Source organism: Symphalangus syndactylus, chromosome 17, assembly GCF_028878055.3.
Source record: "Symphalangus syndactylus isolate Jambi chromosome 17, NHGRI_mSymSyn1-v2.1_pri, whole genome shotgun sequence".
NCBI classification, from domain to species: Eukaryota; Metazoa; Chordata; class Mammalia; order Primates; family Hylobatidae; genus Symphalangus; species Symphalangus syndactylus.
In genome coordinates, this window is record NC_072439.2 from 20,522,392 (window position 1) to 20,655,586 (window position 133,195).

Sequence of the window (133,195 nt, forward strand, 5' to 3'; positions counted from 1 at the left end):
AGGAAACCCACACATACTGTATTATTTTTCTGGTGCAGGGGAAGAGACGCTTCCATAGACAGGTGGGCAGACTGAGGCCCAGAGACAGGAGGGCCTTCCTTGAGGTCACACAGCAGGAACAGTGACCCACATTTCTGGCTGAATGTGCTAAGGTCTTCCTGCTTTCCCAGCACCACTTCCTTGGGGATCCCAGGAGGGAGGGAGGAGGCCTCAGGCTGGAGGGACCCATTTTTTTTTTTTTTTTTTTTAGATAGGGTCTCGTTCTGTCGCCCAGGCTGGAGTACAGTGGCACAATCTCAGCTCACTGCAACCTCTGCCTCCTGGGTTCAAGCGATTCTTTTGACTCAGCTTCCCGAGTAGCTGGGATTACAGACATGCACCATCGCGCCGAGCTAATATATATATATTTTTTTGTATGTTTAGTAAAGATGGGGTTTCACCATGTTGGCAGCCGGCTGGTCTCGAACTCCTGGCCTTAAGTGATCCGTCCACCTTGGCCTCCCAAAGTGCTGAGGTTACAGGCGTGAGCCACACTTGGCCTGGGACTCACAATCTTCTCAGATGCCCCTTCATCTCCCAGCACACCAACCCCCGACCCCCTAATTCAGGGCCTACCTGCCAAAGGCCCCTTCTCTCAGGGACCCCATTTCTCACCATCTCATGATGTCTCTGCCTCAGGCCCTCCTCTCCCACATTGCCCCTGTGTCCAGGCCCCATCTCCTGAAATTCCCTTATTCAAAGTGCGCCCCACCATCCCACTCCTAGGGCCCCTCCTGCAATGTCCTTGCCCCTCAGGCTCCACTGTCCCCCTCCCCGTCTCTCACCATGGCCCGCACTGTTCGACACCTCCAGGCCTCTGCCTCTATGTTCTCTGCTCAGAACAAAGATCGGTGGGTTTTAGAATGAAATTGCTTTCATTCAGTTCCTATAAGGAAACCCAACAGCTCTCATAACAAAAGTCCATCCTGGATCTCCCACAGCCGGCCATGGAAGAGGCAGCTGGAGCTCTGTCCCAATTCTATTCCCCGAGCTCTGTCTTTCCGTGGAGGTTCTTCCAAGGGTTACCTCTGCTGCTCTGGCCCTTTGAATTCAGATGCTGCTCCCCTATTCCTGCTCGGAGCTAATTGTGCAATTGCACTCCTCCTTTGGTGTTTTGTTTTGTTTTGTTTTGTTTCTGAGACAGGGTCTCGCTCTGTCGCCCAGGCTGGAGTGCAATGGCACGCTCTTGGCTCACTGCAACCTCCGCCTCTTGGGTTCAAGCAATTATTCTGCCTCAGTCTCCCGAGTAGCTGGGATTACAGGCATGTGTATTTTTTTTTAGTAGAGATGGGCTTTTGCCTTTGTTGGCCAGGCTGGTGTTGAACTCCTGACCTCAAGTGATCCACCCTCCTGGGCCTCCCCTAAGTGCTGGGATTACAAGCGTGAGCCACCACGCCCAGCCCCACAGTCCTTTCATTTTCAAGTTTGAATCCTAGTTAGAAAACCTGATTCCAGGCCAGGTGTGATGGGTCACGCCTGTAATCCCAGCACTTTGGGAGGCTGAGGTGGGCAGATCACAAGGTCAGAGTTTGAGACCAGCCTGACCAACATGGTGAAACCCCGTCTCTACTAAAAATACAAAAATTAGCCGGGCGTGGTGGTGCACACCTGTAATCCCAGCTACTCAGGAGGCTGAGGCCGGAGAATCGCTTGAACCCGGGAGGCGGAGGTTGCAGTGAGCAGACATTGTGCCACTGTACTCCAGCCTGAGCAACAGAGTGAAACTCCATCTCAAAAAAAAAAAAAAAAAAATGAAAAGAAAACCTGATTCCAGTAAAAGCCTGGGGGTGACAAAGAGGAAATAAACAGTAACTAGCCAATCTGATCTTCAAAGTGTAACTCTTCCATCTTCAGTGTGGAGCCCTTGCAAAGGGCTTCCCTGCCTATTGCGCCACCAGCCCCTTGGACAGGGCCATCTTCCTCCCACCTCCTGGGAACGCCTTCCAGCAGGCCTCAAAGCACAAACCCTAAAGTGCTGTAAATCTTGGAAGACAAGAGCTGGGCCTAAAAGAGTAACTTGGGGCCAGGCACGGTGGCTCACGCCTGTAATCCCAGCACTTTGGGAGGCCGAGGCGGGCGAATCACAAAGTCAGGAGTTCGAGACCAGCCTGGCCAACATGGTGAAACCCCATCTTTACTAAAAATACAAAAAATTAGCTGGGCATAGTGCCGGGCGCCTGTAATCCCAGCTACTCGGGAGGCTGAGGCAGGAGAATCGCTTGAATCCAGGAGGAGGCGGAGGTTGCATTGAGCCAAGATTGTGCCACTGCACTCCAGCCCTGGCGACAGAGTGAGACTCCGTCTCAAAAAAAAAAAAAGAGTCACTTGAACCTGGGCATGGTGGCTCACACCTGTAATCCCAACACTTGGGAAGGCCAAGGCAGAAGGATCGCTTGAGTCCACGAGTTTGAGACCTACTGGGCCAACACAGCAAAATCCCTTATCTACTTAAAAAAAAAATTCAAAAAAAAAAAGGTCACCTGGTTATCCCATATAGATATTCTCCTTCCAGCCCCACCCAGCTGCTTTGGAAAATTGGGATCTCAGTCTGCTTAAGGGAGCCCAGGCTTCCCTATACTTCCACACACATTTCTTGAGGCCGTGTTCTGGTTCACTCCATTAGAATTCAATTAGAATTCCAGCCCTGTGGGCCAGGCACAATGGCTCACGCCTGTAATCCCAGCACTTTGAGAGGCCGAGACAGGAAGATCACGAGGTCAGGAGTACGAGACCAGCCTGGCCAACATGGTGAAACCCCGTCTCTACTAAAAAAATGCAAAAATTAGCTGGGCGCGGCCGGGCGCGGTGGCTCACGCTTGTAATCCCAGCATTTTGGGAGGCCGAGGCGGGCGGATCACGAGGTCAGGAGATCGAGACCACGGTGAAACCCCGTCTCTACTAAAAAATACAAAAAATTAGCCGGGCGTGGTGGCGGGCGCCTGTAGTCCCTGCTACTCTGAGAGGCTGAGGCAGGAGAATGGCGTGAACCCGGGAGGCGGAGCTTGCAGTGAGCCGAGATTGCGCCACTGCACTCCAGCCTGGGTGACAGAGCGAGACTCCGTCTCAAAAAAAAAAAAAAAAAAAAAAAAATTAGCTGGGCGTGGTGGCGGGCGCATGTAATCCCAGCTACTCTGGAGGCTTAAGCAGGAAAATCGCTTGAACCCAGGAGGCAGAGGTTGCAGTGAGCCAAGATTGCGCCATTGCACTCCAGCCTGGGCAACAAGAGCGAGACTCCATTTCAAAAAAGCCCACAAAACTTGTCAACCTTTTCTCTTTCCCAACTTCACTCCCTCCTGTCCAAAGGTGTGTGTGGCGGGGGTCGGAGGTGTCCCTAGCCCCAACTCATTCATCTTTGGGACTCCACAAGGTGGGGCAGGGGGCAACCTCAGATACCCCTCCAGCAACCATGGCCCCCTCACTAGCCTCAATCTCTTGAGGAAGGAATCAATTCCCACAAATTATCTAAATATTTCTACTCAAAATGTAGTCCATGGACCAGGGGCAGCAGCATCACCTGGGAACTCAGAAATGGAAATTATGGGCTCCAGCCCAGACTTGCTGAATGAAAACATCTGGGCTAGGGCCCAGGAATCTGTTTTAGCAAGCCCTCCAGGTGTTTTTTTAATGCCCTCCAGAGTCAGAACGACAGCTCTGCACGGTCCCCATTGTGCCCTCCCTGGGAGAGTACACAACGCCCGCTTCTGCCGTTAGAGTTCCCATAACGCCCTCGCTCCTGACAGCCCACCTGCACCCTCCTGAAACTACAACTCCCATAATACCCAGAGGCGCGCGCCGTCACGTTCTGGGATTATATCTCCCAAGGTGTCTTGCGAGTCAGGCCGCCATCATGGCTCCCATCCTCTTAGTCACCGTCAGGACTACAACTCCCACAATACTCGGCGGCAGAACTACAGTCCCCAGCTGCTCCCGAGCTGCGCCACGTCGACTCCGCTGGGTGGGGCCGGCCTCGGGCGGGGCTGGCGGGGTCTTCAGGGTACCCGGCTGGTTACAGCAGCTCTACCCTTCACGACGCAGACATGGCAGCCCAGAAGGACCAGCAGAAAGATGCCGAGGCGGAAGGGCTGAGCGCCACGTGAGCGAGCTGGTTCTAGGCCCTCGGACCCGAGACCCCGGAGTCCGGGCCCCCGGCCCCCTCCTCCCTCGAGAGCCTGGAGTCCCAGCCCCGAGACGCAGAAGTGTTGGCCCCGGTCTCCTCTAATGGGACCCTGGAGTCTGGGCCCCTAGCCCCCTCCCTGCCTGCGGTCCAGAAATCTGGGGTCCCGGGAGGGAGTCCAGGCCCCCTTAGTCCCCTTCTTTTGCGGGGGTCTGGGGCTCCATCCCGGTCCACCACTGACCCGGCCCTACCCCCCGCAGGACCCTGCTGCCGAAGCTGATTCCCTCCGGTGCAGGCCGGGAGTGGCTGGAGCGGCGCCGCGCGACCATCCGGCCCTGGAGCACCTTCGTGGACCAGCAGCGCTTCTCACGGCCCCGCAACCTGGGCGAGCTGTGCCAGCGCCTCGTACGCAACGTGGAGTACTACCAGAGCAACTATGTGTTCGTGTTCCTGGGCCTCATCCTGTACTGCGTGTGAGTGCCTTCTGGGCCCCGCACCCGCACTAGCTCCGACCGGCTGGACCCCTCCTCTCATCGCTCAGGTCCCGCCCTTCACTGCCCGGTCCCTCCTCTCACCGCCCGGGCCCCGCTCCTACCGCTCAGGCCCCTCCTCTCACCGGCCAGGCCCCGCCCCCAAGGATTGGCTCTGCTAGACTACCTTGTCACCAAAGGGCCAAGTCCCCTACCCCACCATCACCCTGGCCAGGATGCAGTGTGACTAAATGTCACCTGGCCCTCCCTGGTCTCCAGGATGTAGCTTGCCGCCGGTGGAGAAGGCCAGGGCCGCCTGGCTGGCCCAGCCCCAGCTGCCTAACCGCTGCCTCCCTGCACCCCTCCTCCAGGGTGACGTCCCCTATGTTGCTGGTGGCCCTGGCTGTCTTTTTCGGCGCCTGTTACATTCTCTATCTGCGCACCTTGCAGTCCAAGCTTGTGCTCTTTGGTGAGAAACCCCCTGCCCAGATGAATCCTTGGTCCCTCAAATCTTGGTCTTTTGGAATGCAGACCTCAGACCCCAAATCCAAGTCCTTCAAAACCCAAGTCCGCCCAAGCCTAGATGTACACTAGATCCCCCAAACCTGATCCCTTAAAATCTCAGACACAACCGATCCTTCCATCGATTCTCAGCCCCCTCAAATTGCTATTCCTCAAACCCAGGCTCCACCTGGCTGCTGTGCCTTAAACCTACTCCTCTTCAAACCACATGACTCCTCCCCTCTCTCTCCTCCCCTTGCCGCTCTCTGCGGCCAGCATCAGCTGCAGGTGCCCACACTGGACAGCAGGTGGCGACCTTACACTGGCCTAGATCTGTTGCCGTTTCTTTTCCTGCTTTCTGGGATGTGACCAGAAAGAACTTGGAACTTAGAGAGGGAAGCCGAGGAGTATGTTTCATGTGGTTCCCAGACTAGTACCAAGGACCACTGGGAAAACAAAATGCCAGGGGAAATTCCCCCCAGGGGAAAATCAAGGTTTGGAGTGGGGTCAGGGAGTTGGGATTGGACAGTCAGGTAGACCTGAACGCCAGGCTCTTCAGGGGCCTGCAAGTTATGTGCTTGACAGGCTGGGGTGGAGGGAGCGCCTGAAGCACAGGCACGACTTGGCTTCAGCTGATCACCATCATCAGAGCATGCAGACCCCATCCCTGAGACTTCTATGAGAAGCCAGAAGTTGGTATTTTTATGTGAAATCGTTCACTTTGCCAGCCACAAATCACATCCTTGCAAAACATCTCAAAAAACACATCCACAGGTCAGATTTGGCCCTCGGGCCACCAGTTTGAGACCCCTGGTCTGCTCGAGGGTTGCAGCAGGAGAGCCCTAGTCTAGGGAGCAGGAAGCCGGGATCCCAGGACCTTCCTGGAGGATGTGGGGCAGAGGGCAGAGGGTGGGGCTGAGGCAGGCGAGGATGGTGTGCTGTGTTCTTTTTTGTTTTGTTTTTTTTTTTGAGACGGAATCTTGCTCTGTCGCCCAGGCTGGAGTGCAGTGGCGTGATCTCGGCTCACTGCAAGCTCCGCCTCCCGGGTTCACGCCATTCTCCTGCCTCAGCCTCTCCGAGTAGCTGGGACTACAGGCGCCCGCCACCACGCCCGGCTAATTTTTTTGTATTTTTAGTAGAGACGGGGTTTCACCGTGGTCTCGATCTCCTGACCTCGTGATCCGCCCGCCTCGGCCTCCCAAAGTGCTGGGATTACAGGCGTGAGCCACCGCGCCCGGCCTGGTGTGCTGTGTTCTGGAGGGCAGTGAGGACAGCAGGGGAACAGGGTGACCCCAGGACCTGGAGGGCCTTGGCATGAGGAGTTTGGATTCGATCCCGCAGACCTGGAGCTTGTACGGATTGTTGGGGGGCAGCAGGGGTTACTCTGGGAGAGGGCATGGAGGGTCGGAACAGCGTCCCAATGCCATCTGCCCCCAGGCCGAGAGGTGAGCCCAGCGCATCAGTACGCTCTGGCTGGAGGCATCTCCTTCCCCTTCTTCTGGCTGGCTGGTGCGGGCTCAGCTGTCTTCTGGGTGCTGGGTGAGTACAGAGTCTGAGCAGCTGGGGTGGATGGTGGGGTCCAGGCGCAGGAGCGTGGCCCTGAGCTGCCGGCTTTCCTGCAGGAGCCACCCTGGTGGTCATCGGCTCCCACGCTGCCTTCCACCAGATTGAGGCTGTGGACGGGGAGGAGCTGCAGATGGAACCCGTGTGAGGTGTCTTCTGGGACCTGCCGGCCTCCCGGGCCAGCTGCCCCACCCCTGCCTACTCCTGTCCTGCACGGCCCTGCTGCTCGGGCCCACAGCGCCGTCCCATCACAAGCCCAGGGAGGGAGCCCACCTTTGAAAATAAAGCTGTTACGGGTGTCATTCAGGAACTATTCCCCCAGCATCTTCTGTGGGTCTCTATGAGTGGAGCTGGGAATACTGCACAGACCAGGGTTGGGGTGGAACCTGGAGTGTGGGCAAGGTGATAAACAAGATAAACAGATAAAATATTATGGGATGCCCAATGGTGGTGAGTGTTGAGGAGGAGAAAAGAGTTGAGAAGGACAGTGTGCCGGGGGTCCCTGAGACTACCCCCAGATTTGATGGTTCTCTAGGACTCGAGAATCAGAGAGCACCCCAGGTTTGATGGTTCTCTAGAACCTGGGAATCAGAGAGCACCCCAGGTTTGATGGTTCTCTAGGAGTCAGGACTCAGTATGCAATTGCACTCACAGCTCTGATTTGCTCTCAAAGGATATGGAGCCAAGTCAGCCAAAAGAAAAGGTGCATAGAGTGAACTTAGAAACCAGGCATGCACTTCCAGATGCCACATCTCATTCCTCCAGCACTGGTCATGGCGACATGTGTGAAATGTCAGCCAGAGACACTCTGATCCTAGTCTTAGCGCCCTCGGTTTCATGGGGGCAGCTACAAGAGCACCTTCTCTCCAACACATACCAAAATGCCAGGCTCCCAGAAAGAAGGCCTGTGCCTGCACAAACAGCCTAGATAGATGCAGCGAGCCACTCTATCAGGAAGTGATAAGACACCCCCCACTGACACCCAAGTTCCCAGCCAAGGACCAACTGTGCACCCAGGCCTGTCTAAGGACAGCAGTCTGGGGTGGAGCCTTCCAGGTCAACTCTTTTCTGCACAGAGAAAGTTCGGGAGTGAGTTGTGGGTTAAAGAGGGTGACCAGAAAAGGCCTCCCTGATGTGACATTCACCAAAGACCTAAACTGAGAGAGGGAGCAGCCAAGATCCTTTGGAGGAAGAATAATTGGGGCAGAGGAAGCCACAGGGGCATAGCCCGAGAGATGGCAGCAGCCAGGAGGCTCGAGGGCAGCCAGGAGGCGGGCGTAGCTGGGGCAGATAAGCGAGGGGGACAGTGGGGGAGGCCAGGGAGCCTTGTGGGCCACGGTGAGGGCTTTGGGTTTTACTCTGCTTGAGATGAAAGTTTGCTTTTGTGAGATGGGTTTTGCTTTGTTTCCTAGGCTGGTCTCAAATTCCTGGGCTCAATCGATTCTCCCCCTGCAGCCTCCCAAAGTGCTGGGACTACTGGTGTATCCAGCCCAGTTTGCTTCTTGCCTTTTCTTTTTTGAGACAGGGTCTTACTTTATGGCCCAGGCTGGAGTGCAGTGGCGTGGCCACTGCTTACTGCAGCATCTACCTCTTGGGCTCAAGTGATCCTCCCACCTCAGCCTCCTGAGCAGCTGGGACCACAGGTGCACGCCACCACACCCAGCTAATTTTTTTTTAACTTTTCATTAGACAGGGTCTCACTATGTTGCCTGGCCTGGTTTCAAACTCCTGGGCTGAAGCAATCCTCCTGCCTCAGCCTCTCAAAGTTCTGGGATTACAGGCATGAGCCACGGTGCCGGGTCCAGTTTGCCTTTCATCATGAGGTGGAGACTGCCACGTGGTAGCAGTAACAAAAGAGAAACACACTTGGGAGGGAAAGTGCCAGGCAGATGAAGACAAGGGAGGTGGCCCAGAGGGCCTAAGAAGTGACTTGATTTTTTATTTTTATTTATTTGTTTATTTTTTTGAGATGGAATCTCTCTCTGTCACCCATGCTGGAGTGCAATGGTGCGATCTCGGCTCACTGTAACCTCCACTTCCCAGATTCAAGCTACTCTCCTGCCTCAGCCTCCTAAGTAGCTGGGATTACAGGTGCCCACCAACACGCCTAATTTTTGTATTTTTAGTTTTATTTTTTAATTTTTTTGAGACGGAGTTTCGCTCTTGTTGCCCATGCTGGAGTGCAATGGCGTGATCTCGGCTCACTGCAACCTCCACCTCCCGGGTTCAAGTGATTCTCCTGGCCTCAAGTGATCTGCCTGCCTCAGCCTCCCAAATGTGCTGGGATTACAGGTGTGAGCCACCATGCCCAGCCTATAAAAATTATTAATGAGATATTTTACTCCTTTTTCATACTAAATCTTCGAAGTCTGGTGTGCCTTTCACACACATAGCATGTCTCAGTTTGGACCAGCCGTGTTTGAGGCAGCCACGTGGCTGGCCACCATATCTGACAGGAGAATTCCAGAACAACATTGGGCATCAGTGGGCTCTGGGTGAGCATCTGCTGCATCAACGATGAGTGGGTGAGTTTTGCTGAGGAGACAGGAGGTTGGAGAGGCTCGGGGGCTGCATCCCTGAGGCCTTGGCACTCGCTGTCCCTCTCCTTGGGAAACTCCACCCACAGCTCTTCTTGTGTCTCCTCAGAGAGCCCTCCCAGACCACCCCTATCTAAAGTAATTGGCTGGGCGCGGTGGCTCACACATGTAATCCCAGCACTTTGGGAGGCCAAGACAGGTGGATCACCTGAGGTCAGGAGTTCGAGACCAGCCTGGGCAACACAGTGAAACCCCGTCTCTACTAAAAATACAAAAAAATTGGCCAGGCATGGTGACGGTCGACTGTAATCCCAGCTGCTTGGGAGGCTGAGGCAGAGAATTGCTTGAATCCAGGGGGCAGAGGTTGCAGTGAGCCGAGATTGCACCACTGCACTCCAGCCTAGGTAACAGAGCAGGACTCCATCTCAGAAAAAAAAAAAAAAAAGTACAAAAATTAACCGGACGTGGTGGCACACACCTGTAATCCCAGCTACTTGGGAGGTTAAGGCAGGAGAATTGTTTGAACCCGGGAGGCAGAGGTTGCAGTGAGCCGAGATTGCGCCACTGCACTCCAGCCTGGGCGACAGAGCGAGACTCCGTCTCAAAAAAAAAAAAAATAATAATAATAATTTTTATGTTGATTATGTGTATTGGAAGGATAATTTTTTTTTTTTTTTTTTTTTTTTTTTTTTGAGACGGAGTCTCGCTCTGTCGCCCAGGCTGGAGTGCAGTGGCGCAGTCTCGGCTCACTGCAAGCTCCGCCTCCCGGGTTCACGCCATTCTCCTGCCTCAGCCTCTCCCAGTAGCTGGGACTACAGGCGCCCGCCACCATGCCCAGCTAATTTTTTGTATTTTTAGTAGAGACGGGGTTTCACCGTGGTCTCGATCTCCTGACCTCGTGATCCGCCCGCCTCGGCCTCCCAAAGTGCTGGGATTACAAGCGTGAGCCACCGCGCCCGGCCTGGAAGGATAATGTATTGATATACTAGATTAAATTATTATTCATTTCACCTTTTGTTTTTTACTTTTAAAAACATGATTAAGAGGCCGGGCACGGTGGCTCACGCCTGTAATAGCAGCACTTTGGGAGGCCGAGGAGGGCGGATCACGAGGTCAGGAGATCGAGACCATCCTGGCTAACACAGTGAACCCCGTCTCTACTAAAAATACAAAAAATTAGCCGGGCGTGGTGGCGGGCGCCTGTAGTCGCAGCTACTCGGCGGGAGAATGGCGTGAACCTGGGAGGTGGAGCTTGCAGTGAGCCAAGATCACACCACTGCACTCCAGCCTGGGCGACAGAGCAAGACTCCATCTCAAGAAAAGGGAAAAAAAAACAAAAAAAACCATGATTAAGGCTGGGCACCATGGCTCATGCCTGTATAATCCTAACACCTTGGGAAGCCAAGGTGGGAGGATTGCATGAGCCCAAGAGTTTGAGACCAGCCTGGATAACACAACAAGACCCCCATCTCTGCAAAAAAGTTAAACAGTTATTTGGGCATGGTAGTCCCAGCTACTTGAGAGGCTGAGGTGGGAGGATCACTTGAGCCCAGGAGTTCAGTGCTACAGTGAGCCATCACTATGCCACTGCATTCAGCCTGGGCAACACAGAGAGACCCCATCTCTAAAAAAAAAAAAAAAAAAAAACAAGAGTTGCTGGGTGTGGTGGCTCATGCCTATAATCCCAGCACTTTGGGAAGCCAAGGTGGGTGGACTGCATGAGCTCAAAACTTCGAGACCAGCCTGGGCAACATGGCAACACCCTGTCTCTACAAAAAATACAAAAATTAGCCAGGTGTGGGGGCACATGCCTGTGGTCCCAGCTACTTGGGAGGCAGAGGTGGGAGGATTGCTTGAGCCCAGGAGGTCAAGGCTGCAGTGGGCCAAGATTACACCACCACTGCACTCCAGCCTGGGTGACAGACTGAGACCCTGTCTCAAAAAAAAGATGGGGGTGGGGGGTGCACAGATTAAATAGAAAATTGCAAGTTAGCCCGGGCATGATGGCTCATGCCTGTAATCCTAGTACTTTGGGAGGCCGAGGCGGGCGGATCACCTGAGGTCAGGAGATTGAGACCAGCCTGGCCAACATGGCGAAACCCCGTCTCTACTAAAAATACAAAAATTAGCCCGGCATGGTGGCACGTGCCTGTAATCCCAGCTACTTGGGAGGCTGAGGCAGGAGAACAGCTTGAACCTGGGGGGATGGAAGTTGCAGTGATCCAAGGTCACACCAGTGCACTCCAATCTGGGCAACAGGGAGACTCCCTCTCAAAAAACAAAAAAAGAAAAAAGAAAGAAAATTGCAAGTCACCTCTGTGGCTTATATTGTGTTTTATTGGACACACTGACTTAGATGCTGGGGAAATGGCAGTGCTGGAAACAGACAAGGCCCTGCCATCTGGGAGCTCACATTCCGTAGGAGATGTGCAGGAAACACAGATAGAACCACCAACAATCAGGACACTCAGAAAGGGGTAAACGCTCCAGAGCCAAACAAACTGGAGAGCTGCTCAGTGGGCAGGGCCTTGCTGGGGACTGAGGGGCCACTTGCCCCTTGGTGCAGGTCTCAGGGAAGAGTGTTGGAGCCAGAGGGAACAGCAAGTGCAGAGGCCCTGAGGTCAGATCTGCTCAATAACAGGGTGGTGCTCCTGGTCAGCCCCAGAGACCATGCTGGGGAGGATACTGGGGGCCAGATCGCACAGGACCTGTGGTAAGGTCTTTGGATTTTGCCTTAAAATGTGAAACTATATAAGGACATTGAACAGGGAAGAGTCAGGATCAGGTGTGACTGTTAGAAATATCCCTCTGGAGGCCGGGCACGGTGGCTCACACCTGTAATCCCAGCACTTTGGGAGGCTGAGGTGGGAGGATCGCTTGAGCCCATGAGTTTGAGACCAGCCTGAGTAACATGGCGAAACCCCGTCTTTACTAAAAATACAAAAATTAGCCGGGCGTGGTGGCACACACCTGTGGTCCCAGCTACTCAGGAGGCTGAGGTGGGAGAATCACCTGAGCACAGAAGGCAGAGACTTCAGTGGGCAGAGATCATGCCACTGCACTCCAGCCTGGGCAACCAGAGTGAGACCCTGTCTCAAAAAAAAAGAGAAAAGGAAAAGAGAGGAGAGGGGAAAAGAGAAGGGAAAATTAAAGAAAAGGAGAGGAGGGAAGGGGAGGGGAAGGGAAGGGAGGGGAGGGGAAGGGTGGGGAGGAGAGGGTTATCCCTCTGAGGTTGTCTGGCGGATGGGCTGGAGGTAGTGAGACCAGGGAGGATGATCCTAGCTGGGGAAGATGGGGCAGGGAAGTGGGGTGAAGAGGTGGGACAGGGAAGAGAGATTCAGGAGGTTGAAGGACGAAGGACAGGTCTTGGTGGCTGACTTGCGTGGGAGGTGAGTGGGAGGAAGCAAGAAGACCCCCAGCTTCAGGCTTCCCACAAGATGGGAAGACCGGGGGTGGGAGGTGGGAGCCTGGGTGTCTTGAAGCCACACAGGAGTGCACTTCCAGAATCTGCCACCAGAGGGCGGACAAGTGCTTCCGCCAGAGAGGGAGCTAGAGATGGACTCATCCTGGGGGACCAGGCAGGGTGGGGACCTGTGGTGCCCCTGGCCAAGCCAGGTCACCTCAGCCTACTCAGAGGCCAGGGGCCAGGCTTCCAATCCCAATTTTGGAGTAGCAGAGGGTGTTTGTTGACCGCAATGCCAGTATTCCCCAGGGGAGACTGAGTGTCCGTGCCCATGTCGGTGGGTGGACGCTAGGTCCGGTCTACATTGCTGGGTTTGCAGTGAATATGGTCGAGATGCTTTGCTTGGAGGCTACTGATGCCAAAGACCCAAGCACTCAGTTCTGAGATCACTGAGGCAGCAGGCTAGAGCTGCAGGTCGGGGAGGTTGGTACTCAGGCCAAAGGCCTATTCTGAAGGCAACTGGCTACAGGTCTCAAATTCTGGTGTTGAGTTATTGAGATGCTGAGACCAGAAGCTTCCATCTGGGGTGATCAAGACTAGGGTCCCAGGGCCAGAGGTGGTGGTTCATGCCTGTAATTCCAGCACTTTGGAAGGCCAAGACGCTTGAGCCCAGGAGTTCAAGATCAGCCTGGGCAACATAGTGAGACTCCATCAAAAAAATGAAAACCCGGCAAGTTGGGAGGTTGAGGCAGGCGGATCATGAGGTTAGGAGTTTGAGACCAGCCTGGCCAACATGATGAAACCTGCCTCTACTAAAAAAAAAAAAAAAAAATTATCCGGGCGTGGTGGCGCACGCTTGTAATCCCAGCTACTCGGGAGGCTGAGGCAGGAGAATGGCTTGAACCCAGGAGGTGGAGGTTGCAGTGATCCGCGTTCGCGCCATTGCACTCCAGCCTGGGCGAAAGAGCAAGACTCTGTCTCGAGAAAAAAATAAATAAATAAATAAAAATAAAAACAAAAAAACTAGAGTACCATTTCTCTGTCTCTCCTGAACAACCTTGAGATTCGAGGTTTGGTTTGGGTAGGAGAAATTGGAGGGCTTGCTGTCTCATCAAGGGGACAGAGCCCAAAGGTCTTGTCTATTTTGGTGACAGTCTGGGATCCAGCTGGCTGGTTGGAAGTGACAGATTGGGAATCTGGTTGTTTTGTTTGGTGGTATAGCCTGGGGTCCAGTTTCTGATTTGGGGTAACAGTAACTGGAGATCTGTTTGGGAGGCTGAGGTGGGAGGATTGCTTGAAGCCAGGAGTTTGAAAGCAGCTTGGGTAAAAAAATGAGGTCCCATCTCTACAAAAAAAAAAAAAATGAAAAAATTAGCTGGGCATGGTGGTGCATGCCTGTGGTCCCAGCTACTTGGGAGGCTGAGACAGGAGGGTCACTTGAGTCCAAGAGTTTGACGCTGCAGTGAGCTAGGATCATACGCTGCGCTCCAGCCTGGGAAACCCTGTCTTTAAAAAAGAAAATGGGTTCAGTTCTCAATTTTTTTTTTTTTTTGAAACAGAGTCTCGCTCTGTCGCCCAGGCTGGAGTGCAGTAGCGCGATCTCCGCTCACTGCAACCTCCGCCTTCTGGTTTCACGCCATTCTCCTGCCTCAGCCTCCCAAGTAGCTGGGACTATAGGCGCCCACCACCACGCCCAGCTAATTTTTTGTATTTTTAGTAGAGATGGGGTTTCACCATGTTAGCCAGGATGGTCTCAATCTCCTGACCTCATGATCTGCCTGCCTCGGTCTCCCAAAGTGCTGGGATTACAGGCATGAACCACCATGCCCAGCCCAGTTCTCTATAAGTGACAGATTAGGGACTTGCCTCTGGTTGGGGTGACAGGAACCAGTTGTTGGAGGTGGCAGACACTAATGTTCCTGTCTAGGTTGGGGCGATGGGGGCTGAGATTCTAAGGTCTGTTTTGGGGTGATAGACTGGGTTCTGATTGTCTAGTTTCTCATGACCAGGACTGGGACTTCTGGCACCTCCTTAGGGGTATTGGATATAGAGTCTTGGCTCTTTTGAGGTGACACTGGGTTGAGACTGAAATTTAAGGTTTGGGGTACCAGACTGAGGGTTTGATGACCAGTTTAGAACAACAGTAACTGGGGATCTGGTGAACTCCACTGTGGTATCTGATACTGGAGGTCTGGTTATCTCACTTTGGTGCCAGAGGCCACCAGTCCAATTACCTGGGTGGAGTTACAGAGGCCAAAAGACTGGCCAACTAATTTTGGCTGAAGACCAAAGCCCTGGGGGTCAGGGCCTTGGCTTGGAGTGGAAGACCTGGGGTGACCAGTTGGGGGGGTCAGGGCCTTGGCTTGGGGTGGAAGACCTGGGGTGACCACTTGGCTAGTTTGAGGCTGCAGCCATTATAGGTCTGGTTGCCTAGTTGGGGTAACAGACGGGGATCTGGTTGGATAGTATGGAATGCTGGAGATTGGGGTTCCAGATGTCCAGTTTGGGACAACAGAAGTGGGGGTTAGCCTGGGAAACAGCAAGACCCTGTCTCAATAAAAAATAAAAATAAATCAACCAGGCCTGGTGGTGCGTGCCTGTAGTCCCAGCTACTTGGGGAAGCTGAGGTGGGAGGATCATGTGAGCCCAGGAGGTCCAGGCTGCAGTGGGTTATGATCGCACCACTGCACTCCAGCCTGGGTAAAAGAATGAGACTCTTGTCTTGAAAAAGAAAAAAAAATAAAAAATAAACAGAAGTGGGGGTTTCTTTGCCTAGATTGGGGTGGCAGAATCAGGGGGTTCTGGTTTCTAATTTTGTGGGATTAAGACTGGGATCCCAGGACCTAGCCTGGGGCACAGAGACTGGGAAGTTGAATTCGGGGTGACAGGGGCTAGGAGGTTAGCTGCCTAGTTTGTAATGACAGATATTAGGGATCAGTTGTCCAGGGTGGGATGAAATGATAGGGGGTTCCAGGGTCTAGTTTAGGGTGGCATAGAATGGATGTTAGCTTGTCTCATTTGGCATGAGTGGGACGAGGGGTCTGGTCGTCTAGTTTAGGAGACAGACTGGATGGAGCCTGGTCGACCAGATGAAGAAGATGGGACTGTGGGCCCAGGTCTGTAGTCTGAGGTCACATTTTATGCAACGTGTTGCTCAACGTGGAGTGACAGAGCCTAGAAGCCTAGAAGTACAATTGTGCCGTTTGGGGTGGCAGTGTCTGGGGGTTGGTTGTCTAGGACTGTGAGACAGAGACTGGGTCCCAGGGCGATGTATTCAGGGTAACAGAGATGGAGCATTTGGTTTTATAGTTTTGTGGGGAGGAAACAGAGACCAGGGAACATGTGACCTCATAGACTCTGGAGGTCCAGTTGCCTAGTTTTGTGGGACAGAGGTTAGGATCCCTGGGTATATTTGGGGTGACAGAGACTGGGGTCTGGTTGTCTAGTGTTGAGTGACAGAAACTGGGGGTGCCAAGCAGTATTTGGGGCAAAGAAACTAGGGCTAGGTTGTCTAGTTTTACAGGACAGAGATGGGTCCCAGAGTATATGTGGGTGACAGAGACTGGGGATCTGGTTGTCTGCTTTTGGGAGACGGACTGGGGACCCTGCATGTATTTTGGGTAACAGAAATGGGGTCTGGTTGTATAGGTTATTATACAGAGATCATTGTCCCAGTACATTTGTGGGGTGACAGACTAGCTTGCTAATTTAATTTAATTTTTTTTTTTTTTTTTTTTTTTTTTTCTTTGAGACGGAGTCTTTCTTTGTCCCCCAGGCTGGAGTGCAGTGGCGCGATCTCGGCTCACTGCAAGCTCCGCCTCCCGGGTTCACGCCATTCTCCTGCCTCAGCCTCCCGAGTAGCTGGGACTACAGGCGCCCGCCAACACGCCCGGCTAATTTTTTGTATTTTTAGTAGAGACAGGGTTTCACCGTGTTAGCCAGGATGGTCTCGATCTCCTGACCTCGTGATCCGCCCGCCTCGGCCAATTTTTTTTTATTTATTTTTTTGAGCTGGAGTCTCGTTCTGTCAACAGGCTGGAGTGCAGTGGCGCGATCTCGGCTCACTGCAACCTCTGCCTCCAGGGTTCAAGCAATTCTCCTGCCTCAGCCTCCTGGGTAGCTGGGACTACAGGCATGCACCACCACACCTGGCTAATTTTTTGTATTTTTAGTAGAGATGGGGTTTCACCATGTTGGCCAGGATGGAGTCGATCTTCTGACCTCGTGATCCGCCTGCCTTGGCCTCCCAAAGTGCTGGGATTACAGGTGTGAGCCACCGTGCCTGGCCTTATTTTATTTTTTTGACAGAGTCTCACTCTGTCACCCAGGCTGGAGTGCAGTGGTGTGATCTCAGGTCACTGCAACCTCCACCCTCCTGGGTTCAAGCGATTCTCCTGCTTCAGCTTCTCAAGTAGCTGGAATTACAGGCACCCACCACAACGCCCGGCTAATTTTGTACTTTTAGCAGAGACGAGGTTTCACCATGTTGATCAGGCTGGTCTCAGACTTCTGACCTCAAGTGACCTGCCTGCCTCGGCCTCCCAAAGTGCTGGGACTACAGGCCTGAGCCACCACGCCTGGCCTATTTTATTTTATTTCATTTTTGAGACAGGGTCTTACTCTGTTGCCCAAGCTGGAGTGAGGTAGCACGATCATGGCTCACTGTGGCCTTGACCTCCCCGGGCTCAAGTCCCACCTAGGCCTCCTGGGACTACAGGCACGTGCCACCATGCCCAGCTAATTTATTTTGTTTTGTGTTGTTGTGATAGAGACAGGGTCCCACTATGTTGCCTAGGCTGATCTCAAACTCCCTGGGCTCTATCGCTTCTCGGCCTTTTGGCTAAGATCAAGTGTAGTATCAAACTCCCTGGGCTCATCCACTTGCCAATTAGTGGTGACAATTTAGGTCTTGTCTTATCTTGATGTGCCAGACATTACTCATCCATGTCATGTTTGGGGTGACAGAGACTACTGGTCTTGCTTTCTAGTTTGGGGTGACAGTGACTGGGGTCCTTTTGTCCAGGTTGAGCTGACAAAATTGAGCTGACAGTGATTGGGGCTCAGTTGTCCATTTAGGGGAGGCAGAGACTGGGATCAGTGGTCTAGTTTGGGGTGATAAGACCGGAAGTCAAGGCCCTGCCTCGGGGTAACAGAGATGGAGATACAGTTTCCCAGTTCAGGATGGCAGAGACTGCCTCGTTTGAGGGACAGAGACTCGGGGCTTAGTTGCGCAGCTGGAGGGATGAGGCTGAGGGGTGCCTGTTTTGGCTTGGGGCGGCAGGAGCTGTCATTTCAGTCCTCTAGCCTGGGGCGCAGAGTCCAGGGTGCTGGTCCCTTCTAAACATGGCTGAGCCTGAGAGTGCTGATGCCTGAATGTTCCTGGGACAACTGAGTCAAGGGTTTCCTGTACTCAGGTGTGGGGTCTCTGAGTGAGTGTGGCCAGCGGTGTGGAGCTTTGTGTGAAGGTCACTGAAGCTGGGAGTCTGGGTATTTGGAATGGAGGTGTCAAGAGGTCAGGGCCCCAGGACTCAGGACCCACTGGAGGAGTGCTTCATGTCTGTGACATGGAGGGCCAGTGTTTTCAAAGCACCTCCACACCTGTGGGTGGCAGTGATAGAGACCCCTGGGGGAAGATGGAGACTGGGGCTCTAATGGCTGGCCTAGGGGTCGCTGTGGCTGGGGCACAGGTATCCTTGGGATCTCTGGCCCTGGAGACCCACTGCCCTTTACTGAACACAAGAGGATCCTGTGGGTCTAAAGCCTAGTCTGGGCCGGGTGCGGTGGCTCACGCTTGTAATCCCAGCACTTTGGGAGGCTGAGGCAGGTAGATCGCCTGAGGTCAGGAGTTTGAGACCAGCCTGGCCAACGTGGTGAAACCCCATCTCTACTAAAAATACAAAAATTAGCTGGGGTGTGGTGTGCGCCTGCAATCCCAGCTACTTGGGAGGCTGAGGCAGGAGATTCGCTTGAACCTGGGAGGTGGAGGTTGCAGTGAACCAACATTGCACCACTGCACTCCAGCCTGGGCAACAGAGCGAGACTCCATCTCCAAAAAAAAAAATAAAATAAAATAAAATAAATAAAAATAAACCAGCTGGGCTGTAGTCCCAGCTAGTCCCGCCAAGGCAGGAGGATCCCTTGACGGCAGGAGTTCAAGACTAGCCTGGGCAACATAGTGAGACCCCAGCTCTAAAACAAAAAACAAAAAAATTAGCTGGGCAGGTGGCAACTGCCTGCAGTCCCAGCTATTCAGGAGGCTCAGGGAGGACCTCTTGATCCCAGGAGTTTGAGGCTGCAGTGAGCCATGATTGCACCATGATTGCACTCCAGCCTGGGTGACAGAGCAAGACCCTATCTCAAAAAAAAAAAAACCCTAGTTTGGGGGCAAATGGTTGGTTGTGGTAGTCAAGATGCATTGTTTATGGGTGACTAACACTGAGGACTCAGATTTTCACTTTGAAACGATGGATGCTGGGGCTCAAGATCCTGAATTTGGAGTGCCTGGAATTCCTCCTGCCCAGTTCTGGGCGCGTGTGAGCCCTTGTTCCTGTTTTGGGACACCCAACGCCCGGCTCTAGATGTCTGCAGTTGTGTGGCTTCGTCACTGAGGCCAGGGACGGGGGCTACTGACGCCCACATTAGTGACGACAGTGGGGGCCTACTGTCTAGATTAGAAGTGACTTCCTGCAGCATTTCACCTGTCATGTTTGGGGCGAGTCAGTTCAGAGACTCAGGTGTCAAGTCTAGGGTGACTGGTTTTGAGGTTTAGCGGTGACCGAGGTTGGCAGCCCACATGTTGATTTGGGGGTCCTACTGATTACCTTAGGGCTGACTGAAGTTTGGAGCTCACTTGCCTAGTTTGGGGGTCACTGAGCCTGGGTGCCCCAGGCCCTAGTTTTGGGGACGTCTGAGACTGGGAGGCCATATGCAAAGTGTGTGGGTGGGTGGCTGTGGAGCTCAGATGCCTATTTTGAGAGTGACTTTTTGTGGTTTTGCTGACCTTGAGGCCCTGAAGGTTAATTTAGGGGTGAGTGAAACTATGGGCCTGTATTCTTTTTTTTTTTTTTTTTTGGAAATGGAGTCTCACTCTGTCCCCCAGGTTGGAGTGCAGTGGCGCGATCTTGGCTCACTGCAACCTCTGCCTCCCCGGTTCAAACAATTCTCCTGCCTCAGCCTCCCAAGTAGCTGGGACTACAGGCGCACGCTGCTACACCCAGCTAATTTTTTTGTATTTTAGTAGAGACGGGGTTTCACTGTGTTGCCCAGGCTGGTCTCAAACTCTTGAGCTTAGGCAATCCGCCCGCCTTGGCCTCCCAAAGTGCTAGGATTACAGGCGTGGGCCACCATGCCCGGCCGGTGGGCCTGTATTCTAATCTGGGAACAAATTAAGGCTGGGACCCTAAATCTAAAATAGAGGTGACTTAGCATGATGTTCAGTTAGGGGGTTCTGAGGCTGGGGGTGTGGTTCAGAGCCCAAGTTTGGGGCTCAAATCCAAAATGCCTTAGATTGTGGGTAGTTGTGGCAAAACATTCAGATGTCTAGTGCAGGGGTGTATAATCCTGGCTGCCTAGATGTTGAGGTTGGGATGACCATTTGAGAGCCTGAACATCAATCTGGGGTGACAGCTGGGGCCCAGATGTCCCTCAGCAGATCCAGTGCCAAGCTGGGGTTGTGTCATCAGATGCCTCCTGGGAGTGTCACTCTCATGTATGAGAAGCCCATCTTTGGGAGGTTAAGAGAAGGCAATCAGATGTCTGGTTTGAGGGCTACTAGTTATGAGTTCCTAACATTTATATACAATTTAGGGCTCACTGAGTCACAAGACCTACTTGCCAGGGTTTGTGGTTCTTTGTACCTAGTTTGGGGTGATGGAGTTTGGGGTGTTGTTCCTTTTTTTTTTTTGAGACAGAGTCTTGCTCTGTCACCCAGGCTAGAGTGCAGTGGTGTGATCTCGGCTCACTGCAACCTCTGCCTCCCAGGTTCAAGCCATTCTTGTGCCTCAGCCTCCTGAGTAGCTGGGATTACAGGCACCCACCACAATGCCCAACTAATTTTTGTATTTTTAGTAGAGACAGGGTTTCGCCATGTTGGCCAGGCTGGTCTTGAACTCCTGACCTCAAGTGATCCGCCCACCTGGCCTCCCAAAGTGCTAGGATTACAGGTGTGAGCCACCGTGCCCGGCCCTGGGTGTTGTTCCTTAGTGTGGGAATGTCTGAGGATAATCACCCAGATACCTAGTTAGGGGTGACTGACACAGAGACTCAGATCCTCGGGGAGGCTCAATTACAATACACATCTGAGCTTTCACCCCCACTCATAAGAGTTAGAGACACAACCCCAGCTTGGCACTGGATCTGCTGAGGGACATCTGGGCCCCAGCTGTCACCCCAGATTGATGTTCAGGCTCTCAGATGGTCATCCCAACCTCAACATCTGGGCAGCCGGGATTATACACCCCTGCACTAGACATCTGAATGTTTTGCCACAAGAGTTAGAGACCATACCTGTTGTCCCAGTTACTTGGGAGGCTGAGGCAGGAGGATCACTTGAGCCTGGGAGGTTGAGGCTACAGTAAGCTGAGATCATGCCACTCCAGCTCCAGCCTGGGCAATAGAGCAAGACCCTGTCTTAAAAAAAAAGCCTGTATTAGGAGTGGCTTAAATTGTTTGTTTTTTTTTTTTGACAGAGTCTCGCTCACTCTGTCGCCCAGGCTGGAGTACAGTGGCGCGATCTCGGCTCATAGGAAGCTCCACCTCCCGGGTTCACGCCATTCTCCTGCCTGAACCTTCCGAGTAGTTGGGATTACAGGCGCCTGCCATCACGCCTGGCTAATTTTTTTTTTTTTTTTTTGTATTTTTAGTAGAGACAGGGTTTCACCGTGTTAACCAGGATGGTCTCAACCTCCTGACCTCATGATCCGCACGCCTCGGCCTCCCAAAGTGCTAGGATTACAGGTGTGAGCCACTTTGCCTGGCCCCCACCCTTTTTTTTTTTTTTTTTTTTTTCGGAAGAGGTCTCACTGTCGCCCAGACTGGAGTGCAGTGGTATCATCATAGCTCACTACAGCCTTGATCTCTCAAACTCAAGCAATCCTCCCGCTTCAGCCTCCTGAGTAGCTGGGATTAAGCCGTGCACTACCACGCCTAGCTATTTTATCTTTTGTAGAGATGAGGTCTTGGTATGCTACTCAGGCTGGCCTGCAACTCCTGGGCTCAAGGGATCCTCCTGCTTCGGCCTCCCAAAGTGCTGGGATTACAGGTGTAAACCACCGCGTCCGGCCTATTCTTGTCTGTTACCAGGTCCCTTAACATAGATTGAGGGCCCACCCCAGCAACTCAGGATAATCCCATCTCAAGATCCTTCATTTAATTGCATCTGAATAGACTCTTCCTGTAAGGTCACATTAGCAGGTTCTGGGGTTAGGATGTGGACATACTTTTTGGGGCGCCACCATCCAACCTACTGTGAGGGTGTTTGAGGCAGGTACTCTAAATCCCAAATTCAGGTCTCTCTGATTATGAGCTTCTCGGTGTTTGGATTAGGAAGACTGACCTTGAGGGTCAGCTCCACATACCTGATTTGGGGGTTCTTGACTTGCCTACTTCTGGGGGTAACAGCCTATGGCGTGCTTAGTGTAGGGTGACTGAAGTTTGGGGACAAGAGGGGTAGTTTGGAGATCTGAGCTTCAGTGCCACAGAGTCCTCCTAACTTTGGGGGTGTCTGAGGTTGGGAGGCTAGATGCTGAGTTCGTGGGGTAACTTAGAGGGGTCTCTAACTCTTATGAGTGGGGGTGAAAGCTCAGATGTGTATTGTAAGGGCAGGTGATGCTGGAATTCCAGGTGCCAAGTTGGGGGGCTTATAAAGCTGCTTGTTGACCGGGAGTGGTGGCTCATACCTGTTGTCCCAGTTACTTGGGAGGCTGAGGCAGGAGGATCACTTGAGCCTGGGAGGTTGAGGCTACAGTAAGCTGAGATCATGCCACTCCAGCTCCAGCCTGGGCAAGAGAGCAAGACCCTGTCTTAAAAAAAAAAAAAAAAAAGGCCAGGCGCAGTGGCTCACGCCTGTAGTCCCAGCACTTTGGGAGGCCGAGGCGGGCAGATCACCAGGTCAGGAGATCGAGACCATCATGGCTAACACGGTGAAACCCCATCTCTACTAAAAATACAAAAAAATAGCCAGGTGTCACGGTGGCTCACACCTGTGATCCCAGCACTTTGGGAGGCTGAGGCAGGCAGATCATGAGGTCAGGAGATCGAGACCATCCTGGCTAACACAGTGAAACCCTGTCTCTACTAAAAATACAAAAAAATTAGCCAGGTGTGGTGGTGGGCACCTGTAGTCCCAGCTATTCGGGAGGCTGAGGCAGGAGAATGGCGTGAACCCAGAAGGCAGAGCTTGCAGTGAGCCGAGATCACGCCACTGCACTCCAGCCTGGGCTACAGAGCGAGACTCCGTCTCAAAAATAAATATATAAATAAATAAATAGCCAGGCATGGTGGTGGGCACCTGTAGTCCCAGCTGCTCAGGAGGCTGAGGCAGGACAATAGCGTGAACCCAGGAGGCGGAGATTGCAGTGAGCTGAGATGGCGCCGCTGCATTACAGCCTGGGCGACAGGGAGACTCCGTCTCAAAAAAAAAAAAAAAAAAAAAAAAAAAAAAAAAAAGGTGGTTGGTCCACATGCATAGGTTAGGGTGACCAATGAGTCTGGACACAAGGTTTAGGGGTGATGCTACGTAGAGACCTACATGACTAGTGTTAAGGTGACTTGCTGGGGCATTTCTGAGGTTCCTTGGTTTAGTGGAAACTGAGTCTGGGGAGCCAGATGTCTAGTTTGGGGGAGCCTTAGGGTTGGTGAGGCCCAGATCCTCATTTTGACTTGAGTCTGAGGATCCAGTTGTCACGTTTGGGGTTGCCCAGTTTAAGGGTGTCTGAATTTCAGTCCCATTTTCTAGTTCGTATGTGTTGAGAATGGGGTCACATGCTGAGTGGGTGATAGCAGCTGGGGCCTATTTTTGTAGATCGTGGGTGGTGTATCTTGGGGTCCTGATGAGGTTCAATGAGGAAAGTCTAGTTTAGGTGTGCCAAATGTGGGGCCCCAACGTCTAACTTGGGAGTGACAGTATGGGGGAATAAATGCCTAGTTTGGGGGGGCTTGTGGTTACTGATGCTTATTTTGGGGTGATTGAGCTAAGGTCCATTTCCCTTATTCTCTGTCTTGGGCTGGAGGACTTGTTTGGGGGTGAATGGAGCTGGGCCCCAGAATCCTCATTTTGGGGTGTCTGGGGCTAGGCTGGGTTATCACCTTCTGTGTTTGTGAGTCCAGGTAGCCATTCACTCGGCCTGGGGTGATCCAGGCCCATGTCTAGCTCTGATCCCAGGGGTCTTCAGTCCATGTGAGGGCTTCAGAGGGAGGGTAGGGGTTCGAAGTCCTGGTTTGTGGGTATCTAGATGCCTCCTTTAGGGAATCTCAGACTAGGGTCCTGAGGTCCTAGGGATCTAGTCCCAGGGGCTGGGGGAGCCAACCCCAGTGCTACCCCCCAAGGCTAGGCCTCTCCTGGGGGTGTTCGGGGAGGCAGTCCATTTGTGGGTGACCGACTTGGGGGAATAGGTGGTCCTGGTGGGGACTGATCGGGGCTAGGCGTGGTGGGGGTGGGGGCGCTGCTGCGCGGAGCCGGCTGAGCCCCCGGGGCTGGCTGCAGCGGGGGTTCCCGCGGGAAGCGGAGCGCGGCGGGGCAGCCGTCGGCGGGAGGGCGAGCGCCGGAGTGACAGGAGAGGAAGAAAAATGGGCCGAGAAATCAGAGTGGACGCGCGGGGGGCGCGAGTCCGGGAGCCGGCGGCGGCGGCGGCGACGGGCGGGGTCCGTGCTCTCTGCCTCGGGGGACGCCGCCCCCTCGCCTTCCCGAATCCCCGCCCTTGGAGGCCGGGGCCGGCGATCCGACCCCCTCCCCTAATTCCAATCCTGCACCCTCTCCCAGCCACTCCCGCCTTGTTCCAGTCCCGCCACTCCCATCTTCCAGGTCCCCTCTCGCGTCCCCGACGGCCCCCTCCCGCTTTCTCTTTTCCTTCGGGGACTTCTATTCACGTTCTCCGCGTTCCGAGCCCTCCCCGCCGCATTCTCCTGCCCACTCCGCCTGCGTTCTAGCTGAGCCACCCACGTTCTAAACTGGCTCTGCGACCGAACCCCGTTCCCCTCCATTCCCTGAGCCCCCTCCCCTTTCCTGAATCTGTCCCTGCCTTCCAGTCGTCTTTTCTCAGCAGCCCCCGGGATCCCCCCCACGTCCCCTCCAAAGGTTTTAAGCGGAAATGGGGCGCGCGGCGGCGGGGGAGGGGCGGGGCGGGGGCGGCGGCCAATGGAGCGGGAAGCAGGACAAATGAGGCCCGGCCCGCGCGGCCGACAGGCCCCTCCATCTTCCCATTAGCGCCTAATGGCCCCCCCGCCGCCGCCTGATGAAGATTTATCGGCCCCGGAACCCCCGCCCCTCCGCCCCCGGGCTCCCCGCGCCCGCCAGGCCTCGCCCCGCCCCCGCCCGCGCGGACACCTGATGAAGCCGTCACCGCGGGGGAAGGGGGCGCCCGAGATGTCTCTCGGCCGAGACCCGACGAGACAGGCGCGCAGAGACGCCGAGGGGCGGCGAGGAGAAAGTTCCGGGGCCGCGGAGTCGGGGTCCTCGAGACGGAGTGGAGGGGAGGGTCTGACCCGCAGCCGAGGAAGCTCCCAACTGTGAATCCAACCCTAGTGCTGTGTCCAAGAGTCCGGCGCGGGTGGGAGAGGGGGGCGGCTGCCCCGAAGGACCAGGCAGGGTTTTCAGGCATCCGAGGGAGGTTAGAGGTGGGGGCCCGGAAGCCGGGTCCTGCGACAGAAGTGGACTCCCGACCAAGCTGGGACCAGGAGGGGCGGGGACCTGGACTCAGGGGTCTGAGGGAGGAAGCTGTGGGGTGGCCCGGACTCCTGGGTGTGACGGAGGAGGGAGGGGCGGGAGGCCTGGACTCCTGGGTCTGAGGGAGGAGGGGCTGGGGGCCTGGACTCCTGGGTCTGAGGGAGGAGGGGCTGGGGGCCTGGACCCCTGGGTCTGGGAGAGGAAGGTCTAGGGGCCTGGACTCCTGGGTCTGAGGGAGGAGGGGCTGGAGGCCTGGACTCCTGGGTCTGAGGGAGGAGGGGCTGGGGGCCTGGACTCCTGGGTCTGAGGGAAGAGACTGCTGGGGCCTGGATTCCTGGGCCTAATGGAGGAGGGGCTGGGAGCCTGGACTAGGTCTTGGGGGAAGAGGAAGCTGGGGTTTTAGACTCCTGGGTCTGAGGGAGGAGGGGCTGGGGCCTGGAATCTGGGGCCTGGGGGAAGGAGGAGGCTGGGAGCCTCCACTCCTGGGCTCTAGGCCGGGAGCTTGGCTCTGGGGGGCTGGGTTGGGAGGCCCCTGATTGATTTCTGTTTACTGGCTGTCCCCGCAGGCGGAAGAGCGAATCGCGCCCCATCCATCAACAGGCTCGCAGCCTCCCTAATAAAAACATTTTACTCCTAAATGATCTCGAACTAATTAACTCAAAGTGTTAATTAAAGTTTGCGCAGACAGCATTGTCATCAGGGAGGGCGGTGGATCCATCTTCCTGAGAAAGAGACAGGGTTTGGGGGGGCTCCCATCCCCCTCACTGCTGAGCCCTGTCCACTGCTCCGCCCTGTGGCCTCCAACCTCCCCTGGGGGCTCTCCGCATCTGTCCCCACTCTCAAGCTCTTCTCTGAGCTCTTCACTGGTCTGGCTCTCCCATCTCTCACTGTCAGCCTGTCTCTGAGTTTCTGTGTCTCTGTCTCTTGCCAGAATGCTGCGTCCCCAGGGTTTCCACCTCCGGCTCATGTGGTGCTTTTATGTGTCTATGCGTTGGGGTTATGTGTGTGGACCACGTATATGTGTCAGAGTTTGTATGGGACACACATCTATGTCAGAGGAGATGCATGGTGGCTTGTGTGTGCACATGTGTGTTTGAACCCGGGGTGTATGTGTTAAGAGTTTGCATGGGCACAGGCATGTATGAGCCCAGAGCTGTATATGTGTCTGAACATGTGGTCCATACAGAAAGGCAGGCTGTGGGACCCGACCCGGTGTCCCTCAGATAGTGTTTGAGGACCTCTAGGGGCCCCTTGCTTGGCAGGCCAGGCAGGAGCAGGGGCTGTAGGTGCACTGGGTGGGCAAGGGACCAAGCTCAAGTTCACTGGGCCCCTCTCCCCTTCCCCCCTCTCCTATAGTCCACCGCCGGCAGGGCCAGGGAGCCCAGGCCAGGACAGGCCACCAGGCCATGGGCACTGGTGGGGTGGCTGGCTGGGCGGCCCCAGTGTGAGCTCATATATCAGGGCTGACAGGCTCCAAAAGCCCCGGAATTAAAACCTAAATCGAATATTGATCACCCGCTCCGGCCGTGGCGCCCACGACGCCCCCCCCAGCTCCCTCGTGCTTGCTCCCTGCTCCCTGGTTCTCAGGCGTCACCGCTGTCCTGTCTCTCTGTCTTTCTTGCCTCCTCTCTCCCCAGCTTCTCCACACCCAGGCCTTCCTCTAGTGGCCCCAGCAGGTGCCCCCTCAGGCAGAGACAGAGACAGAGGCTGAGAGAGACACAGGGACATGCAGATGCAGAAAAGAGACCCAGACACAGAAATAGTTCAACACAGACCTGCAGACAGACCCAGAGCAGGCAACACACAGACAGACAGACAGACACAGCACACAGTCATCCACAGCCACACCCCAAAAGTCACACTGATACTCACACACACCACACAAAAATGCTGCCCACAGGACGCACATACAGATAGTGCCAGACAGACAGGCAGGCAGACAGATACCCAGAGGCCCACAGAGTTACCGTCACACGCAGGGTCACTGAGACCTGAGTGTAGTGACACAGGGACAATTGCAAAGCAAGTTACACCATGGGCAGAGTGAGACAGAAGATACACAGTCATATATGCAGGCAGACACAGAGACACACTGAGCTCCCGAATGGCAGGGAACACACTCCCTGTCTGCCCATTTGCACTGATCCTGACACAGCGGCCACCTCCCTCTGACTCAGCCCCCAGACACCACCCCCACTCTTGGATCAAGAACCCAGAAAGCCCCGCTGCATGGGGAGGAGGCTCCTAGACCTCATCCCCCAAATCTGAGCAGCCCCTTCCATGTCCCAAAGGTCCGGGCTGGTTCAGGAAGGTAGCTGGAGAGATGGACCCCAGAGAGGGCAAGGATTCCCCAGCCAGAGAGGGACAGGGACAGGGACAGGGCCAAAGTCATGCTGTCCAGGGAAGGCCCAGGGATCCAGGGTTCTAGTCTCTGAGACCACCTGTAGGATTGAGGCGAGACAGTGGGAATAACTTCCCCAGACCACTAGGGCTGGGGCTCCCCAGAGTGAGCAGGGGTGCTGCCCCACCCCCACCCCCACCCTGAGGCTTCCCGGCTGGGGCGGGCAGCATCGGAGGCGGGTGGTGGCGGCTGCCTGGGAGAAGATGAATCTTTCATGAGTGATTTGCGGCCGCCTCTTCTCGTCCCGTGTTGTTTAATGTTTCAATTTGGGCGAAAGCAAAACATTCAATCAGGCGGATTAAGTGCGTAATGCGTCTCATCGCTCAATCTGTCGCCTCCGCCGGGCAGCCCACCGGGTGGGGGGGGGAGGCTGGGAGGGGGTGGCAGGCAGAGACCCCGGCCAGGGGAGCCTGTTCCCCAGCACCTCTCCTAGGCTTTGCCACACGGAGCCCCTCAGCCTGGAATCCCCGCCGGGCTCCAGGCTCCCCCCACATACCGCTCTCTGCTTCATCTCCGGGTGTCCACTTGGCTTGGGGAGCCCTGATTTCTCCGCATCCCTCTGTCTCTCTGTGTGTGACCACCTCTCTCTCTCTCTGTCCACCTCTTTCTTCTGGGTGTGTCTGCTGTTCCCTCCGATGTCCGTCTGTCTCTCCGTGAGTGCCTGCCCTTGTCCCTGTCCACCTGTCCTCTTCGCTGCCTGTTCTCTGGGTTTTCTCCCTCCTTTAGACCTAGCCCCCGTCCCTCTGTCACTGTCCATCTGTCCATATGGCTCCCGCCCTGTCTCTTCTACTGTCTGTACCCAGGTCTCGCCAGCCCACCTCTGTCTGTCCAAGAGTCTCTCTGTCACCCTCACCCTCTGCCTGCCGTCTGCTGCAGACCCCCTGTGTCCTCCAGTCCATCTCCAGTTCTAGCCCCGAAGTCACTCCCCGGTCTCTCTCTTTCTTCTCCACCAAGGTCTGAGTCCTCAATCCTGTTGGCCTGACCCCAGCCCACTTCTCTATTCATCTTTGTCCCTGTCTGTGTCTGCCTGTCTGTCCACCCATCTCCTCCTTCTCTCTTCCCTCCTCTCTCTCTCCCTCTCCCCTGTCTCTGCTCCCACTTGGGTCAGTGCCTCTGGCTTCCCTCCTTGACCTGTCAGTTCCCTGTCCCTGGTCTGGCCTAATCTCCATGTCCACTAGGGGGCAGCAGGCGCAGGCTTTTCTGGAGGGGAGGCTGCCGATGGCACAGGGGCTTCCCAGCCAGCCCTGTTACTTACTTGTCTGCTGACCATCCTGTCCATGGGGTGTCCCAGCCCCACCCCCTCCTCCCTCAGACCCAGGAATCCAGGGCCCCACCCCTCCTCCCTCAGGCCCAGGGGTCCAGGCCCCCAGCCCCTCCTCCCTCAGACCCAGGAGTCCAGGCCCCCAGCCCCTCCTCCCTCAGACCCAGGAGTCCAGGCCCCCAGCCCCTCCTCCCTCAGACCCAGGAGTCCAGGCCCCCAGCCCCTCCTCCCTCAGACCCAGGAGTCCAGGACCCCACCACCACCCTCCCTCAAACTCAGGAGTCCAGGTCCTCAGGCCCTCCTCCCTCAGACCAGGAGTCCAGGCCCCCAGGCCCTCCTCCCTCAGACCCAGGAGTCCAGGCCCCCAGCCCCTCCTCCCTCAGACTCAGTGGGTCCAGGCCCCAGCCCCTCCTCCCTCAGACCCAGGAGCCCAGGATCTGAGACCATCCTCCCTCAGACCCAGGAGTACAGGTCCTGGGTCATCTTCTCTCTCAGAACCCAGGGGTCCTATCCTCTACCCGCCTCCTCTCTCTTCCTCCCAGGCAGCCTGTGACCTGCTCAGGGATAAATGGAGATTTCAGCTGGGGACTGACAGGCACTAACCAGAAATGTTGTCACCATTGCCTGCTGCTGAGACCCAAGGGGCTGGGAGACCAGGTACCCATAGCATGTGCAGGCACACGGACAGGGACACGAACAGATCGTGTGTGTGTGTGTGTGTGTGTGTGTGTGTCCAGGAAACACAAATGTAATGGGATATGGGATTCAGTCAACATGCAAGGACACACACAGACACCAGCCAGCACACATGCACACCAGAACTCAGGGACACACACACACACACACACTCACACTCACACACACACACACACACACTCACACACACACATACACACACGCCGAGCTTCTCCCCATTCAGGGCAACTGACTTTGGGGACAGCATAGGTAGGACAGGAGGGTCTCCCCAAACTCTCATCTCCAGATCTGCCCTCAGCCCCAACCCCTCAGCCTTTGCCCTTCTCCTGGCACCCTTGCCCCTTCCTCCCCACTTCCTGGCAGGTTCTCAGCCTCTTGGCCCCTCTCCTACCCTCTGCCCCCCACCCCTCCACTCTGCCTCTCTGGCCTCTCCTCTGCCAGGCTCGCTTTTCTCTGTTGCTCATGCTCCCCACACCCTTCAGCCCCTCTCCCCAATTCCCTAAGTTCCTGTTTCTTAGCCTCTCACTTCTGTGTGTCTGTCTGTCTGTCATCAGTTTCTGCTGCCCAGTCCTCCATCTGTCTTTTTCTCTGAATTGTCTTTGTCCATTTCTTTGCTCCTCTGTAGCCAGTTAGTAACATCTGGGGTTTTCTCTCTGAGCCACTCTGAATTTTTCTCTCTGTAGCCCTTTCTTAGGGTGTCTCTGCTCTCTGAGTCTCTCTGAATGTCTCTGTCAGTCCCTGTGTCTCTCTATAACTCTAGGCTTTGCAGTCTTCAAGTTTCTCTCCATGTCTCTGCATCTCTGCATCTCTCTTCTCTCTCCCATCTCTCTCACTGTTTCTCTCTGTCTCCCTGTCTCTGTCTCTCTGTCCATCCATCTCTCTCTCTCCCAGCCCCTCCCTCCCTCCCCCTCTCTCCCTCTCTGTCTCACTCTTCGCCTCTCTTTTCTCTCTCAAGTGTTTTCAATTTTATTCTGAGTGGAATTAACTACCCCTGATGTCAAATTGCCGCCGAAATCGATAATAATATCTTTACAAAAGAGGATATTCTTCTCTCGGAGAACGGCCTCTGAAAAATGGAAAATTTAGTCGAAATTGATTCATTACTTGACACTTTATAGAACGGCTGCGTATTGATCGCACCTGTCATGTCCCATCTCCCCTAATCGAAGCTGAAGGCCGGCTCCGATGCCTGCTATTTTTCATAATTCCACCGCAGCCGACAGCTCCACAAACACCACCGCTCGCTCAGCCTCCGCCTCCCCGGGCCGGCCGCCACTGCGCGCCCTCGGCCTGGCCCTGGCCCCGCCGGCCGCACTGCACGGCCGTCCCTCCGTCCATCTGCTCACCAATTCTGCAGACGCCCTGTGTCCGTCCTCCCCTCCTTCCTGGCCACTCTCCCCTTCTGTCTGTCTGTCCCTCCTGCCCCAGCCCCGAGCCCTAAGTCTGTCTGTCTGTCCTTTTCTTGGACCAGCCCCCACATCTGTCCCCAGTCTTCCAACACCCTCGCCCATCCTTTCCCTCACCCTTGTCTGTCTGTCTGAATTCCCGCCCCCAGGCACACGCCCTGGCTGGCTGCCTCCCCCTGCTCTCCTGGCTCCCATCTGTCCTGTGTCTGTCCATCTGCCCTCCTTGCACCTTGTTTGTCCCAGGCCTTCATCCTTCTACCTTCCAGGCCCCTCTCAGTCCATCTTCTCCTACCCGGGATAGGGGGTGGGGAGAGGGAGGGGTGGTCATGCTGTTTGTTTGCACCCCTCTCCCAGCTGACTGGACTCCCCCATTCCCTCTGCTCTCCCCGACATCCACAGCAGCGTGGCTTGGCCCAGCTCCAGCCCCGGCTCCCCTGGGACTCCCCGTCTTTCTCCCTAGCCCCTCTCTGCCTGGTTTCTCCTCACCTCCCTCCCTCCCTCCTCTCTTTAACGTCCTCTCCCTGCCTCCCTCCTCCCCCTCCCTCCCTCCCTGCCTCCTCCCCAGGCCCTGTGGGCTAGGCTTTGCCCTCAGCAGGGACCCAGAGATGAATCAGGCACAGGCCCTGCCCACAGGGAGCCTCAAGCCCCGAGGGATCGGGGATGGTGGGCAGTCACACTGGGCCAGAGGACACAGTGGTAGGGTGGGCCCTGCTCTGGGAGGACGCAGCGCCGTGTAGGCAGGGCGCTTGTCTGCGAAAGCTCCTAGTCTAATACGGAGGCAGGGGGGAGGGCAGGGCGGCCTGGTGGTTAAGAACACAGACCCCTCGGCCAGGCTGCTTGGCTCCAGGTCCCCTTCAATGCTAACTAGCTGTGTGACAGTCAGCAAGTGATCCTGTGCCTCAGTTTCCTCATCAGTAAAGTGGGGGTGACGCTTATAACAGCATCTACCTTTTAGAGTTGTGCCATGAGACTTGCTTGAATTAATCTGTGTATAGAGTTTAGGCCAGTGCCGGGCACCAGGCAAATCCCATTAAATGGTCCTTGTCATGACTATTGACATGCTGGGATTTGGGCCCCATTCAACCTCCCCCACCCACACCACCCCTACCTCCCCTTTTGCTCTTGTGGTTCCGGGAGGGCTGCAATGGTGGGGAGGGAGTTGAGATGGAATCTTGGGGTGGGGGGCTCCTGGTTTCACCCTCTGTCACCTTTAGTGCTTTCAGCTGCACCAGCAGGCATCTTTGTTAAAAGCAATCTCGAGAGAGCCGACAGCCCTCACGGAGGGGTCCTCTTGCTCTTGGGGGTTTCAAGAGTCTAGCGGATATTATAGACCCCAGAGGTATGCTCTCTCCTTCATGGGTAATAAATTCAGTCCACTGGGTGTTAGAAGCTGGTGAGGGTATTCTCCTGCTCCCTCTCTCTCTGTCTCCCCCTCTCCTAGGGGGCATTAAACACCCTGAGGGCGTCCTCTCTCAGTAGGGTATTAACTACAGTCTTCTGCTGCTGCAGCCTCCCTGGGGATGTTAAGTACAGCTTAATGATCCCCCTCCTGTGAGATGCTTCCTTCAGCCAAGTAGGCAGTGTTGGCAACACTGCTAACGAGGGAACGTGTGCCCCTGCCGGCCGTGGGGGTGCTGTGCAGTGAGGGGTCTCTTTCACTGAGCACCTACTATGTGCTTTACACAGCACTGCACGCTGTGGTCTCCTTCTCACGAATCCTCTCGAACCCTAGGACTCAGAGAGGGAGCATAAATTACCCCAAAATGCACAGCCCCCACAGTTGTTCCAGAAATCAAGATGGTGTCTTCTGGGGGTGGGGGGTGCTGAGGGTGTTCTAAACAGTCAGACGGGTGCTGTTCCCATTCCTACCAGTGTGTGGGATGCACAGGGCAATGGATCCTGGCCCCCCTATCCCGGCCCCAAGAGCATCAGAGCTCTCCTTGGGGGGATCCTCCCCACCCTCTGATTGGGCATTGCAAGCCCCTCAAAGGTGTTAACATTACAGTCCGGGTGTTTCTGACACCTGGGGACGTTTTCCTGTCTCCCAGAGGGGCGTGGTTTAGAGATAAAGTCTTAAAGCCCCATTGACTGATGGTCTTTACTATCTTAAGGGTGTCCCTCACATTCCAAAGATGTTCTATTTTCCAGTAGGGTGTCGTGTATGGTGTGATAAACTGTATCTCTCCAGAGGATGTCCTACCTTACTGAAGGGTGTTATCTACAGTCAATTGAGCTCTTTCGGCTTAGAAGGTGTTCTGTCCCTCTTCACAGGGGTTTAATGGTCATGAAATGCATTCCAGTTGGTGTACTTGAAGCCTTGATGGTGTCCCAGCTCTCTTGAAGGGTGTAGCCAAGGAGTCGTATCTACCCAGAGGGTGTCACCTTTCTCCCAAAGGGTGTCCTGTGTGGGAGGAGTCCTGCCCTACAGAGGGTGTTCCGGAACCTCCTCCTTGGCTTTCAGAGCCAGGCACTGGGCAGGTAGAGGGGGGATGCTCTCTGTAGTGTGCTGGCTGTTACAGATACACTCAGAGATAGACACAGATACACATACACAGACCTGCCATCTATACACGCGGCACACACGTGCGTACCGTAATACAGGAAGTGGGAACACACGACCCATACATGGAGACATTCAGGCACACGCACAGAAACATATGCACACTGTAGCTGGTGACCTGTGTTCAAGTAGGCTGTGGACAGTCCCGGGGCTGTTATGGACACCCAGAGGACCATGGCTCTGGGGAAAAGGGTCGTAAATGGAGCCCAGTGAAGCCTGTTGGCTCCTTGAAAGAATGTTCCCTTTCAGACAAGTGAAGGTACAGGCAAGTGAAGGAATTCTTGTTTTCTGGCAAAATTCTTAATATTTTTAATGAGATTATTCGGAAGCAGCAAGCTCACAGCAAATGCGTGTTTACTTGGTACTTGGTGCGGTACCAGCTGTGCTCCACGTGCCCTGCGATTTAACCCTCCCAACCACTCTAGGAGGGAGGTCATTATTGTCCCATTTTGCAGATGAGCAAACTTGAGGCTCCGGACGTTTAGCGACTTGCCTGAGTGAGTGGTGAGCGGGAGTGAGGCTGAACCCTGTCAGGCAGGGCTGAAGTTCTCCTCTAGCCTCTCAGCACCTCGGTCTCAGCACCTGGGCGCTGGTGGGGTTGGTGAGATCCCACAGAGCTGTCCTGGCCCCCGTATATCCACCTGGGGACTGCTGTGTTGCCGTGAGGCCTATTTTCCCCTCTGGGAGTAGGAGCCTCCAGGGGCTGCCCAGGTGAGAGCTGCCTTTCCCCAGAGAAGGTGGTGTGGGGCTTGGCGGGGTGGAGCCTGACCTGGGAATGGGAAATAAATGTCGGGGGGTTGGGGAGTGGAAGCAGGAGAGAGGGCAGGGTGAGGGGCAAGGGGCGAAGGGCAAGGGGCAAGGGAGGGGATAGGAGGGTAGACAGTGAGGGTGAGGGTCAGGTTGGGCCAGGAGGTCCGGCCGGGAGCTGAACTGTGGGTATGACCTGCCCTGAGGCTGGTCGATATTGACTTGTTATTTCAATGGGAGCAGATCCGGCTGGGCGGGGCCCTTCCCTGTCACTGCAGGTGTGCGTGTGTATGCCTGTGACCTTGTGGGCGTGTGAAGGGGAGTGTCAGTGTGCCAGCCCTGGGTTCTGCCTATGTGTCAGTGAGGGCTTGTGTGTCCAGGCTGTGTGTTGGGAGTGGAGTGTGGCTGTGTGTCACTGTGCATCTGGGTGTCTTTGTGTCCAGTTTGTGGGTCAGTGGATCAGGGAGTGGCTGTGGGTTGGGGAAGGTGTGGTGTGCAGGCTGTGTTTGTGCATATGTTTCTCTATGTGTGCCTGAATGGCTCCGTGTGCGGGTTGTGTTTCCACTTCCTGTATTACCCTACGCATGTGTGTGCTGCGTATACAGATGGCAGGTCTGTGTATGTGTGTCTCTGTCTCTCTGTAGGGTTGTGTGTCCCTGAGTGTGTGTTTGCACTGTCTTATTGTATCCATATGTCCCTCTGTCCGTGTGTCTCCTATCCAGGCTGCGTGTGTGCGGGTCCGTGTTCCAGTCCCGGTCCAGGTTTGCGTGTCCAGCAGGGGTCCTGGCCGCATCGTCGCTACCTCCACCTCGCGCCTGTCCGTTTGTCCGCGCGTCCTCCTGGGGAGGAGCGCGGCGGAGGGGAAGGGAAGGGGAGAGGAGGGGGGTCTCTCCACCTCTCCACCCACCCCCGCCCCACCCCCACTCCCTCAGTCCCGGGATCGAACCTTATTTAGAGTCGCGATTCGACATCTGTTTTCAAATTTGATCAGCTCTGAACTTTATTTTCCGAGTTTGAGGAAAATTATATTCCATCGATCGCGCCCCCGCCCCCTCCCCCGCGCCGCCGCCGCCGCCTCCATATATCTGCGAGTCGAGCCCGGCCGGGCGGCCGCGAGGGCGGGAGGCGCGCGGCGCGCAGAGGAGTGGAGGGAGGAGGAGGAGGAAGAGGAGGAAGAGGAGAAGGCGCAGGAGGCAGGGCCGCTCCGCGCCCCCAGCCGGCCAGGCTGTCCGGGCGCGCGCCAGCCCGCGCTCGCTGAGCTGAGCTCCCGCCCGGGGCTCCGTCCTCAGCTCTCCGCGTCTCTGCTCTCTTTGCGCCTCTATCTCGCTGTCTCCCTCCCTCTCTGCATCTCCCCGTCTCTGCTCGTCTCCCCGTCTCTGTCTCCCTGGCTGTCTCTCCGTCTCTGAGTCTCTCCTGTCCCGGCGTCTCAGAGACTCCCTCTCCTCGTCCTCTGGGTCTCTGCCTTCCTGGGGCTCCGGGCATCTCCCCCCACCCCGCCCCTCGCCCCGGTGCCCCCTCCCCAGGACGCCGCGGGGGCCATGGCTGCGGGATCCGAACTTTAAACACTTCTCCCCGGACCGGAGCGGATGCGCAAAGCCCAGAAAGTGAGTGAGCGCCGCGGGCCGGCGCAGGGGCGGGGAGGGGGCGGGGATTCCCGCCCGAGGAGGGGGCGGGCGCGGGAGTGGTCCCGGGAGGCCTGAGAAGCTGGGCCTCCGAGCCCGTGGAGGGGTAGGCGGATGGGGTCATCCGCCCCGGCTGTCGGGGGCAGGTGGGGCAGCGCCCAACTCTGGGAAGGTGGGAGGTGGGTAGCGCTAGAGGTGCGGCCTCGGGACAGGGGTGCGAGATTTGGGGGCGGGGAGGGAGAGCGAGTGAGAGCCACGGAGATGGGGTCTGCAAGAGACTGGACTGAAAAATCTGAAAACGGGGATTGGTGGCCGACCTGAAGGTGGATTTGGATGTTTGGGGCTGAGGAGTCTGGATATTTGGGGCTAGATTCTGAGTGGGGTTTAGAGGTCAGGGCTGAGGGCTTGAATATTTGGGACCTAGGGGCTCAAAGCCAAGAGACTGGAAACTTGGGGCGGAAGATCTAGATATCTGAGGTTGGGAGCTGACTGGGGCTGGGAGTCAGGACTGGGGGTGTGGATATCTGGGACTGGGGGTCAGCATAGGAGTTTGAACTTGAGGGGGCCAGAAGTCTGGATTTGGAGTTGGAGTTCAAAGCTAAGGGTCTGCTAATTTGGATCTGGATATCTGGGGTCTTATATTTGGTATGAGGGGTCACAGGGTCTGTGGGAAGGACATTTGGGCCAATTCTGGGGTCTGCACACTTCGGGGCAGGGAGTACAGGCCTGGCCCTGACCTTCGTGGGGCCGGGGCTCTCTGGGACACCCTTTCTATCTATCATTCCACCACTGTCGCAGGGCCCTGCTGGGCTACTTCTGTTATCTCTCCCCTGGCTGGGTCTCTCCTCACTGTCTCTCTGTCTCTGTCTCTCACAGCATCTCTGTGTCCACCTCTAACTCTCCCAGGATCTGTCTCTCTATCTCTGTCTCTCGCAGCATCTCTCTCTTCCTTTTTGGGTCCAACTCTTAGACTCTCTCTAAATCTCTGTGCTTATCTTTCCCTGTGTCTCTTCCTCTCTCAACATCTCTGTCTTTCTATCTCTCTCTGCCTCTCTCTGTCTCTTACTGTCTCTCCGTCTCTGTCTCTCCCGGCATCTCTGTCTCTGTCTCCCCCTCGCTGGTTTCCGCTCAGATTAAGCCGGGGACCTAATTCCAGGCCCAGGATCGAATTTTCTGGCAACAAAGGGAAATAGCGAATCGATCGGTCGCTCCGGAGATTAAGAGACAAGCGGCGCGCGGATCTATCACGGCTAAACGGCCCCCCCGCCCGCTCCCTCCGCCCGGCCGGCCCGCCGAGGCCCAGACGCGCTCCGCATCGCCAAGCAGCCTCAGGAGCCCTGGCTGCCCGGCAGGCCGGCAGCCTGGGCCTTGCCCAGCCCAGAGCTAACTCTGTGCCCCGCCCAGGGCCAGAGCCATGGGAGGGACCCGAGAGCCAGAACTTGCTCCCCAGGGAGGGGAGGACAGGGGAGCGAGAGAAATCGAGGCGGCAGACCATCTGGCAGAGTCACACTGTACCCACCTGTGGCCTCAGGTAACTAACCTTTCACTCACACCTGTCAATGCACCTGTCACATCCATGTTCCCCCTTCAACTCCCCAAATCTGGACTTCCAGGTAACATCGATCTCCTCATACCTGCCTGCACACAACACCTGTCCTCCATACCTGTTCCCTTCATCTGCCCTGGAGGTAACACCTATTTCCTCTCACCTGCACCTTCAGATAACACTCGTCCCCCTCACACCTGCCCTTAAGATGTCTGATCTCTCAGGGAGCATATGTCCCCTCTTACCTGCCCCTCCAGGTAACACCTGTTCTCTAAAATCTGCCCCTTCCACTGGAATCCCTGCATTTTATCTCATTTCATGCCACACTGGCCCCTTCCTACCTGTCCATGAGCCATCCCACCTGTCCCCTAAAGCTCCAAACTCACCTGTTCCTCACACATTCATATTTCTTCACCTCTTCCTCCTCTCAAGCAGTACCACACGTGCACACACTCACACACACATTCCTTCCTTTGCACACACTCACACGTGCAACCTGCTAACCTGTCCCCTCAGGTAAGGCCTGCCCCCGCCAGTCCCCAGCCTCCTGGCCCTCACCCATCCACCTCTGTGATAGTGTTGCACCTCCTTAACCACCCCAACACCTGCCCCTCCAGAAGAGCTCGCCACACACAGGTCACCTAAGAGCACACCTGCCGCTCACACCCCTCTCTACCTGTACCTGACTTCCAAGGTACACTGACTTCCAAGGATTCTCCCGTACCTGTCTTTCCTACTTGTCATTTCGGGTTACTCATCACAGACAACAGAAGCACCTTCCCCACCTGTGTCCTAACCCCAAGCACCACCTGATCACCAACCCACACACTGGTACCCTCCTCGTGGCCTTCCCTGCCATCATGCCTTCCTCCAAGCCCTTGTCCCCTCAGAGTTTCCCTGTCCCACCTGTACACTTGCTCACCTGTGTCTCACTCCTTCTTGCACTGTCTTTGCCTCTCCTGGTCTCTCACTGTCTCTCACTTTACACATTACTTTACACACACACGTTTGGGGCAGGAGTCTGTCCTTGGCCACAGGTATCTGTGTCACCTGTATACCTGTTTTCCCACACCTGTCCCTCGGGTACTCTCTATCCACCTCTCTTCTTTCCCATATACCTAATTTCCCATGTTTCTCTCTCTCTTTTGCTGCACAAGGTCACACCAGTAACCCCCTACACCTGCCGTTCCTCACCTGTTTATCCCGGGGAATCTTCTGCCCTGGTAACACATTCAATCATTTCCTCAGCAAACAAGTACCGAGGCTTCAACACCCCCTACGCATACCCCCACTTAATCTCTCTTTGCTTCACATCTCTTCAGCTGCATCTAGGGGACACCTTCTCCTGGAAACAGCCCTGTCCCACAGACATGCACCTGGTTCCCCACACTCCAGCCACCTCTCTCCTTTTCCTCCCCACAAACATCCATGTGACCGGAGTCCCTTTGCACCTTTTGCAAGCATTGTGAACCCACTGCACACCTCTGCCCCATTCTCTGCTATGTTCACTTTCCCTACCTGTCCCTGCAGCCTGTCACCCCCACACCTTTAGGAAGAAACCTTCAGATCTCTCACACCTGCCTCCAACCTGCTTCTCTCCAGAAACACCGGTCCCCTTTCCTAGCACGTGTCTCTGACCAGCTGTCTCCTCGAGGAGCGCCTTCCTCCGCATGCATAACACCTGTAGCATGTGTTAGACACATGTGTCACCTGTTCCCAGCCACCCCCACACCTGCTCCCTGCACTGCACGGCATCTTAAATCCGAGGTTCTCTGACTTCAATGTGCATCAGAAACACCTGGTCCAGGTATCGCTCTCTGAGTAGCAGGTGCTTGTAATGTGTGCCCCACCTGTTCCACCACATAACACCTGCCCTCCCCATATATACTGATGGCGATGACAAGAATGAGAATGAGGGTGAGGGTGATGGTGACGGCAGCTCCCGATTACTAAGGCCACCATCCATCTCTGTGACAGACACTAAGTTCTTCACACCCATTGTCTCATTTGTCCTCACAGGACCCTCATGAGGCAGGCACTTGCCTCTTGTCCCCATTTTACAGAGAAGGAAACTGAGTCCAGAGAGTTTCTTTGAGGTCCCAGAAACAGGTAGATGTTAGAGATTTGAGTCAAATCAAGGCTGTCTGACTTCAGAGACTGCCCTCCTAGCCATTCAGGTGTCCTTGCCTCCCCCATCTGCCCCTCAGGTGACCTCCTCCCTCCACAGACACACCTATCCACCTAGGGACTTTGGTGACACTTGCTTCTCCATTACCTCCCAACCCCACCTCCCCTACACTCCAGGCTCACTTTCTCACCCTCCATTGACTCCTGGGGCTAAGGCTGTCATTCCACATGCTCACCCCCACCTCCCCCACAAGCTGTTTGGGGCCAGCACAGCCCCCTCCCAGGGCACCACCACCTCCCCAGACACACCCCCAGCACAGCCCCCTCCCAGCACACCCCCGCCTCCCCAGGCACACCCCTGCCTCCCACACCACCCCTCCCTGCATGCTGGCCTTTCCTTTCCTCCCACCCTCACTTTCATTTCCTTTCTCCATTTCCACCTTTGCCACCACCTGCCCCTATCTCCTTGTCCCTGTCCATGTCTGCCTGTCTGATTCTGAGTCTCTCTGTCTCTCTTGGTTTCTGGCCTCTCCACCCCTCTGTCCCGCCCTGTCTTTTTGTCTCTGTCTCTCTTTGTTCTCTGTATTTCTCTGGTTGTCTTTGTGTCTGTTTCTATCCATACAGGGTCTTTACAGCTCTCTGACTCTCTCTCAGTTTCTCCATATCCTGGACTCTGTATCTGTCTCCTTGTCTCATCTCTTTCCTCCTTTTCTGTCTCTGGCCCTTGCTCTGTCCTCTGACAGTACAAATATTGGGGGCCTGGAGTCATACTGACCTGCATTCAAGTCCAGGCTCACCTCACCCGTGTGGGACTTTGGCCAAGTTACTTTTCCTGTCAGAACCTCAGTTTCCACATCTGTGAAATGGGCATCCATCATGGCAGTTCCTACCTCACAGGTGGTGGTGAGGATGGGGTGCTGAGGGAAGCAAAAGGCCTGGGTCAGAGGGGGCGCTGAACTTCCCTCTGTGGGCTCCCCCAGCCCCCTCCCGCCTCTTCCCTAGGCTGCCCCTCACATTCCCTTCACCTGGCTGTCAGTGGGAGTGAGTGTGTGCAGGGTGGAGAATGGAGGGAGAGATGGGCAGAGGCATCCCCGCCAGCCAGCCCAGGCCTGGGCATGGGACCCGGTGTGGGGCTGGGGACAGGGATCGATCCGCCTCGGCGGCAGTGCGCGGGCCAGGATTGCATCTTGTCACAATAATTTATTGCTCTCATCCCGTCTGATCGATGGCGCTGAATTAGCACCGCGCCTGATGCCCCTGGAGCCCTGAGTACCGCCCCCCAGAACGGCTGGACCCCGGCCCTTGTGGGATCCCTGGTGGCCCGGCACCCAGCTCCAGCCTCAGCCTGCCCAGGCCCCGCCCCTCACCCTAGCCCTCAGGCCTGCCCCACTGCCTCCAGTCCCTCGTCCCTCGGAGTCTCTCTCCGGTTCCCAGTTCTCTGCCCGTCTCCTGGGACTTTGACCCCATTTCTGTGTTCCTCCTTTTCTCTGACCCTGGATCACCCACTTCTCCCCATTTTTGTCCTCAGTTCCTTGTCATCTGATTCCCTGTCCCTGTCTGCTCCCACTTCTCAGTCCCATCCATCTGCCCCTCTAGCTCTCGGCTCCATCCCTATTTCCCCAGCCCTCTGACCCTGTCTCTTTGCCCTCCTCATTTCTGTCCCTTGATCTCCTGCTTTCTGTTCCTTTGATCTGCTATCTCTGTCTCTCTGATTCCCTGCTGAGCACAATTTAATCTGGATTCCACCTCAACGTCATTTCCTCAGTACGCTCTTGGTGCCAAGCCCCGGGGCTCTGTCGGGATGCCTGAGCCCTGGCTCTTGGTGGTTGCCATCTAGAAGGACTCTGGGTCTCTGGGCTCCCTGAGTAGCTGGTTCTGGTGTACACCACACCCCGCTTCAGCTCTCTGCCCCCACCCCTCCAGCATCACCAAATAACAGTCATTTCCCTACTGTCTGTCACTCTGATAGAGGGGTGGGGCCCGGTGTGGAGTGAGGCTGAGGGTGGAGGTAGGATGAAGGCAAAGGTGGGGAAGGGGCGGCAGTTGGGGATGAGGACCAGGAGGAGAGGTAGAGGATGGAGCTGGGGTCTGGGTGGGGTGGGGCCTGGTGGAGGTGAGGAGGAGGGGTAGGGTGGGCTTTGAAGTTGGGGTGGGTCAGACTCCCAGGGGACACCAACCTCCTAGGACCGAAGAAGGGCGGGGTGGGGCGGAGGACGAGGAATCCACACCTTAGATCTGCCCGCCACCGGGCCCACACCTGAGCCTTCTGTTCCCACCTCCAGGGCCGGGCTTGCCTGCATCCCTCTCCTGCCTCTGCCCTAATCCCTCAATTTTCCGCATCTCTGCCCCCTCCTCTCCTTCCTCCCAACCCAGGGTCTCCGGTGCGGCCCTCGCTCTCCCCTCTCCCGTGACCTACAGCTTTCTAATCTACTTTGTCTCAGCCTCTCTGGTTCACTCCTTCTGCCGTGTTTCCCCACCTCGGATCTCCCCCCGCCTGTCTCTCTATCTCTGTCTCTGTCTTCTCTCTGCGTGTGCATGTGGCTACCAGTCCGCTTCCTGTTTCTGTGGGACCCATCCTTGTCCTCTGTGTCTCTTTCTGCCTCTGTGCCTTCCCCCGTGGGGTTCCCGCCTATCCCCCTCCATCTCCCTCCGTGTCTCACTCCTGTTTCCTCTCAGTTCTCCAGTTCTCCACCCCCTCGGTCTCTCTTCCTCCCTGCATGTCTCCCCTTGTCTGTGCCCCCGACCTCAGCCTCCAGCTCCTCCATGTCTCTGGGTCTCTGAGGGGAGGCGGGGTCCACGAGTGAGGTCGGGGAGCAGCCAGATCGCCCTCCGCCTCGAGGTGGCGCCTCCGCCCTCCCTCTCCCCTCCCCCAGAGCTGTTTGGTAGGCGGGGTGCGTGGCACTGCGGCTCCCACCTCCCGGGGGACGCTCCCTCGCCACCCCTCAACTGACACCATTCGGAGCGCTGTCCGCAGCCCCAGGGACATCGTGCAGAAACTGAGACTCAGGGAGAGAGACAGAGATGCAGAGACACACAGGGCCCGAGGCAGAGACAGAGACAGAGAGGGAGAGACAGAGGGAGGGGAATGTGGGTCTCCACCCCTGCCCTCACCCGCAGGCCTCTCTGTCTCTGGCCTGGAGCCTCCCCACCTCTCAAGCGAGGGTAGCAGACACACCTTCCCCAGCCTGGGAAGCCAGTGCCATGTCTGTCTGCCATTCTGTCCCTGTGTGTGTCCTGCACAGTGCAGTCGAGGCAGAAGACCATGTGTGTGTGTGCGCACTTGCACATGACTGTGTGACTTGTGTCACAGTGTCTGTGAATGTGACCTGTTAGACATGCGTGTTCCTGGGCACAGGTGACTAAGTATGGGTGCTGAGTGGAGCCACACATGTCCTGTCTGTGAGCGCGTCACGTCTGTGAGTGCGTAACATCTGGGTGTGTCCTGTCTGTGAGTGCATCATGTCTGTGTGTCATGTCTGTGAGCGTGTCATGTCTGTGTGTCACATCTGAGCGCGTCACATCCAGGTGTGTCATGTCTGTGAGTGTGTCATGTCTGTGAGCGTGACATTCTGAGCGTGTCACATCTGTGAGTGCATCACATCTGGGCATGTCCTGTGAGTGCATCATGTCTGTGAGCATGTCATGTCTGTGAGTGCGTCACGTCTGGCTGGACGTGTCATGTCTGTGAGTGCGTCATGTCTGGGCGTGTCATGTCTGTGAGTGCGTCACGTCTGGACGTGTCATGTCTGTGAGTGTGTCACGTCTGGGCGTGTCATGTCTGTGAGTGCGTCACGGCTGGGCGTGTCATGTCTGTGAGCATGTCGTGTCTGTGCATCACATCTGTGAGCGCGTCACATCTGAGTGCGTCACATCCAGGTGTGTCATGTCTGTGAGTGCATGTCTGTGAATGCGTCATGTCTGTGAGTGCGTCACATCTGGGCGTGTCATGTCTGTGAGCGTGTCATGTCTGTGAGTGCGTCATGTCTGTGAGCGCGTCATGTCTGTGAGCGTGTCATGTCTGTGAGTGTGTCATGTCTGTGAGCGTGTCATGTCTGTGTGACGTGTGTGGTGCTCAGCTGCGTCTGGTGCGACCGTCCAAAGCTCTGGAGTTGTGCCGTGTCTGGTGTTTTCACATGGTGTGGCTGTGTAGGGTGGGCCTCAGGGACCTGGGGCAGCTCTTATCTCTGAGGGCAAGATGAGGGGGCTCAGTCTCAGAGAAACAGGGTAGAAGGACCGAGTGAGTGCGACCCTGAGAGGACCCCGGCAGCTGGGCTGGTCAGTGTGGGTGTGAGGGACACAGCTGAGGAAGAGCCCCCAAAATCTTGTGTGTCACAGACCAGCTGTGTATTTGTGTGGCACTGTGTTGGTGTTCAGGGGTTGCTGTTGTGTCTCTGAGCTTGTGGGCTTGTGTCTGAGTCTGGGTTCAGATGTGGACGTGTGTGTGTGTGTGTGTGTGCGCGTGCGCACGCACGTGCATGGTAATTTGTAGGAGCTGATTGTACCAGTTTGAGTGTTGGTTCTTAACAATTGAGTGAGGGATACTGTGTGTCCAGCCCTAAAGAGCACTGATGACTGTTTGTGTATGTTTGATTGTGTATGTTTGTGTGGTTGCATGTTTATGTGTGGCTGTTGGATGGCGCATGTGTGTGCAACTTGTGTGAACTTGTGCCAAAGTCTATGTGTGAAGCTGTGTTTCTGGTGTCACCCTGTGTGCTTCTGTGTGTTTTCTGTGGGTCTGTGTGTTAAGGGTGACTGTGATTTTGTGTGTGTCCATGTGGAGATTACAAGGTGTGGTACTGAGAGAAGTAGTAAGCTGCGAGTGGTGTGTAAGTGTGGTGTGTGGTATGTGGGTGATGTGTGTGGTATGTGTGTTGTGTGTGGCATGTGGTGTGTAATGTGTGTGGGTGTGTGTATGAAGTGTTGTGTATGTGGTGTGATGTATAGTGTCTGTGGTATGGTGTGTATGTGATGTGTGTGGTGTGTGTGTGTGTGGTGTGTGTGTATGTGATGTGTGTGGTGTGTGTGTGTGGTGTGTGTGTGTGGTGTGTGGTGTGCATGTGGTGTGTATGGTTAGTGTATGTGGTGTGTATGATGTGTGTGTTGTGTGTGTGTGTAATGGGTAGTGTATGTGGTGTGTGTGGTGGATATGCAGTGTGTGGTGTGTCTGATGGGTAGTGTAGCGTGTGTGGTGTATGCGAGAGTGATGTGGTGTGTGTGTATGGTGTGTGTGCAGTGTGTGGTATGTGTGTGGTGGATGTGGTATATGTGGTGTGGATGTGGTGTGGATGTGGTGTGTGTGTGTGGGGTGTGTGTGGTGTGTCTGTGATGGGTAGTGTATGTAGTGTGTGTGGTGTATGCGAGGGGTACTGATGTGGTGTGTGTGTATGGTGAGTGTATGGTGTGTGTGTGTATGTGGTGTGTGTGGTGCGTGTGTGGTGTATTTATGTGTGTGTGTGGTGTGTGTGATGTGATGTGTGTGGTGTATGTGTGGTGTATATGGTGTGTGTGTGGTGTATATGGTGTGTACCGTGTGTGTGTATGTGCTGTGTGGGGCTAGGTGTGTGTGTGGTGGGGGTGTGTATGTATGGTGTGTTTGTGGTGTGCGTATGTGGTATGTGTGGTATATGTGTGGTGTATACGTGTGGGGTATGTGTACACCCCAGGCACAAAGGCACCCCCAACCAGGGTCAGGCCAGAGCATTTTATGTGGGCAGTGTGGGAATGGGGGTGGCGTCCGGGATGAGGGGGGGCACGCCCATGCAGGAAACCCCACATCACCCCTGAACCCTCTCCTCTCCAAGTCAGGCACAGGGTCTGCTGGTGCCTGTCGAGGGCCGTCCCCTGAGCCTGCCCTGTGTACACATGGACGTGGCCGTAGTCTGGACAGACAGGTGTGTGGGCACATACACACAGTGTGTGACCACAGGGAGCCGGCTTCGTGCACCTAGATGGGACAGGGTGTTGGGGGCTCGTTTGTGTGGCGACAGATGGGTGGGGCTGGCAGCTGGCCCATGGCTGGGGCTGTGCATGGTGTGTGTGTGTGCCTACTAGTGGGCGTCACTGTGGGTCTCTACTGTGTGCACAGATGTGTCCTACATGGGCGTGTGGCATAAGGAGGGATATGTCCCCAGATTGTGCCTGAACGTGTGGCCATGAGTGGGTGCAGTCGGGGTGTGTGTGTGCATGCGCGCGTGTGCTTTGGGGCACAGCGTGTGCATGCGGGGGCGGCGGTGGGAGAAGGGTCTTGGGCCGCGTCTCTCTCCTCTTTAGACAGAGCCCCGGAGAAGATATGAAATTTAAAAAAAAAAATCAATTTTCATTCCACTTGTGCAGATTGTGTTAAGGGGAGGTGGGGATGGGGGGGCCTGGGTGAGGGATGAAGGGGCTGGTGGGGGGGGTGCGAGGCCCGAGGCGGCTCCCGAGGCGGCCGGCGCAGCTTAGAGAAATCAAAACAACTGGTTAAACCCCAGCCCCGGGAAGGGGGGCGGGGTGATGGGGGGTTAGGAGACAGAGGCAGAGAGAGATGACAGAGAGCCCAGAGACAGAGAGGGACAGAGACAGAGAGAGACACCCAGAGAGAGAGATGGGGGAAACAGACACACTCAGAGATGGAGATATTTAGAAAGACAGGCAGGCCAATATGAGCAGCAAAGACCCTCAGTGACAGAGACAGACAGAAAGACGCACCGACACCTGAAGGGGCTGAGAGACCAAGAGACCTGTGTCTCAAGAGACAGTCACAGAAGCAGGTCTGAGACAAGGGCACGTGTCACATATGTGCACACACACACACACACGCACCCATGCAGAGACACGCTCGGGAAGTTCACAGACGGAGGGACAGGCAGACAGATGGGGATGGTGGGAGCAGGAGTGGCAGGGGCCTTGGGTTGGGGTCATCTCCGAGTGCCCACCCCTACCCAGTGTGTCTGGGTGTGTTTGTGTGTACCTCTGCAGGGGCCGCTGTGTGGGTCCTATGGGTCCGTGATCTTGGTGTGTGTGTGTGATTGTGACTGTGTCTGTGAATGGGTGTGTGTGTGGCCGTGTGTGTTGGCTGTCTGGGTTGGTGCTGGTGTGTGTATCTCTACGGCTCCATGAGTGACCAAGTGCATATGTATGCACTCGAGGGTCGGTGGTGCTTGGTTGTGTGACTGTGTCTGTTTCTGTGTGCTGTTGTCTCAGTGTGTGCTGTGTGCTTGGGAATCTGGGTTTCTGTATTTGATTGCGAGCCTCAGTGTGTGATTATGTGTCTACACAGTGTGTCTAGGATTTGTGATTGTGTGTCTTTGTTTCTGTGTGAAATTGAATTGGTGTGTGTCATGTGTGTATTTGCGTAAAATTGTGTGTCTGTTTCTGTGCGTCTGTGACTATGCTGATGTGTGTGTGTGACTGTGTGACAGTGTTGGTGTGTGACTTTACTGACACATGCATCTGTGTGATGTGGGTTGTGTGTGGCAGCAGTGGTATGCGTTGCTTTGTTGGTGTGTGTCTGTGATGTGTGGGACGTGGTGCTGTGTGTGACTTTGTTGACGTGGGCTCATGCAGTGTGTGGTGTGTGATGGTGTGTGTGTGGCTGTGCTGGTGTGTGCATCTGTGCGATGTGTGCTGTGTGGGACGTGGTGGTGTGCGTGCCTGGGTTGGTGTGTGGGTCTGTGCGGTTGTGCTTGGCAGGGAGAGAAGGGAGGAGGGCCTTCGCCTGCCCAGCGCCTCTGCACACCGCTTCGCTCACATGCGCACACACATTCGGTGCCATGGCTGCGGGCGGTAGAGATGGGGGGCGAAGGGGGGGTGGAGGAAGCAAAATAAAATTAAAAATTAAAGCTTGCCTGGAGTCCCCATCCGCACCGCGCCGGCCGGCGGGGAGGGGCGGGGGGTTGTGGCTACTCCCCCTCTACAGCCACTGGGGCTGAAGCCGTTTGTCCATCTGTCCGGCCGTCCTGCCAGGCCCTGTTCGGCCCTGCAGCCCCAGGCCCCGCAGGCCGCGCTCCCTCCATCAGTCGATCAGCGATCAATGGGGCCAGGGGGGTGCCAGGGGCAGGGTGAGATCAAAGGGACCCCAAGAGACAGACACCGGGACAGAAACAGAGACAGAGACATGGAGATGGAGACATGGAGACAGAGACACAGAGGCAGGGAGATGGGGCATGGAGACAGACAGATGAGACAGAGATGGGGGACATGGGGACAGGACAGGGACTTGAGGAGGAGGAGATATGGAGACGTGGAGACAGAGACAGGGGTGTGGAGACCCCAGACATCAAAACAGAGCCATGCGGAGACCCAGAGACATGGGGACACAGAGACATGGGGACACAGAAGTGGAGACGACGTGGGAACCAAGAGACAGGGAGGCGTGGAGACCCAGAGATGGGAGAGAGAGACGGATCGAGATAGGGTGGCAGAGGCAATGGGCAAGGGCAAGGGGTCCAGGTCCCCGTGGGGCCTGACACAGGACCAAGGCTGGGCACAGAGACGAGGAGAAGTGGCCACAGAGACCGCGAGATGGCAGAGACGAGTGTGAGACATGGCGGGGGGAGTGTGGGAGCAGGGCCCGGAGCGCCGATCCCACGGCTCCTCGTTATAACGTGTCCGGAGGAGGCGGCGGGGAGTTGAAAGCGTCGGGAAGAGAAATCAAAACCAACACGGAAATGAGAGGGGCCAATAGGGGGTGGGGGCGGGGGGAGGAAGGAGGGGGACCCTGAGAGGCAGAGAAAGCGGGAGGTGGGAGAGCGATGGGTGGGGGAGAGGTGTGGGGGAGTGGGGCTGCTGGAGAGAGGCGGGACAGGGAAAGGGTGGGGGCAGAGACAGAAGTGACAGAGATGGTGGAGGGGGAGGGAGAGACAGAGACAGAGATAGTGGAAGGGGAGGGAGAGACAGAGACAGAGATGGTGGAGGGGGAGGGAGAGACAGAGACAGAGATGGTGGAGGGGGAGGGAGAGACAGAGACAGAGATGGTGGAGGGGGAGGGAGGGACAGAGACGGTGGAAAGGGAGGGAGAGACAGAGATGGTGGAAAGGGAAGGAAAGACGGATAGCAGAGATGGGGAGAAAGTCATAGGGAGACAGAGATGGACACACTGGGAAGATGGAGAGACAGACGGAAAAGAAGCAGGGGTGGGAGATGGAGAAACAGGAAAGAGACTGAGGGGTGGAAGAGGAGATGGAGAGAGAGGGAGAGGGCAGTGAGGTGGGGAGAGAGACCCCTTTGGTGGAGGAGAGAGACAGAAATGGAAGGGAGATGGTGGGGGGAGATGGAAGGGAGAAGAGACCAAGTGACGGGGAGAGACAGAGATGGAGAGGGAGAGATACCGAGATGGGGCAGATGGAGAAAGACGGAGAGACAGATGTGGGAACAGAGGGGGCCTGGGACAGGGGAGGCTCCAGGAGGCAGATGGGAGGTGGGGGCATCTGGGGTTGGGGCCTCTGTGGGGAGACCGGGCGAGTCTGAGAGGACATGGGGTGTCTGAAAAGTCTTGTCCAGTGTTCAGGGGGTAGGCGGGGCTCACAGGGGAACACAGTGTGGGCTGCCAGGGTCTGAGGGGTTTCTGGCGGGGCGGCGGGGGGGCACACGGGAGCAGCGCGGAGTATCAGGGTGTCTAAGAGGAGTGGGTTTTTGAGAGCATCTGGGGGGGCTCCAGGAAGAAGATGCTCCAGAGGTGGGGTCTGAGGGTGGCAGTGAGGGGCTGAAGTGCCTGAGGGGAGGAGCGCCAGGGCAGCGTGTGTCTGCGGAGGGGTGTGAGAGGGAGTGGATTCCAAGGGTGTGTGTGTGGAGGGGAGGCGCTGTAAGAGGGGGAAAGGTGCAGGGAGACTGGAGTGAGGAGGGGATGGAGTATCTTAGGGGCGTAAGATATCTAGGGAGAGGGAGTGTCTGAGGGAGGGGGTCTGACAGGGGAGGCAGATGTGAGGGGAAGGGGTGTCTGAGGAGGGAGGCAGATCCAGGTGGCAGGGGTCTTCAGGGTGAGCAGCAGGTCTGGGGTCTGTGGACGCCTCCTGCAGGGCGCTGGGGGCTGCCCTGTGGGACAGAGGACTGGAGGAGGGGGTGCTGGGCCTGCCCCCCTGCAGCCCGTCCTGGGCCGCTGCCGGTCAGGGCTGCGCCTGGGCTGGAAGAGCCCGCCTGGGGGTCGTCCGGGTGGGGTGGGCGTGGGGACAAGTTATAGAACAAGATAAATCTGGGGCAGCCAGAGAGAGAGACAGAGGGAGACTCAGAGACGCAGGGACCGACCGACCCGGGAGGTCAGGCGGGAGAGCCGGGACGGGAAGACGGCAGCAGAGACGGTGCGGGGCGCGAGCGGCAGGCGGGCGTGAGAGCCAGCGAGTGTGAGAGCGTGAGCGAGTGGCGGGGAGTGGGGAGGGAGGCTGGGAGCGGCGTAGTTAGTGATGGAGGCACCGAGTGAGGAGGAGGCTGCGGGAGGAGAGGCTGGGAGGGAAGGAACGGGGGTCTCGGGCCGGCAGCGGCTGAGGACAGAGCGGTGCCTGCGGGAGGGAGTGGGCAGGAGGGATTGCGGGGAGAGGGTGTCAGGCTGGGGTGGGGACCTGGGAGAGGGGAAAGCCCCGGGCAGCGCCCCGCTGGCTGACCTGTGTCTGTCTCTCCTGCCCACCCCGTCCCCGTGTGTCCCTCCCGGCCTCTGCAGGGCCGGCTCCGCCATGGACTGTAGCTGCGTCTCCGACCTTCTCTTCGCCCCGCCTGCCCTGCCGGCTCTCTGGACCCCCGGTAACTGGCCCGGACCTCCCCCACCCCTTCCCTCACCCTTCAGGCCTCCCCAGTGAGCCGCATCGCCCTTCTCTCCGTGTCTCCACGTGTCTCACTCTAGTCCGTGGGTCCTTCTCTCTCAGTCTTGGTCAGAGTCCCCCAAATCAAACCCCTTCTGAGAAACTTGGCTAAAAACTTCGCAGCCAGATTCCCCTGCCCCCTGCCTGCTGGGATATGTGGGTCTTCTGGGAGGGTACGGAGGTGAGTGAGGGGTGAGGACAGAGGGGCCCGAGGCCCAGGCATCCCTGCCACGCACGTCTCAGCCTGCTCCCATGCAGGACCTGCGGGGAAAGAGCAGGGACTGGGCTGCAGGGGGCACTAGGCCAGGCATGGATGGACAGATAGACAGACGGCACTGCCCAGTCAGGGGGACGTGCAGGCACAACCTGGCCAGACCGAGACCCAGGAGAGAGGACAGCTTGCTCAGAGTGGAGGCTTGGAACTGGGGGTGGTGGATGGTGAAGCTGGTCAGACCCCATGCTGATGTGCAGTGGGAGGGGTGTGGGTATGTGTGTGTGTGAGAGAGAGACAGAGACAGAGACTCTGTCCTTGGTTATTTGGGGTCTCATTTCAGAGTGTGTCCCTGTGTCGCACTTCAGTGTTTCTAGAAGGGGTCACACTGGGAGAATGTCTGCACAGCCTGTCTTTGTGTGAGCTTGTGTATTTGCTTGTACGTGCACATCTGAGGCTACTTGAGTGTCTCTGGGCTAGGCGTGTCTGCATTTTGGGATGGGGGTGTCTGCCGACTGTGCCTCTGCCTGAGTGGGGTGAGGAGCCTTTGCCTGTTTCTTGCGGTCTGTCTCGTGGTGTGTGGCGTTCCGAATGGATGTCTTGGTGCATTTGGGGCTGTGGGGGGGATGCATCCCTGGGCCTCTGTGTTGGGGGCTGTGTCTGGTTTTCAGCATAGGGTCCATGTGCACGAGTGAATTCTGAGGGTTTTTCTGTCACATGTGTGTGTCTGCCTACTGAGTTTGGGGGTCCTCTCTCTAGCTGTGCCTGTGCCTCATAGGTACGACATATATGAGGGTGTGCATTCGAGGACAGATGGAGTATTGAGGCTGGGTGTCCCATTGTCACCTTGGGGTCCTGTGGGTGTGTCTGTGATACAGTTGCCTCCCCAGTAGGATGTGTTCTGGGTATGGAATAGGTCAGAGCTGGTGTCTGGATCCAGCCCTGTCATGGGAGGTGAGAAAGAGCCCAAAATGAATTGAGATACAAATTCTCCCTCAAGGAGACTGCCTGGAGCTCCCCGGCCTTCAGGCCGGGAGGCACAAGCACCCACTTTTCTACACCAGGCAGCCTGGGTGGGACCCTGTACCCCCTTGCCTTCCACCTCTGAAGTTCTAAACCAGAGAGGGTAAGGACCTGCCCGTAATCACACAGCAAGTGGACACGGCGATGCTGGTGTCCCCTGCCCAGGCGCACAGCAGTCTCCTCTCTCCCGCACTGCTGCCAGCTTTTTATGGACTCACTCTGCCTTCTATTTTCATGCCTGGGTCTGGGGTCTCTGAGGAGGGGGAAGGGGACAGAGGATGTGGCATAGGAGTGAACACAGAAATTGGACCCAGGGCTTGGGGCCTTCTGCATGGGAGGTGAGATTTCAGGGTGCCCAGCTCCTGGGGGTATGTGGACAGTGGAGTACCCCTCTCTGCATGCGAGACGTGATGCTGAGTCGGGGGTGTCAGTGCTGACACGTGGGTGCCTCTGTGTGCGGGTTTGAGTAGTTGCTCTACTGACATGCTGCCACCCTGTGTGTCTGGGGACATGGATATCTTGGTGCTGTGTTCACCGTCTCCATCGTACAGTGTGTTCTTTGGGCATTTGGCGTCCTGTGTGTGTCTTGTCATGCATTTGTGTTGTTAGTAAGTCCTAGTCTTGAGATGTGTAATTGTGTGTTGTGATAGGTGTGCACTGTGGGGTTGTTGAGATGACGTGACCTTGAGTCTTGTGCAGCCTGTGTCTGCCATGTCAGCCTTGGTGGCCCCCAGCATGAGTGTGGCACTCCGGTGTCCCTGTGTCCCAGTGTGGCTGTGTGTCTCAGGCAAGTGAACTGATGTCTGTGTGACATGTCTTCCGTGGGCATGTGTGTGTCCACACGCACACACACACCCTGTTCTGGACTGCTCTTGGATGGACATGGGCATGGATATGGGGTGGAGGGGACACAGGGACGGGAAAGGTACAAATACACAGGCAGGTACAGCTATACACAGAGCCCCAGCCTGGATATGCCAGGATGGGTCAGTGGGGGACTCTGGGGAATGTCGAAAGGTGGAGCAGGGGACAGGGAATGGGGAACAGAGACAGCAAGAGCTGGGGGCACTGCAGGGTACAAGAGACCAGAGACCTCCTGGCTAGCTGGGGGCAGTGAGAGGACTAACGCTGTTGGAGGCGGGTGCCCCTCCCTCCCATTCCTCCTCACTGTCATGGGTGCAGGAAGCCAGTCCCTCCCAACTCTACCTCTGGATGCTGAGCCTGGGGGAGCTATGCCAAGGTAGGGGATCAGACTGGTACCAACCCACAGTCCCTGGATGACTGGGTTCTTGCCCTTATTTGGATAATTTGGGGACCAGACACCAGGGGAGGAGGTTTGGAGAGTGGGAACCAGGTCCCTAAAGATGCCTGAGGCTGGAGGAGAACTAGATGCCTCCCAGGTTACTGAGTCCAGTAAGACCCAGAGCCCTGGACGTGGCATCCTGACCCCAGCCCACTCCCTGCCTCCCATCCCCAGGGTTTGCCTTCCCGGATTGGGCCTACAAGCCAGAGTCATCCCCTGGCTCAAGGCAGATCCAGCTGTGGCACTTTATCCTGGAGCTGCTGCAGAAGGAAGAGTACCAGGGCGTCATCGCCTGGCAGGGGGACTACGGGGAATTCGTCATCAAAGACCCCGATGAGGTGGCCCGGCTGTGGGGTATTCGCAAATGCAAGCCCCACATGAATTACGACAAGCTGAGCCGGGCCCTGCGGTGAGGAAGGGCTCGGGGCTGGATCCCACCTTGTCCTTTTCCCCCCACTGTCCCTCTGGTGCCCCCTCTGCATCCTGGGGCAGGTTCCTGCTGGATCCCACAAGGCACAGGGCTGTGTGTGAGTAGCCACCATCGCTACTTGTGAGTGGAAGGGAGGCAAGGAGGAAGGACCCCTAAACCTGGGCTTTGGAGTCTCGCAGGGCAGGGTCCCCGCTCCTGCCTCATCCCTTCCTTGCCCTGTGATCCCCGTTAAGGGACTTCTGTGAGCCTCAGTTTCCCCAAGTTCTAGTGCTCTGTGCACCATGCCTGGGACAGCATATGCATTAAGCATACGCATTAAGATACCCCAGATCCTGCCCCAGGGCTCCCCCTGCACCTCCCCAACACCACCGCTCTCCCCACAGTTACTACTACAACAAGCGGATTCTCCACAAGACCAAAGGGAAGAGGTTCACCTACAAGTTCAACTTCAGCAAAGTCGTGCTTGTCAATTACCCGCTGCTGGACATGGCGGCAGCTGCCACTGGCTCCCCACTCTTGCTGACCCCCAGTCCCTTTGGGGGGGCCCCAGGGCCAGATGCTCCTCCCCTCACCCCTGAGGTGAGTCTGGGTACTGGGGTCCTGGAACCAAGGCACTTGGTGCCCACTCTGGGGAGGGGACAGTCTGAGCAGGGCGGCTTCCCCCACTCCCTCTCTAGACCCTGCAAACTCTGTTCTCTGCCCCACGCCTGGGAGAGCCAGGGGCCCGGACACCCCTGTTCACCTCCGAGACAGATAAACTGCGTCTGGACAGCCCTTTCCCGTTCCTGGGCTCTGGTAAGAGCCTGGAGGTTCTGGGGTGCTGGGGGCATGGTGGGAGAAGCTGCAGGCTTGAGGGAAGAGGATGAGAAAAGAGACGGGGAAGGGGGCCCAGAGCCAGGCTGTAGGGTGTGTGTGTGTGTGTGTGTGTGTGTGTGTGTGTGTGTGTAAAACCCAGAAAAGGATGTGACATGAGGGAGGGGAAATGAGGGGCACAAGGGCTTTCAGGGGTGCCTAAGGAATGGGAAGACAAGTGGGGGAGTGGGAGGAGATGGAGTTGGGGGAAGCTGTGTGGGGGGTAAGATGCCATGTAGGAGTGATGCGGGGAGATGGGGTGGGATATGGCAGGAAGGCAGCCCCCTTTACTGGTCCCCAGGCAGGCAGGCGCCCCAGCCTGACCTACCCCTGTGCCCCCCAGGTGCCACCAGCTATTCCAAGCCCCCTGGCCTGCTGGGTCCTTATGGCCGCGCCTTCCCTGAGTACCCCTGGAACTTTAACCCGTACCTCACGGGCCCCTTCCCCAAGCTGCCTCCCTCTCTCTACCCCCCGCACTTCTACCCCAACCCTCTGGCCAGTTCCCTGGGCCACCTGCCCTCGGCAGGGGCAGGGGGAGGCCCCACAGCCGCGCCCCTGCTGGCCTCGACAGGGGAGGGCCTGGGCCCCGAGCGCCCCTCGGGCCTGGCAGCGGCCCCTCGCCTGGCGCTGCCGGGGACTGGGGGTCCAGAGGCTGCCCTTGGTGGGAAGGAGGACAGCGACTCGGAGCTGGAGATCACCGACGTCAGCGGCTGCAGCTCTGACAGCGAGGGCGATGAGGGTCTCCCGGGGCCCCCCAAGGCAAAGGCGGGCAAAGGGGGGGCCGGCAGCTGAGCCGGCAGGGGGCAATAGATTCTGCTGAGGCAGGGACCAGGGCGGCTGCCCGTCTGCCCTTGATGCCTGGCCCAAGGCCCAGGACCAGCCCTCAGCACCTCCCGGGTCTGGGCACGTTGCTGCCCCAGTCTCCTTCCCCAGCCCCAGAGTGGGGGTCTCACTTCCCCCTCCACAGAGGACAGAGGGAATGTGATGGCCTCCAGCCTCCTCCCCAGGCTCCAGTTTGAGGGGGGTCCCCGCCTGGCCCCACTCCCAAAGTGCAATATGGCGCCCAGCCTTCCCTGCCCGCCCACCCGTGCTATGCCCCGAGTGTTTGTGTGGCCGTGTCTCCAAACCCCCTGTGCTGGCCCCAGTCCTGACACCCCCCCACATAGGCCCCCCTGGGGACAGGGAGCTCAGAGCAATAACCCCGCCCCCAGCCCCCACCCAGGAGGGGCCCCCTCCCCACCAGCTCCCCATGATCCCGACAGTCACCTCCAGAGAGTTTTACTACAGAAATAAAAGAACAGAGAGTGAGACTCGGGGTGCCCAGTGCTGAGCATGGGGGATCGGGGGTGGGAGCTGGAGGGTGGTGTCAGGGAGATGCCTCATACCCATTGTGTGTGCAGAGTGCCTGGGGAGTAACGGTTCAAACAAAGAAATGAATGAATGAACGAATGAATGAACAACTGGAGGGAGGTGCGGAGGCACAGACCCAGGAAGTCAACGCCAGACAGTCACAGAGAGTTCCAGACACCACGCCAGGCCCCACCCCGCCATCACACACACAGATCTCTTCTTAGATAATATATATTAAAAAATAAACCTCCAATTCGGGGTATAAAAACAGAGCGAAGGCACTTGGGGGTGGGGGGTGGAGGGGTGGCCCCCACAGGCAATACTGAGATGGCCCGGGTCACCGTGGTGCCCTCCGGAATGAAGCCCTGAGTCCCCCAAGCAGAGGGCAGGAGGGAGAGATGGCCGAGGCTCATGCGGGGCCAGTAACCCCAGCTGGGCCCCTTCCAGGTGTGGCCCACAGCTCCCTCTCCTCAGGCCCTCGGGGTGTGAGATGCTGCGGCAGCTGTGTGGGTGGGGGTGGTCCCTCACGTCCTCTCCCCCATTCCTCTCCTTCTTGCAAAAGGCCTGGGGGATGTAGGAGAAGAGGGGAGACGGGGAGAGATGGAGGGAGAGACAGGGCGAGACAGACACAGAGACAAGACAGGTAGAGTAGAGAGAGAAGGGAAGGTGGAGAGAGGCAGGTGGGCACAGAGACAGAGAAACAGATTATCAGAAACAGAGACACAGAGATGAGAAACACAGGTGGAGTAGGGAGATTCAGAAAAGACAAAGAGGGAGATGGACAGAAGGGGCTGTAGGGATGCGAGCTCTGGAGGGGGACCCTCCTTTCAGGACAGCGCCCTGGCCCCCAGGTCCCCCACTCACCTTCCTGGGTGGGAACCTCAAGTGCAGCCAGGCTGGGGGACAGAGTTCCCCCCAAGCTGAGACAGGAGGGGTCTCAGGCGGCAAAATTCCTCCTCCAACTCCTGGTGGGGTGGGGGTCATGGATGAGGGGGGCCCCTTCCTTCCCCGGCCCACTCAGGGCACCCCTGGCCCGCCCCGCCCCACCTCCAGCTGCTTCATGGTCTCCTCCAAGCTGAGCAGGTTCTCCTGGATTTCCTGGGTCCGTGCTGGGCTCAGGGGGCCGCCCCCTGGGACCCCATCCCCATCTCGAGGAGGCCCCGCCCCACTGTCTTCCTCCGCCGGAAACAGAAGCTGCTTCAGGGACAGCACTGGCCAGGGGCAAGGGGGGCGGAGTCAGGAGACCAGGGGGCTGGGCTGGGATCTGGGATGGGGGATTCCGAAGGGGATGTGTAGGGGCTGGAGGTGAGAGTGGGTGCCAGGCAAGGCTGAGCAGATGGGGTTTGGGCATCCAAAGGGAGGTGAAGAAGTGAGGCTGGGTTTAGGGTTGGGACAGGGCAGGAAGGTACTGAAGACAGAGATGTGTTCAGGAAGAGGCTGAATATAGAGTCAAGGAAGGGATGGTGGCTGCAGAAGAGGGACGTGGGCACCCAGGACAGTGGTGCAAGCCGGGTGGGTTTGGAGCATTTGTTTTCTGGCAGCTGGGCATAAGGAAATTTTTGACGGGGAGAGCCTTGTTCTAGTTGGAACAGAGGCACTGTTTGGGCTGGTGGCCACCCTGGAGGGGCAGGGCTGGGCTACCTTTCCGAAGGGCCGTGGCAGCGAGCTGGCCCTCGGGGCCTGGTCTGCAGAAGGGCAGGAGGTCACTGAGGATTCTCTCTGTCCGGGCTGGGTGGGGGAACAGGGAGGGAGCTCACATCCTGCCGGGCCTCCTGTGGATGCCTCTCTTCACCCGGCAGCCCCAACCCGGCCCCTCACCCAGCATCCCTCTGGTCTCACCATCAGCCGGAGATGTCTCTCGGCCACCATTGCCGTTCTCAGAGCTGCTGAGGAGGGGTTCTCGGGTGCTGAGGGGAGGAAGTGCTGGGTGACCCCACACCCCTGGCCCTGGGGGGCCGCAGGGGCAGGGAGACAGAGAACTGGAGGTGGGGAGGCAGGGAGGTCCAGAGACAGAGACAGAGGTCGAGGCCGGGAGACAGGGAGACAGAGAGGCCCAGACAATGGAAGACACAGAGGCCTGGAGACAGGAGACAGACGGGGCAGTGGTGGGGTCGGCACACGCGCACACACACACACATGCATGCACACGCTCTCACACATGCACACACATGCATACACACACACCATATACGCACACACATGCACATGCACACATGCATGCATACACACACTATACATGCACGCAGTCACATACTTGCGTAGACACACATGTATGCACACACATGCATTCACACATGTGCATGCTCACACAGAGCTGGTTCTGGAGTTGTAGAGGGAAGCCTGCCCCGCCTTCCGGCCCCACTCCCTGAACCTCCAGCTCTCTCCATGGCCCTCCCTCACCTGCTCGGGCTGGGCCGGGGCTTAGGGCGAGAGGCAGGGGCAGGGACTTTCAGGGATCCGGCAGTCTCAGTGATGAGGGCACACCAGCTGGGGAGAAAGGCCAAACCCCTGGGCAGTCAGAGCCCCCAGACCCTATGCCGGGGCCTCCCCACAGCCCTCCTGTCCCCGGGAACCCAGAGACCTGGGTGTCCTCAACCCACACTCACAACTCAGACCCCCCCTCACTTTTTCCGCTCCGACACAGTCTGTGCCACCAGCTCGTATATCTGGGCCTCCTGGTCCCAGGTAAAAAGGACGTAGAAGGCTTTGTGATCTGCAGGGAGAGGGGGAGATGGGGCTCAGAGCCCAGGTCCCCCCAGTGCCTGCCCCTCCCTGAGCACAAGCTGGAGAAGTCACCCACAGTGGTGGTGCTCTCAGGGCTCCCATGGCTCAACTTGCCACTCACTGTCTGCTAATATCCAGGGCCCGATGTGTCCTCCCGAGCCCCACCTCTCACACCTCCTTATGGAATCAGGCAAGTACCCTGGCTTACCTAACAAAACCCCTCCAGCCACTCCCACCCTTCAGCCGCTTCCAGTGTTTGTGGCCCTGGTGAAACTTCCTAGCAGTGTGTTTACAAATCCCTCCTCACTGGGCTCCTGGCCTTTCTTCTCGTTGTTTACACAAGACACGCCTCTGTGCAAACACCTGCAGCAGTTCCTACCTCACTTATAAACCCACTGAGCCTGGCCCTGCCCTGCCCACCTCCACCCACTTCTCAACCTCTTTGCTAGAATGCTGGCTCCCTGGCTCTCTAGAGGGTTCTGCTCCCCACTCCACAGGCAGCTCTGCCCAAAAGAGACACCCTCTGGCCGGTGCCATGCAGTGGCTACGCTCACCGGTGGCCACCTCGCGGGTCATGGCGGAGGTGAGCCGCAGCACGGGCCGCAGCATGGTCTTGCCGTCAGGCGTGGGCGTCAGTGTCCGGCTATGGGACTTGAGCAGCAGCCGCTCATCCTGGCGCTGGAGCAGCAGCAGCAGGTCGTCCAGCAGCAGCACATGCACCTCTACGGGGTGAGCAGTGCTCACACGGCGTGCCCCCATGCAACCCCCTCCCCGCCCCTGGCTCGCTGCCCCCACACCCTGCACTAGGCAGCTGCCCTGGCACTCACCCACAGCCTTGTCCTTAGTCACCCGCCACGTCAGTGGGCCCTCGTGGACCAATTTCTTCTTGGTGATGTCCAGGTTCTGGGGCAGGAGGGGGTGATGGTTCGTGCAGGTTGGCAGGGGGTGATTGGGGTTGGTGGGGAGAGGAAGGGCAGGGCAGTGACCGGGATGACCACAGGCTGGGGATCATGGGATTGGCATGAGGTGGGGGCCAGAGCTCTCGCTTCCTGGGTGTATTATGGGATGGGCAGGGCAGGCTGGGGGCTGTATCACAGAATCCCCTGGGCCAAGGAGTAGGGGGTCAGGGGAGGCAGGAGGGTACGGTCACACCTTGAACTCGCTCAGCATGGGGTCGCTGCTCTGCCGAAGGTGGGACAAGTCCAGGCGCCGTTGATAGTCCTTGAGCCTCTGGGGCAGAGACGGGAGCGTTATGGGACAAGCTAAGTGCTGGGGCTGACCTGCAGTGACCCACATTGGTAAGATGAGAGCCAAGACCAACTTCTGATGGGGGCAAGCTGAGGGTTGGGTCTGACCTCCAATGACCCTGAGAGGGAGGTGCTGAGGGCCAAGCCAACCCCTGGACACACACTGACCCTTGAGGGAGACAAGCCAAGGGGTGGGGTGTGACTTCTGGACAGGCTGAGGTAGGGTCCGCCCCCTGCTCTCACACCACCCACTGTCCCGGGTGTGGCGCCAGCCCAGGCTCACCAGCAGGTCCTCCATGTCACGCACGGCTTGGTTGACATGGTGTAGAATTTCCCGGCAGCACTCGGCTGCCAGCTCCACTTTCTCCCGTTCCGTGGGCTCTTCTGCAGGCAAGGGAGAGAGCAGCTCTGGTGAACCCCTGCCCTGGAGGCTCCAGATTGGGCAGCCAAGGTTAGACAAAGGACAGCTGGCCGGGCATGGTGGCTCACGCCTGTAATCCAAGCACTTTGGGAGGCTGAGGTGGGAGGATCGCTTGAGACCAGGAGTTCAAAGCCAGCCTGGGCAACATGGTGAGACCCCGTCTCTAAAAAAAACTAAAAAAATTAGCTGGGCATGGTGGTGTGCCCTTGGGGTCCCAGCTACTCAGGGAGCTGAGGATGGCTAGATCCTGGGAGGTTGAGGCTGCAGTGAACTGTGATGGTATCACTGATGAAAATGAGTGAGGAAAAAAATGTAAAAAAAAAAAAGAGGAGAGCCGAGGCCCAGAGAGCTGGGCCTGCGGTACCTGTGTTCTGCCCGATGCTCTGCAGGAGCAGGGGGTACTTGGTCAGCCGCTGCATCTCCGTAGGGATCATGTCCTTCAGCTGCAGGCGGCGGCACCGCGGGCGGCTCTCAGCTTCCTGTGGGAAACGTGCTGGCGTTGCGATGGCCCAGGCTTTGGGCTCACCCCAGGGCGCAGGCACCTAGGAGTCTGGGTCTCCAGGCCCCTCCTCCCTGGGAAGCTGGAGTCCAGACCCCACCTCACCTGCACGAAGGCACAGAACCGAGGGTCCTTGCGTTGCTTGGCTTTGAGCTGCTCTAAGGCAAACGACTGGCGGCTGCAGAAGCGGGAGGAGATTTTCTGGAACCAGGAGCCCTCAGCACCATCAAACTACAGCGAGATTCAGGCCAGGCAGGTGTCTCAGTGGGGATGGGCAAGAACAGGGACTAAAGTACGACAGGCTGGAAGCCCAGACCCTGGGACTGGAGTAGGGTGGGCTCAGGACCCGCCCTGGGCCTGGATTCCAGGTGTCTAGCTGGGAGGAGTGGGAGGGCTGGGCATCTCACCCGGGCCAGCAGCACATCCCCGATCTCCTCGATGAGGTAGCCACTCTCTTGCCTCCGCTTCATCAGGCGATCGAGGAACAGGGCTGTGGGGGTAGGAGGAAAGGGGTGCTCCACCAGGGCCTGGAAGATGCTGTGCGGGGCCTGCTGCGGTGTGGTGGGGGTAGGGCTGCAGGTGTGTCTGTGTCTGATCCTCGGGACCAGATGGCGTATCTGCCCCCACCCCATGTGAACCCTGGGGTTCCCGAGCAGGTTGAACCCAGGGCTAGAACAGAGCTGCCCGTGGGGCAGTGGGGTACACAGAGGGACCCTGGCTCTGTACTCACAATGCACCTCGATGAGCTCATCCAGGCTGGGGAAGATGTTCTGCAGCTCCTCCAAGGAGAAGAAGAGGCATTCCGCCATGGGCTGGAAGAAGAGGTCGTGCAGCACCCGCAGCATGCGCACGTGGGCCGCCTCTGTCACCAGCAGCTCTGCAGGGCCACCAAAGCAGGAAGCACGTTGGGGAGGGTGCAGACTAGGGGGCATGACCTCATGGGCAGGCTAGAGGAATGAGGCAGAGCAGGGAGGAAAGCTTCCTAGAAGTTGGCGGGAAAAAACTCTCTCTGGCTAGCCATGGTGGTTCACACTTGTAATCCCAGCACTTTGGGAGGCCGAGGCAGGAGGAATGCTTGAACCCAGGAGTCTGAGATCAGCCTGGGCAACATGGTGAAAGCCTGTTTCTACCAAAAATTTAAAAAAGAAAAAAAATTAGCCCAGGCGTGTTGGTGTGTGCCTGTAGTCCCAGCTACTTGGGAGGCTCAAGTGGGAGAATCCCTTGATTCCAGGAGGTTGAGGCTGCAGTGAGCTATGATGGCATTACTGCACCCCAGCTCAGGCAACAGAGCGAGACCTTGTCTAAAAACAAAACAGCTGGGCACAGTGGCTCATGCCTATAATCCCAGCATTTTGGGAGGCCGAGGCAGGTGGATCACAAGGTCAGGAGTTCGAGACCAGCCTGGCCAACATGGTGAAACCCCATCTCCACTAAAAAAAAAAAAAAAAAAAAAAATTAGCCAAGTGTGGGGGCGGGCTCTTGTAGTCCCAGCTACTCAGGAGGCTGAGGCAGGAAAATCGCTTGAACCCGGGAGGCGGAGGTTGCAGTGAGCCGAGATCACACCACTGCACTCCAGCCTGGTGACAGAGTGAGACTCCGTCTCAAAAAAACAAAACAAAACAAACAAATAAAAAAAAAAACCTCTCCGGGTGGAGTCATTTGCCCTCTTAAATAGCCACTGAGGGACCAGGTGCAGTGGCTCACGCCTGTAATCCCAGCACTTTGGGAGGCTGAGGTGGGCAGGTCACGAGGTCAAGAGATCGAGACCATCCTGGCCAACATGGTGAAACCCCATCTCTACTAAAAATACAAAAATTAGCCGGGAGTGGTGGCGGGCACCTGTAGTTCCAGCTACTCGGGAGGCTGAGGCAGGACAATCGCTTGAACCTGGGAGGCGGAGGTTGCAGTGAGCCGTGATCGCACCACTGCACTCCAGCCTAGGCGACAGAGTGAGATCGTCTCAAAAAAAAAAAAAAAAGCCAGTGAGGATTCCTCAACCCACTGCCTTTCCCTTTTTGCTGTGGCAGCCGGCCAGAGTGACCAATGGTCCCCATTTTCCTGCCTGGGCTTTCAGTGATAAAACTGTGAATATCCTGAGCAAATGGGGACAAGCTAGTCATCCCACCCGCCAGCAAGCTTGCAGCTGTGTTTAGTGTCTAACCATCAAGCCACATTATACAGTGGTTGACAGCCTCAGATCCAGGGACCCCTACATCCCCAGAGGGCATATGTGTGAGTTTCAGGGGCCCTAGGAGTCCCCTGAGACTAAAAGCATGATTTTGTATATTATGCATATTCTTTCTGGGGAAAGAAATTGCTATCCTGTCGAACGTGACAGTCACCAGCCACATACAACTCTTTACATTTTCGTTAACTGAAATGAAATTTTAAGTCAGTGCTCAGTTGTATTTAGTGCTTTTTTTTTTTTGAGACAGAGTCTTGCTCTGTCACCTAGATTGGAGTGTGGTGGACTGATCTGGGTTCATTACAACCTCTACCTCCTGCCTCCTGGGTTCAAGCAATTCTCCTGGCTTACCCTCCCGAGTATCTGGGATTACAGGCATGCACCACCATGCTCGGCTAATTTTTGTATGTTTAGTAGAGACGGGGTTTCACCATGTTGGCCAGGGTGGTCTCGAACTCCTGACCTCAAGTGATCTGCCCACCTCGGCTTCCCAAAGTGCTGGGATCACAGGCGTGAGCCACTGTGCCCGGCCTAGTGCATTTCAAGTGCTCACCAGCCATAGGTGGCCGGTGGTCCCCATGGTGAGCAGTACAAATAAAGCACATTTCCATCTTCCAGAAAGTCCTAATGGATAGCACATGTTCATTTTTTTTTTTTTAATTTTTTATCATGTCCTTAGAAGGATCTGTGACCCAAAAAGTACTCAACTACCCTAAAATTTTTGAATAGGTATCTTTTTTACGATGAAGTCATCTGTAAATAAGCTTTCAATCAAGTCCAAAAACTTTCTCTTGGGCCAGGCACAGTGGCTCATGCCTGTAATCCCAGCACTTTGGGAGGCTGAGGTGGGGGGATCACCTGAGGTCGGGAGTTCAAGACCAGCCTGACCAACATGGAGAAACCCCGTCTCTACTAAAAATACAAAATTAGCTGGGCATGGTGGCACATGCCTGTAATCCCAGCTACTCAGGAGGCTGAGGCAGGAGAATCACTTGAACCCGGGAGGCGGAGGTTGTGGTGAGCCGAGATCATGCCATTGCACTCCAGCCTGGGCAAAAAGAGCAAAACTCTGTCTTAAAAAAAAAAAAAAAAAGCTTTCTTTTTGCCACCAACCTTCCCAGCCACCACACAATTAGCACAGGAAAAAAGGAAAAAGACAAAAATGATACACTCATCATGTCTCCATGCAGAAGCAAGCACTGCTAATATACTCATCATTCTGCCAAACTTTCCCGTGTGGGGGATCTTTTCTCCCCTAAGCAATTAAGATCAAACTAGTAACAACAATCTCATTAAAATGCTCTTCCTTGACTGGGCCTGGTGGCTCACACTTGTAATCCCAGAACTTTGGGAGGCTGAGGTAGGAGGATCACTTGAGCCCAAGAGTTCAAAACCAGCCTGGCCAACATGGCGAAACCCCATCTCTACAAAGAATACAAAAATTAGCCAGGCATGGTGGTGCATGCCTGTGGTCCCAGCTACTCGGGAGGCTGAGGTGGGAGGATCAGTTGAGCCTGGGAGGGTAAGGCTGCAGTGAGCCGTGATTGTGCCACTGCACTCCAGCCTGGGAGACCGACTGAGACTCTGCCTCAAATAAAAATAAAAAAAAAAAATAAAATAAAATGCTCTTCCTCTGTGCCCAGCACTAGGCTAAACATTTCACACAAATCATCCCATCTTCATGACAATATCTGAGGTAGGAACTATTAATGCCCACATTTCACAAGTGAGGAAATAAAGGCTTACACCAGAAATGCAGTGTTCTTAACATCGACACTGTCTTGCACTACTAGAAAGTTTTGGAAATGTCCCTTCCACAGGGGCATTCACATTCCATCAAAATGCTCTGTGTTGAAACAATCTGAACTTGGAACAAGAGGGAATTTGAAGCTGCCTTCAAGTTCTCCCTATGGTAAATAACACCAAGATGAACATCTCTCGGCGCCTGTCTTTGCCTTTGCCAGAGCTGGACTGTGTCCTTGGCCACAGTGGGGTGACGGGGGCAGTACTCACCGCTGATGACCTCCTGCCGCTTCACCTGGCTCTTGGGCAGGCTGTGCAGGGTGTCTGGGGGGACGAGTTCCCGCCAGCCGGGAGGCTCTTCTGGTTCAAGCTCCAGTCCCGACCGCCCCGGCTCCCCCTCATCTCCAGGCTCGGGGCTGTGGACAGAGGCCTTGTTAGGGCCCCAGCTTGGGCCATCCCAAGAAGCAGCCTTCAACCTCTTAGAGCATTCAACCCTGGTCAATGGCCTTGGCATTCGATGCCCCCAGGGTGGCCCGTGCAGCAGACCAGGTCTCTAGATGAGACCACACTAGAGTCCCCAGATCTCTAGAAGCATTCTACCCCCTCCTCCTCCAAGGTCTGTGACCACAGTTGGCCTCAATGACCTGTCTCCAACGCCCATTCCTCTGTGACTCTGACAACAATCCCTCCCTGATTCTCCAGGCTGCCTTAGTGGATGGGGGAAGGGAGAGGGTTGACATACGTGGCTCGTCGGGCAGGGCCAAGCACTGCCGTGGCGGAACTGGGGTCCATGTCCACGTCGCTCCGGGAGCGGCCCCCACCCCGGCCCTTAGCCCCGAGGCTGCCCCGGGAAGGCCGGCGGCGGTCACTCACCCGCAGGCTCTCTGAGCGCCCCAGACGCCCTGATAGCCTGGACCCCGAGGCCAAGGACAGAGTCAGGCAGAGGCCGGGGACAGAGACAAGGAGAGACCAAGACAAGAACAGAGACAAAGAGAAACCAGGACAGGGACAGAGACGGGGAGAGACCAGGACAGGGACAGAGACGGGGAGAGACCAGGACAGGGACAGAGATGGGGAGAGACCAGGACAGGGACAGAGACGGGGAGAGACCAGGACAGGGACAGAGATGGGGAGAGACCAGGACAGGGACAGAGACGGGGAGAGACCAGGACAGGGACAGAGACGGGGAGAGACCAGGACCGGGGCAGAGACGGGGAGAGACCAGGACAGGGACAGAGACGGGGAGAGACCAGGACCGGGGCAGAGACGGGGAGAGACCAGGACAGGGACAGAGACGGGGAGAGACCAGGACCGGGGCAGGGGTGACCAGGACAGGGATCAAACATGCAACAGAAGAGAGAGGAGAGAGTCAGAGGAGTGGTGGGATTTTAGGGGCACTGGGGTAGTGGGGGGTGTCGGGGGAGGGTGGATACTGAAATTTGATGAGGGAAGGGATGGGGAACCCAGGATGGAGCATAGGACTGACCCCCTCCCTTCCCTGAGGCAGGGGGATGGCAACAGAGGGGGTGTTTATGGGGTGGGGAGGATTTCCATACTTAGCTCTTCAACTGGGAGGGTGATGTCCCCACCCACCCCTCACAGGGAGTGAAGGGGAGGGAGTGGCCATGGGGAGAGGGGAGGGGCTGGGAGAAATGGGGGAGGGGCTAGCCCTTCCCCCGCCCAGGGCCCAGGCACCCACCTCTTCCACCTTCTGGGGAGAGAGGGGCACAGGGTCAGAGGTGGGCCCAGATGGAACCCGACCCACCTCCCCGCACCCACCAAAGGGTCCCCAAAGCAGCGGCACAAGGACGGGCAGGAGGCAGAGCCTGCCCCCCCCAGCTGTAAGGGGGACAGGGCCCCCGGGGCACAGAGCAGAGGGGTGGGGGGTTGAGGGACGGGCACCAGGAGGCAGGAGCGAGGCGGGGGGTGGGGGGCAGGGGGCAGGGAGGCTTGAAAGAGAAGGGGAGGAAGGGCTGAAAAAATGAAAAGTGGCAGGGAGATCGGAGGGGGATGGAAGGTAGGGAAAGAAAACCCAGGTGAGAGAGGAGGGGGGAGGTAAGAGAGGAGGGGGGAGGTGAGAGGGGAGGGGGGAGGTGAGAGGGGAGGGGGGAGGTGAAAGGGGAGGGGGGAGGTGAGAGGGGACAGGGGAGGTCGGCGGGGGGGGGAGATGAGAGGGGAGTGGGGAGGTGAGAGAGGAGGGGGAAATAAAGGAGATGGAAGGAGTGGTGGAGAGGAAGGGAGGAGGAGAAAGATTAGTGAAAAAAGGAAGGAGAGGAAGGAGGAGAGGAAAAAGGAAGGATAAAAGGAAAGGGGGGCAATGAGGAAGCAGGAGGGAGATGACAAAAGGAAAGAAGAAGAAGGGAGAGGAATGGCGAGACCCAGAGAGCAGCAGAGGAGCAGCGGGAGAGACAGCCTGGGACAGGCAGGCGCAGAAGGCAGCGGCGACCCTGCACCCACCCACCAGCACCCAGTAAGCCACGCCCCCCGCCCCTGCACCCCAGTCTGGGCACCTCTCGGTTTCAGCCCCGTCATCGGTACTCTCTGGGGGCGCCAGGGCCTCCAGGCTCATTGGGCCCTGCGGGGATGAGTCCCCCAGCTCCAGGGGGGCGTCGGCACCTGTGGGGTGGAGGGAGCAGGGCTGGCTGGAAGGCCTCTGAGGCCACGAGACGCACACTCTGGGGACCTGGAAATGTGGGGGCTAAAGCTACCCAGTGCCCGGCAGACACCACACGGCTGCTGTGTACTTCAGCACAGGATAGACAGACGTTAAGACCTCTGAGAACACGGCCACTAGGGGCAGGAGCATGAAGATGCAACAGAAGTGGGTGCCCCTGTGTGTCCTGGGTGGATGGGGACCCCAGGCCTAGCAAATAGGTCACAAACATCTCTCCCACCCAACCAGACTGCAGCCCCCTGAGGTTGGGAGGGCCCTGGATTCCATGCTGCCTCCACGTCCATTCATCCTCCCCACCCTCTCATACCCCTTTAGAGAAAAGGAAACAGAGGCTAAGAAAGGGGAGTCATATCCAAGACACTAAATAAACACAAGCAGTCAGCAGAGCCGGTGCGTGAGCCCTGGCCTGGCCATGCAGAGATCCAAGGGCGTGAGGTCACACCGGTGTAAGGACGAGATCCAAGGGCCTGAGGCCACAGAGGTGTAAGGATGGTGAGGGATGAAGCTCATGGGGCTGGCGGCCTCCCCACCTAGGGGGCCAGCAATGCAGCTCAGAGGGTGGACTGGTCATGTACTCAGGGAAGGTTCTGGAAAATGAAGGGCTGATGGAAAACGTAGTCCAAGGGGGTGGGAGACACAGCACCAGCAGAGAGGTCAGAGCCTGGGAGGAAAGCTGTGGAAAGGGCAAACTGAGGGAAGGGGGAAGTTATGAATGACAGTGGTGACCAGGAGCAGGGAGGAGTGAACGCTGAGAGCAAAGGGGAGGTGTTGCTGGGGAATGGCTTCTATCTGGGGGTGCCAAGGGGGCAGGCAGCACCCCCACCCTGGATCCCCGGGCCTCATGGAGCCCTGGTCCAGGAAACTCTCACCTGGTTCCCGGTCTGGGCTGTCCAGGGACAGAGGGTGCAGAGAGACTCCAGGGGTGTCCTGCCCAGGAGCCCCGACATTCCGGTCCCGAGAGGGCATCCCCAGGCCTCCCTTCCGGTCTGTAGCACCTGGCTTCTCGGCTGGGGAGACAGTGAGGGAGAAAGAGGGAGATAAGAGAACAGTAATTCAAATCCACAACCGCCGGGGGATGCAAGAGGCTGTGCTCAGGCCCTTCCCCACCATGACAAGGAGCCCCTTCCTCCCTCAGACCCAGGACCCCCCATCCCCTCCTCCCTCTGACCCAGGAGTCCAGGCCCCAGGCCTTCCTCCCTCAGACCCAGGAACTCCCCCATCCCGTCCACCCTCAGACCCAGGGGTCCAGGCCCCAGCTCCTCCTCCCTCAGACCCAGGGGTCCAGGCCCCAGCCCCTCCTCCCTCAGACCCAGGGGTCCAGGCCCAGCCCCTCCTCCCTCAGACCCAGGGGTCCAGGCCCAGCCCCTCCTCCCTCAGACCCAGGGGTCCAGGTCCAGCCCTTCCTCCCTCAGACCTAAGAGTCCGAGCCTGAGCCCCTCCTCCCTCAGACCCAGGGGTCCAGGCCCCAGCCCCTCCTCCCTCAGACCCAGGGGTCCAGGTCCCAGCCCCTCTTCCCTCAGACCCAGGGGTCCAGGCCCCAGCCCCTCCTCCCTCAGACCCAGGGGTCCAGGCCCCAGCCCCTCTTCCCTCAGACCCAGGGGTCCAGGTCCCAGCCCCTCCTCCCTCAGACCCAGGAGTCCAGGTCCCAGCCCCTCCTCCCTCAGACCCAGGAGTCCAGGCCCCCAGCCCCTCCTCCCTCAGACCCAGGGGTCCAGGCCCCAGCCCCTCTTCCCTCAGACCCAGGGGTCCAGGTCCCAGCCCCTCCTCCCTCAGACCCAGGAGTCCAGGTCCCAGCCCCTCCTCCCTCAGACCCAGGAGTCCAGGTCCCAGCCCCTCCTCCCTCAGACCCAGGAGTCCAGGCCCCCAGCCCCTCTTCCCTCAGACCCAGGAGTCCAGGTCCCAGCCCCTCTTCCCTCAGACCCAGGAGTCCAGGTCCCCAGCCCTCTCCCACACAGGCCCCCAGTATGGATGCTCTGGCTACAGGTCCATTACCATCAACCTCTGCTTTGAGGTGTCGAAAATCTGGAACTGAAACGAGAGAGAATGAGACAGTAAGTGGGAACAGCTGGAGAAGACAGGGGAGGGCACAGGCCAGAGCCGCCTTACCCTGGGGCTCTCCCCGGTTCCAGCGGGCGGCATCCAGGATGCTGCTCAGCCCCTTCTTGGTCTTGGCAGGCTCGTCCGACCGCCGGTTCCCCATCACCTGCGAGGGGAGGAAGACCAGGCTGAGCATCTCTGAGATGACAACAAAGCAGAATTTGACGCTGGGTGTCCAGAGTCATGAGGCTCCCAGGGCGTCTCTGGAGAGGAAAGGGTCAGGACGGGGCACTGAGGGAAGCACCTTTTTCCGGAAGAAGTTCCTCCCCGACTTCTTGTCTCCACTCTTGGTCCGCACCCCAAGATGGCGCATGTACAGGCCAATGGCATTGACCACGGCAGCACTGTAGGGAGGGGACAGTGAGGGCTCAACACACACACACACACACACACACACACACACACACAGTCCCTAGAGGCAGAGGCCTGGCCTTCCCATCCTGACCCCACAACTACTTCCTGTGAGACTCTGAGGAGAGATGAGAGGGTTCAAAAGGACAGGGACAAGGGCTGTTACCCAATGCCCAGGACCCAGGTGTCCAGGCCCCCAGCCTCCTCCTCCCTCGGACCCAGGCGTCCAGGCCCCCAGCCTCCTCCTCCCTCAGACCCAGGAATCCAGGCCCCCAGGCCCCTCCTCCCTCAAACTCAGGAAGCTGCACGCCTCTCCCTGCCGCCCTCCCTGCCCCCCTCACCTCTTTTCTTCGTCGGTAGAGATGGTATGTCTGTAGGAAGAAGAGAGATGTTTGTGACATATTTGCTAGGCCTGGGATCCCCACCTACCCAGGATACATCTCAGGGTTGCTGTCCTGGGATAGGCAGGGGGAAGAGAGACAGAGAGGGGACACTGCAGAAGGGATGGGGAAGGACCGTCACAAGAGGGAGGGAGGTCTCTCATCCAGGAGGATGGGATCCAAGTGCCCGATCATGGACAAGACCCAGAAATGACAAGGGAACCCCAAAGCTGGAAAGGGAAGACTTGGATCCAAGGTGAGTTAAAACACTAGGGCAGAGGAAGACCCCCAGTGCCAAGAAATGAACTCTGACCCTGAAGAGGGAACCTGCAAGCAGGATGGAACATGCCAGAGGTAGCATGGGTGCCCTGGCGCTGGGGAGGGGTGACGCTCCAACCAGGGCTGGCCCACTCACTGCATCTCCTCCAGGTGCATGAGCAGCCGCTCCGCCACGTGCCGCTCCCGGGCCTCGTAGCTGGCTCGGTCCCGCCCAACCCAAGCCTCCAGCTGGGCCAGCTCCTGCTCCCAGGGCGTCATGCCCATGAGCCGCTTGGAGCGGAAGTCCTCCAGCTGCCGGCCCACGGCTGCCTGCTGGCTTTGCACCACCTCCTGCACGAACCGCCGCTGGACATCCTCGGAGATGAGGTCAGCCCTAGTGCGGTCTGTAGGGACACACATGGGGGCCAGGGTCCAGCTCCCTGGTGGTTTGGATCACGGTCCCCACCCACCCTTGGACTCTGATAGCCATACTTCCTGAGGCCGCTGCCAAGAAGGAATGAATGAATCTCGGCTGTCCGAGCAGAGCATGGGAGTGTGGCCTCCCTCCCCTTGGCCTCCTGGGAGGTGTGGTCCCCGCTAGACAACTCTCCCTCATCCCATCCTTCTCCTTACCAAGTTCAAAGGCGACGTTGGGAGGGACCGGCACCCGCAGAACCTGCTCAAGAGAGAGAATGGGGTGAAGAGGAGGACTTCGTGTGCTGAGATGCAGGCCGGGAGGACTGCCAGGAACCCTGGTCTAAGCGAGGGTGCTGGGGAAGGCCTGGGTCAGCAGCTGCCCTCAGGGCAGAGGTTGGGGACTGCATGGTGACTCTGCAGGCCCAAACAGGGATTGCGGGGTTGGGGCAGCTTGAAGGTCTCTCACCGCTGTCTTCTCCAGGAAGCTGTGGTAGAAGTCCAGGAAGGCCTTCTTGGCCTCCTTGGGGCCCAGTGAGCCCAGCATGTCAGCATGCAGACAGCAAAGCTGGGGGAGACACACAGCATGACTCTCCGCTCCCTCACCCTGCCTCAAACCACACTCTCCCTTTGAAAAGGGCCTTTCCGGCCAGGCGCGGTGGCTCACGCCTGTAATCCCAGCACTTTGGGAGGCCAAGGCGGGCGGATCACGAGGAGATCGAGACCATCCTGGCTGACACAGTGAAACCCCGTCTCTACTAAAAATACAAAAAATTAGCCGGGTGAGGTGGCGGGCACCTGTAGTCCCAGCTACTCGGGAGGCTGAGGCAGGAGAATGGCGTGAAGCCCGGGGAGCAGAGCCTGCAGTGAGCCGAGATCACACCACTGCACTCCAGCCTGGGCGACAGCGAGACTCTGTCTCAAAAAAAAAAAAAAAAAAAATGAAAAGGGCCTTTCCTATCTCCTGACCACCCCATGGCTGTAGGACTCAGCTGCCACCTCCCCTGGGAAGCACTCCCTGACCTCCACCCCTAAAGCCAGGCCCTGGGTTCCCCTGCAGGCTCCCTGGGGCCGCCATGAGCATTTTCTAATTTTCCATCCCGTGCTATGGTTCTTTGTGGTTCTTCATCATGGTCTCCTCTCGGCAATAATGACAACTACTACTACTGTCTATACTGACGGCTTAGTGTATACCAGACGCTGCTCTACACCCTCTACATGCATTAATGTGTTCAATCATGGGGACTGTCATTATCCCCATTTTACAGATGAGAAAACGGAGCTCAAGAAGTTTATTCAAGCTTAGTCGCACAGCTAGGCCGGGCACGGTGGCTCACACCTGTAATCCCAGCACTTTGGGAGGCCAAGGCGGGTGGATCACATGAGGTCAGGAATTTGTGACCAGCCTGGCCAACATGGCGAAATCCTGTCTCTACTAAAAATAAAAAAAACAGGCCGGGCGCGGTGGCCCAAGCCCGTAATCCCAGCACTTTGGGAGGCCGAGGCGGGCAGATCAAGAGGTCAGGAGATCAAGACCATCCTGGCTAACACAGTGAAACCCCATCTCTACTAAAAATACAAAAAATTAGCCGGGCGTGTTGGCAGGCGCCTGTAATCCCAGCTACTTGGGAGGCTGAGGCAGGAGAATGGCGTGAACCCGGGAGGCGGAGCTTGCAGTGAGCCAAGATCGCGCCACTGCACTCCAGCCTGGGCAACAGAGCGAGACTCCATCTCAAAAAAAAAAAAAAAAAAAAAAATTAGCCGAGTGTGGTGGTGGGCTCCTGTAATCCCAGCTACTCGGGAGGTTGAGGCAAGGAGAACTGCTTGAACCCAGGAGATGGAGGCTGCAGTGAGTGGAGACTGTGCCACTGCACTCCAATCTGGTTGACATAGAGTGAGACTGTTTCATAAATAAATAAATAAATAAATAAAACCCAAAATCACACAGCTACTAAGTGGCAAAGTTAGGATTCGAATCCAGGCAGCCTGTCTCCACTACACTCCACTTCCTGGAAAGCCTGTGAGCAGCTTAAGGGTTTATGTGTGTTGAGGGGTGTTGTGGGTTGATCCATCTGTGTCCCAGATGGTGCCTTGTGCATATTGAGGGCTTGGAAAGAACAGGTGGACAAGTGGGGCTAACTCTGTCATCCGTCAAGCATTTCCTGAGTGCCAGCCCCTGTGCTGGGTGACAGTGGGGACTCCAACCTGTCCTGGCTCCTGGGGGCTCTCATCTGGGAAATGAACTCACTCCAATGGGAGTGGGACTTTTTCTCCTTTTTCTTTTTTGAGATGGAGTCTCGCTCTGTCACCCAGGCTGAGGTGCAGTGGCGCGATCTCAGCTCACTGCAACCTCCTCCTGGGTTCAAGCGATTCTCCTGCCTCAACCTCTGGAGTAGCTTGGATTACAGGTGTCTATCACCATGCCTGGCTAATTTTTTTTTTTTCGCCTAGGCTGGAGTGCAGTGGTGCAATCTCGGCTCATCGCAACCTCCACTTCCCAAGTTCAAGTGATTCTCCTGCCTCAGCCTCCCGAGTAGCTGGGATCACAGGCGTGTACCACTGTGCCCAGCTAATTGTCGTATTGTAGTAGAGATGGGATTTCACCATGTTGGCCAGGCTGGTCTTGAACTCCTGACGTCAAGTGATCCACCTGCCTCAGCCTCCCAAAGTGCTGGGATTATAGGCATGAGCCACTGCGCCTGGCCAATTTTCATATTTTTAGTAGAGACGGGGTTTTACCATGTTGGCCAGGCTGGTCTCGAACTCCTGATCTCAAGTGATCTACCCACCTCAGCCTCCCAAAGTTCTGGGATTATAGGTGTGAGCCACTGTGCCCAGCCCCACCTTTTTTTTTTTTCAAGACAGGGTCTCACTCTGTCGCCCAGGCTGGAGTGCAGTGGTGCAATCACTGTAGCCTTGACCTCCTGGGCTCAAGCTATCCTCCTGCCTCAGCCTCCCAAAGCGTTGGGACTACAGTCATGAACCACCAGGCCCGGTCCTCCTTCTCCACTTTCAACAGTTTTAACAAATCTATATCGACTCTCCACACCCCCCAAATACAGCAAAATTCTAAGAGAGGCCAACAGGAAGCAGCCCAGGGGACCACAGCTATCTCTGATCGGCTCCCCACAAGCTGATGAGGTGAGGGAGCTATGCGAGGATAAACTTCAAAATGCCCAGAGGCCGCCGGGGTCACCTCAGGCAAGTCCCTGACCCTCTCTAGGCCTCAGTTGCCACATCTGTAAAAGACCATGGTAGTCAGCACGATCCCTGGGCTGATTGTCCACGATCTGGTGTTCTAGAAACCCCAAGGCTTGAATGGGGGACCCCCTTGCTCAGAGGGCCAGAGTCTCCATGCACGTGCTTGTGGGGGGAGCCACTCTTCCGGAAAGATAATGTAGACGGGGAAAGACTGAAATTTCCTAATTTTCTGCAATATCTGATGCTTTGGCGTCAGGATGACCAGCCTCTGGTCTTGCAGCTGACATGTTCTTCTTTCCGCATGCCTCGGGCACTTCTCCCCACTCTTTCTACGGATTTCCTCGTTTTCTAGAGGGATCCACTATGCACGTCCATATGGTACAGGGCCCTGACTGTCCCCAACTCCTATCCTGTGCTGGGCTGGACTGGGTCTTCTTGGGATGAGACCCTTGTCTACAGATCCCCTGCCAGCCAGCACTGTGGCCTCTCCCTTTCTAAATCACCTGCTGGGTTTTCTAGACTCTGCGGGTGTGTCTGGATGGCATGGTTGTCCATCCACATCTCCCAGGTATCTTCTGCCTCATCCGGAGGCTTCTGGATCCACAACCGTTTGGTCTCCCTTGTGAGCTGTGTGTGGTGGTTTTCTTGTTTCCAGATCAGCGCCTGCTGTGCACCCTAGACCTGGGATGGCTAACAGCTTCTTTCTCCCAAGCATCAACCCTGAATGACTGCGTGCTGGCATCTGCCGAGAAGGCTTTGGAGAGGATTCGGTCCCCCAGAGTCCACAGAAGGGCGCTGCCACAGGCTGATGGGGAGCACTGATACAGGCACAGAGTGGGATGGGATGTGGTTTCTGCCAGGCTGCTGGACTCTGTGGCTCTGGGGGGTCCTGCCGTGTGTACCCTGCCCACTGCACACTGAGATCTACCCTGGGCACCTGTAAGCCTGTTGAGGTCACGTGGCATGCTTTCTGGCTCTTGTCTAAGGCATTCTCTCTTTCTAGATCTAGCACTCTGTGGTCTAGATCTGCTTTTCCAGACCCTCCTGGCACTAGCTCGCTGGGTTTTTTTATTTTTTTTATTTTTTGAGACGGAGTCTCGCTCTGTCGCCCAGGCTGGAGTGCAGTGGCGCAATCTCGGCTCACTGCAAGCTTCGCCTTCCGGGTTCACGCCATTCTCCTGCCTCAGCCTCTCCGAGTAGCTGGGACTACAGGCGCCCGCCACCACGTCCGGCTAATTTTTTGTATTTTTATTAGAGACGGGGTTTCACCATGGTCTCGATCTCCTGACCTCATGATCCGCCCGCCTCGGCCTCCCAAAGTGCTGGGATTACAAGCGTGAGCCACCGAGCCCGGCCTTGCTCGCTGGTTTAATTCGCCAAAAGCTGTGCCTGTCCCAGCCCCACCCCTCCCTGTGCCCACCCAGCCCTGCCCTCACCAGGGGTCCTGGCTCAAACTGCAGGGCCACGTGCTGCAGGAGGGCCATGAGGTGGGCTGGGCGCCGCTTCACCTGCTCCAGGCTCTGGAACTGGCTGTTTTGCTCTTCTGAGTTCTGGGGGTGCAGGCAGGGGTGAGTACAATGGGGAGAAGAGGAGGGGCCTTAGGGTTGACCCTACCCATTCCTGGCACTTCACAAGGGATCCAAGCCAGGGTTAGCTCCTGGGAAGTGGGGAGTGGTGACAGTGTCCACAAAATAATGCTGACAGCAAGGGCAGGTGGTCAGGGAGAATGGATGAGACTTAATGTTATAATGGTAGATGATGAGGACAGAAATTAGGAGAGAAGAAATTGGGGTCCATGCTGGGGGAGGAGAGAGCAATGATAAGAAATGGGGTTAAGAGTAAGAAGGGTGGGCATCTATGCTGCTGTGTGGGCTCTGAGTATGGGGTCGGCGAGGTGAGGAAGGAGGTACCAGAGAGATGAGAGGATGAGACAGACCGTGGGAAGAGGCCAAGAAGACAGCATCTGCGGGTGGGAGGGGACCCGGGGCAGGACACTGAGCCTGGGACAGAGCTTTTCCACCCTATCTCCCACTCACCGTCTCCAGCTCGTTCTCAAAATCCTCATCCTCAGCCCCGATGATGCTGACGGGAACCAGGCCAGGCCGGGAGGGGCCGGGGGAGGCCTGTGGAAGGGGAGGGCGGCTTCAGTCCACAGGACTCCCCACCCACAGCCCCAGAGTCCCCTCACCCCTTGCTCTGTCCACTCACCGCCCCTCGGGCCACGTCTTCCATCTCCCTGGGCTCTGCAGGGCTGGGGGAAGAGGAGGGGCCGCGGTTAGGAGGGTGGGAGGAGGCGGCCCAGGGTGGTTACTCACAGATTCCTGGCCCAGGTGTGAAGGTGAGTAAACAGCCTCCCCCATCCCAGCCTCCGCAGCTCAATGGGGCCTCTGTGTGGCCACAAAGAGCCCTTCAGAGACCCGCCAGGGGGCGGGAGCCCAGGGACGGGAGCCTGCGGGGGCAGGCATTGGAGGCTCAGGAGCCTGGGTCCATGGGAAGGCTGAGTCTGACAGCCTGCAATCTGGGGTCCCTAATGCCCTAATGGAAGAGGGGGCTGGGGGCCTGGACTCCCAGGTTGGAGGGACTAGGGGCCTGGGGGCTAATTCCTGAGGGCACAGCCTAGAGGCAAGCGGGGATGGGAGGGTTAGAGGAGAGGTGGGAGAGAAGTGGGGTACAGGGGTCTCCTCTGGTCTGTGACAGGCCTGGGGCAGGATGTGGCCTTGGAACCCACCAGCCCCACTTCCTGTGACAGGAAGTCACAATGGCAAACCCCCAAGCCCCAACTCTCTACATAAGAAAACAAAACTCAGAACCCTCCTCCCTCAGGGACCGGGAGTCCCCAAACCCAGCAGGTTCTTCTTTCCCCCAGGGACCTCATCTCTTCCCAGGCTTCCAGTCCCGGAAAACAAGTGGTGGGGCCTCAGACAGCCCATCTCCAAGGTGCGTCTGTCCCCTCTACCCTACATGCGGCTTGGTCTGTCCGCAGCCAGCTCTCCTTGGCTGTCTGTCCCTTGAATCTGTCTCATGTCTTGGTCTCTTTTCACCCTGTTTCTTGATTTTTCTCTTTCCCTTCCTCCAGAACTGTCTCATTTTCCCCACCATCCCTGCCTCCCCTCCCTCCATCTCTCCCTCTCAGCGGTGACACCCCCTTTCTGCCTCTGTAGCTCCGTCTGTCCTGTCCCTGTCTCTGTGTGTCTGTCCTCCCACATCTGGTTTCTGCAGCCACCATCCTCACACCTCTCTGAGTCACGATCTCATGTGCTGTCTCTCATCTCTCTCCATCCCTTTTTCTCCCCCATCTCTTGCTGTCTTTCCCATCTTTGTCTCTCCTTGAGTCTCCACTTCTCTCTGAGTCTTTCCACCGACATCTTCTGTGTCCTTAATTAGTCTGACTAATGCCACGGAGCTCGTGTCAGGCGGGAAGGAGCTGTGGAAAGAGGGGTGGGGTGGACCAGTGGCGGGGCTCCCCACGGCCCAAAGCTATTTATAACCCAAGCCAGCAGAGACCCGCCCTTCTCCTGCTTTATGGGCCTCCTCCCTAGCTCCCCAGTAAATGGTAACCAGGATTTTGATGATTAAACAATGATGCTTTCTGGAGTGTCCAAATGCCACCCTGTGGGTCCACCTGGGGAAGGCATCATTTTTATTATTTCCCACAAAGTGTATTTGTCCAATATCTAAGCTTGGGCAATTCAAGATTCAAGTACTGTTAAACATTCACTTTAATAAATTTGCGAACTGGCCAGGCGGGGTGGTTCATGCCTATAATCCCAGCACTTTGGGAGGCCAAGGTGGGAAGATCGCTTGAGCTCAGGAGTTTGAGACCAGCCTGGGCAACACAGTGAGACCCTGTCTCACTATGAAACATGACCACGGATGTGGAGGGTGCATGCTCATCCCACTCAGAGGTAGAAATGCTCAACTGAGGCAGGGAGATTTTAAAAAGGCAAAGAGAGGATACTCATTATCTCTGCAAGTGCTTGGTGCCAGGTCTGGAACTGTGCACTTGCCAAGTTCTTATCTCCTTATTCCTTATCACAATAATAATGAAATGACAGCTGACACATAAGAGACACTTAGTATGTGCCAGGCATGGCATCGCTGGTTTACAGGTAATAACTCATTTAATCCTCTCGGTGACTCCAAGAGATCATTATTATTCTCATCTCCATTTAACAAAGAAGGAAACTGAGGCACAGCTCATAAGAGGCAGAACCAGGACTCAGACCTAGGCAGTCAGGCTACAGAGTTTATGCATTTAAAATAAACTGCATGTGGTGGACGCAGTGGCTCACACCTATAATCCCAGCACTTTGGGAGACCAAGGCAGGTGGATCACTTGAGCTCAGGAGTTCGAGACCAGCCTGGCTAACATGGTGAAACCCCCATCTCTACAAAAGATAGCCAGGTGTGGTGGTTCATGCCTGTAGTCCCAGCTACTTGGGAGGCTAAGATGAGAGGATCGCTTGAGCCCAGGAGGCAGAGGTTGCGGTGAGCCAAGATTGTGCCACTGCCCTCCAGCCTGGGCGACAGAGTGAGACCTTGTCTTAAAATAAAATAGGTCAGGCGCGGTGGCTCTCGCCTGTAATCCCAGCACTTTGGGAGACCAAGGCGGGCGGATCACGAAGTCAAGAGATCGACACCATCCTGGCCAACATAGTGAAAACCTGTCTCTACTAAAAATACCAAAATTAGCTGGACGTGGTGGCGCGAGCCTGTAGTCCCAGCTACTCGGGAGGCTGAGGCAGGAGAATCCCTTGAATCCGGGAGGTGGAGGTTGCAGTGAGCTGAGATCGCGCCACTGCACTCCAGCCTGGTGACAGAAGTGAAACTTCGCCTCAAAAATAAATAAATAAGACAAAATAAAACAGAAAGCATTGCTTTCAGAGCATGGGGAGCCCCCACCCTACCCTTCGGAAACTAAAATCTGAACCAAAGCTCTGAGACACATCACATCTTCTTATGGATGCCTGGAAAAGTCACGGGTATGTGGTCACTATGGCCTAGGCAGGAGTGCATGTTGGATACGGCTGCTCCACAGATGCCTGGGGGTTGGAGATGATGGAGGCGAGGAGTGTCGCCTGTTTAGGAGGAGGGGTTTGGGCGAGTCCCACAAAGGCTGGAGAATTATAGGTGAAGCTGTCAGAGAATAGATGGATCTATAGGCAACTGACAAGGCCTGGGGGGTCCAGCAGAGGGAGCACTGCGTGCATGGGGCGCTGGGGGGTTACGGCTGGTTTAGAAGGTCCATGGGTTGGGGGGCTACATGGGTGTTGAGTTCTATGGAGGGCTCAGGGTCTTTAAGGTGTTCAGCAGGTGACTCAGGGTCTCCAAGAACTTCTGGGAGCCTTAAAGAACCTAAAAGAGTCCTTGTAATGTGTAACTCCCCAGATTCTATTTGACACACAGTGGGTCTAAAGAATCCAGGGATCACACAGGATCACGATTCTATAGGGACAGCTGCCAGTCTGTGGAACCTCTGGAGACCTAAAAGGGGCTCAGAATTCCATAGGGGTGCGTGGTGGATCCCGAGACCCATGGTCTATAGAGCCCCGGATTCTAGGGGATGCCACCGATCTATGAGGACCCCACGTCTATAAGAAGCCAGTTCTCCATGGGGGGGCTGGCAGGAACCTGGAGGGTCTGTAAGACTTTATAATCTATACGGAATGTGGCGGGTCTACACGAGACCCAAATCTTACATGGACGTGGCGGGTCTTACGCGGGCCCTAAATCCTACGGGGGACGTGGCAGTGTGCACGGCCAGGGATGCCAGGGAGGACGTGCAGAGTCAGGGTCTGACACCCGCTGGGGACCGCGTCCCTCACCTGCTCCAGGTGGAAAGAGAAGCCACCGCCGCTACCGGAACCGAAGCTTCCGCGCGCCGGCTCCGCACTCTCCCCACCCCTGCCGCCGCGTCGCTCTAGCCACCCTGAGTCCACCTTTGCGGCCAGCTCCACTCCTCCTGCCAGCCGCTCTAGCCCGGCTCCTGCCGGGCTCCGGCCCCGACGACTCTACTCCTCCCGCCGGCCGCTCTAGCGCTGCACTGCGCCACGCAAGCCAGACAGGGCCGCTCTGGCCTGTCTTGGAGGGCCGGCGTTTCCGTATCTCGACTGCCCCCGTCACTCCCCGGGCCCCGCCCCGCACCCGGAGGTGCAGATGGGTCCCACTCCTCCCGAGTTCGATCCGATATCTCCTAGTCACCCCGGCGCTGAGCACTCGGACCGCGGACTGGGTCTCCCGGTCCTATTAGTCTCCCCACTTAGGGGACCCGCTGAATTTCCAACGCTCGTACATCAATCCCCTCCGTCCCCCACCCCCACCCCCCTTCCTTTGGAACTGGAAAAGCTTGAGTTCCAGCACAACTTTCCCTCTGACATGCAATGTAATCTGCAAAAAGTAACGACTTGTCTGCAGGCCTCAGTCTTCCCATCTGTACAATGGGAGAAGGCCTCCAGCTCTCTCCCTACACCTGTCTCCCACGGTATAATTAATGACCTAGAAAAGAGCTTTCCGAAAACTCAAATGCACTCTGCAACTTTCAGCTTCACAGCGGCCCTCGTCGTTGTTGTTATTGTTGTTTTCCTTCTTTAGGTGGCCCTAAAGCATGCGGGGGTTGGAGGATGGCGCTTTGCGGAAAGCACGTGCGAGTTCAAATCCCAACTCCGCACTGTCTCACGATGTGCTTTCCCGGGGACGAGTCGGTTTGGCTCCCCGGGCCTCAGTTTCCCCACCCGTACAATGGGAGTGATCGTCCGTCCTCCACTGAGCAGGTGGGAGGCCTCGGCCCCGGCCTCACACCGTTCGTCCCCACCTATGGGGCACTCGTCAAGTGTGAGTTCTCCCCTCTTTGCGCCCTTTGACAGATGGGAAAACTGAGGCCCGAGGAGGGGCGGCCGCTGGTTCCGTGGGGTCCGAAGAGCGCCCCTCCGCTGCCGGCAGCGCCCCAGCCCCTCCCTCCTCCTCCCCACTTCCCCCAGCAGCCGAGGGGAGGAGGCCGGGCGGGGCCGGGGACCGAGTACCTGGTGTCCGCGCGGAGGTGACCGGCGGGGCGCCCGAGGTCGGGCTCGGCGATCCCGGGCCCTGGGTCCCGGCTCCCGCTTCCTGGCTCTGGCGGGGCAGGAAGTCGGGGCGTTTTTCCGGAGGCCCCCGCCCCGCCGCCCCTCCCCGCTTCCTGCCCTCGCCCCGCGCCCGCCCGGCACCTCCGCTTCCTTCCCCTTCTCGCCGCTTGCCCGCCCCTCGTTTCCCCGCTGCGCCCGGGTCCCTGCGGGCACCGGCCCCGCCCTGGGCGCGCCAGAGCTCTCCCCGGCTTTGTCCATCGGTCCGTCCGCCGGGCGCGGGCCCCGCGGGGCTCGCATCTCCCGGTTGGGGTCACCTCCCCGGAGGTGCTGGGGGCAAGCCCTGCTCCCCTTGCGCCCTAGACCAAGCCACGACCTCCCCGGCTTTCCGCGTCTGTGGTTCTCTTGGTCTTGCGCCCTTCCTTCGCCTCTGTGGGTGTGCTCCCGCCTGCGTCTGCGTCCCCTTCTCTGTCCCTCTGTCTTTCTCTACTGGGGTCTTTCCCTCCTTGGCCTCCACCTCTCCTCTCTGTCCCTCCATCACTTTCTCCCCGAAAGCCCTTCTCTGCCCTCTCCAGCTCTCGCTGTATCTTTCTGCATCTCCGTCTCAGTCTCTGTCATTTCCCCAGCTGTTGCTGTGCCTGGGCCTCTTCGTGCCCATTTTCAGTTGCCCCTTCTCCCTTCTGTCTCTTCCTTTCCTTCTCGCTCTGTCTCTGTCCCTCTTTCTCTCCACGTCCCTGTCTCCCGGATTCCCAGGGACTCATCATCTCTTCCTTAACTTGCTCGTCCCCTTCATGATCCTTGGGTCTCAGCCTCTCTCCCTTTCTCAGGATATCCGTGTCTCTGTGCCTCTCTGTCATTGCCCCTGGATCTCCCTGCTATCCCCAGGTTAGGACCACAGGCCCTCCAAAATGCCCCTTCTGTAAGTCAACCCATCGGGAAAAGGCTGCAGTCTGAATTCTGTACTAGCCCCAACCCACAAGATAGTCCCTGTGTTTCCAAGGCTCAAATATGCATAAAGTGGCTCACGCCTGTAATCCCAGCACTTTGGGAGGCCGAAGCATGGTGGATCACTTGAGGTCAGGAGTTCGAGACCAGCCCGGCCAACATGGCGAAACCCTGTCTCTACTAAAACAAAAATTAGCTGGGCGTGGTGGCACATGCCTGTCATCCCAGCTACTCAGGAGCCTGAGGTACAAGAATCGCTTGAGGTGGAGGTTGAAGTGGGCTGAGATTGCGCCACTGCACTCCAGCCTGGGAGACAGAGTCACATTCTGCCTCAAAAAAAAAAAAAAAAAAAAAAAAAGCGGCCAGGCATGGTGGCAGGCGCCTGCAATCCCAGCACTTTGGGAGGCCAAGGCGGGTGGATCACCTGAGGTCAGGGGTTCAAGACCAGCCTGGCCAACATGGTGAAACCCTGCCTCTACTAAAAATACAAAAATTAGCTGGGCGTGGTGGCAGGTGCCTGTAATCCCAGCTACTTGGGAGGCTGAGGCAGGAGAATTGCTTGAACCGAGGAGGCAGAGGTGAGGCCGTGCAAAGAGGGCCAAACCAGTCCTTCAGTTGGTCTGGTGACCTTCCCAAGAGACATCTTGTTCTCCCAGGAGGGCAGCCCAGACTGGCTACCTGGTCCCAGGTGTGGGGAGTGAGCAGGGAGTGGCTTGGGCTGGGACACCTGGGTCTGAGGGACATGTGGGAGAGGCGGTTCCCATAAGATCCACGACTCCTGCCAAGGTCTGCAGTTGGGAAGAATTTATTATCACTAAGTGGCCCTGACAGATCAGGGAGGAGGGGGTGACACTAATGAGGCTGCTACAATCAGCTCCCCTAGAGGCAGCGATTAAGGGCTCATTACCCGCTGGGGTGAGGGGAGCCTGGGAAAGGCAGCAGGGGGGGGATTAGGTTAGGAGGTCGGGCAGTTTAGAGGGAAGAAGAGTGGGACAGCCCCGGGGCAGTCCAAGGAGGCCTGGCCTGGAGAAGAGCGAGGTTACCCTCCCACCCCCCACTGGGGAATATGACTAAGGAAGCCGCCAGGAGGGCTGAAGGGAGAATGTCCCAGGGAAGTGAGCTGAGACACTGGAGCCGGGTGCACAGCAGGCGGGGGCAGCCTGGCAGGAGTAGGGGTGTCACGGCTTCTCCAGCTGGACATCTCCTATGTTGAGGCTGCCCACATCCTGGTAGGTGCCCTGGAGGCCCCGGGAGATGTCCTCATACATGGAGCAGTCGTCCAGGTTCAGGCCCTGGGGTGGAAATGAGGCAGCGAACATCAGCACCCTGACACCTGGGGTCCCTGTCCCCAGCCACCCCCAGAGGGAACACCCCCACCCCTAATACAACTGCCCCTACCCCATCCCCACCCTTCACTCACTTCATAGAGGTTTTCATCTTCATATTCATCCCCGGTATCCAACCCGAGCTTCTCATTCTGCCATCGTTTCTGTGGGGGTGGGTGGGGTGGGTGCCTCAGTGAGCAGGGGGAGGTGAATATCTTTCAGACCTTCCTGGATACTAGGAAGTACTTTTCCAGGAAGGGTAAGAGATGTCCCCAAGGCCACATACTGGTTACGTAGCAGTTCTGAGTCTACAACCAGTGTCCTTCCTTCCTTCCTTCTTTCCTTCCTTCCTTCCTTCCTCCTTCCTTCCTTCCCTCCTTCCTTCCTTCCCTCCTTCCTTCCTTCCTTCCCTTCCTTCCCTTCCTTCCCTTCCTTCCCTCCCTCCTTCTCTCCCTCTCTCCTTCTCTCTCTCTCTCTCTCTTTCTTTCTTCTCCCTCAGTTGCCCAGGCTGGCATGCTGTGGCAACATCATATTTCACTGCAGCCTTGAACTCCTGGGCTTAAGCAATCCTCCCACCTCAGCCTCCTGAGTAGCTGGGACTAGGTGTGCACCACCATGCCTGGCTAATTTTTTTTTAAGACTTTTTTTTTGTGTGTGTGTAGAAATAGGGTCTTGCTGTGTTGCCCAGGCTGGTCTCAAACTTGTGGCCTCAAGTGATCCTCTTGCCTCGGCCTCCCAAGCTAGCGTCTTCTTGACTCTCCACTCCCTTACTATTCTGCATGAATAGTAACAATAACAGTCACACTTTCTGTAGTGCCTAAGGAGAGGCTGGTACAGATCAGAGATTCTGGGAGGACTCCAGGCCCCACCTTCCCTGGTCTTGGCTACACCTGGATGGTAACCACACTCCTGGGTGAGGGCAGGAAGGGAGTGAGGACACTCTTAGGGAGAAGAATGAGACTCTTTTTGGGGGGAGGTGGATGTGAGGACAGCCCAGAAGGGGAAACTAAATTGAAGACACCCCCTGGGCCCAGTGCCAGTTCAAGTCCCTTCTTTATATTCATTCATTTAACTTCCACAGCCCCTATGTGGTGGGTGCTTTCATTCTCCCAGGTTTTGGATGGGGAACCTCAGGCTCTAGAGGGCTACCTAGGCATTGGGGGTCCCTCGGCCCAGGCCCTCGCCCAGCTGACTCGGGGGTCTGATGGGGCTCACCCTGAACAGCAGCAGCGTCCCAGGCACCACCGCGCAGAACAGGAGGATGATCCCCTCGGCTGTGATGATTCGGTTCTTGGTGCCCTCCCCCATGTCCAGGAAGGGCCTGGGGGGTGGCTCTGCAAGGAGGTGGTATGGCTCAGAGCCCTGGCCCCTCTTGCCCTCCCTAGCCTCCTGGCCCCGCCCACCTCCTGCAAGGCCCCAGACCCCCCAGACCCCCCACTCTGCAGAGGAGAATGTCCGTCCCTCTGTCCAAGCCGGTTTGAAACCCACAATGAAGGTACTGGCTCTATCCCCACTTCAAAGATAAACCGAGTGCCCCCAGCGGGAGAGTGGGAGTAGGGGCCAGGGCTGGGCCACTCACGGCGCACGCGGAGGTAGGTGCCGCAGGACTGCCGGTATGTCTTGTTGCCCTCCTGGACCCGGCACACGTATATGCCCCCATGGCTCTTGTTCACATTCTGGATGATCAGCGTACCATTGAGGTCCTCGCCCGGGCCCAAGAACTCAGGGGGCCACGTGTAGTTGCCATGGAGGACGCGCCACCAGGTGACCTTGGCGTTCTTGCTGCCATTGTGCAAGCATTGGAAGTGGGCGTCTTCCCCCAGGCTCACCATCAATGATGTTGGGCCCCCGTGCACCCACAGGGCCTGGCACCCAGGGCCTGTGGAGAGACAGGGTGGGTGGGTCAGGGACTGGGGATGGCGACACATTCCCCCAGCCCTGGCCCCTGCAGCTCCAGCACTCCTGGGAAGAGGGTGAGGACACACCTGGGTGGGGAGGGGAAGAGGGTGAGGACACACCTGGGTGGGGAGGGGAGGAGGGTGAGGACTCTCCTGGGTGGGGAGGGAGAGGGAGAGCCCCTGACAGGGGCTGATGCATGCTGGGGAGAGGGTGGATGCGTGAAAGTGAAGAAGCCCCTGGGAAGGAGAGAGGACATACCTGGTTGGGGTGGGTGACGACACCCTGGGGGAGGAGAATGAGACTCCCTGGGATGGTAAGACCCCTGGGAGGCCCTTCTCACCTCCGCAGTGCCATCTCTTGCCCCTCTCCCGCATACCCACTTTGTACTCTGGCCCTGTGAACTCTCTGGATTTTGGATGTTTGTTCCAGGCACTGGAGGACCGCTGTCCAGACAGCTCCTTCCAGAGGCAGTGCAGGCGTCCCCTCCTCCCGCAGCCTTCCCGGTCCATTTTTGCACCCCAGCCTCAGCCAGGCCCTGCACCTGGCGCTTTTTCTTGTGTAATCATTCACAGAACCCTAGAAGTAGGTTCTCTCCTTAGCCCCATTTTACAGGACGGATGGCTGAGGCCCTGGGAGGGCAGGTGGGTTGCCAGCATCAGCAGGCAGTCAGGAGTGGCACTGGGTTGAAACTCTTGGCTCCCTGGCCTCTCCCTGCCTGGGCTGAGGAGCCAGTCTGTGGCCTGCCCTGGCCTGTGACCCTGTGCCCGGCCCTCATTCTCTGTAAGTTGTATGTGTCAACCTAGGGGTCAGGGGTGAGTTCAGTCCTTGGGCTGGGCTGCTGGTGAGCGAAGGGGCTCAGAGTGGGGTGGAGACTAGGGGTGTCTCTGAGTGCGACCAGGCGGCTCAGGCTGGCTGCGGTGTCCAATCCGGGCTCCTCTGGGAAGCCCCAGCTCTCAGCCAGGCCTCCCACATGGCCCGCCCCCTCTTCTGGAGGTAGGCGGAGGAGGGAAGTGGGGAAGTGAGGAAGAGAGAAGGAGGAAGAGGTGGGGAGAGGGGCCAAGCACCCTCATCGTCACGGGCTTAAGACTCAAACGTGAACTCCAATCCTTGCTCCCCGTGTCCCCTTGGGTGGGGAACCTTTTTCTCTGAACTCCTGGGTTATCATGACCACAGCCCCGGCCAGCTGTCCTTGAGCAGGTGAGGGGGAGTCCATGAGACACCCATTCCCCCAGTGCTGAGAAGGGACTCCCAACACAGAGAGGCACCTGAGGTTTAAGGCAGAGAAAGCTTTTTCTCCCCTTGACAGACGCTGAATGCTGCTACCCCTAAGTCCCCTTCCTGGTGCTCAGTCAAGAGCAACTTTAGTTCCTTATTTTGGCCTGCGGGGAGCAGGAGGTCGGGGAGGTGACTCTTGCTCCTGCCTCCCTCCGTGAGGCTGTGGACGCCCCTTCTCCTTCACTGGGCTCCCTCCAGCCCCACCTTGGCCCATCTTGACACAGATAAGATTTCTATAGGCATCTTCCCTGGCTCCCCTATCCTTGCCTCCTATTCCCCTTTCCCTGAGCCCTCTTCCCTCTGCCTGTGCCCTCTCTGCAGCCTCCACAGCTTTCCCCACCTCCCGCCAGTTCCTGCCCTTTGGCCACATACCCAGGTAGGCAGCAGACAGCAGGAAGAGGAGGAAGATGGTGGCAGGCAGAGCTTGGAGGACTCCTGGACCCCCAGGCATCTTCTCCCAGTGGGTTGGTTAGTTTGAGTTGCAGCAGTCCCAGGGTACCAGATCCCTACCCCAAACCCCACCCTACTTCCTGCCCAGCCCCCCGGAGATGGGCTCCAGTGGCCCTCGCTACTGGGCCCTTTGCTTGTTGGGTCTGGGGACAGCCCCTGCCGGGTATGCTTCAGGCTGTCAGTGGAGAGGAAGTGCTCCCTGCACCTGTGGCGGCCGCAATTCCCCTGAGAGGTGGCTGCTTGGGTGGGGGAAGAGGCTGGTTCCAGGGCTGGCTCGTCACTGCTGTGCCTTCGGAAGGAAGCCTAGGGAACCTGAGTCCTGGGCATGTGTCATGGGCAGGTGATGGTTCTGAGCGTGACCTCTCCCCCTGCCTGGACTTGGGCAAACCTTGTCCCTTCCCTGACCCCATTTCCTTGCTTCTTGAGATTAGAAACAAGGACTTGCATGCACAGAAATGGCCCATAGTAGGCGCTCAGTAAATGTTAGTCACTATAAATGCTCATGAATAAATAAGGCAGGCTGACCTGTGGCTGACTACCCTTGTGACTAGATGGGCACTTTGATCCTTTGAAGCTTGACATTTTTCATCTGTGAGATGAGGACCAGAATGTCTCCCTGTCTCATTATGTGACACGAGATGGTCTTCCTGGTATTCAAGGAGTTAGAGCCACGATCAGCTCTTTATTGGAATACTTTTTTAAAAAAACAGGCCAGCTATGGTGGCTTACGCCTGTAATCTCAGCACTTTGGGAGGCTGAGGCAGGAGAATCACCTGAGGTCAAGAGTTTGAGACCAGCCTGGCCAACATGGTGAAACCGCATCTCTACTAAAAATACAAAATTAGCCAGATGTTGTGGCACACGCCTATTATCCCAGCTACTCAGGAGGCTGAGGCAGGACACTCAGTTGAATCCAGGAGGTGGAGGTTGCAGTGAGCCGAGATCACACCATTATACTCCAGCCTGGGTGACAAGAGCGAAACTCTGTCTCTAATAATAATAATAATAACATATATTTTTCTTCTTTTTTTTTTTAGAGGGATGGGATCTTGCTCTATTGCCCAGGCTGGTCTTGAACTCCTGGCCTCAAGCAATCTTCCTGCCTCGGCTTCCCAAAGTGCTGGGATTACAGGCATGTGCCACTGCGCACAGCCAGAAGTTGTTTTATATTGACCTGCCATGACTAGCAAGGTAGGCCATCCCCCATTTTACAGAGGGGGAAACCAAGGCCAGAGAGGGGAGGTTGTCACTTGCTGGTGTCATACAGTCTAGGGGTGGTGGACAGAGATTCAAAGTCGTCTTTGTGTTGCTCCCAGTTTCCTTTGAGCATGTCTGGTAGGAGGGAAATGAAGTCTGAGTGGGGAGGGTGGAGTTGCTGAGATATTTGTGAGCAGTTAGGGGACCCTCACACACATATACAAGGGGATATATAAAATAAATTTATTGCAGGGAGATTTTTGGTAGCAAACATTGAGAAGCAAATGAAAAGTCCCTTCATGGAAGAATGGGTGCATTACACTGTGGCAAAGTGAGCCGACAGAATGCTACAGAATAGGGGAAGGTGTCATAAGGCTATCTCAGAAACAGCACAAACATCAGAAAAAATATCATAGCATGATACAGTTGACTTGTTTTCAAAAGGCATCCACTGCTTAGGGACACACGTTTATAGCAGAGGTGTAGACCCGTGCAGGGGAGTGGCAAACGCCCAGTTCCTGGGAGGGGTTACCTCTGGGGGACGCCAGGGTTGGGTCTGGGGAGGGACACACAAACACACAGAGAGTTCATCTTGTCTTGGTTTTATTTCCTGTGTTACTTTTTTTTTTTTTTTTTTTTTTTTTTTGAGACAGAGTCTCGCTTTGTTATCCAGGCTGAAGTGCAGTGGTGTGATCTTGGCTCATTGCAACCTCCGCCTCCCAGGTTCAAGTGATTCTCCTGCCTCAGCCTCCCGAGTAGCTGGGATTACAGGCAGCCATCACCATGCCTGGCTATATTTTTGTATTTTTAGTAGAGACCTGGTTTCACCATGTTGGGCAGGCTGGTCTCGCACTCCTGACCTCAGGTAATCCACCCACCCCAGCCTCCCAAAGTGCTGGGATTACAGGCGGGAGCCACCATGGCTGCCCCCCACCCCCCCGCCTTTTTTTCTTTTGAGATAGGGCCTCTCTCTGTCGCCAAGGCTGCTGTGCAGTGGCACGATCATAACCTCAAACTCCTGGACTCAAGTGATTCTCTTGCCTCAGCTTCCCAAGTAGCTGGGATTACAGGTGCACACCACCATGCCTGGCTATTTTTAATTTTTTTTTTTCTTTTGAGACAGAGTCTCACTGTGTAGCCCAGGCTGGAGTGCGATGGTGTGATCTCGGCTCACTGCAACCTCTGCCTCCCGGGTTCAAGTGATTCTCCTGCCTCAGCCTCCCAGGTTCAAGTGATTCTCCTGCCTCAGCCTCCCGAGTAGCTGGGACTACAGGCACATGCCAACATGCCCGGCTAATTTTTTGTATTTTTTTAGTACAGACGGGGTTTCACCGTGTTAACCAGGATGGTCTCCATCTCCTGACCTCATGATCCACTCGCCTCGGCCTCCCAAAGTGCTGGGATTACAGGCATGAGCCACCGCGCCCGGCCTATTTTTTAAATTTTTTATAAAGATGGGGTCTCACTGTGTTGCCCAGGCTGGTCTGGAACTCCTGACCTCAAGTGATTCTCCCGGCTTGGCCTCCTGAAGTGCTGGGATTATAGGCACTGCACCCTGCCCTGCCTGTGTTACTTAAACTGGGTTGTGCTTCATAGGTTTTTCTTACATTATGAATACTGAATACTAAATACTTGCATGCCTGAAGTATTTCAGATTTTTTTTTTTTGAGATGGAGTCTTGCTCTCTTGCCCAGGCTGAAGTGCAGTGGTGGCACAATCTTGGCTCACTGCAACCTCCGCCTCCTGGGTTCAAGCTGCTCTCCTGTCTCAGCCTCCCAAGTAGCTGGAATTACAGGTGTGCACCACCATGCCCAGCCAATTTTTTTTTTTTTTGTATTTTTAATAGACACAGGGTTTCACCATGTTGGCCAGGCTGGTCTCGAACTTTTTTTTTTCAGACGGTGTTTCACTCTTGTTGCCCAGACTGGAGTACAATGGTGCAATCTCGGCTCACTGTGACCTCCACCTCCTGCATTCAAGCGATTCTCCTGCCTCAGCCTCCTGAGTAGCTGGTATTACAGGCACCTGCCACCACGTCCAGCTAATTTTTGTATTTTTTGGTAGAGACAGGGTTCCACCATATTGGCCAGGCTGGTCTTGAACTTCTGACCTCAGGCGATCCACCTGCCTCGGCCTCTCCAAGTGTTGGTATTACAGGTGTGAGCCACCACTCCAGGCCAAGGTCTCGAACTCTTGACCTCAAGTGATCTGCCCACCTCTGCCTCCTAGAGTGCAGAATTTTTAAAAAGTGCAATTGCCAGCCTGGCGTGGTGGCTCACGCCTGTAATCCCAGCATTTTGGGAGGCTGAGGCAGGAGGATCACAAGGTCAGGAGATTGAGACCATCCTGGCTAACACAGTGAAACCCCGTCTCTACTAAAAATACAAAAATTAGCTGGGCGTGGTGGCGGGCGCCTGTAGTCCCAGCTGCTGGGGAGGCTGAGGCAGGAGAATGGCGTGAACCTGGGAGGCGGAGCTTGCAGTAAGATCATGCCACTGCACTCCAGCCTGGGTGACAGAGCGAGAATGTCTCAAAAAAAAAAAAAAAAAAAAAGTGCAATTGCCATCCACGCAGAAGAGCCTGGGCCTCAAGAGCCCAGGATTCTTTTACATCTCAGTCCTTCCAACTGACTGGTCATCTGAAACTGTTTCTTCTCCTGTAACATGGGTACAAACCCCCCACTTGGTAAGACTGTAAGAATACTCTGCAGTGCATTTGACACAGTATCTAGGACAGTTCTGTAGCCCTGGGGACCAGGACCCCAGGTGTTCTGCTGGGGTCACTAGCCCCTCTGCACTTCAACTCCCCGTTATGACCCCCTCCCAGGAATAAGCCTGACTCCAGACGTGGAAGCCCTGGGAATTCACCTTCAAGAGCCTTCGGTGGCTGAGCCTCTTTCTCGGCCCTCTACTGCCCCCCAGTGGCTGGAGCGGCGTGGCTGCAGGATTGCAGGCCTGCTCCGCACACCTCCACCTTGCTTCCTACCTGGGACGCACAGTGCCTGCTGCTGCGCAAACCGGACGCTTGGCATTGAGTTCTCATGTCAACTCTGGGAAATGTTTTCATCTTTAATGGTCAAAAGAGGAAACTAGAGCCCAGAATGGGGAGTGACTGGCCTGCAGCTAGAGTGCAACCCTTTGGGCCTCTTTTCTGAGGCACAGAGCCCTTGGAGTGGCTAGGTCCAGGATGCAGCTGGGTTGCTTGGGTTCAAACGATGGCTCCAGCTGAGGGACATCTGGCAAGCTACCCAGCCTATGGCTTAACTTTAACTACCTCCAAAGCCCTTTTCGGCACTTACTTCACAGAGTTGCTGAGTGTAAACAACGGTGCTTTTAACATTTTTATTTAGTTTCTTTTTTTGAAATGGAGTCTTGCTCTGTTGCCCAGGCTGGAGTGCAGTGGTGCGATCTCTGCTCACTGCAACTTCCACTTCCCGGATTCAATTGATTCTCCTGCCTCAGCCTCTTGAGTAGCCGGGACTACAGGCGTGCATCTATGCCCAGCTAACTTATTTTTTGTATTTATTTATTTAGAGATGGAGTTTCACTCCTGTTGCCCAGGCTGGATTGCAATTGCTTGATCTCAGCCCACTGCAACCTCCACCTCCCGAGTTCAAGCGATTCTCCTGCCTCAGCCTCCCGAGTAGCTGAGATTACAGGCACGCAGCACCACGCCCAACTAATTTTGTATTGTTAGTAGAGATGGGGTTTCTCCATGTTGGTCAGGCTGTTCTCAAGCTCCCAACCTCAGGTGATCAGCCTGTCTCGGCCTCCCAAAGTGCTGAGATTACAGGTGTGAGCCACTGTGCCTGGCCGATACTTCTTAAACTCTTATGCCTTACATTTGGGGACTGCCAACTGTCCGGCAGCGGAGCTACTCAGAGCCAAGGCTCTCCATGGCATCTTGTCCAGTCTCTCAGGAGTTAGCAGGGTTACACACGAGGAGACGAAGGCTCAGAGGGTAAGGCGCACAGGGTTACATGGGATTAGGGGCAGAGTTGTGATTTAAACTTAAGTAGTTTGAACTTCAAAACCCAGGCTCGCCCCTTTCCAGGAAATGGGTCAGATCCCAGGAATAATTTGGATAGGGGCATCCTGGGAGATATTGGCCAAACCAGTTTAGTCTTCCCAACTGGGAGGGACATCTGGTCACAGTGGGCTCTAAGAGGTTCTTTCCTGGCTTGCCCCCCCAGGGGTCGGACAGCTGCCCACTGGGCACCATTTGGATCTCCCAGCCTGACCAGGTGCCCAATCATGGGCAGAGGCCACATCCCACTTACCGTGCAAGACTGCCAAGGTTGCACAGCCCCTGTGTGCCCGCTCTGGGAACTGAACTTCTGCACAGGGATCTGCTTCCACTGGCTTCCTGCCACTGCCACTCTGTGGGCCCAAGACCGCTCAGATGCGGAGTGAAGGCTCAAGGACCATCCAGGACGTGCAGGCCCAGGAAAGTTAGTGTGCAGTCAGCACAGGTCAGTTTGCTGTGGAGGCTCCCTGGTGGTCTGTCCTTTTCTACCTTCCGGGGAAGAGCATGAACCCTGGGCCCTCTTGCTTTACTCCAGCGGAAGCCACCTCTGCAGCCCAGGCCCAGCTGAGGTCACAGCTCACACAGCCACCCTTTCGTTTCTCACTTTCTGACAATTGCAAAGACAGGATGTGGGGGAGTGAGACACAACGGCCCCTGGGTCCTTCCTCCAAACCCAGATGGGAACTGTTTGAACTGGGAAGGCCCTACTGGCTGCTGGGTACACAGCCACCCAATCACTCTGGGCCCCCTCACCCAAGGGAAGGGAGGAAGCGCCTCTTCCTTATGCCCCTGAAGAAAAATCAAGAGACCCAAACCAGACCAGGCGCAGTGGCTCACACCCGTAATCCTAGCACTTTGGGAGGCTGAGGCAGGAGAATCACTTGAACCCAGAAGGCGGAGATGGCAGTGAGCCGAGATGGCGCCACTGCACTCCAGCCTGGGCGACACAGCGAGACTCAAAAAAGAGACCCAGACCAGGATTACGAATGAGGCAATTTATTAACCCAGCATGGTTTGTTCTAATGCTTCTTGTTGGCAGCTGCCACCTGTGGGAAAAGATGGAAGAATAAAAGTTGGTCAAGGGGGTCTCTGCTGGGGCACTTTCTAACAGCTACCTACTACCCACCAGAGGTGGGCACCCTCATTTGTGGTTTCAAATGCATCTATCTCATCTAACTCTCACTGTGGGTATTCTCCCATTTTATAGACGTGGAAACTGGGTCTCAAGGGAGTGGCCCGGCAGTGGCTCACACCTTTAATCCCAGCACTCTGGAAAGCCGAGGCAGGTGGATCACCTGAGGTCAAGAGTTCGAGACCAGCCTGACCAATATGGCGAAACCCTGTCTCTACTAAAAATATAAAAACTAGCCAGGTGTAGTGGTGTATGCCTGTAGTCCCAGCTACTCGGGAGGCTGAAGACAGGAGAATTGCTTGAACCCGGGTGGCAGAGGTTGCAGTGAGCCGAGATTGCGCCACTGCACTCCAGCCTGGGAGACAGCAAGACTGTCTCAAAAAGAAAAGAGAAGGGAGTGGCAGAGTGGAGTCCAAATTCCGCCCACTGCCGTGTAAGAAGGCCAACATCCAACCACCAGCAATGATGTGTGCGCCAAGCCCCACTCTGCCTGGAAGAGCTTTCTCCTTCCAGGCCACCCCCAACTCCTAGAGGGCTGACACCTTCCACATTCTTTTGTGACACTAGACTGACTAAATGCTCCAAGGCTCCTAGGAGGCCTGAGTCAGTGATACAGAATTGAGTTCATGCCAGGCCCTGGGTGCTCCTGCTGTACTACAGCTCACCTCACTACCATACTTGAGGTGGCCAAGGGTAGATTTTGGCCACAGGGAGGCCAAGACAGGAGACTGTGGCACCAGGGCTGTGGCCACTCTGCCCCGGTTGTCGGCCAGCCAGGATCTGAATGGAGACCTGGGTTCTGAACCAGCCCCCCTCCCTTATCTCCACCTCTCCCAAGCAGCCCATGTGATGCTCAGTACGCATGAGGACTCAGGGGAAATATCGCAGGCTGACCTGGGGAGGGGGAGTCATCTGTGGGTACAGCTATGTGCTCCACGGATAGATGCCCAGTGGCACCTGGGCTGGAGTTCCCTCCAAATTTTTCTTTCTTTTTTTTGAGACGGAGTTTCGCTCTTGTTGCTCAGGCTGGGGTGCAATGGCGTGATCTCGGCTCACTGCAACCTCCGCCTCCCGGGTTCAAGCAATTCTTGTGCCTCAGCCTCCCGAGTAGCTGTGATTACAGGCATGCGCCACCATGCCCAGCTAATTTTGTATTTTTAGTAGAGACAGGGTTTCTCCATGTTGGTCAGAATGGTCTTGAACTCCTGACCTCAGATAATTCGCCTGCCTCGGCCTCCCAAAGTGCTGGGATTACAGGGGTGAGACAGCACAGCCCGCCTGCCTCCAAATTTCTAAGCAGCCCCAGCAGGAAGTCAGTCAGAACTGTTCTTTCTCCTGTCCCTGGGCAGCCCTCCTCTGACCCCACCAGCACCCTGGGCTGTGCCCTTCAGAGAAGGAAAGAAGTCTATCTGACAAAGCATGGGCTTTGGAAATGCTTGGGCAGTGACTAAGCGACCCAGCCCCGCCCCAAACACAGGCCTCACCTGTCCGGCGATTCTGTCCAGATCTCTCTGTCCCTGAGGTGTCAGTTTGCGGCCCCTGTGGGGAGGGAAGGGTCGTGTAGGCCCCAGTGAGCACAGGTCCTGTTCTCAGCCCCTTCCCTCCCGGTTGTGAGCCAGGCTTCTCAAGAAGCCACCTGCCGCCAGCCAAGTCCCAGTGAGGGCCCTAGTCAGGTGCATTCTAATGAGCTGGGGGCAGTAGTGGGAGCCCCCCTGGGAGCTGACGGGGTGTCGTTTGTGCAAGCATTAGATCAAAAGCCCCGAAAAATCAATTGGGAAAAGTTAACAAGCAGGCTAATGAAAGCAGACAGTCGCTAAATTACCTTCCTGGAGCCTGGGCTAGTCAGCCAGAGAGGTCGGGGTGAGGCCCCTTGCTGTTCGCTTTTCTGCAGAATCCCCTCCTGCCTGCCTCTGATAGGAGAGGCCTGAGGGGCTGGGCAGACTACGCAGGACCATTCGTTGGGGAAGTGATGACCGGGCCCCAAGGCTGCTCCATCAATGCAGCCCTCCCTACTCTGCTTACCCATCTTGGTCCTTTTCCACCATTTTCAGCCCCTCCAGGGCTTGGAGGACCCGGCGGGCCACACTCTTGGAGCCTCGGCTGAAGTGGCTGGGCATGACGCCGTTTCTCTGACGTCCCCCATAGATCTTGGTCATGGAGCCAACCCCAGCGCCACCCCGGAGGTACAGGTGCCGCGCTGTGGAAGCTGGGGGTAGTGTGAGAGGGAGATTTAAGGGTCTTGATCAAGGTCTCAAGTAAACAATTCCTTGTGTGTAAACAGCTAATTCTCACTGTTTTATCAGAAGGGAAACTGAAAACACACACTAACACCCAGAAACTGACAGCCCCCTCTCCTCACCCACCCCCCGGCTACCTCTTCCTCGACAAGCAGCCGTGCACCCTGGGTGGGCACTCCCACCATCCAGGGCCAACTTATTTAGTGGTTACTGTCCCAGCAGCACTGCTGTTGAATTGAACCTGAGGTTATGTAGGGGTGGAGCCTAGCTGTGACCATCTCCACGGGCCCCAGAGAAGCAGGAGTGAAGGGACCTATCGCCACTCTCTGGGCCACTTCAGTCTGGAGAGCTCAGGATAACAAGGGCAGGGCAGACACTCTGTGCAGTGGATGCCCCCGGCTTGGAATGTGTACCAGCCCCTCTGCGGACACAGGGAAGGCTGGGTTGGGCAAGTCTCTGGTCCACCCCAGCCAGCCTCCTTGCCTGCAAAAAAAGGTCCGTAAAATTCAGTCGAGACACCAGCCTCCCCAGAAACGCTTGCACGCTTCTATTAACTGGAGCACACATCTGCCAGGCCCCGTGCCAAGTGCTTTTCAATCTCTCCACCCTGCTTCACCTGAGGGCCCGGAGGTTACTGTGAGGACTCAACGTTGTGTGTCAAGTGCTACTCTCCTTTAAAGAGTGAAATCGAGGTGCCAGAAGGTACTCACTGGCTCCATGTCACACAGCTCTGAAGGCACTGCCCTGTCCTGCCACTGTGATGGCACTGGGGCCCACATGCAGGAAGCACCCAGATTTCAGCCATCACATGGTCCTGCCTAGCTCTGGAGCTCAGAGCAGAGTCTGGTTTGTTCCTGGGACCCAGAGATCAGCAAGTCGGTCTGAGTCTGCTCAAGTGACTTCTTTCCTCTAGTTCTAAAGATCAAGTGGGGAAATTGGGGGTTCTTCCATAATTGCCAAGTGCGAGGCAGTATTCTGTGTGGGGTGGGCTGCTTCTGCCCAGAAACAGTTCTTGTATACCGCTTGTTCCCAGCCCCCTCCTGCCCTGAGATCAGGTCCAGATACAGCCAGCCCTCCATATCCACAGACTCAACCAAGGGTGGATCAAAAATATTCAGGTGAAAAAAAACTACGATTCAAAACAGTGTAACAATTACTTACACGTATTAGTGCTTTTTTTTTTTTCTTAAAAAACAAAAAAAGGCCTCATTCTGTCACCCAGGCTGGAGTGCTGTGGTGTGATCATAGCTCACTGCAGCCTCTAACTCCTGGGCTTAAGCAATCCTCTTGCCTCAGCCTCTTAAGCAGCTGGGACTGTAAGTATGTGCCATGTCTGGCCTGTATTAATCTATAAGTAATCTACAGATGATTTAAAATATATGGGATCAGGCCGGGCACAGTGGCTCATGCCTGTAATCCCAGCACTTTGGGAGGCTGAGGCGGGAGAACCACCTGAGGTCAGGAGTTCAAGACCAGCCTGGCCAACATGGTGAAACCCCATCTCCACTGAAATTACAAGACAATCAGCCAGGTGTGGTGGCACAACCCCTGTAACCCCAGCTACTTGGGAGGCTGAAGCAGGAGAATCACTTGAGCCTGGGAGGCAGAGGATGCAGTTCGCCAAGATCATACCACTGCACTCCAGCCTGTGTGACAGAGTGAGACTCTGTCTCTAAAGTAAAACATCTACATAGGATATATGCGAATATTATACCTTTTTTTTTTTTTGAGACAGGGCATCATTCTGTCACCCAGGCTGGAGTGCAGTGATAACAGCTCACTGCAGCTTTGACCTCCTGAATAGTTGGGACTACAGGTGCAAGCCACCACGCCCAGCTAATTTTTGAAGAGACCCAGTTTTGCCATGTTGCTCTGGCTGAACTCCTGGAGTGAAGTGATCCACCCATCTGGCCTCCCAAAGTGCTAGGATTACAGGTGTGTGCCACTGTGCCAGCCCCGATGTTTTTTTTTTTTGAGACGGAGTCTCGCTCTGTTGCCCAGGCTGGAGTGCAGTGGCGCAATCTCGGCTCACTGCAAGCTCTGCCTCCCGGCTTCATGCCATTCTCCTGCCTCAGCCTCCCAAGTAGCTGGGACTACAGGTGGCTGCCACCACGCCTGTCTAATTTTTTTGTATTTTTAGTAGAGATGGGATTTCACTGTGTTAGCCAGGATGGTCTCGATCTCCTGACCTCGTGATCTGCCTGCCTCAGCCTCCCAAAGTGCTGGGATTACAGGCGTGAGCCACCCTGCCCGGCCTCTGGCCCTGACATTACACCATTTTATAATAAGGGTGAGCATCTGTGGACTTGGGTATTGGGGTTCATCCTGGAACCAATGCCCAGCTGATACTGTACAACCATGCTCCGCTGGGGGCCGAGAGTACAGCCCTGCTGTTGTCTCACTACCTCTGGCATCTGCTCACTTTAAAATCCCCACCTCACTCCAGGCCCTACCCCCTACGCCACTGCCTGGTAATAAGTGCCCATAACCAGGACCAATAGACAGAGTCACTTGGTATAAGCCACCCCCCCACAATCTTTCTGCCAGAGAGTGACATCACTGGAAACCTCCACCCTTTCAGACCAGCTCAAATGCCCAGCAGCTGCTGCCATCCCTCTGGGCCCTGTAGCTGGCTGTGCCCTGGGGATCTGGGTGGAGACCTGCTCTCCCATTTGAACTACAGTACCCAGGACTGGGGAAAGCAGGACAGCTTTTCCTGTTACCTTGCTTTATTTTTTTTTGAGACGGAACGGAGTCTTGCTCTGTCGCCCAGGCTGGAGTGCAGTGGCACCACCTGGGCTCACTGCAAGCTCCGCCTCCCGGGTTCACGCCATTCTCCTACCTCAGCCTCCTGAGTAGCTGGGACTACAGGCGCCCGCCACCATGCCCGGTTAATTTTTTTTTTTATTTTTAGTAGAGACGGGGTTTCACCGTGTTAGCCAGGATGGTCTCGATCTCCTGACCTCGTGATCCGCCTGCCTCGGCCTCCCAAAGTGCTGGGATTACAGGCATGAGCCACCGTGCCCGGCCCGTTATCTTGCTTTTTAAGAGTAAGGCACACACTCCTAAGCGCAGAAATGCCCAAAGCAGCTGTGCACCAGAAATGGGACACTCAGCCTCAGTCTTGTTGGGTTGGGACCAGCGCCCAGAGCGGTCAGACAGGGGCTTGAATCCCGACACCGTTCCTCCTCAGGAGGGACACAGGACCCACCTATCCTCCAGGTGGTTTGTGCTGTGGTACTTAAGGAGACACTTTACTTAAACCTTGAGCACAGTGACTGGTAGAGAACAAGCTCTCATAAAGCCTATTAGGTTTTTTTTTTTTTTTTTTTTGAGACAGAGTCTCACTCTGTTGCACAGGCTGGAGTGCAGTGGTGCGATCTCAGGCTCACTGCAACCTCTGCCTCCGGGGTTCAAGCAATTCTATCTCAGCCTCCCGAGTAGCTGGGACTACAGGCGCCTGCCACCACGCCCAGCTAATTTTTGTATTTTTAGTAGAGACAGGGTTTCACCACATTGGTCAGGATGGTCTCAAACTCCTGACCTCAGGTGATCTGCCTGCCTCTGCCTCCCAAAGGCCTATTCGGTTCTTTAACGGAGGCTTACATTTTTCTTAAGGCTGTATAAAAACCTTTTGGCATGGAGAACCTTGGTCAGACACTACAAGCTCCTCCCTTGCTATCCCAGTTCATGCTAATTATTTTTTTCTGACCCACTAGAAGGGAAAGGAAGGATTATTAACTTCACAAATTGGAAAATGTAAGAGTTGAAATACTGCGTTCTATTCTATTAAAACACTGACCTTTTTCCTTACTCCCTAGAGACCCAGGTTCCAGCCCCAGCTTTTGATGTGGAGCTGCACAAATCCAGGCCACCCTATCTGGCACTCATGAGGGCCAATTGCGAGCAAGCTGCTGTCACAAATGGGTTCTCCTCCAGTTCTTCCATGCTAGAGGCCTGCTCCTCTGCTGTGTGCATTCTTGGGATGGCAACCCACTCCTCTCAGGAACCCCTGTTCAGGAATCACCCCCTACCTGGAACTGTAAAGGAGGCCACCCCTCTCCACTCTACTGTGAGTTCACGGTCAAGGGAGAGCAGCTGTGTTCCTGCTAGACCGAGAGGAAGGGTCCCTCTGGACTTGAGCATGGGGCAGACCAACCAAGCACGGCTTCTTAGGAGTCATCGCAGCTCAGCGAAGTCCAGACTGGTGGTCCCGTCCCGACCTAGAGTCAAAGGCAGGGAAGAACTCCCCCAGCACACTCTAGCTGACCCTTCTCTGCCAAACTTGTTAAGAAACCACTTTCCTGACCTTGATTCATCCCTTAACTCATTTCTGTGACACCTCCCAGTCTCATTCTTTCTACTGTCACAGCACAAGTGGGTGCCCAGCCCCACGCAGGAGCCAGAGATGGAGCAGCCTCCAACCTACAAGAAGTGTTTCCAGACATCCCAATTCAGCAGCTGCTTTCAGACGCACACCAGGACACCAAACTAGATTCCCACATCTCTATCTTCAGCAGGTCCTTTAGAGAATTAAGACAGCAAGACGCTTGTCCAGCCGGGTGCGGGAGCTCACGCCTGTAATCCCAGGACTTTGGGAGGCCGAGGCGGGCGGATCATGAGGTCAAGAGATCAAGAGCATTCCAGCCAACATGGTGAAACCCTGTCTCTACTAAAAATACAAAAATTAGCTGGGTGTGGTGGCGGGCGCCTGTAGTCCCCAGCTACTTGGGAGGCTGAGGCAGGAGAATTGCTTGACCCGGGAGGCAGAGGTTGCAGTTAGCTGAGACAGCACCACTGTACTCCAGCCTGGTGACAGAACAAGACTCTGTCTTAAAAAAAAAAAAAAAAAAAAAAAAAAAAGCCTGTCTAGGGCTACCCTGCACCACCCCCTTCATAAAGACCCATGGCGGCCATCCCTTGAACATCCAGTGAGAGCAAGTCTTTGCGGGTTCTTCCTCTACCTTGCCCTGCCCCTACACCACTGCCTTGGGACTGTTACTCCTACAGCTCTGCTCCATTTCCAGACCACCCTCAGGAGGGCCCCATCTTCTGCCATGGGCCTCTTTACCCCCAAACCCCAGGATTAAGACCTGTCTACTTCACACTCATTCCTACAGGTCTCCACAATTTGGCCCTGCTCAGCAGGGCCTCAGCTTTAGCACACTTTAGCCTCAAATCTGAGGGGGCAAAATAGGCCAGACTCTTATGAGTAGAAAAAAAGGCAATATAGCAGGGAACCTAGTTTTGGACAGAGCCACCCTGCCAAGCCCTCCCAGGGTGACTTGCAGCAAGTCACTTCGCCTGTCTGCACCACAGCTTTCTCTTTGGTAAAACAGATCACTCCCATGACTAGTATAAGCTGACTGCCAAACTGGGCGGAACATGTTAAACTCTAGAATAGAGGCTGGTAAACTTTGCCTGTAATCCCAGTGCTTTGGGAGGTTGAGGCGGGAGGACCGCTTGAGCTTGGGAGTTCAACATAGTGAGACTCCATCTCTACAAATAAAAAAAATTAGCTAGGCATGGTGGCTGACAGGCACCTGTAGTCCCAGCTACTTAGTAGGGTGGGGCAGGAGCATCACTTGAGCCCAGGAGGCTACAGTGAGCTATAACTGTGCCACTGCACTCCAACCTGGGTGACAGGGCTAGACCCTGTCTGTGAAAATAAATAATAAAGGGTCAGGTAGGAAATATTTCAGGCTTTGCAGTCTACAGCTTCTGCCACAACTACAACTCTGCCCTTGTGTATGTAGATACATGGGGGTGGCTATATCCCAACGAAAGTATACACAACAGGCCTCTGGTCTACCACACAACCATCCTAGGCTGCTAGGGCAGCTGGGCAAGTGAGGTGTAAAAGAGGCCTTTGGGGTACTCCAAGTGACAGAGACCAGTAGGCAGGCAGAAGATGCACATCCTGCTTGAGGTTTCCAGGCAGGGCCACTGTCAGCTGCAAGGGACCACAGCAACTCTACCATGACCAGCAGATGCAACTAGGTTTATTATCCAAGGTCTTAATCCCATCTCGTTAATCCCTCCCCATGCAAAAAAAAAAAAAAAGGTACAAGACACATACACTCCTACTTTGGAGGTATTTAGTATGTGCAGAATGTGTCTTCACCCCAGCAAATGAGAAAGGCTATGAAATTATTTTTCCTAATCCTAGATCCAAAGCTGCTCTGACCTACTGACCCTTGAGGCACTGTCAAAGCAAGATGGGGGGACAGGTGGAGGGGATATGTAAATTCCAGGCCTTGTCATTGATGTGTGCCCAGGGAAGTCAGCTTCTCTTCATCCGCCCCATTTTCTGTCTAAAACAAACGGTGGGTAGGTGATATGCCAGCAACCCTACCCACCTCAGCAAGTTCATCTTTCAGTCCTCAGAGGCCGGGGCTGAGTATTATGCTGGTCCTCTGTGCTCACTCCATGGCCTGAAAGAGTGGGCCCCAATAGACATTTGAGGCACAAGTGTACCACAGATCTACAAAATGCTTCATATTCTGAAGGGCCAAGCAACCTGTACCAAGGCCAACTCTTTTCAGGGTCATTGAGGAGTTTTGCCAATTTCCAAACCCTGCTTCCCACCTACCTCTTATCTGGGGACAAGTTGTGGTCAGGATGGAGACCCCACTTCACAGAGATAAGGTTTAAGATTGGAGAGGCTGAGGCCCCTTAGTGAAGGTCCGTGCTAAAGCTGCCACCTTGACATAACACGGCACTGCCACCGCCCACCCTGTTAGGTTTTCCTGAGAGTGAAGATTTAGTGAGTACTGAAATGTCAAGACACATGAGAACTAACACTAGTCAGGGACTGTAACTAAATTATCATTGGAAGATCGAAAAGAGACGGAGCTGGCACGAGGCTGCAAGGTGTCCATAAGGTCGGAAATTGAGATTTAAAGCAGGGACTGACCTGGCTAGATCTCCAACCATTTAGTTAGAAACAACCTGTCAGAGACATGGAGAAGGCTAACTTGATGATCTGAGCAATAGTAAAAATAACTGACTTTTTCCTGAATAACTACTACGCAACAGACACGTTCTAAACACTCTGCTTTAAATTCATTCAATCCTCGCGATACTCTCGTACTGGTACAATAATTAGTCCCATTTTGGGGATGAGAAAGTGGAGGCACAGGCAGGTTAACCAACTTGCCAGAGGTCACACAGCCAGACGTAAAAGATGGATCCAAACCCAGGGAGTCTGCCTCCATGTATATAGAAAGGATTAAACCATCTGTAAGCAAAATATGAACATTCACCTGTCTCTGGTTTCCCCTGAAGCTCAAAGCCACAGGTCCTCCTCTCACAAAGCTCTTAGAATGTAATAAAAACTTGGAGTATCAAGTTATTGAATGTCACATCACACACGGCAAGTGGTGACACAACCAAGGGTTTCTCTCTCTCTCGGGGAAGGAAAAAGCTCAGAGGAGACACGGAAATATGGTTTGGGCCAGGGGTCACCCAGCTCCCCACTCTCCAGCCAAAGACCTAAGTTCCTCACCAGCTCGCGTGTAGAACCAGTTCTCATCGTAGGGAGCAAGCTCTTTGTGCTTGGCCAGCTTGACGGTGTCCACCCATTCGGGGACTTTCAGCTTTCCGGACCTAAGACCGAAACATGGGAAAAGCACGATCCAGTCATCTCCACAAACTACCCCACATCCCAAATGCCCTCCCCTCAACATAACTATGATGTGCCCAGAGTACAGAGAGGCTGGAACCGGAACACAAGCCAGGCCTCAAGCTGAAAGGAGCCACGGAGGCCCCAAACAAGTCTCCCCTGCCAGGACCGGCAAACACTGGGGCTCAGACGGGCAGGCCAAGGCGACAGCCTCCACACGTTTTGAACCTCAATCCCCAAACTCACTTTTTGAGGAAGGCTGCCAGAGCTCTGACGAACTCCTGCTGGTTCACGTCTTTTACAGTAACTCCAGGCATCTGCGGGAGAAAGTCAAGCAAGTGAACACAGGCCTGGCGGAGACGACTGCCAAGGGCACGGACCCCATCCCAACCCTTTCGCTCCAACGCATCCTAAACCGGGGTACACCCGTTACTTCCCACGGCCCCTTCAACGCCGGGCTCCGGCTCCTGCGGGTTCGAAGGAGCTCACCGACGCCCACGGCCTCTCTGGATCGCACTAATACAGCCTGGCCCCCGAGTGTGAGGATCCTGCGCGACCCCACTCCCCAGCCCCGGGACTCCGGACGCCCCACGCACCCCACCGCTGCCCCCCAGGGCCCACGCTCGCTTCCCGGACGGCGCTGACCGGGCATGTCCGGGCCTGCCGCTCGCACGTGGCCGCGGCTCCAGGGGGCGGGACGGGCCTGCGCCGGGCACCTCGGAGCCCTCAGGCACGCGCTCTGAGGCTTCGGCGTCCGGCCCTGCCGCCTCGCGCCCAGTCCAACTCGGAGCCCTCGCTTACCGTGCGGCCTCCGCGCTGCCAGCCAGGGGAAAGGGAGCGACGGGGTTTCCCGGGCGCACAAGTCGGGCGTCGGGCCTCGCGAGAGTTCCGAAAGCTCGCGAGAAAGAGGGTAGAAGCTGAGGCTCCGCCTCTCTCAGGGCGAAAGTGGCTTCGTCCCCGCCTAGATGGGAGGATGTCTAGTGAGGGGTGGAAAGGTAAAGGGGCCAAGGTGTCGGGCGTGGAGGCCTGGGTTTCCTCCCGCCTTTTCTTCTCCCGAAGTGTAATAGAAAAAGGATAGAGAGCTCCTGTTCGGAGCTGGGGGAACTTGGCTTCGTTTGCGTCGTTCGTGGCTGGAAGGAACAGTGGTGGAGAAGACTATGATGGCGAAAGTACGGGGCAGGTTGGGTGGGCCACAGCTGGCGCCCTCCGGCCAAACAACCCCTTTTCCGGGTGGAAGTGGCTGTTTTCTGGCCGGAAGTGGGAGTAGTAAGGGCGGAACTGTGACAGGGAACCTAGGGGAAGGGCGAGGAAGAAATGTGGCTATCATCTTCCGTCCTTCACCGCCAGGAGTCGCGAGAGCGGGAGACGGAAGCCCCACCCTTCTCAGGGCGGAAGTTGCTTCAGCACAGCCGGGGCGAGCGAAAAGGGAATGAGGCGCTGGAGGAGGGGAGGAGATAAAGGCGGGACAAAACGGCAGAGGCGGGACCTTAGCAGAAGTTAGTTCAGCTCTGCCTTCTAGCGTCGGAGTCTGTTCGCTCAGCCCTTACTTTGCCAGTTTAGATTTACCTGCCCTGCTGACCTGTGTAGGTTTAGGCAGTCCATTTGCCCTCTCAGGGCTTGTCTCACCATTAAAAAAAAAAAAAAAAATGAGATCCCCGTTTGCCCATTTAAAGTGGCTGCTCTGGTTCATGGCGCGTCACATGCTCTAAAAAATATTTTTTGAGTGCCTGCTCTGTGCCAGGCACAGGTAAATATTATTTGGACATTTATCATGTGGCTGTTACTGTAGTGTTACATGCATGATCTCTTTTAATCCTTACAAGGCCCAACAACTAAATAACATGTGGTCCAATAAAATTATGTTAACTTGTTGCAAAAAGGAAACACTGAAATGTGTGTAGCTATTTTCTTATGTTGGAAAGACTGAGAATCTAAAACATCAGAGCAAATATTAGAATTTTACCCCACACTGATACTGTGGCTGCAAAATGTGTTAATTATTAATAAGTCAAGACTCGTATCTGTGAGAAAAGTTAAAACCAACCATGCTTCTAGCATAAGATCATATATTTAAATCAAGGTTTTACATTCATGTAGAATGTTGTTGAAACCTATCTCATACTGTTTCTAAAACTTGAGAAAATATTTTCGTTATCTCAATTATTTTTCCAGAACCAACACATACATATTTCCATATGTACTCAAAGTGGGTAATATATGCATGTCTAACTGGAAATCTCCATGTACTTGGGTAATTTATATTCACTTTTTACAATTTAATTAATTAATTATTATCTAATTTTTTTTTTGAGTTAGAGTCTCGCTCTGTCGCCCAGGCCGGAGTGCAATGAGGTGATCTGGGTTCACTGCAACCTCCGCCTCCCGGGTTCAAGCGATTCTCTGGCCTCAGGCTCCCAAGTAGCTGGGATTACAGGTGCCTGCCACCACACCTGGCTGATTTTTGTATTTTTATAGTGACGGGTTTTCACCATGTTGGCCAGGCTGGTCTTGAACTCCTGACCTCAGGTGATCCACCTGCGTCGGCCTCCCAAAGTGCTAGGATTACAGGTGTGAGCCACTGTGCCTGGCCCCCACTTTTAATAATTTCTAATACCAGTTCTGAATCATTTACACGTAATTCATTTGAGTCATTTCATTAAATTAAATTTTTTTTTTAAAGCTCTCCAGAGGAACTCTGGAGTGCCTGACCAAAGGAAGAGACAGGGTGAATATAGGATTTTGGGAAGAGTGAAGCTTAGGTAAAATTTATATAAAGCAGAGTTTTGATGGACATAAGGCAAAGCAGGCATGTATTTATGCAATGGAGCTAACATCATTCCTGGGCTAGGAGCAGACGCAGGATTCTGTTTCCTTGGACATTAGAAAGTTTAGATAAATGTACAATGTTGTCTCTAAAAACTGCGTCTCTGAAGCTCTCACCTGAGTTGGAGATCATGACTGCTTCTCTGTGTCAAAGTGACTTAGACTTTCCAGGTAAGAATGAGATGTCCCATTTTCACTATTCTTACGATTTTAAAGATTTTTTAAAATTCTGGCAGTCTGTGATTTTAGAGAACACAGTTTCTCAGCACTGTGTCCCTGCTGTTAATTTTTGTACATGTTAGTTTTTACAGGTTCATAATTGACAACTCTGTGAGGTGGTTATAGACCAGTCAGCTGAGCCTTAGAGTCAAGTCATTTGTCCAGGGTCACATAAGGTTAAAGCCTGAGCTCGGATTTGAAGCCACAACTGAAGATACTCAAGCTCTTGCAATAAACTTTTTTTTTTTTTTTTTTTTTTTTTGAGACGGAGTCTCATTCTGTCACCCAGGCTGGAGTGCAGTGGTGTGATCTCGGCTCATGCAAGCTCCGCCTCCCGGGTTCACGCCGTTCTCCTACCTCAGCCTGTCGAGTAGCTGGGACTACAGGTGCCCACCACCACGCCTGGCTAATTTTTTGTATTTTTAGTAGAGATGGGGTTTCATCGTGTTAGCCAGGATGGTCTTGATCTCCTGACCTTGTGATCCACCCGCCTCGGCCTCCCAAAGTGCTGGGATTACAGGCTCACGCCTGTAAATTTAGTGGAAAGTACAGAATTCCCATATTCCCCATGCCGACACACGGAGATGGCCTCCCTTTCTATCAACATTCCACACCAGAGTGGTACCTTTGCTACAATCAAGGAACATAATATTATTACCCAAAGTCCGCAGTTTACATCAGTGTTCACTCTTGTTGTATGTTCTGCAAGTTTTGGCAAATGTGTAATGACACGTATCCACCATTACAGTTTCATAGAGAATAGTTTCATTGCCCTAAACAACACACGTTCATCCCTCCATCCCTCCAACCCGACAACCAATTATCATTTTATCATTTTATTGTCATCACAATTTTGCCTTTTTCCAGAATGTCATATAATTGGAATCATACATTTGGATTGGCTTCTTTCAGTTAGTAAGGCATTTAAGGTTCCACCATATCTTTTTTTTGGCGGGGTGGAGGGGAGGGGGAGGCAGACAGGGTCCTGCTCTGGAGTGCAGTGGCACTGGAGTGCTGGGATTACAGGCGTGAGCCACCGTGCCCAGCCTCAATAAACTCTTTAAACACAGTTTTTTTTTTGTTTTTTTTTTTTTGAGAAGGAGTCTCGCCCTTTCACCCAGGCTGGAGTGCAGTGGTGCGATCTCGGCTCACTGCAGGCTCCGCCCCCCGGGGTTCACGCCATTCTCCTGCCTCAGCCTCCCGCGTAGCTGGGACTACAGGCGCCCGCCACCTCGCCCGGCTATTTTTTTGTATTTTTAGTAGAGACGGGGTTTCACCGTATTAGCCAGGATGGTCTCGATCTCCTGACCTCGTGATCCGCCCGCCTCGGCCTCCCGAAGTGCTGGGATTACAGGCGTGAGCCACCGCGCCCGGCCTAAACACAGTTTTAACAATGGGTTGAGGCTGTAGTACCTACAAACAGTGGGATGTTATTCAGCACTAAGAAGAAATGAGCTGGCTGGGAGCAGTGGCTCACGCCTGTAATCTCAGCACTTTGGGAGGCTGAGATGGGCGGATTGCCTGAGTTTAGGAGTTCTTGACCAGCCTGGGCAACACGGTGAAACCCCCTCTCTACTAAAATACAAAAAATTAGCCAAGAGTGGCGGCGTGTGCCTGTAGTCCCAGCTACTCCGGAAACTGAGGCAGAAGAATCGCTTGAACCCGGGAGGCGGAAGTTGCAGTGAGCTGAGATCGCGCCACGGCACTCCAGCCTGGGTGACAGAGCGAGACTCCGTTTCAAAAAAAAGAAGCTATCAAGCCATGAAAACTATGGTGGATTTGGGAGGCCGAGGTGGGTGGATCACTTGAGGTCAGGAGTTAGAGACCAGCCTGGCCAACATGATGAAATCCCATCTGTACTAAAAAAAATACAAAAATTAGCTGGGTGTGGTGGTGCATGCCTGTAATCCCAGCTACTCAGGAAGATGAGGCACGAGAATCGCTTGAACCTGGGAGGCGGAGGTTGCAGTGAGCCAAGTGCTCTGCACTCCAGCGCCACTGCACTCCAGAGCAGGACCCTGTCTGCCTCCCCCTCCCCTCCACCCCGCCAAAAAAAAGATATGGTGGAACCTTAAATGCCTTACTAACTGAAAGAAGCCAATCCAAATGTATGATTCCAACTATATGACATTCTGGAAAAAGGCAAAATTGTGATGACAATAAAATGATAAAATGATAATTGGTTGTCAGGTTGGAAGGATGGAGGGATGAACGTGTGTTGTTTAGGGCAATGAAACTATTCTCTATGAAACTGTAATGGTGGATACGTGTCATTACACATTTGCCAAAACTTGCAGAACATACAACAAGAGTGAACACTGATGTAAACTGTGGACTTTGGGTGATAATATTGTGTTCCTTGATTGTAACAAAGGTACCACTCTGGTGTGGAATGTTGATAGAAAGGGAGGCCATCCCCGTGTGTCGGCATGGGGAATATGGGAATTCTGTACTTTCCACTAAATTTTGCTATGAACATATATAATATATATACGTATTCATATGTATATGTATATGTGTGTATGTATGTGTGTTGCATATATACAAACACACACACACAGATATATGAGACAGTCTTGCTCTGTCACCCAGGCTGGAGTGCAGTGGTATAATCATGGCTCACTGCAGCCTCGACCTTCTGGGCTCAAGCTATTCTCCCACCTCAGCCTCCTGAGTAGCTGGGACTACAGGTGCATGCCACCATGCCTGGCTAAATTTTGTATTTTTTGCAGAAAGGGGGTTTTGCCACGTTGCCCAGGCTGGTCTCGAACTTCTGAGCTCAAGCAATCCTCCCACCTTGGCCTCCCAAAGTTCTGGGATTAGAGGTGTAAGCCACTGCATCTGGCCCCTGAAGTTTTTTTTTTTGCTGGGTACCGTGGCTCACAACTCTAATCCCAAAATAATAATAATAAAAAAAATACACACACACAAACAAAACAACTCTAATCCCAGCACTTTGGGAGGCTGAGGCAGGAGGATCGCTTGAGCTCAGACATTCAAGTCCAGCCTGGGCAACATAGTGAGACACTGTCTCCACAAAAAATAAAAATTAGCCTCACATGGAGGTGTATGCCTGTAGTCCCAGCTACTCAGGAGGCTGAGGCTGGAGGGTCACTTGAGCCTGGGAGGTTGAGGCTGCAGTGAGCCATGACTGTGCCACTGTACTCCAGCTTGGGTGACGGAGACTGTCTTAGAAAAAATGGTTTGAGGTCAGAAAGTTCATGTTTTGATGAGGAGAGGGGCAGCATTGTAGTGTGTTAACTCAGTAGGAAAATATAATTCCTAAGGAATCAGAATGTATTTTACTCAGTCATTTCTTCTGAGCTCCCAGGGAGGAGCTGCAGGCAGGCCCTGTGCTCTGAGAGTGCTTATTCTCTGAGGTGGAGACATAGGTGGACATAGATAGGCACAGCTTAGGGTGATCGGGACTATGAAGTAGGGACCAGTGGCCCCTTGGGAACATAGGGAACTCTGCCTGAGAGGCTTAACGTATTATTTTGAGTTGGATGAAAAGGATGAACCTTGCTTTTGTGAAGAGTTCAGGATCTTGTGAAGGCCCATGCAGGGTAGGGGTTAAAGGACTGTATTTATGCAAATGTGTTAGGGCTGCAAAGCCAGCTACACAATGGAACAGGGGTGCAGAATGAGGCCTATGTGGACCAAGCAATGAGGGTCTGCGTATAGGCTGGATGGGGATAAGTGTATGATGTCAGTTCTACATTGGACTAGAATTGAGGTCAGGAGGGGAGCAAGTTAACGTAGGGCTGAAGTGAAAGGAGCATGGATTCCCAAAGGGCAGAACGTGAAATAATCTCCTGAAATAAAACCTGGGTGGCTGTGGGAAGGAGTCTTGTGAGGAGAGAGAGGAACAGGGATGGTGCTTCATATTTGGGACTTCATTGGTTAAGTCTGCAGATTGCCAAGAGGGTACACAAAGAAGGTTTAGAAGGGAGATGATTTACTTAGTACTTTATTGGATCATGGCAATACCTTTCCCTACCTGGCACTGGGAAGTGGGAAAGGGGGCAGTGTAGGAAACAGTGCTCACAATCTATTATCTGTAATCTCTCAGAGCCGAGAAGAGGCCAGGAGCCTACTGGCTCCCCACAATCACAGGTGAAGAGTGCTGCACTTGAACAGGCAACAACTTAGGAGCATGAGCAACTCTTAAATCTGCTCTTTTCCCTAAGACTGACATCTGCAGAAGCTCTGGCCCTTTCCTTCAGGCATTAATGGGGGACCCTAATGAGTTGAAAGATAAAGTTGGCCTGGCCAGTGGTGTGGAAAGCCTTGCCCAGGCCGGGTCCTGAAGGAGAGGTGGGCTGCAGAGAAATGAGAAGGGCCTGTAAAGAGGGGTCTGCTCTCTAGTCTACTCCTTCCCCCAATCTCCATCACTTCCTCTTTTCCTCCCCTTTTCATGCCATCCTTTAACCCCAAATTATACTTTCTCTTTTACCCTTCTCAGCTCTGTGACCTTGGTGTACAGAGGACCCTTGGTCAGTGCTGAGTAGCAGTCTCAGCCACGTTGCATGTTGCAGTGCTTCCTTTCTCTGTGACTTTGTGGCCTTGGTCATCTGTCATTAGGAAAGCATGGCACACCAAGTCTTAGGCAGGTCTATTAAGGAGCAATCATATATCTAAGTTATAGCTAAGGGGAGGGAAGAAGAGTGTGAAGCCGACTTTGGTCTCCTGATATCTCAGTACCTCCTGAGAAGCGCTGCAGGTTTCTTATTCTGTAATCTGTTAGGGAGGAGAAGAAACCCACCCTCTCAAAATCCCAAACAAGAAAGAACAAGTTGTAATTGGATGTCATCACCATCAATCATTTTGAGTAAAACAAGGGGTATAGGTAACATCAGGAAAAAGAATGAGTGATCAAGCACATCCCTTGAGCCCCTTCTAAGGATGGGAATGGGAAGGGGGTCTCCAGATCTTCACGTCTTTGGAATAGCTCATCAGGTTTTCCTATGTACCGAATGGTTCAAGGAGAAGGACTTGACACCAGAGGACTGAGAAACAAATGCAGGTAAGATCTTATTCTTAATGATATCTTGAGGAGAAAAATAAAATACTTGTTTGAAAAACTCTTTATTTGTATCTGTCTTCTGGAGTCCTGATTGGGGAAAGGAGTGGTGCATCTTTCATTCTATGCTTTTATTTATTTATTTTTATAGAGACAGGTTCTCCCCGTGTTACTCAGGCTGGTCTCAAACTCCTGGGCTCAAGCGATCCTCCTGCCTTGGCCTCCCAAAGTGCTGGGATTACAGGTATGAGCTACCACACCCCGCCCAGTGCTTTATAAACATTATTAACTAATTTGGAGCCTGGCAAAGAGAAGAAACCCTCCTCTGATATCTGCCTAGAAATTTCCCCTAAAACACTTGGACAAGTCACTTTACCTCTTTAAGTTTGTTTCTTCACTTGTAAAATGGGAACCATCATGCATAACTTCCAGGGTTGCTGTGAGGATATGTGAATCAAATAGAGTGGGCACTCAATAAATGGTAATAAATTGTTTCTTAACCTTTAATGGATCCTTTGAAACTTGGACACATGAACCTCCCTAGCTGAGGAAAAACTTGTGATAAAGACTAACTTGATTCTTTCTATTCTGGTTAGCCTCAATTTCCCCATCTGGAAAATGTATCAAATTGGTATTCCATTGGCCAAAGCTAGCCTGAAAATATGTTTTATTTGGCACGTATAGAATTTAAAGAAGAAAAGTGAGCCAACCTTTGAAAATTAAGATGTTTTACATGGAAATCTAGTTTTCCAGTTTCTCTCAAAAAAATCAGAAGATGGAGCAACACTGAGTTCACATTCCTGCCTGGCAGTAATCTGCTAGGGCCAAAAGGAGGCTGCTCCTTAGGCAAGGCATCCATTCTCAGTTTGCCAGGGTCCATCTGGCCTTCTTTACTCATTTATTTGATCTGCTCAGCCCTGTAGGCATTTCAATTTGTAGCCCCTCTAGACAGCTGGAAACTGTCTATGCCTGGCACAGAGCGGGCAATTAATCAGTGAATCCCCCACTATTTCTTTACATCATTTTTTTCTTATTTGGACAAAGAAAAAAATCCAAGTTTGTGTTTATCTATGGTAGCTATTGGATAACTGATTTTTCACTTTGAGAAGTGAATTGAACAAGTCCTTTCTGTCAGTAGGATAGACTAGGTTAGGCTGTGGTAACAATCCCCAAATCTCAGTGGCTTAAAACAACAAAGGTTTATTTCTTGCTTACTCACACAAACCTAGACACAAAATGAAAACACTCTCCTGTTTTCACATGCATGGAGACAGACATGAGTGCATAGGTATGCACAGAATCATGGAATCCTGGGATGTAAACTCATGCAAACACGTTTATAGATACTGGTCAGCTTAAATAGCACAACTCTGTCTTTACTGGGGATTTCAAGAGATCCCAGGACCCAAGAAGGGTACAAGAATATCCACCGTCAGCCAAGGAAATGCCCACACTACCAAAGGAACTGAAAGCTAATGAAGCCCCTGAAAGCTTAAAAAAACAAACAAAAAAGCCCGAAGCTTGTACTACATTAAATTCCATGCATAAATCCCTAAGTAAGACACTAAATATACAGTGCCAGCAGGCTGTCACCTCCCTGCCACAGCAAGACAGCCTCCATCTCCAGGTTTCTAGCTCAGGAGGGAGATGGACCCCAGACGGCCAATATGCAGAGCAACGGAGGGGGCTGGGCTGGGTCGAAGACAGGGGCCCACAGACTGGAATCCTCTTCCTCCAGCAGGAGCTACAGGCAAGAAAAAAGGGATAGGATCAGGTCACACCCATTTTTCCTTCTAGCAACCCCCTCTTTTTACCAAATCCAATCCAGGCCTCATCATTGTTCTGGATTATTTCACAGACCTCCTTGCTAATTTTCCCACCTCCAGTCTTGCCTCCTCCAAACCCTCCATCAAAGCCATCCACTTGTCTTTCTAAAGCTCAGGGTCTCTGAATTTGTCCTTGCTTAGTTCAGAAACGTTCCCTGGCTTCCCTTCACGTACAGTTGCTGGTGTAGACACCTAAGCCTGGCATGCCGGATCTCCAGCATCAGAAGCCTCTCTAGCCTCCTCTCCCTCTGTTCTAGCAGTTCCTCCAGGCCAGTTTGCCCGATCCACTGTTTGGACAAGAGAATTCGCAGCTTTCCCTGTCTGTCCCCCTAGGTGTTTCTCACTCTTCAAGGTTCCTCCAGTCTTCTCCAGGTTTGTCACTGAGCCTTGTGAAGGCATCCAGGTTCCCCAACTAGAATGGAAGCTCCTTGAAGGCACTTATCAGACCTCCTCCCAGGCCAGACCCCACTTCAGACTTCAGCAGGCAGCCTGGGTCCAGAAATAGAGCATTGGGTTCCCTGCCATTGTCTCACTATATACCCTTGGGCAAGTCCCTGCCTTTCTCAGTGCCCCACTTTCCTTGATATCAAGAAATTTGCTGTCGAGTGCCAAACTGATAAAATGGATTCACTGAATAACTCTCAACTGCAATCCCAGGGACCAGGCTGAGGAGCTTGGGGTCCTGGGCCTGAAGATGTTCAACCTGTCGACCCCCTCATCTCCTTGGTTAGTCCCTGTGTACTTCAGTGACCTCCATTTCCCAGCCATCCCTATCCCATCCTCTCCTTTCATGGCCCACCTGGTGGGCCACAGGGGTGAAGCAGGGAGATCCAGGCAGGGTTGGGGGGCACAGAAGGGGTCACACGAGGAGCCTGGGATGAATCTTTCAGCCCCACGAGGGCTTCAGCTGCCTCTTGCTGCAGCTGCTGCTCTGAGGGGCCAGATGTCTGGGCCAGGCGAGAGGCTCCAGAGGCCTGCAAGGGAAAGGGAGACAAGCAGACTGGGAACCCCCGCTTCTGCCCACCCTCTAAGTGTTCCTCAGCCCCTGCTTCCTTCAGTTTCCTGCTTTTCCCTTCCCCAGGCTCAACCTCCTCCCAGGGCCCTAGATCCCACTTCTTTCCCAGGACCTGTGGCTGTAGCTGAAGAGGGTCTGGGGTGCCACAGGGCTGGAGTATCAGAGTTGAGTGTCTAGAAACAAGGAGAGAAGATGCCAGGGTGGTTAAACAGATGAACAGACATGCACACATTGAAAGAGGGGCAGGATTTTGCCGTGTTTTGATCTGGGAATCTGAGAGCCTGCTGGGCCATTAAGCTGTGTCTTATTTTGTTTTCATTAAAGTAAAAATCCTTGCCAGCTTTTTCCTCCCAGGGCTACTGTGAGGATTATGGGAAATCACTAGTGTCTTTTTTTTTTTTTTTTTTTTTTTGAGACAGGGTCTTGCTCTGTCACCTAGGCTGGAGTGCAGTGGCGGTGTGATCATAGCTCACCATAAGCTTGAACTCCTGGGCCTACACCATCTTCCCACCTCAGCCTCCTAAGTAGCCAGGAAAACAGGTGTGCACCACCATTCCTGGCTGTTTTAATTTTTTTGTAGAGACGAGGTCTCGCTCAGTTACTCAGGTGGTCTCAAACTCTTGGCCTCAAGCAATCCTCCCACCTCAGCCTCCCAAAGTGTTGGAATTACAGGTGTGAGCCACCAGGCCCCACCTGATGTCAGTTTTTAAAAAAACACCTAGAAGACTGGGATTACTGTCCCTGCCCTATCAGAGTTTGGGTCCCATTCCCCCAGTCCCCCAGTCCCCATAGAACTTGAAGGAGAGCTTGGCTCACCTTTGGGAAGCTTTCCCTAACGGTCTCTGGCCCCTCTCCTGGGTCTCTGAGGCTCTCACCACCACTGCCCCACCCCCATATCAGCAGGCAATCTCACCCCATCAAATCTGTCTAAGCAGATATAACAGCTACCATTAAAGAGTCTGTGCTAGGTCTATTCCATACATTATTGTTAATTCTTACAACAACCAGCGAGGTAAGTAATAGTGTCTCCAATTTACTGATAGAAAAACAGGCTCAGAGAGGTAAAGATAATTGTCCAAAGCATCACAGCTAGGAAATGGCAGTACTAGGAGAGCTCTGCCTTGCCTATTAGTCAGAGACCTTTTCATCTTCATTATCCACTGTGGTTGGACACAGCACAGGCTTAGGCTCATGATACACATCCTTCTCTCCCTACTCACGTGCGGGGCTGGCTAGGGGGCCCTTGGGGCTCTCCAGAAAGAGGAGCTGTCAGTACTTGGTGAGATCCCGGGCAGGTGGTGAAGGGCACATGAGTGGGCAGCTGGAGGGAGGTGCTAGGGTCAAAGCCTAATAAGAATAAAAGAATGCAAAATGTATAGGGGTCAAGGTCATAGTTTCTTTCCTCCCTCTCCCCACCTGTGCTTTCTTCCTCTTCCCTCTCCAATATGTGGCAGATTGGCACTTAAATATCTGTTGAATGAATGTTGTATTATCATCTTACCAGGGAAGGGAGGCAGAGAGACAGCAGGTTCTTGGTACAGCAGGTGGCACACCACTGGTGGTGGCATGGAGAAGCCTGGAGGCAGCCAGTGTCCAGGGACCCAAGGGCCAGGAGGCACTGGAGTCCAGGACAAGGGCAAGGCTTCCGGGGGACGGCTGAGCAGCAGAGGCCCACAGGAGTTCTGCAGGGGCAGAGGGCATAGGCTGGAGTTGGGCACAAGGCTGGAGAAGGATTGACTGTATTCTGGGATGCAGGCAGAACCCCAAAACTTTGGAGCCGGGAGGCCCTTGTTTTTCCCTCATTTTGCCTAAAGAAGAGCAGTGATTTGACCAGATTACATAGCAAACCAGGGCTGGGGCTAGAACCCAGGTGTTGAGGGCACAGAAGAAAGGGTCTGGGTAGGAACTAGGGTGGGGGACACTTTCTCAGGCCCCAGCCTCTCTTTACCTTTCCAGGGGGTGTCGGTGCCAGCAGGACTGCCCCACGGGGGGTCTGAGGCCGGGGTGCTATGTTCTCCTTTCCAGCTGTGAAGGACCAGGGAGAGCTCTAATGAGCCCTTTCTCCTGACTCCTATCCTACCCCAACCCCAGACAGTTCTCATCTCCCCTATCTAGCCCATTTTTTTTTTTTTCGAGATGGAGTCTTCCTCTGTCGCCCAGGCTGGAGTGCAGTGGCGCGATCTTGGCTCACTACAACCTTTGCCTCCTGGGTTCAAGTGATTCTCCTGTCTCAGCTTCCCGAGTAGCTGGGACTACAGGCGCGCACCACCAAGCCCAGCTAATTTTTGTATTTTTAGTAGAGACAGGGTTTCACCATGTTGGCCAGGATGGCTTCGATCTCTTGACCTCATGGTCTGCCTGCCTCAGCCTCCCAAAGTGCTGGGATTACAGGTGTGAGCCACTGCGCCCAGCCTCTAGCCCATTTTTGACCCACAGAACTTGCTGCATTCTCTCAACACTGGGACAGCCGAGGCCGAGGGAGTAGAAACCCTTAGTTCAAGGTCGCACACCAATTCAGCAGCAGGAATGGGCCTCTTTTTCCCATATCTGCCTCCTATACCCAAACTCCTGCCCCATCGCTGGTCAGAGACACTCACAGGGGACCTGTGGTTGAGTGGTTCCCTTTCTGAAGTGGTTGGGAGCTTTGGGAGAGGCTTTCTCTCTCCTCATCAGGTCCTTCTTTAGCTGCGCCTCCTGCTGCCTACGCAAGGCCACCTGGGCAGCCATGACCCTGCGGCGCTCCCTAAAAGTGGGGAGTTGCGAGTCAAAGGTCAGCCACCCTTTGGAGGAGGCTCATCCTCCTGCCCTCCCAGACCTCATACTCACAGGATGAGGACACATTTGTGACACTCGCAAGCCTGGAAGAGGCAGAGCCGCTTGTGGCCCTTGACGTGGGCGGTGACACCGTGGTTGCGGCAGCGGGCGCAGGTTGGAGAGCGGCTGATGGCTCTCCTGGGGATCAGCTCTGTGCTCTGGGGGTCTCTGGTCTCATCCTGGGGGGCAGAGTCTAAGGGGCAGTTGTAGCCAGCAGGCATGTCACTGAGTTCCATGGATCTAGGGGCAGGAGTGGAGGGTGAGCATAGCCAGGTGGGCCCGCCCCTAACAACTCTCCTACCCTGGAGACCACACCTGCAGGTCTCCATCCTGCCCCTTTTAGACCCCACCCTGATCCTGGCTTCTTCCCCAGCTTTCTCCCCTCTTTACCCCATCACCTTTCTCAGGTATCTTCCTTCAGAAACCCCTCTCCTCTTCCTCTTCTGTGTTCTTTCTTTCTTTCTTTTTTTTTTTTTTTTTTGAGATGGAGTCTCACTCTGTCTCCCAGGCTGGAGTGCAGTGGCACGATCTTGGCTCACTGCAACCTCCACCTCCCAGGTTCAAGCGATTCTCCTACCTCAGCCTCCTGAGTAGCTGGGATTACAGGCATGAGCCACCATGTCTGGCCTTTTTTTTTTTTTTTTTTTTTTTTTTTTTAATATGTTTAGGAGAGATGGGGTTTCACCATGTTGGCCAGGCTGGTCTCGAACTCCTGGCCTCAAGTGATCTGCCCGTCTCAGCCTCCCAAAATGCTGGAATTACAGCCATGAGCCACTGCATCCGTCCCCCCTTTTATTAAATTTAAAAATTTTTAGGCCTGGCGCGGTGGCTCAAGCCTGTAATCCCAGCACTTTGGGAGGCCAAGGTGGGTGGATCACGAGGTCAGGAGATCGAGACCATCCTGGCTAGCACGGTGAAACCCTGTCTCTACTAAAATACAAAAAATTAGCCGGGCGTGGTGGCGGGTGCCTGTAGTCCGAGCTACTCAGGAGGCTGAGGCAGGAGGATGGCATGAACCCAGGAGGTGGAGCTGGCAGTGAGCCGTGATCACACCACTGCACTCTAGCCTGGGTGACAGAGCGAGACTGTCTCAAAAAAAAAAATTAAATTGTTTATTTTTATTTTTATAGAGACAAGGTCTCATTATGTTTCCCAGGCTGGTCTCGAACTCCTGGGCTCAAGCAATCCTCCTGCCTTGGCCTCCCACAGTGCTAGGATCAGAGGCATGAGCCGCTGAGCCTGGCATTCTGTATTCTTTCAATTCAAACATTCTTTTCTTTCAATCCAAACACCTTCCCACCCACACACACATCCTAGGTTCCAACCTACTCATGTCCTCACATACCCCTTCAGCAAGTCCTACACCCCCTTTTCACAAGCACCCTGTTCCATCCCAACAGTGTTTCCTGGCATCCTCTTCAACAATGCTCACCCCACTATCATACATTTATCCAATGTCTACCAGTAGTTTTATGCCTCTTTCAATTCTTAGTTCAATTTCAATTCTTAGTCTCATCTATGCCCTGCAAAGCAACTGCCTCCTTGCATTCCTTCAGTCTTATTTTGTTCTTGTACCCCTTTAAATCAGAACCCTCTCTTGCACTCCCAATAATTACCTTATTCTCATGGATTCCCTGCTCCACTTTCTTTTTTTTTTATTGACAGGGTCTCACTCTGTTGCCCAGGCTGGAGCGCAGCGGCGTGATCATGGCTCACTGCAGCCTCCACCTCCTGAGCTCAAGCAATCCTCCTGCTGCAGCCTCCCCAGTAGCTGGGACCACAGGCTGGAGCCACTGCGCTTGGCTCCCCTGTCCCACTTTCTTTCTTTCTTTTTGATTTGAGATGGAGTCTCGCTCTGTAGCCCAGGCTGTAATGCAGTGGTGCAATTCCGGCTCACTGCAACCTCCACCTCCTGGGTTCAAGCAATTCTCCTGCCTCAGCCTCCCGAGTATCTGGGATTACAGGCCTGTGCCACCACGCCCGTCTAAATTTGTATTTTTTTTTTTTTTTTTTGAGACAGAGTCTGGCTCTGTCCCCCAAGCTGGGGTGCAGTGGCACCATCTCGGCTCACTGCAAGCTCCGCCTCCTGGGTTCACGCCATTCTCCTGCCTCAGCCTCCCGAGTAGCTGGGACTACAGGCGCCCGCCACCACGCCCTGCTAATTTTTTTTTTTTTTGTATTTTTAGTAGAGACAGGGTTTCACTATGTTGGCCAGGATGGTCTCGAACTCCTGACCTCGTGATCCGCCCACCTCGGCCTCCCAAAGTGCTAGGATTACAGGCTTGAGCCACCGCGCCCGGCCTAATTTTTGTATTTTTAGTAGAGATGGGGTTTCACCATGTTGGCCAGGCTGGTCTTGAACTCCTGACCTCAAGTGACCTGCCTGCTTCGGCCTCCCAAAGTGTTGGGATTACAGGCATGAGCCACCGCACCCGCCACCTGCCCCACTTTCAAGTTACTTTCCTTCACTCCTTCATTCATTCCACAAATGGTTACTGAGCCCCTGTCATGTGCTAGGTCCTGATCTGGGCCAAAAACCTCCTCGGGGCACTAACGTCTCTCTTGCACTCACACGTTATTCAGGTTTTTGTGTAAACTCGTGAAGTCGCTGTGTCCAGCGCTTCCTGCTCCTGTGCCCACCACCAACAATTAATTTCATGCAGGTCCCCCTCCCCCCTTCCCGTGCCCCAGGGAGCGAGTGGGGAACCGGCCCGCGAGGCAGGGAATGGGAGAGGGGGCGCGAGGGCGGGAGGGGTGCGAGGGTGAGGCGAGGGGATGCCTGGGGTAAGGAGTCCGGCTAAGAGGGAGGAGGACGGAAAGGCAGGAGGGGCTGTGTTCGTGCAGCTAGTTCACGGTTACCACAGCCTCCAATGGAGTCAGATTCAGTCAAGAAGACGTTCAAAGACACTGCGAGAAAGTGGCCAGAGGAACTGCCAAGCTCGCGCTGCTTTTCTTACCCTGTCTCACAAGGACCAATGAACTTCAAGCATCGCCTCTCTCAGCCGAGGCGGACTACCAATGCGGTTTGTGATCCTGAACTGATGTCCCGCCCCTTCCCTTCTGCCAGCTTCTTGGCGCACAAGACTATCAGTCCCACCAATAGCGCTTCGAGTTGAGTCTCGCGCCACCCCTGCCTCTCCCTCCGCGTGTCCTGCCTGCCCAGACTGTCTTTCCCCTTTCGAGGCAGGTGGCCAATGGGGCGTCGAGTACCCGTTCTTGGACCGAGGCTGGCCCCGCCCCCCAGGAACGGCCCTCCTGGCCCCGCCCCTGGGGCCTTGACCAAGCCCGGTCTGTGCTCGGGTTTCTGGCCTTGGCCTTACCTCGACTTCGCCAGTGGCTTGTTTTTGCTGCGTGGACGCCCGCGTTTTCTATTATGTCTCTTCCGGTGCCCCACAACTCCTGAGCTACCCTTCTTTTATGCGTTCCCCCCCAGCCCTGTGATTACCGGGTTGCTTACCGGGCCCTCCTTCCTCAGATTGTACCCCTTTCCTTGTGTCTCTTCCTGTCTTTGTGTCGGTTGTGATTTTCCTAATCTCTGATTTTCCCTTTCTCTCGGACCCTCTCCCTCTTCGGACCCATTTTCTCCCGTGCTTCATGCCGATAGCCTGGCCCTTTCCCCGCTTCCTTTGCTATCCGGGACGCCTCTAGTTTTTCTGAATTTCCGGCTGGCTCCACACTCCGCGTTCATCTTCCTCAAGAGTTCACCCCTCTGGGGGCTCCTCTGTGTAATCGTCGCCTTCTCTGGGTATCTCTGTGAGCTCCGTCTCACGCCATCCCGCCATCTTCTCTGCCTTGGCCCCTTTTCTCTGTGCAGCCAGCTCTGTGTCCTTTTCTTTCCCCCCTCTAAAATCGACTCCTCTTCTCCCTGAGAGCCCCGCCTTTGTGCCCCACTACTCATTTTCCTACGCCTCCCTCTCTCTGCTGGTCCTCTGTCTCCCTGCAAGGTTCCATTCCATCAATTTGTCTTTTGTAGAGGTGGCATCCCCTCTGACTACTGCTCCATCCTTTTTTTTGTTTTCTTGAGGATTTCATTTCAATCTTTTCTGGTTGCGTCTCCACTTGTACTCGGCTTGTTGGGTCCAGTTGTTCTGCATCTCAGGCTGGCGTGTGCCATCTTCTCTGATTGGCCTAATCCCCGCCACTCCCGTGAGATCCGTTGTCAGCCTTCGTTTCTCTTTCCTGTGTCCCAGCTTTTCTGCCGGTCTTGGCACCTTTCTTGGCCACAGATTTCTGGGTTACAGAGCATGTGTGTCTGAGGCATTGCAGGCAGAAAAGGGTGGCCGACGTGACCTCTAGCTGGACTGCTGGGCAGGGGAGCTGTCCTAGATAAAATTGGAAAGGTTGGGTGGCGCTTATCTGGGGTGGGGTGGGGTGTGGTCGGGGGAGACTTAAAGGCCAGCTAAGGAGGTTGAACTTGATCCTTTAGGTAGTGGAAAGAGAGTGAGAGGAAGTGTGTGTGGGAGGGAGGGATGGTGGTGGAGGAACGGGGTAACCAACAATTATAAAGAGCTTAGCATTTGCCTAATACTTATGGTAATAATTTTATTGATCTTCGCAATGACCCTATGAGATGTATTATACTCCATTTTATAAACAAGGTAGTAGGCTCTGAGTTCAACAAATTGGACAGCTAGTAAATGAAGGGGTAAAGATTCCAACCTGGGTCTCTGAGGCCAAGGTCAGTGATCTTTGTACCCCCTCCTACACTGTTACTTTCCACCAATTCCCCACTTTCATTCCCTAACCTTCTTACAGGCAATTCTAAGGTGGTTAATACGTATCTTTTGGTTTGTGTGTGTGTTCTCCCAGGATGTGTGTAGTTTTTTTTTTTTTAGAGATGGGGTTTTGCCATATTGGCCAGGCTGGTCCAGAACTCCTGGCCTGAAGTGATCTGCCTGCCTTGGCCTCCCAAAGTGCTGGGATCACAGGCATGAGTGACCACACCTGACCTCTGTTTGAGTTTTTAATTTATGCAAGTGATATTATGTTATATACTATTTACAATAATCAGCACTGTGATTTTACAATCTATCCATGTACACATTCTGTCATTCTGTCATCATGTGTACATTTTTTTGTTGTTGTTGTTGTTTGGACGGAGTTTCACTCTTATTGCCCAGGCTGGAGTGCAATGGTGTGATCTTGGCGTACTGCACCCTCCACCTCCTGGGTTCAAGCGATTCTCCTGCTGCCACAGCACCTTGAGTAGCCGGAATTACAGGCTCCCACCACCACACTCGACTAATTTTTGTATTTTTAGTAGAGTCAGGGTTTTGCCATGTTGACCAGCTTGGTCTTGAACTCCTGACCTCAGGTGATTGGCCCGCCTCAGCCTCCCGAAGTGCTGGGATTACAGGCATGAGCCATCGCACCCTGCCTCACATCCTGTGTGCATCTAATCAACTGCTTCCAACTCCTGCGTGACATTCCATAGCATACATCCCCAGCATGTTTTGCATTCACTTGGTCTCAGAGAGGGAAGCTCCCATTGTCTCAACCTACCATCACCACAATAATGCTGCATTCGCTGGGCATGGGAGCTCATGCCTGTAATCCCAGCACTTTGGGAGGCTGAGGTGGGTGGATTACTTGAGCCCAGGAGTTTAATAACAGCTGGGGTAACATGGAAAAACCCCATCTCTACAAAGCTGGGTGTGTTGGCGCACACCTGTAGTCCCAGCTATTTGGGTGGCCGAGGTGAGAGGATTGCTTGAGCCTGGCAGGTGGGGGCTGCAGTAAGCACAGATGCCCTCCAGCCTGGGCAACAGAGCGAGACCCTGTCTCAGAAAAAAAAAAGCTGCATTATTGTGCATGTTCCTTTGTAGATGAAGGTGGACATTTTTGTAATACCTATGTAGGGTATACTAGAAATGGGTATTCATAAACCCAATTTGACCATGTAGTGTCAGACCCCTGCAATGCTGCTTTGGGCCTGAGATCCTGGTCAGAACTCTCAACTCCTCTGTTTCTCAGAGTCCAGAAATAGTGTTTTATTCCCCAACCCTCCAAATAACCCCATGAGCATCAGGGGCCAAGGGTTACTTTATCCCCACATACCTGCCAACACTTGTCTTTTCCCAGCTTTCTGATCCTTACCAGTCTGATAGATGTACAATTTGACAGATTGTATTTCCCTGGTTATTGCTGGGTTTGTGCATTTCTTCACTGTTTGTATTTATTTATTTATTTATTTATTTATTTATTTGAGACAGGGTCTTGTTCTGTTGCCCAGGCTGGAGTGCAGTGGTGTGATCTCGGCTCACTGCAACCTCTGGCTTCCGGGTTCAAGTGATCCTCCCACCTCAGCCTCCCTAGTAGCTGGGACTGTAGGCATGCACCACCATGCCTGGCTAATTTTTGTATTTTTAGTAGAGACAGTGTTTCACCTTGTTGGCCAGGCTGGTCTCAAACTCCTGAGCTTGTGATTTGAGGCAAAAGCAATCCTTCAACATTAGCCTCCTGAATAACTGGGACTACAGGCACTCCCATGCTTGGCTAATTTTTAAACTTTTTTTTTTTGGTATAGACAAAGTGTTGCCAAGGCTGGTCTCAAATTGCTGACCTCAAGCAGTCCTTGTGGCTCAGCCTCCCAAAGCACTGGAATTACCGGCATGAGCCACTGTGTTGCCCAGGCTAGTCTTGAACTCCTGACCTCAAGGGATCCTCCTGGCTCAGCCTCCCAAAGCACTGGGATTAGAGGCATGAGCCACTGTGCCGGCCTGCATCTTCTCCTTTGATCAGATTTGCCAGCGAACTACCTAAATCTTTTCATAGAATGGATCTTTTACGCTTTTTTTTTTTTTCTTTTTCGGGAGAACGGGGTCTCGCTATATTGCCCAGGCAGGTCTCGAACTCCTGGGCTCAAGCTATCCTCCCGCCTCTTGCCTCCCTGAGAGCTGGGATTACAGGCGTGAGCCACCGCGCCCGGCCGAATGGATCTTTTTTGTAATAATTGTTGTTGTTTATTATTTCATTGATTTCTGCTGTCATCCTTATTTCCATTCTTTTTTGGGTAGGAGAGAATTGCTTTGTTGCTCCTTATACGATTTCTTGAACTAATTCATGAATATATTTATTTTTTAATGCTTCATATTTCCTGGTACATGTATTTAAAAGTATACATTTACTTCTAAATACTGCTTTAACTGTGTCTCAAATTTTGATGTATATATTTTATTTTATTTATTTATTTATTTTTTTGAGACGGAGTTTCGCTCTGTCGCCCAGGCTGGAGTGCAGTGTTGCAATCTTGGCTCACTGCAAGCTCTGCCTCCCGGGTTCACACCATTCTCCTGCCTTAGCCTCCCGAGTAGCTGGGACTACAGGCGTCCGCGACCATGCCTAGCTAATTTTTTGTGTTTTTAGAGATGGGGTTTCACCGTGTTAGCCAGGATGGTCTTGATCTCCTGACCTCATGATCCGCCTGCCTCGGCCTCCCAAAGTGCTGGGATTACAGGCGTGAGCCACTGCGCCCGGCCGTATATATTTTAAAAACCCTTTAATTTTGAAATGATTATTGGCTCACAGGAAGTTGCAAAAGTGGTACATAGAGTCCCTTGGATCCTTCCTCCAGTTTCCCTGTAGGGGCATCTTATATAACCATAGTATATGAGCAGGAAATTGACATTTGTACAATACTGTTTGTACAGTCATAGCTCACTGCAACCTCCATCCCTGGGGCTCAAATGGTCCTCCCACCTCAGCCTCCCAAGTAGCTGGGACCACAGGTGCATGCCACCACGCCTGGCCAATTTTTGTATTTTTTGTAGAGATGGCATTTTGTCGTGATGCCTGGACTGGTGTACAGTACTCCTACCTAGACTTCAGACCTTATTCAGTTTTCAGCAGATTTTACATGCACTTATGTGTGTGTGTGTGTGTATGTGTCTGTCTGTCTGTGTCTATGTCTGTGTGTGTTATGTAGTATGTTTATTATTATTGAGTTCTAAATACCTTTTTTTTTTTGAAATGGAGTCTCACTCTGTTGCCCAGGCTGGAGTGCAGTGGCGCGATCTCAGTTCACTGCAACCTCTGCCTCCTGGGTTCAAGCGATTCTCGTGCTTCAGCCTCCTGAGTAGCTGGGACTATAGGCTCGTGCCACCACCCCTGGCTAATTTATATTTTTTAATAGAGATGGGGTTTTACTATTTTGGCAGGCTGGTCTTGGACTCCTGACCTCAGGTGATCCACCTGCCTTAGCCTCCCAGACTGATGGGATTACAGGCGTGAGCCACTGCTCCTGACCTCAGTTTTAAATACTTTTAAATTTCCATGTTGAACTAAGGGTTATTTAGTGATATGTTAACACACACACACACACACACAGACACACACACACACGAGTTTGAAACATCTATTTGTTTCTCCGATCTCATTGCCTCTGGCTGGAGAACAGCCTGCATTATCAATAAGTCAGGATTCTCTGCTCAGCACCTTGTCCAATGGGAGGACCTAAGTGGGAGAGAGAGAGTCCTGCTTTGAGAAGCTAACATGGTGGGTGGTGCAGGTTAGACTGGAGGGCAGAGAGTGGAGATGGGAAGACCCGTGACCCAGAAGGTCTGAGGGAGCCTATGTCCTAGAAGCTGACGCAATCAACTTTCTGCTCCAGAAACAGTGACCCAGAGACAGGTGGACAAAGAATTTGGGGACTGACGGGAACTGAGCTTGGGATCCAGACTGAAACTGATTCCAGACTGACCTCTAGCACCCAAGACCCGGACACAGGGCCATGGGACCCCAGCATTTGAGACTTGTGCAGCTGTTCTGCCTCCTAGGGGCCATCTCCACTTTGCCTCGTATGTCCTGTGGGGCTAGATGCTATAAGACCCAGAAAGGTGGGAGGCTGGATTCATGTCACTGGTGGAAGGAGGGCTGGGTATCTAGGTTTCACTGGGGACAGGACCTATGGGGGCTGAAATCTTGGTTGGCAGTTCAAGGGCTCAGAAGGTGATGTGAGGGGCCAATGACTGGGAGAGCATTCTCTTTTTAGGGGCTGGAGCTCTTTTATGCTATGAAGCAACAGCCTCAAGATTCAGAGCTGTTGCTTTCCATAACTGGAAGTGGCTTCTGATGAGGAACATGGTGTGTAAGCTGCAAGAGGGCTGCGAGGAGACGCTAGTGTTCATTGAGACAGGTGAAGCAGTCTAAGTTTGATCCATTTCGTTTTGGTTCCTCTTCTGACCCCCAGCTCCACTCCCAGCACCGAGGGACTCTAGATTGGAATTCCACATAGTTACTATAGATATATGTATATAATTGTTTTTTGAGATGGGGGAGTCTTACTATGTTGCCCAGGCTGGTCTCAAACTCCTGAGCTCAAGCGATTTGCCCACCTTGGCCTCCCAAAGTGTCAGGATTACAGGCATGAGCCACTGTGCCTGGCCATCATTTATGTTCTGGATAATGTCAGGACACTGGCAGGAGAGGGGCAGGGCCCCACTGGTTGTGGGGTGGGCTGGATAAGTGGGTAGAATGGAGGTGGACAGATCCCTGGAGGAGGGCACAAGGGAGAGAGGAGCAAGGGGCTGGGGGTGTCCTGCAGTGGAAGAATGAGGAGATCCAGATGGAGACCCCAGCATCTGAGCCCTGTGCAGCTGCATTGAGTGGACACAGGGCTTGGGGAGGGCGGCAAAGATTGTGACAGGCAGGGTGGGTGCAGAAAGAGCTGGGGGGAGGGAGGACTCTGGGTGAGGCCAGTGACACTGATCCAAGCTCTCTCAATCCTCTGTTCCTCAGGGACTGCAAGAGGAGTCGTGGGCTTTAAAGGCTGCAGCTCATCTTCGTCTTACCCCGCGCAAATCTCCTACCTTGTCTCCCCACCTGGAGTGTCCATTGCCTCGTACAGTCGCGTCTGCCGGTCTTATCTCTGCAACAACCTCACCAATTTGGAGCCTTTTGTGAAACTCAAGGCCAGCGCTCCTAAGTCTATCATATCTGCATCCCGTAGCTGCCCGACCTGTGTGGGCGAGCACATGAAGGATTGCCTCCCAAATTTTGTCACCACTAATCCTTGCCCCTTGGCTGCTTCTACGTGTTACAGTTCCACCTTAAAATTTCAGGCAGGTGAGAAGAGACGAATTTTGTTTATCAAATGCCTACTCTATGCCAGGCATTGTCCAGCACCTTCACATCTCAGAGAAGCTGGTGGGATCCAGAGATGGGATTGGGGTTGCAAGGGACAGGGCACATGAATTCCAAGGAGGAAGGGGAAGGCGCCTGGTGCCTAAGTCTCTCATGGGAGAGCAGGTGTTCTGGTTTGTGAGGGGCCTCTGGGAAGAAGGCAGGGGTCTTTTTTTTTTTTTTTTTTTGAGATGGAGTCTTGCTCTGTTGCCCAGGCTGGAGTGCAGTGGTCTGATCTCGGCTCACTGCAACCTCTGCCTCCCAGGTTCAAGTGATTCTCATACCCCAGCCTCCTAAGTAGCTGGGATTACAGGTGCATGCCACCATGTCTGGCTAATTTTTGTATTTTTAAGGGAGATGGGGTTTTGCCGTGTTGGCCAGGCTAGTCTCGAACTCCTGGCCTCAAGTTCTCAAGTGATCCACCTGCCTTGGCCTCCCAAAGTGCTGGGATTACAGGTGTGAGCCACTGTGCCTGGCTGAAGGCAGGCCTCTTGAGTCTTGAAAGTGTTCCTGACTTCCCCCTCTCTTCCTTACAGGGTTTCTCAATACCACCTTCCTCCTCATGGGGTGTGCTCGTGAACATAACCAGCTTTTAGCGGATTTTCATCATATCGGGAGCATCAAAGTGACTGAGGTCCTCAACATCTTAGAGAAGTCTCAGATTGTTGATGCAGTATCCTCCAGGCAAGGTCCTGCTTGGGGTGTCTTCTTAGGCCTCCTGTTTGCCTTCAGGGACTGACCATCTAGCTGCACCTGACAAGCACCCAGACTCTTTCACATAACAAATAAAATAGCAGAGTTCCCTTTGTGCATTGTCCTGTGGTCCATGAGAGTGCAGAGGTGAGGAAGGTGTGAGGAAGGCCAAGCATGTTTAGGGAAGTGGGGACCCAGGAAGAGGAGCCTGGCAAAGTGACAGTGTCCTGTCCAGCAACTGGGGGAGCTGAAATATTCCTTTTCTCCTTCCCCTTCCTCTGGAGGCTTGAGCTCCAGCCTGGGTTCAGCTACTGATCAGGGTCTGATTTCCAAGACCCTGGCCAAATCTCTCCCTTTTTATGGGCCTCAGTTTCCTCCTCTTTAAAAGGAAGGGTCTTATGAGTTAGAGAAGAGTCTCCTCAGGCCAATTCTTTTTTTTTTTTTTCCTTTTTTTGAGATGGGGGTCTGTCTCACTTTGTTGCCTGGTCTGGTCTCGAATCTTTGGCCTCAACTGATCCTCCTGCCTCAGCCTCCCCAGTAGCTGGGATTTTACATGGGAGCTACTGTGTTTGCCCACCAGGGTGATTATTATCTGGGATTACTTACTGAGTATCTACTATGTATGCCAGACACTGTGCTAGTATCTGTGCTAGTGTTTTACATACAGGGTATCATTTAATCCTCACAAGACCTTAGTGAGGCAGCTTTTATCTCTATTTTGCAAAGAAGAAACTAGCTCTAGGAGGTGAAACCTGCTCAAAGTAGCGTCTTCCTTACCTCCCCTGCAGATTTCTGTCCCTGCTGAGGGAATTTCATTGAGAGATTTGGAGACCTGAGATTATTTTATCTGCTCAGTAGTTTTTTTTTTTTTTTTTTTTTGATAAGTTGGCAAATAGGGAAGAGAGAGGAAAGGGCAGGGCTGGGGTGGTTGTTTTTCACCCGGAGTTCTGGTTCTGGGTTCCTAGGAAAGGAGAACAGTGTGATTCTTTTCTCTGGCCATAAGGGGGCAGCAGATACACTCACCTTGCAACTTCATGCCTTTTTAAGTTGAGTGAATGAGTGTGTGTGTGTGTGTGTGTGTGAGAGAGTTTGTGTGTTTAGGGGTGGGAAGTAGGGAATGGAGAGTCTCTGTGTCAGGCCATTTATGTGTGGGAGGTCAGTTCAATTCTCTCCACTATCTTGTGAGGTTTAGAGGCAGCGACGTAGGGTACCTTTACTGTGGGTTAGGTATTTTCTGTGCATTACCTCATTCATCCTTACTACAACCTTATTAAATAGATGTCGTCACTTCTGTATTTGCATTTTACAGGCGAGGACCCAGGCTTAACTCCTCAAGGCCACGGAGCCCACCTTTGTTAGTAGCTTGAGCAAGTGGGGTCTGAAGCACAGGTGCCTGCACCTGGCTTCAGAAGTGGGACTGGCATGAGGTTTCGGTTACCATGGACCTCTGTGACCTCCATGACCAATCTAGGTTCTGGAAGGGGTGGTTGGGGAGCTAGAATAGTCATAGCAAGTGGAGCAGGGCTGGGTGGAGACCAGCGAGCCTATGACAAGAGGCTTTAGGTCATAGAGGGAGGTTTTATTAGATGAGTTTTATCGGTGGGCTTCGCCCACCTCTTCCTGACATCTGACCAGCTGGGCTATTAGTTTTAGAAGGCTGAGCTGAGGCCTGGGTGGGCCAAGACATACTTCCACAGATTGTCTTCATCCCACTAGCCAAGGTGGTTGAGGACATCAATGACCTTCACAGGGAATTGACAAGTCACAAGGAAATGGTGTCCTAGGTGTCGCAAATGGATGGCTTAATCCTGATACCAGGGACAAGACATATTTACTACATACAAAGGGTTATATGTAACAAAAATACTGGATGTGGAGTGTGATTTAACAAACCCCATGGACTCATCACCTAGCCCAAGAAATGGAGCATCAGGAGTAACTTGCTTTTTACCTGTGTTCTTTTCCCCATCCACTCCTTTGCCTCCTCCCATGAGGAGGCAATATTTTATTTAGTTTGGCTTGGATTGGATTTTTATATACTTTGATCATGTATGTATTATACATTTAAACAATAAATATTGTTTAGATTTGCCTGGTTTTGAGCTCTGTAAAAATGGTATCATATGTAGTTTTCTGGAACTTGCTTTTTATTTTTATTATTGTTATTTTTAGAGACAGGGTCTTGCTGTATCACCCAGGCTGGAACTTAGTGACAGGATCATGGCTCACCGCAGCCTTGACCTCCCAGGCTCAAATGATCCTCTCATTTCAGCCTCCCGAGTAGCTGGGACTACGTGCATGTGCCACCACACTCCGCTAATTTTTTAAATTTTTAGTAGAGACAAGGTCTTGCTATGTTGCCCAGGCTTGGAACTTGCTTTTAAACAACTCATCATTTTGTTTCTAACATTCACCCATGTTCCCGTGTGGGACTTTGTTCTTCCATTTTCTCTGTTGTACTACATCCTACTGTGCTATTGTATCACAATTGATCTACTCTCTGTCAATTATGTGTGGATTTCTTCCCCAGTTTTTGGATACTCTGGCTATTGCTGCTATGAATATTCTTATGCATGTCCTCTTGTACATGTCTTGTACATATGTGTAAGAATTTCTCATAGGTATACACCCAGGAGTACAATTGCTGGCTGTGGGGTTTGTTCAGCTTTGGGAGTAAATGCCAAATTGTTTTCCAAAATGATTGTAGCAGTTATACATTACTGGTGAGTGGGTAAAGAATTTTTGTTGATATACATGCCCTTCAACTTTTCACTCTTAAAAATTTTTGCCACTCTGTTGGGTATGAAATGATATCTCATTATGGTCTGAATTTGTATTTTCCTGGTTACTAAGTAGGTTGAGCTTCTTTTCATACGTGCATTGACTGTGCTGCTTTTGTAAAATGACCATTTTGGTGGGGGTTCTATTGTTCTATAGGGTTATCTTTTTCTTCTTGATATGTAAGCTTTCTTTTATATCTTATATATTATATACTAACTCTTTGTTAGATTATTTGTCTTCATTCCTTATGGTATTTTTTTTTTTTTTTTTTTTTTTTTGAGACAGAGTTTCGCTCTTGTTGCCCAGGCTGGAGTGCAATGGCGCAGTCTCGGCTCACTGCAACCTCTGCCTCCCGGGTTCATGTGATTCTCCTGCCTCAGCCTCCCGAGTAGCTGGGATTACAGGCATGCGCCACCACGCCCAGCAATTTTGTATTTTTAGTAGACACAGGGTTTCTCCATGTTGTTCAGGCTGGTCTCAAACTCCCGACCTCAGGTGATCCGCCCACCTCGGCCTCCAAAGTGCTGGGATTACAGGCATGAGCCACCGTGCCTGTCCTGTCAATTTTTTAAGGTCGTTAATATTTTTCAATAAAGTTAAAAAGTTTTCTGTATTAGGATTTGGCACATCTTTTGTTATATTTAGTCTAAAATAATCTGTAGTATTTATTGTTATTATAAATGGTGTCTCTTAAAAGTTATATTTTCTATTTGTTTCTAACTTATAGACATGAAATTTATTTATTTATTTATTTATTTTTAGACAGAGTCTCACTCTGTCACCTAGGCTGGAGTGCAGTGGTGTGATCTCGGCTCACTGCAACCTCTGCTTTCTGGTTTCAAATGATTCTTGTGCCTCAGCCTTCCGAGTAGCTGGGACTACAGGCACGAGCCACTATGTCTGGCTAATTTTTTGCATTTTAGTAGAGACAGGGTTTCACCATGTTGGCCAGGCTGGTCTCGAACTCCTGAGCTCAGGTAATCCACCCACTTTGGCTTCCCAGAATGCTAGAATTACAGGCGTGAGCCACCATGCCTGGTCGCAATTGATTTTTGTATAGTATATTGATCTTAAAGCCAGGCATCTTTCTAGACTCTTTTATAACTTCTAATAATTTGTTTGTAGGCTTTTTTTAGGTTTTCTGGGCAGATAATAATAACCTGTTAATAACAACAGCTGGCCTGGGGTGGTGGCTTACACCTGTACAAAAATAAAAATTAACTCAGTGTGGTGGCGTGTGCCTGTACTCCCAGCTATTTGGGAGGCTGAGGTGAGAGAATCACATGAGCCTAGGAGTTCAAGGCTACAGTGAGCTATGATCATGCCAGTGCATTCCAGCATGGGTGACAGAGCAAGGCCCTGTTTCTAAAAATAATAAAAAAAAATACTGACAGCTGATCTGTGTTGGCTAGGCCATCCCAGTACAATATTGACAATGCTGGGCATCCTTGGATTATTCTTTGTTAAAAAATATATTTTGTAGAGCTGGTATCTTGCTATGTTGCCCAGGCTGGTCTTGAACTCTTGTCCTCAAGTGATTCTCCTGCCTTCCCCTCCCAAAGTACTGAGATTACAGGTGCCTGCCCTGCCCGACCCCTTGGATTCTTCTTCTTCTTTTTTTTTTTTTTTTTTTTTTGAGACAGTCTCTCTGTTGCCCAGGCTGGAGTGCAATGGTGTGATCTCAGCTCACTGCAACCTCTGCCTTCTGGGTTCAAGCAATTCCCATGCCCCAGCCTCCTGAGTACCTGGGACTACAGGCACCTGCCACCACACCTGGCTAATTTCTGTTTGTTTGTTTATTTTTTTTTTATTTGAGATGGAGTCTCACTCAGTCACCCAGGCTGGAGCACAGTGGCACAATCTTGGCTCACTGCAGCCTCTGCCTCCTGGGTTCTAGCAATTCTTGTGTCTCAGCCTCCCGAGTAGCTGGGATTACAGGTAGGTGTCACTATGCCTGGCTGATTTTTGTGTTTTTAGTAAAGATGGGGTTTCACCATGTTGGCCAGGCTGATCTTGAACTCCTGACCTCAAGTGATCCGCGCACCTTGGCCTCCCAAAGTGCTGGGATTACAGGTGTGAGCCATCACAACCAGCCTTAACTTTTGTATTTTTAGTAGAGATGAGGTTTCGCCATGTTGGCCAGGCATGTCTTGAACTTCTGACCTTAAGTGATCCGCTCACCTCAGCCTCCCAAAGTGTTGGGATTACAGGCATGAACCATTGTGCTTGGCCCTCTTGGATTACCCTTGATTTTCAGCAGAATGCTGCCATTTTCCTATTAACAATGATTTTTTTTTGGTTGCTGTTTTTTTGCTTTCTCTTTTGGGGTTAGGGGGATAGATGTGCTTTAGCAGAGTAAGGAAGTTCTCTTCTATCCTAGTGTAATATTTTTAAGAAATGGACGGCAAATGTTACTAGTTTTTTTTGTAGAGACAGGGTCTTGCTGTGTTGCCCAGGCTGGTCTCAAACTTTTGGCCTCAAGCAATCCTCCTGCCTCAGCCTCCCCAAATGCTGGAATTACAGGCATTAGCCCCCACACCCAGCTCAGGAAATATTATTACATGATTTTTCTGCATCTATTGAGATAGTCATGAGTTTTCCCTTTATTCTCTTAATATGGCAAGTAATATATACTTTAAAATACTTAAAAAATTGATACATTACTTATATATAGAAAAGTGCATAGATTATAAATGTATTGTTTGCTGCCTT

The 133,195-nt window shown here is 54.4% G+C and overlaps 7 protein-coding genes and 1 pseudogene across 34 annotated transcripts; 4 read left to right on the plus strand and 4 right to left on the minus strand.

Moving 5' to 3' along the window:
* The first annotated feature begins 3,859 nt into the window (after positions 1 to 3,859).
* Positions 3,860 to 6,997, plus strand: RABAC1 (Rab acceptor 1). Its single transcript, XM_055250390.2, has 5 exons — positions 3,860 to 4,132; positions 4,414 to 4,626; positions 4,995 to 5,092; positions 6,562 to 6,663; positions 6,747 to 6,997. The coding sequence occupies exons 1-5, from the start codon at positions 4,077 to 4,079 to the stop codon at positions 6,833 to 6,835; spliced, it is 558 nt and encodes a 185-aa protein (XP_055106365.2). The 5' UTR covers positions 3,860 to 4,076; the 3' UTR covers positions 6,836 to 6,997.
* Positions 6,998 to 17,447: 10,450 nt separating this feature from the next.
* On the plus strand, positions 17,448 to 17,596 carry LOC129467176 (uncharacterized; annotated as a pseudogene).
* Positions 17,597 to 34,117: 16,521 nt separating this feature from the next.
* ARHGEF1 (Rho guanine nucleotide exchange factor 1) lies at positions 34,118 to 81,155 on the minus strand. 7 transcript variants are annotated; one of them, XM_063620890.1, is made up of 30 exons: positions 81,025 to 81,155; positions 76,214 to 76,256; positions 76,042 to 76,128; positions 75,442 to 75,555; positions 71,274 to 71,372; positions 71,024 to 71,066; positions 70,548 to 70,794; positions 70,094 to 70,123; positions 69,646 to 69,745; positions 69,411 to 69,507; positions 69,297 to 69,332; positions 68,174 to 68,311; positions 67,141 to 67,246; positions 65,373 to 65,540; positions 64,901 to 65,046; positions 61,433 to 61,579; positions 61,110 to 61,192; positions 60,808 to 60,933; positions 60,568 to 60,682; positions 60,066 to 60,166; positions 59,688 to 59,765; positions 59,363 to 59,438; positions 59,090 to 59,257; positions 58,437 to 58,524; positions 58,212 to 58,298; positions 57,651 to 57,718; positions 57,453 to 57,539; positions 56,859 to 57,022; positions 56,676 to 56,776; positions 56,238 to 56,375 (listed from the first exon to the last, which is right to left on the minus strand). In XM_063620890.1, the coding sequence occupies exons 2-29, from the start codon at positions 76,235 to 76,237 to the stop codon at positions 56,693 to 56,695; spliced, it is 2,907 nt and encodes a 968-aa protein (XP_063476960.1). In that variant the 5' UTR covers positions 76,238 to 76,256; positions 81,025 to 81,155; the 3' UTR covers positions 56,238 to 56,375; positions 56,676 to 56,692. The 7 variants fall into 7 exon arrangements, with proteins under 7 accessions (XP_055106107.1, XP_055106109.1, XP_055106279.1 ...); XM_055250132.2 differs by lacking the exons at positions 56,238 to 56,375; positions 56,859 to 57,022; positions 65,373 to 65,540 and adding exons at positions 34,118 to 34,600; positions 40,649 to 40,790; XM_055250304.2 differs by lacking the exons at positions 56,859 to 57,022; positions 81,025 to 81,155 and adding an exon at positions 79,831 to 80,103 and having other exon boundaries at positions 56,027 to 56,375.
* Positions 35,035 to 55,771, plus strand: ERFL (ETS repressor factor like). 2 transcript variants are annotated; one of them, XM_055250207.2, is made up of 6 exons: positions 35,035 to 36,182; positions 50,504 to 50,583; positions 53,354 to 53,588; positions 53,993 to 54,188; positions 54,287 to 54,404; positions 54,805 to 55,771. In XM_055250207.2, exons 2-6 carry the CDS (start codon positions 50,517 to 50,519, stop codon positions 55,251 to 55,253), a joined length of 1,065 nt encoding a protein of 354 aa, XP_055106182.1. In that variant the 5' UTR covers positions 35,035 to 36,182; positions 50,504 to 50,516; the 3' UTR covers positions 55,254 to 55,771. The 2 variants fall into 2 exon arrangements, with proteins under 2 accessions (XP_055106182.1, XP_063477129.1); XM_063621059.1 differs by lacking the exons at positions 35,035 to 36,182; positions 50,504 to 50,583 and adding an exon at positions 52,939 to 53,116.
* Positions 81,156 to 82,794: 1,639 nt separating the features above from the next.
* Positions 82,795 to 87,234, minus strand: CD79A (CD79a molecule). Of its 2 annotated transcripts, none has more exons than XM_055250226.2 (5): positions 86,877 to 87,234; positions 84,910 to 85,209; positions 84,546 to 84,664; positions 83,426 to 83,494; positions 82,795 to 83,297 (listed from the first exon to the last, which is right to left on the minus strand). In XM_055250226.2, exons 1-5 carry the CDS (start codon positions 86,953 to 86,955, stop codon positions 83,184 to 83,186), a joined length of 681 nt encoding a protein of 226 aa, XP_055106201.1. In that variant the 5' UTR covers positions 86,956 to 87,234; the 3' UTR covers positions 82,795 to 83,183. The 2 variants fall into 2 exon arrangements, with proteins under 2 accessions (XP_055106201.1, XP_055106202.1); XM_055250227.2 differs by having other exon boundaries at positions 85,024 to 85,209; positions 86,877 to 87,175.
* A 5,923-nt stretch (positions 87,235 to 93,157) lies between these two features.
* Positions 93,158 to 104,112, minus strand: RPS19 (ribosomal protein S19). 3 transcript variants are annotated; one of them, XM_055250233.2, is made up of 6 exons: positions 103,972 to 104,112; positions 103,417 to 103,487; positions 103,054 to 103,154; positions 95,332 to 95,515; positions 94,794 to 94,848; positions 93,158 to 93,223 (listed from the first exon to the last, which is right to left on the minus strand). In XM_055250233.2, the coding sequence occupies exons 2-6, from the start codon at positions 103,485 to 103,487 to the stop codon at positions 93,197 to 93,199; spliced, it is 438 nt and encodes a 145-aa protein (XP_055106208.1). In that variant the 5' UTR covers positions 103,972 to 104,112; the 3' UTR covers positions 93,158 to 93,196. The 3 variants fall into 3 exon arrangements, with proteins under 3 accessions (XP_055106208.1, XP_063477167.1, XP_063477168.1); XM_063621097.1 differs by having other exon boundaries at positions 103,816 to 104,006; XM_063621098.1 differs by having other exon boundaries at positions 103,767 to 103,976.
* An 8,307-nt stretch (positions 104,113 to 112,419) lies between these two features.
* Positions 112,420 to 119,952, minus strand: DMRTC2 (DMRT like family C2). 5 transcript variants are annotated; one of them, XM_055250185.2, is made up of 9 exons: positions 118,507 to 118,607; positions 116,903 to 117,130; positions 116,674 to 116,819; positions 116,025 to 116,101; positions 115,578 to 115,758; positions 115,297 to 115,423; positions 114,189 to 114,249; positions 113,861 to 114,035; positions 112,420 to 112,979 (listed from the first exon to the last, which is right to left on the minus strand). In XM_055250185.2, exons 1-9 carry the CDS (start codon positions 118,515 to 118,517, stop codon positions 112,867 to 112,869), a joined length of 1,119 nt encoding a protein of 372 aa, XP_055106160.1. In that variant the 5' UTR covers positions 118,518 to 118,607; the 3' UTR covers positions 112,420 to 112,866. The 5 variants fall into 5 exon arrangements, with proteins under 5 accessions (XP_055106160.1, XP_055106157.1, XP_055106156.1 ...); XM_055250182.2 differs by lacking the exon at positions 118,507 to 118,607 and adding an exon at positions 119,848 to 119,952 and having other exon boundaries at positions 113,861 to 114,249; XM_055250181.1 differs by lacking the exon at positions 118,507 to 118,607 and adding an exon at positions 119,750 to 119,848 and having other exon boundaries at positions 113,861 to 114,249.
* Positions 119,775 to 127,816, plus strand: LYPD4 (LY6/PLAUR domain containing 4). 14 transcript variants are annotated; one of them, XM_063621080.1, is made up of 5 exons: positions 119,775 to 120,001; positions 125,499 to 125,724; positions 125,880 to 126,023; positions 126,626 to 126,952; positions 127,546 to 127,816. In XM_063621080.1, exons 2-5 carry the CDS (start codon positions 125,619 to 125,621, stop codon positions 127,746 to 127,748), a joined length of 780 nt encoding a protein of 259 aa, XP_063477150.1. In that variant the 5' UTR covers positions 119,775 to 120,001; positions 125,499 to 125,618; the 3' UTR covers positions 127,749 to 127,816. The 14 variants fall into 14 exon arrangements, with proteins under 14 accessions (XP_063477150.1, XP_063477145.1, XP_063477155.1 ...); XM_063621075.1 differs by lacking the exon at positions 119,775 to 120,001 and adding an exon at positions 120,149 to 120,275; XM_063621085.1 differs by lacking the exon at positions 119,775 to 120,001 and adding an exon at positions 120,155 to 120,178.
* Positions 127,817 to 133,195: the final 5,379 nt, after the last annotated feature.

Coding starts and splice junctions, on each gene's coding strand:
- RABAC1 (XM_055250390.2), top strand. CDS start 4,077: ATGGCAGCCCAGAAGGACCAGCAGAAAGATGCCGAGGCGGAAGGGCTG. Junction 4,133..4,413: donor GCGGAAGGGCTGAGCGCCAC/GTGAGCGAGCTG, acceptor TACCCCCCGCAG/GACCCTGCTGCCGAAGCTGA. Junction 4,627..4,994: donor GGCCTCATCCTGTACTGCGT/GTGAGTGCCTTC, acceptor CCCCTCCTCCAG/GGTGACGTCCCCTATGTTGC.
- ERFL (XM_055250207.2), top strand. CDS start 50,517: ATGGACTGTAGCTGCGTCTCCGACCTTCTCTTCGCCCCGCCTGCCCTG. Junction 50,584..53,353: donor GCCGGCTCTCTGGACCCCCG/GTAACTGGCCCG, acceptor TCCCATCCCCAG/GGTTTGCCTTCCCGGATTGG. Junction 53,589..53,992: donor AAGCTGAGCCGGGCCCTGCG/GTGAGGAAGGGC, acceptor CTCTCCCCACAG/TTACTACTACAACAAGCGGA.
- ARHGEF1 (XM_055250304.2), bottom strand. CDS start 76,237: ATGGAAGACGTGGCCCGAGGGGCG. Junction 60,934..61,109: donor GGGATGTGCTGCTGGCCCGG/GTGAGATGCCCA, acceptor ATCTCGCTGTAG/TTTGATGGTGCTGAGGGCTC. Junction 58,525..59,089: donor GACCCGCGAGGTGGCCACCG/GTGAGCGTAGCC, acceptor CTCTCCCTGCAG/ATCACAAAGCCTTCTACGTC.
- CD79A (XM_055250226.2), bottom strand. CDS start 86,955: ATGCCTGGGGGTCCAGGAGTCCTCCAAGCTCTGCCTGCCACCATCTTC. Junction 85,210..86,876: donor GCTGTCTGCTGCCTACCTGG/GTATGTGGCCAA, acceptor GTCTCTCCACAG/GCCCTGGGTGCCAGGCCCTG. Junction 84,665..84,909: donor CACCTACCTCCGCGTGCGCC/GTGAGTGGCCCA, acceptor ACCTCCTTGCAG/AGCCACCCCCCAGGCCCTTC.
- RPS19 (XM_055250233.2), bottom strand. CDS start 103,487: ATGCCTGGAGTTACTGTAAAAGACGTGAACCAGCAGGAGTTCGTCAGA. Junction 95,516..103,053: donor CTGGTTCTACACGCGAGCTG/GTGAGGAACTTA, acceptor CACTACCCCCAG/CTTCCACAGCGCGGCACCTG. Junction 94,849..95,331: donor GTGGAAAAGGACCAAGATGG/GTAAGCAGAGTA, acceptor CCCTCCCCACAG/GGGCCGCAAACTGACACCTC.
- DMRTC2 (XM_055250180.2), bottom strand. Junction 116,102..116,673: donor CACTCAACCACAGGTCCCCT/GTGAGTGTCTCT, acceptor GGTCCTTCACAG/CTGGAAAGGAGAACATAGCA. Junction 114,250..115,296: donor CCCCCTAGCCAGCCCCGCAC/GTGAGTAGGGAG, acceptor CCTTGTTTCTAG/ACACTCAACTCTGATACTCC.
- LYPD4 (XM_063621080.1), top strand. CDS start 125,619: ATGGGACCCCAGCATTTGAGACTTGTGCAGCTGTTCTGCCTCCTAGGG. Junction 125,725..125,879: donor ATGCTATAAGACCCAGAAAG/GTGGGAGGCTGG, acceptor TTCTCTTTTTAG/GGGCTGGAGCTCTTTTATGC. Junction 126,024..126,625: donor GCTAGTGTTCATTGAGACAG/GTGAAGCAGTCT, acceptor TCTGTTCCTCAG/GGACTGCAAGAGGAGTCGTG.